Genomic DNA, 144,179 nt, shown 5'->3' with positions numbered 1-144,179 from the left:
GAGGACTGGACTTGGACAAAAGTTGTGATCCTGTCACAGATATTCCCAAAATCGTTGAATAAAATCATAGGTGCCTTTTAGCGACTACTTTGCATGTCGCAAAGTGCTCATAAATCCTTCAAGTCTTTATTCCTCGTACATCTAGGTTGATTTTCAGATTCTCAGTATAATCATTGTGTCAACAAACTTTAATTGTATGTTAGGCAGAATTCCTGTGTGAAATTGGAAACACAAGCATTAAAATTTATAAGTGTGTGGAGAGAGGGGACTGGGGTAAATAGAAAATCAACAGACTGAAGAATTAGCAAGGACCTCTGGATGGAAGGTCTTATGCCCATTGGGTATAAGTGGCATCAACTGCTTATAAATAGTAGACCAGAAAGACACCGACTCAGTTGGAGCTGGGAGTTCCTTTTGGAGAGTACAACATTATAGGGGGAAGGGGGGTTCAGCACAGGACTCTCCTTAGGGCGGTCTGCAGTGTACACAAACATGGCAATAGAGGCAGCAGAGGAGTTAGGCTTCTCAGGACAGAAGAGTTGGTGGTTGTCAGCAAGAAATAGCAACATAATTGATGAAAAGATGCCACCAGAAGAAATATTCTTGATGATGAAGGATATGGAATGTACTGAGGCAGCTACGTAGAGCAGGAGATGGTAATGCATGTTCCCTGGTGGAGGAGATGCTTTTCACATCCCTTAAGTTCACTATGAGGATGTCCAACCATAGTTGAAAACCCCCACACAGTGTGAGGATTCTACCAGGCCTGAAATACACCATTTACCTCCTCACAAGGGATTTAACTCTGCCGTCCTCTGGAGACTGGCCATAAGCCTGCCCGCTCACCACACGGAAGTAACTGGTGCAGAACACCCCAGCACGTTCCCCGAAGGATGGGGGATCGGAAGGTCAGTTTTCCAGGAGCATCCCTCCCCAGGCCCAGCCTCCCCTCCTTTTCTAGAGGGGAGGAGATACCCATGGGAAGAAGATGCCAAGATTCTGGGAGGGGCCTGGGAAGCCCCATGCTGGGAGGTGAGAATGGTCAGAAAGTATGGACCAGAGATTTGGTGGAGGGGAACCTCAGGGGGAAGACAGGGAGCAAGCTGGGCTTGAGGTGTGGATGAGACTGGGAAGACAGGGCTGGGAGAGCAGGAAGCTCACCTGTAACAAATTGCAGAGACCCCAAGCTCATACTATGTTTGGATTGACGACAAATAAGAGGCATAAACTGCAAGAGAAGCAAAAAAATTCATCTGGGGTCTCAGAATTGCAATTCACGGAGCAAAGATTTCAGGTAGAAACTCAAAACGTGTCCTGCCAGGGAGTAAAGTCAGAGGCTTTTAAAGGTAAAGAAAGGAGGTTGTATTGCAAAGAATTTTAGTCAGAGTTGGAGGCAGAGAGCTGGTCTTGGCTAAACGTTGACTGACTATTGATTCTATCTTCAGAAAGTCCTCAGTCTTTGTGACCAGGATGTCCATTCTCCTGCTGACTTGTCAAACAATTGCTTGTAAAACAATTGCCATTTTGGCCCAGTCCAAAGGGTTGGCCCAGCTCAAGGTTCAAGACAGGAAAGCAGTTTCTCTGGGAAGGCAGCTCTGACTCCACTTAAAATGGCTCCACTATTGTTAGTTTTGATGGGCTCAAATCTCCCGGGGAGGCATTGGCTGCCAGCCTTCAGTTCAGTCACGGGGAGAGTGCAGGCTAGCGGAGACCCCGTGCACTCTCCTCTTCATCAGAATTGACGCAGTTTTCCCACAGCCTCTGTTTTTCTGGGCAGTTGGATTGTCAAAATGTTTGCTACTAAGCAGTTGCATTGCTTAGGTCTCCCCCTGTCCCTACCCCATCCCCTGCCCCAACCCCAAAATAGCAGGGTTATGTTTTTAATCCTGCTAAAAGAATAGGTTGCTAAAAGGCACCTGCAACCATCTGCCTCTTGCGCCAGCATGGAAATTTGAAGATAAGAGAGCAGACTTTTGTGGGTCTTTTAGGCGGAGTACTTTTTGAATTCTGACCGTTATGAGATGACAGACTCAGGATACTGAACAAGAAAAAAATTAGACTTTTTATCTTTCTGGTTCAACACGGTCATATTCATGACTTTAGCACTGATGTCACGTGCGCATGCACACATGTTGTTTTGAGAGTTGGTTGCCAGCAAAACGTAATGGATTTGAGGGATGTAGTCAGAAAGGCCAGCTGGCGGCTTACTGACACCATTTAGCTCCTTTCAGAAGAGAAGGCGGCCAGCCAGGCAATGTGCTTACCCTGGTCTTGAACACCTTTTGACAATCTTGGGAAGTGTGTGGAGGAAACTGAGCTTCAGAGCATTCAAATAACCTTGTAAGTCACATAGCTGGAAGGGGGGACTGAGGTTCACACTCGGCTCGATGTCTCCACCCCAGCAATTTGCTGAGGAGGCCACATGGTGTAGAGAAAAGTTTGCCAAGAGTAGGAGAGTGAGGCAAGTCAGCTGTCTGTGTGCTGCTTGGTTCTCTGATGGACTTACTGCCCGTCTCCTGCTAATTCATAGAGAGTTTGTGAGAAACACAGCTCAGGGATTGGCCAGTTTTTCAGAAGTGGGAATGTTTAGAGATTGCTTGAGCTTCAGCCCAGGAACTGAGCTCACTGGAGAGAGGCGATGGCTGATTGGCCACCTCTCTCAAGTGTGGGGCTCCCGCAGGTTAAGGGCTCAGTCCACAGACTACCCCCCCCATGCCAATCACAAGTCCAGGTTGTCACCTGTGCTTCTCACCAACTGGCTGTAAGTTAGAGGTTCTCACATTCCTTCCTCAAGTTTGATTAATTTGCTGGAATGGCTCATAGAACTCATAGAAACATTTATTTACGTTTATCAGTTTGTTATAAAAGGATATGACTCAGGAACAGCCAGATGAAAGAGATGCACAGGGCAAGGTATGTGGGAAGGGGCACGGAGCTTCCATGCTCCCTGAGGGTGCCACTCTCCCCAAATCTCCATGTGTTCACCTACCTGGAAGCTCTCTGAACCCCATCCGTTGGGGTTTTTATGGCGGCTTCATTACATAGGCATGCTTGATGACATCATTGGCCATTGGCGATTGAGCTCAATCTCTAGCCCCTCTATGGGGGTGGAGGGTGGGGTGTGGAATGGAATGTTCCAACCTTCTAATCACATGGTTGGTTCTCCTGGCAATCAGCCCCCATCCTTGAGTGACCTAGGGGTTTTCCAAAAGTCACCTCATTAATATAAGAAAAGACACCTTAATCACTCTCATCAGTTAGGATATTCCAAGAGTTTTAGGAGCTCTGTGCCGGGAACAGGATGAAAAATCACAACATCGCACATAAGTACTTGATACATAGCTGTCATTGATCAACTGGGACAAGTTTAAAACCAGTTCTAGTGGTTACCTGTTACCATGGCCAGTGAATAGTCAGATTTACCCCTCCCCCCCTTTTCTTGAATTTGGAGTATAAGAACTTTTCATTCTCAAAGGGGAGAGAGGAGATGATGGATGGAATGAAGGACTGAAGGAAACAGGAGGAAGGACTCCAAAGCACAGCTGGAGGGGCCAGTTTTCCTCTGTGATAAGCAGAAGGCAGGAGATGTTTGTCAACGGATAGGAGGTAGTTGAGAGTCCTCACCCCACGGCCTTGATTTTCTCAGGGACTGATTCGAAGATTTCTGCTGAGAGGGAGAAAGGAGAAGTAGGAGGTTCAAGGAGAGAGATGGAAGTTTGGAAGAGCCCCTGAAGGGAGTGAGAAAAGATGACTAAGGAATAGGTCTTGGGGCCGGCCCAGTGGCGCAGCAGTTAAGTTTGCACATTCTGCTTAGGTGGCCTGGGGTTCGCCAGTTCGGATCCCGGGTACGGACGTGACACCGCTTGGCAAACCATGCTGTGGCAGGCGTCCCATGTATTAAGTAGAGGAAGATGGGCATGGATGTTAGCTCAGGACCAATCTTCCTCAGCAAAAAGAAGACGATTGGCAGCAGATGTTAGCTCAGGGCTAATCTTCCTCAAAAAAAAAAAAAAAAAAAGAATAGGTCTCATTGCCCTAAGATAAATAAAAGGTAAAAATAAGACTAGGCTGTGTAACTGTGGCACAGCAAGAAGTTATGGATCGCAGACGTCGCCATTAGATCCAGGTGATATGGCTGACAGCCGACAGCCTAAATGGGTGTAAAAGATAGCAGGATTTGGGCTCTGGGCTCCTCTGACCTGGGAGAGTCCTCTCTCTTTGCAGACTGCTGAGACCATCCACCTCTGGGTGTATCTTCTGAAAAATAAAGGAGATTCAGTGAAGCCATGTCCGCTGGCTTTAACAATCATGTATCCTTGAATGCTTGCATATACTTTGCATTGTTTTCTAGATAAAAGGATGGTAAAACAAAGTGGAGTTGCCATTCTTATCAGTCTTCAAATGTAGACCAGCCCTGTGGTCAGCCTGTCCTGTGGAATGGTCAACAGAATTGGGCAGAATGACCTCGTGTAAGAAGGTATCAAGGAAAGACAGGCAAGCATGAGAACACTCCTAAATTACTGGAGTGGTATAATCCATCCAGAGGCTTTCTGTGGCTTTTAAGCTGCAAGCATAATGAAAGATGGGCGTCTGTGGCATTATTCTGGGGTGTTAGAGGGTATCACCTGCTGGGTTAAAAAGAAAAAGTGGGACAGGACAAGGGGCAAGCTGTGTCTCAGAATTACAATACCAGGAATACCAGACTACTCCTTACTAATTTGGAACAAACATAGAAGAGGTGAAAATCTTCCAAGGTTATAGTTAAGCCCTTAGCAGGGAGAAGGATGCTAAGGTGGAAGGACAGTTTATGACCACTTAGGTTAAGAGTACTCACCCAGTGGTGCTCCAGTTTCCTCCTGTGGGCCATCCTTAGGCCTGGATCCCTGCCTGGCATATAGGAGATCCTGAAGGATGTTCTGGAGGGTGGAAGTGTAGGAGACTGAGAGTCTAACTAGGTAGGAGACAAGCCGTCCTTCGGGGAGCAATCTAGAAATACAACTGATGGTGAGTGAAACTGAAGAGCGGGTCTGGTGGCCTTACCCCAGGACTATAACATCATCATAGGCATTGCCACACATTTAAGACGGAGAGAGGAGCTGGCCCCGTGGCCGAGTTGTTGGGTTCGTGCACTCCGCTTCGGTGACCCAGGGTTTCACTGGTTCGGATCCTGGGCGTGGACATGGCACTGCTCATCAAACCACGCTGGGGCAGCATCCCACATGCCACACTAGAAGGACCCACAACTAAGAATATACAACTGTGTACCGGGGGGCTTTGGGGAGAAAAAGGAAAAAAATAAAATCTTAAAAAAAAAAAGTAAAATAAAATAAAATAAAGAAGTTAACAACAGCAAAACCTTCCTACAAAACAAAATAAAGCAAAACTTCAAGCCTAGGTGGCTCCACCCATGAATTCTTCCAGATATTTAAGGACGAGATAACACTAACATATTGAATTTTGTTTTATCATGTCAGTGTAACCTAAGAACTTTAGGAGAAAGAATGTTGTAGGCCACTTTCTTTTATGACATAGGTGCAAAAATCTTAAACAAAATATCAAATTGAAATGAGTAAAAACTTAAAGATCATCAAATCGGGTTTATTCCAGGAATAAAAGTTTATTTTAACTTTTGGAAATCAATCAGTGCAATCTACTGTATTTATAAAATAAAGAAAAAAATAATCTCAATAGAGACCAAAAAAAAATTTCATGCAATTGGGCAGCTGAGATTCATTAATTAAGCATCTGGTGATTCATACAGTTAATCATCTGAGAAATGCAAATCAGAATCCCATTCTGGCTAAAATTAAAAGTAAAATGACTGACAATACCTGGTTTTGGTGAGGATGTGGAGCAACTGAAACTCTTATACGTGGCCAGCATGAGTATACCTTGGTACAAATACTGTGGAAAAGTGTTTGGCGTTATCTACAAAAGTTGAACATACACACACCCTGGGATTCATCATTTCCCCTCTAGGTATGTGGTCATTGGAAATGCTTACGTAAGTGTACCAAATGACCTAGAAATGAATGTTCACAGCTAACCACCCCTCCATGCGACAGCATAGGTGATTATTACAGTTCTAATATCAAATGAAAGAAGGAAGATGCAATTCTTTCTTTGTAATTCCATTTATATAAGGTTCAAAAATGGGAAAACTAATTCATAGGGTAGAAGTCAGGGCAGTGGTTCCCTCTGAGGAAGAGGGAAAGTCATCCTTTGGAGAGACAGTGGATGGTGGGGTGAAGTTCTAAGGTTCTGGGAGTGACTTTGTCTTAGGATGACGGTTGTATAGGTGTCTTCACTTTGTGATAACTCATGGAGCTGTACACTTAAAATCTGTGCTGGGAATACGTATTCTACTTCAATAAAATAATGTATATTATTAACATGATAGCATAGGAAATTGTCCATTTCACTGAAATTCTAAATCTTTGAATTGCTATACAAATACTGTCCAATAGTTCTTGTTCTGAAAGGCAGCAACAGTTCATCCTATGAATCCATGCAAGAGTCAGGCCAACGAGCACAGTGCAGAGCTTTAGATGTGGTATGTGGAGCAGCCGGATCCCTGGGCTGTCACACTGGAACTACGGAGGTGCCGGGGACCTCGAAGACCAGAGGATATTTAGGAAAATCTTTTGTGAAGCAGGGGCTTCAAAGAAGGCTCCGTTAACACATCCCTTGTGGGAACTCAGATGCTCGTCCTCCACTGACTGGTAGAGGACTCCTCATGGATCACGAGCAACTGGGACATGAATAGTTTGCCACCAAAATCATCAGAGCTAACATCTGCCGAGTGTTTTTTATGACCCAGGTCCTGTTCTCAGCTCTTTGCTGGCAATAACTTACTTAGTCCTCACTACAACCTTATTATTCTCACCACACAGGTGAAAATATCAGAGGCAGGTATAGCAGTTTCCTTAAGGTCATAGATAAGAAGTGAAGAGGCAAGATTTGAACCTGGGCCATCTGGCCACAGAGCACATGCTCAACTTCTATTCACACCGCTCCTCCTGGCTAATTAGCAGCTTTACAAACTGCTCGTGCATACATGCTCAGTAATGGTATGGAAGGAAGACAATTTTCTATGCACTGGAGGAATGTTCTTCCCGCCCAAAGAAAATATTATTTTTATCTCCACTAGCTGTGGTTAAAACTCATCTGTGTGAAAAGCTTTTGCTTTTCCACATGGCAGCTTTTCAACAGAAAACTTTTTGTGCTGTCTAGTCAAAGGGGAAAGTTGGAATTAGGGGAGGCTGCTGACCAACAAGAAGATTCCATGACAACTAGACATCTTGAGTTTGGCTGTGGCAGTGAGTAACTCTACTCATTTCTGGAAGCAGTAGGAGCACTCTCTTTACAAAGTCCTGTTCTGTTCAAGACCTTGTCCTGTTCAAACCCTAATTCCTTAGGAAGAAGGGAGATTATAGACTGCGTGTCATTTTGCAACATCAGACTTTTCTCAGTGGGAGTTGCTGATGAGCAACTGGGCCAACGTGGGAGCCAGCGACCCAGATTTTGGCACTTCTCCCCTCCTTTAAGCTATTAAGAACATGCTGCATTTCCAAAGTTTCAAATTTCTGCTTGGTCTGATCTCATCTTATCGCAAATGAAAGCTAGTTATTTCTTCAAATTAAGTTCTAAGCAACCGAATGGGAAATGTCCAAGGAATTCACTAACAGCTAAAATGTTACACATATCACTGTGACTCATTTCTTTCTGTAAATGTGTTTCTGGAAATGCTTGATTAAAGAAAGTGATTCAAGGGAAGACAAGTAGAACCCTGATGTGGCTCAGATGGTTCAGGGGTGCCGGGCTGTCTGGGAACTCTATGATTCCAACCCAGGTAACTGTTGGGTGTCAGCAGATGGCAAAGTGTTTGTTTGCTGGAATGAAATGCGACTGAGGCCAACATGAATTGTTGTAACTGATGCGATGTTTCTGCTTGTCCAGGCAGTGATCTCAACACGTGAGATCTGCTACGCATTGCTGATCTCACACACTTTAATTATATGAATCCTAATTTTAAGGATACTCTTAGACGCCAACTTGGTGCCACAAGCGACTCAAATGTTTTTAGTCATCGAATAGATAAAAAAGAGACACAGAAACGCCAAGTTTATAATGAGCCAGCACTTCCTGGCCTTCTAATTTCTGTTTCTTGGAGAGGAACCGATTTAAATTCTCTCAATGGGACAGATTTGGTTCTGTTGTTTTCATGTTATGTCCTCAAACTGCAGAGCAACCAACAACGCATGGGTTGGATTCTTTGCCTATTGCTCTGACTTAGTGATCAGTAAGAATTTTTGTCCTTTCATAATTTTAAAAGATTTTAATCAAAGGAGTGTATGAACATGGTTATGAATTATATAATTCAGAAAGGATTCTAATGAAAACCAAGTCATCTGTCCACTCATTCCCAGCTCAGTTCACTCCTTATCATGTTTTTATATCCAAGAGGTTTCTCTTGTTGGTTGATAGTTTGTTCTTCAGTTTATCTGTTTACTATGGAATCATTTTGTTCAGTTGGTTTATCACGGACTTTCTCTTTAATGTTTTAGGCCTTAACTAAATAAGTGATGATCTGCCAAAAAAAATCCACAAATTCACAACTTTTCTTGAACCTATCAGAGAGCTGAGGTTGCAGGTCAACCAACTAACTTGAAATCTAAGGACAGACAGGCACCTCCAAAGAGGAATGGGCTGGGAGCACTCGCTTGGTCAGGGCACACGCTGCTAGATGCGTACAAGCTGGTAAGAAGAATCCAGCTAAGATTTTTAATGAATTGCTGAAGGCAGAGTGTGGCTCGGGTAAGAATACAGAACCCCTTGGAGCTACAGGATGTGCACAGAGTGTGTACAGAATTGGCAGGTTCTTCACTGGGCCTGACCAGGGGCTCACAGGACACGCTGGGCAAAGGGCGAGAATGGTTTGTGTCATGGCCAAAGAACACTGAGCTGAGGGAGTCACCTCATTCATAGCAAGCCTGCTCTTTGTCTGGGAGATGTTACCTCATCCCTCAGGCTGCTCCCTGTCAACAAAACCCTGAGAAGTGGCCAGGGGAAGGGGTGAGAGCCTTGCATTCTTGGCACACCCAGTAAGAACCTGCAGGGACCCACACAGCAGATCGCCTCTCCTAACAAGGTCAAGAACCAGTCTCAGAGGACCTGCCCAGGGATTTCTTCCATTGAATGGGGAAGATCCCTTTTCTGCCCAGCATGCTAGGCCAGAGCTTGCTGTTGAGGACAGGGGATAGGAAATAGTAGAAGTGAAAAGTTGCCCTTTCTGGTCTTGAGGGATTGTAGGAGGTGATAAGGGAGGAAGTAGGAGAAGAGGAGTGAGAAGAGCTTCTTCAGTATGCAGGGAGGGACTTGGACTGGATGAGACCAGGAAAATGCTGAGGGCATCAGTTGGGACTCTGGGAGGGAGGTCATCTCAGGTACCCATACACCCCAACCTGGGGCCATCAGAGCCAAGCAGACTCAGCTGTGCATCAGGTTAGGAGATGGGGGGCGGGAAGTTAGCTTTCCAGCTGCTCTTTGCACCCTTGTGGGGCGGCTCAGACCCAAACAATCCCACCATGACCCAGGGGGTGTGCTGGACCTAATTTCTGTGCCTCCCCAGATTCCTTTGGTCAAGTGCTCCTAGGCCCAGTCATGGGGCTGCTGCCAGCCACACTGGACCCTTTCCGTCCTCTGCCACTTTTTTCTTATTGTAGGCAGCTTGGGCCAGGTACGGTGGCCATTTGTCCAGCTCAGCCTGCAGTGACATGGCCTGAGCATGCACCCGGCCCTGGGCTGTGCTATTGACCTCACTCTCTAACTGTCCGAAATGTGGGCCCTATGGGAGCCGTTGCAGCTAAAGCCAGAGCTCCTCCATTTTCAAGTTCAGTTGCAGCACAATTTGACAAGGATTTGGTTTCTCTCAGTGCTGCATGGAGGGCCCGGGAACACAGCCCAGAAGTGCAGTATAGTTCTGACTTGTGGGATGAAGTTTGAACAGGGAGAGACAGGAACTGGGAAGGAGCCAGTGGACACATTCCTGACCCTTCCTCCTCTCCCCTTTACCCCATATCCCCCTCCCATGGCCTATGCCAAGACTCAGAGATTTCATGCAGCCTTTCCAGAGACGTCCATGTACTGAGAACCCAGTTGTGGGTCCCTGTGCATGTTCTGGTGCAGTAGTCTCCTCTTACCGGCAGGGGATACATTCCAAGACCTCCAGTGGATGCCTGAAATGTTCTGGATGGACATAGTGCTGAACCCCATGTATACTATGTTTTTTCCTATACATTCTTACCTTTGATAAAGTTTAATTTATAAATTAGGCACAGTAAGAAACTGACAGCAATAACTTCTCTTTGGCATATCTGAATTGCCAGCATCACCACTCTTGCGCTTTGGGGCCATTATTAAGTAAAATAAGGGTTACTTGAACACAAGCACTGTGATACGGTGACAGTCAATCTGATAACAGAGACAGCTACTAAGTGACTAGCGGACAGGTAGTACACAGTATGGATACGCTGGACAAAGGGATGCTTCACATCCTGGGCAGGACAAAGTGGACAGTGTGAGATTCAGAACAGTGTGCGATTTAAAACTTATGAATTATTTCTGGAATTTTCCATTTAATATTTTCAGACTGCAGTTGACCAGTAACTGAAACCATGGAAAGCAAAACCGCCGATAAGAGAGGACCACTGTATTTGCAGTCCCTTGTCCCCTGTTTTAGTTATCTTTTCCTCTCACTCTGGCTTCCCTGGGATTGCTCCCTGTCCCATCCCTCCCTGCCAATAATGCACTGGGTTTTAGGTTTTACTGCAGACTCTTTTCCTGGGGACCCGAGGCTCAGGCAGCATGTCTGGAGGTGAGTTAAGGGTTTGCCTGGGGACCTTGCGGAAGAAGATCAGAGACGGGGCGGGGTGGCCCTCAGTGTAGGGCTTTAGAGATGGATGTGCAGGGGAGTTAGTCAGACCTCAGTGTCTGGGGAGGCCGGGGGGGGGGGGGGACAGTGAGGGACAGACCTGGACAAAGCCAAGACAAGTGAGAGCCAGAGAATGACAACAAGATGAGCAGCCATTGGGCAGTCCAGGGGCCCCTCCCGCGAAGCCTAATTTGAGAACCCTTTCTCTCCAACGCCTCAGAGACAGAGTGTGGCCCTCATGTACCCAGACACTAACCTGAGGAAAAGAATGGAGAGGAGACGAAAACCAGAGAGATGAAATCGTGCCGACGAGACTGCTTAAACCAGTCCTGAGACGAAGTTCAATTACTTTTCACCAAACTGAAGTTCCTAACAGAGAGAAGACAATTTAGATTGGAAGAGAGAGAAATACTTTTCACCGGCAAGTCTAAGTTGTTTCTGCTCTCCAAGAAGGATATCAGTTCTGGGTGAAAGGAAGAAATTCCATTTGCTCTGCGAGTCTGCGTGCCCTGTGAGTGATTTTGTGGCCCTGGACGGGCAGCCAGCCAGCGAGCTGTTAACTGACTTTGTGATTGGGAAGTAATTCTTTATCTTGAAATGTGGCTGTCTGGCCGGATCCGTGATTCTAAGGCAGGGGTCGCAGACTGCAAATGCCCACTGGGGCCAGGCAGGTAATGTAAGTGGGTGAAGAGGACTTGACGGGAACCGTGTCAAATTGGGGCGTTTCCTCCATATAAACCGGCCAGCTACTGCTCGACTCCTGCAGTGTTCCCAGATAATAGCTTACCTTTATTGAGGCAAATAGATGATCTCATTTTAAGCTCACAATTACCTTATGCGGGAGGTTCTATTATCATCCCTATTTTTCAGATGAAGAAAATAACTTGAGTTACTTTGAGTCCTGAGGCACGGAGGTTAAATAACTTTAAGGTCAAACAAGTAGAAAGTGGCAGAGCTGGGATTCAGACTCAGGCAGTACAAGAATAGCATAATTGTGCTGATTTTTCATGATTAGTCAGGAATTGAGGGTTTTTTTCTTAGTTTAAATCGCTGGATTTAAATATTCAGGGTATTTGAAAAAAAACTCTGCAGGGGCTGGCCCCGTGGCCGAGTGGTTAAGTTCGCGTACTCTGCTTTGGCGGCCCGGTGTTTCGCTCGTTGGGATCCTGGGTGTGGACATGGCATCACTCATGAGGCCATGCTGAGGTGGCATCCCACATGCCACAACTAGAAGGACCCACAACTAAATAATATAGCTGATTTGTAAACTTTTCTGAAGGCAATTCCAAAAGAGGAATTGTGGAAATATTTTGAGCAACCAGAGCATTATCGGTAAAAGTGTGTAGGTGCCCAACTTGACTACTCTGAAGGAAAATCTACAAGTTCAAACTCTGCTACAACTAAAAATATACAACTATGTACCGGGGCACTTTGGGGAGAAAAAGGAAAAATAAAATCTTAAAAAAAAAAATACTCTGCAAACCAAAGAAAACCAAAGTGTGGGCCAAGTTCTGGCCTGTGGGTTGCCAGCCTGTGTTTGGCGCTCCAAGAGAGTAAGTCACGAGGCATCCTTGGAAAGCCTGTTTTTGTTTTTGGGTTTTTTCCCCCAAATATTCATAGCAGAGTTTGAACTTGTAGATTTTCCTTCAGAGTAGTCAAGTTGGGCACCTACACACTTTTACCGATAATGCTCTGGTTGCTCAAAATATTTCCACAATTCCTCTTTTGGAATTGCCTTCAGAAAAGTTTACAAATCAGCTATATTATTTTGTAGCTATATATGCTTTTTTTGATGAAACTAGCATTTCCTTGAGTGATTCCAATCATCTTCACCAGATGTGGCTCGGAATCACTGTTAGTTATTTCCAGAATCAGGTCCATTCTGAGTGCATGGCGGTTTACTGCCCGGGGAGTCATTCAAAAGAATGTGTTCCCAAAATCATTAAAATACGCTTATAGCCTTTAAGATAACGAGGTTTAAAAGGACACATCAGTTCACCTCTTTACGTTCTTATTGGTTAAAAAACCAGGGACTTATGTTAGATTTCATCTCATTTATATTACCTGGGTTGGATATTCTGAGCGATGCTGTGATATTAACCCTTGTAAATTCTGCCTTGTGATATCAATTGTCTCTCTCTCTCTCTTTGGTGCTAAGAATTATGAACAAGGGACAGAAACTTGAATGGTTTTAGGTCTATGATAGGATATCATCTAGAATCTTGAAAAGCTAACAGTGTGCATTACATTATTTTTTCTAGACTTCTGCCATGTATGAGGCAGCTCTGCGTAGCATAGCCTTTCTAAATACACCTGTTCTGTGCAGTTTTCCCTTAGTTCCTGTGTTCTGAGACAAATTCCAGTGTAGCTGTTAGCTACATTGGCTATAAGTTACTTAAACGGGAAAAATTCTAAAGAGGAATATGAAATAAAAAAGAATATAAAATATGACCAGTTGAATAGATGATTCTGTGTCTGTTGCCTCCATTCTCAACTCGCGGCCTCACTGGAAGTGAGGTGGGTAAGACAAGGTGCTACTCTGTGCCCTCTGATATCCATCCATCTGCTCTCCCTCCTAGATTAGAGTTAGTGGGACTGGCTTTGAGCTAGCCGATCTATTATTCTGTGTCTATTACACCTATGATAGAATCAATTTCTTTTTTTTTTAAACACATTCTGTTCTTACCCCTAAGCAAGTGTTAGTGTACTTACTGCTCTTTCCTGTCCAGTAGATTTCTAGTCTTGGATTTCATGACCTGAAATTTTTCTTTTAACTGCAGAGACTGACATAGCAATGTCAACTTTTAATTTTTCCATGTCAGGATATTTTTAAAAAAATATCGTCTACGATTGCCATCATTTGGTGAACGAAAGGAGATTTTAACCTTCAAAAAAGTAAGAAAAGACAAATCCTAGAATAAAGGATGATGGAATAAATTTATCTTTTCACACCCTACATGATCACACCCATTAGAATGGCTACTATCAAAAAAAGAGAAAATAACAAGTGTTGGCGATGATATGGAGATCCTAGAACTTTTGTGCGCTGTTGGTGGGAATGTAAAATGGTGCAGCTGCTATGAAAAACAATACAGTGGTTCCTCAAAAAATTGAAAATAGAATTACCATATGATCCAGCTGTTCTGCTTCTGGGTATTTACCCCAAAGAATTGAAAGCAAGGTCTTGAAGAGATGGCTATACACCCACATTCATAGCGGTATTATTTATTTATTTATTTATTTATTTATTTATTTGGTGAGGAAGATTGGTTCTGAGCTGACATCTGTGCCAATCTTCCTCTATTTTTTTTTTTGTATGCAGTGTGCCACCACAGCATGACTTGATGAGTCGTATGTAGGTCTGCACCCGGGATCCAAACCCATGAACCCCAGGCTGCCGAAGTAGAGCATGTGACCTTAACCACTATGCACTGGGCCGGCCCCCACAGCAGCATTATTCACAATAGCCAAAAGATGGAAGCAACCTAAATGTCCATTGACAGATAAATGGATGAAAAAAATGTGGTATATACATACCACATCATATACATATAAAAAGGAATGAAATTCTGACACATGCTACAATGTAAGTAACCTTGAGGACCTTATTCTAACTGAAATAAGCCAGTCACAAAAAGGACAAGTACTGTGTGATTCCACTTATATGAGGTCCCTAGAGTAGTCAAACTCAGAGACAGGTGTAGAATGGTGGCTGCCAAAGGCTGGGGGTGGGGGTTACGGGGAGTTGTTGTTTAACGGGTACAGAGTTTCAGTTTCACACAATGAAAAAGTTCTGGAGATGTGTTGCACAGCAATGTGTATATACTTAACACTGCACTGTACACTTAATAGTGGTTAAGATGGAAAGTTTTATGTTATATGTATTTCACTACAATAAAATATAAAATAAAATAAAATAAATGAAGCCATCATTCTCCTCTTCCAAACAAAACCAAACCAAACCCACCCTACATGAGTGTGTCTCTTGCATCACTCACATCTCAGCAGGCTGGTAAACCTCCATCACAGATGGCCCTGATCCTCAGTGACTGTTTGGGAATCCCTGGGCCAGGAGGCCTCATGCTTCTAGGAGGGGGCCCAGGTTCTAGGCTACAAACAGCGAAGGAGAAGTGAAGTGTCCTTGGCCTCAACCAAGGGAGTTAGTTTCCCTGGGACAGGGCAGCTCCGTAGGAGGATCCTGCCGGTCTCTGGCCACTCTTAACTTCAGATGAGGAATGTGAGCCACAGAATGTATAATTTTATTTATTCCCCTTAGCGTGGGGTAATATTCAACTGTTATGACAAGCACTGATCAGTTGAGTAGATGCTTGCTGAGCGTTAGGCAGGGATCTAGAGCTCCCCATGCTGCTAGCAGGTGCTCTGCCTTTGGTGGGGGGCCTTCACAGGGCTTGGGGAAGCTGGTACAGAAGTGTTTCAATCTTTTCCCCCAGCTTTATTGAGGTGTCATTGACAAATAAAAATTATATATATTTACAGTGTACAATGCAATGTTTTGGTATATGTATTTATTGGAAAATGATAACCAAATTGACTCAATTAACATATCATCCTCTCACATAGTTATCATTTGTGTGTATATGTGTGGTGAGAACATTTAAGATTTACTCTCTTAGCAAAATTCAAGTACACAATACAGTATTATTACCTATAGTCACCAGACTGTACGTTAGATCTCTAGAATTTGTTCATCCTTAAGTGAAACTTTGCACCCTTTGACCAACATCACCTCATTTCTCCCCCACCCAACCCCTGACAACCACCATTCTACTTTCTGCTTCTGAGGTTGACTTTTTTAGATTTCACATATAAGTGAGATCATGCAGTTTCTGTCTTTCTGTGCCTTGCTTATTTCACTTAGCATAGTGTCCTCAAGGTTCATTCAGTTGTTGCACATGACAGGATTTCTTTCTTTTTAAGGCTGAATAATATTCCAGTGTGTGTGTGTGTGTGTGTGTGTGTATATACACACTACATTTTCTTTATCCATTCATGCATTGGTGGACATTTAGGTTGATTGCATATCTTGGCTATTGTGAATAATACTGCAATGAACATGGGAGTGCAGATATCTCTCCAAGATCCTGATTTCATTTCCTTTGGATATATACCCAGAAGTGGGATTTGAGGATCATATGGTAGCTCTATTTTTAATTTTTTGGGGGACTCTCCATACTGTTTTCCATAGTGGCTGCACCAATTTACATTCCCACCAACAGTGCACAAGGGTTCCCTTTTCTCCATATCCAACACTTACCTTTTGTCTTTTTGATAATAGCCATTCTACAGGTGTGAGGTGACGTCTCATTGTGGTTTTGGTTTGTGTTTCCCTAATGATTAATGATGTTGAGTATTTTCCATATATGTCTTCCCTTGAGAAATGTGTATTTAGCTCTTTTGCCTGCTTTTTAATAGAATTATTTGTCTTCTTGCTATTGAGTTGTTTGAGTTCCTTATATACGTTGAATATTAACCCCTTATCAGATGTATAGTTTGCAAATATTTTCTCCTGTTACAAGGATTGTCTCTTCACTCTGTTGATTATTTCCTTTGCTATGCAGAAGCTTTTTAGTTTGATGCAATTCCATTTGTCTATTTTTGGTTTGTTGCCTGTGATTTTGGGGTCATATTCAAAAAATCATTGCCCAGACCAATGTCAAGAAGCTTTTCCCCCATGTTTTCTTCCAGTAGTTTTACAGTCTCAGGTCTTATGTTTAAGTGTGTAATCTATTTTGAGGTGATTTTTGTATATGGCGTGAGATAAGGATCTAATTTCATTCTTTTGCATGTGGACATCCAGCTTTCCCAACACATTATTGAAGAGACTGTCCTTTTCTTATTGTGTGTTCTGGGACCTTCATCAAAGATCAGTTGACTGTAAATGCATGGATTTATTTCTAGACTCTCTATTCTATTCCATACATCTGTTTTTATGCCAGTATCATACCGTTTTGATAACTTTGTCTATATTTTGAAATCAGGAAGTGTGATAGCCTCCATCTTTGTTCCTTTTGTTCAAGATTGGTTTGACTATTTGGGCTTTTTGTGGTTCCATGTGAATTTTAGGATTTTTTTTTTCCTATTTCTGTGAAAAATGCCACTGGGATTTTGATAGTGATTGCATTGAACCTGTAGATTGCTTTGGATAGTATAGATATTTTAATCATATTAATTCTTCTAATCTGTCAACACGGGGTATTTTTCCATTTATTTGTGTCTTTCTCAATTCCTTTCATCAATGTTTTATAGTTTCAAGTGTACATATATTTCACCTCCTTGATTAAATTGCTTCCTAAGTATTTTATCCTTTTTGATGCTATCATAAATGGGATTGTTTTCTTAATTTCTTTTTCGGATAGTTTGTTGTTAGTGTATAGAAATGCTACTGATTTTTGTATGTTGATTTTGCATCCTTCAACTTTACTGAATTTATTTGTTATTTCGAACAGTTTTTTGGTGGAATCTTCAGGGTTTTCTACATACAAAATCACATCATTTGCAAAATTTCAATATCTTTATAACCAGTAGGATTATACTGGTGAATACTAGCTCCATACTAGCTTGCCCTTTAGGATCTACAAACTCTGCTGCCCTGGACTGAGGGAGGAGATTTGTCTGTACCTGGAGCAAGTTAGCTGGGGAGGACAGAGTGGCCTAGATCAGGTTGATGGGTTTAGGGGAATCAGGAGGAGGGTTTGTGAGCAGTTGACCCGCTGGAACATCAGGGAATAGCCAGCTAAGCTGTGGTAAGGATGTGGGCAGAAAGGAGAAGGTGGAAAGAGTAAGTGGAGAAGGCCTCCCCCCGCCTCCCTCAAGGGAGTGTGCAGAACCCTCGCAGAAATAATGAACCTTGCGAACTTTAGAAGTAAGGACAGTTCATAGTTTCATCTTCCTCCCACCGCTCTGTAGGAGCTCATAGCAAATCACAAAGCAGATTTCCTGAAGCCAGCAAGCCAAATAAATAGCTGGTTCATTCAGCAAGAGTTCGCTTTTGTACACATGCAGGCTCATAGCCTTTTGACATCTCGTGGGCACAATCTCAGTATAACCTCCTTTCCCTTCTTCCATCACGCGATGATGATATTGACAGACAAGAACAGCTGAAAGCCAAACAGGAAGTAGACGAGGCAGCAAAGGGCCTGGAGGGCATCCAGGAAGAACTGAGTGGTGGACAGCACCTTCCGTGGGACAAGCTTTGACCATCACAGTTTAAACCTGAGAATCCTCCCCACACTGCTGGTGGCGTGTGTGTGTGAGTGCACTTGTGCTCGTACACACACACAGGTGCAGCTGCTCCTGTTTTGCTGATGCATAAACAGAGGCATGTAGAGAATGTCACATTTCCAGGACAACAAAGAATCAGTGGAGGAGCCAGGAATAAAGTCCAGTCCATGAGGTGGTGAAGCAGTTCTTCACAGCCCCATTTGCTCGATATTTCCCTTCCTCTCCTTCACATCCCCTTTCCTCCTCTCCCCTCATTCACAGAATCTATGATCCCGAATAGGTCCACAGTAGAGTTGGGTTTGGGAAAATTATTATAGACAGTAGGAAAGTATGGGAAAATTGATGTAGGGAGATCTACCTGGAGCATGGCAGGGCTGAATATAATGTTTGATGAATGAATGAATGATAGGTTAGAATGGAAATAGCTTGGAGGTACTGGACTAGTTAGGAGGGACGAAATAATAGCAATGACATTGAGCACTCTATGCCAGATGCTTCCTGGGTACCTTACGTACATTATCTTTTAACTTGCACAGCAACCCTACGGGGTAAATACTGTTATCATCCCCATTACCTGGAAGAAGAAACTAAGGCTTACAGGCAGAAGTGTGCTGGTAGGTGTTTAATAGCTTGGCGAGGGAGGGGGATGCTAACTTGTAGTGTTTGCCAATGTCCATGATGTAAAACATCAGCATGACCAATTTCAGTCTGCCATCAGGAAGCCATTGAACACAGAGTTAGGAAAAGATGCACAAAATTTGCTCCCATTTGCCGGCTTGAGCCTGCTCTAGCACGTCTCTGCTTAGAGGAGTCAAGCAACTTCCCCCAAAGCATTTCTCTGCACACTGATGTCAGAGGGAGGTTCAAACCCAGGTCTCACCCTAAACTACCCTTTTAACCAATGCTCTATAGCGCCTCTGTGTTAAATCAGCCCGGATGTAAAAAGGGTCCACCTTGGGGAGGAGGCAGTGGCAAGCGCAGGAAAGCATGGATGAGAGACTTTTTGGAGAAAGCACTCTAAAAGACATGCTTTTCGTTCCTCTCAGTGCAGCAGTCTGAAAAAGCAGAGTTCAAAGGCCAATGACTAATTAATATCCTGCTGCCTAAAGAGAACAGTGCTTTGACCTTAGCAGAAAGTTACATAGTCTCTCCCTAGGCAAGAGTCTTCTCAGGGAGAATTAAGAGGTGACACAGAGTTCGTTTGGGATGAACTAGAGAAACTTTCTATTTAATCTCTAGAATTCCATTCGAAGCTGTGGTGGGTGGAGCACAGAGGCAGACCTCGGTGACAGCTCCTGACCTTCTGGAATCAAAGACTCTAATACGTGTTCTTTCATATCTTCTGTAGCTGTTCCAAAGCCAAAGACAGTGGGATGGTGGTGGTGGTGGAGGTAATTTCCAGATCTTCCATTAAGCTTCTGTGTTGCCTTCTGGACCCAAGCTCCATTGTTGCAGTAAAGACGCAGGCCTGATCAGGGCCACTGGCACGTGGTGCTTTATTTGATAAGCACGGAGCACACTGCGGCATGTCAGAAAGAGCTCTGGGCTGGATTCTAGTCCCAGCCCTGCCATGATGGGCTGGCTGACCTTGGCAATGCTACTCTGAGCCTGTTTTTGTCATTTAGATCACAAAAGGATTGGACTAGCTTAATTTTAAAAAATTCTTTCCTGGGGCCAGCCCTGTGGCCAAGTGGTTAAGTTCGCATGCTCCGCTTTGCTGGCCAGGGTTTTGCCAGTTCAGATCCTGGGCGCGGATATGGCACTGCTCGTCAAGCCATGCTGAGGCGGCGTCCCACATGCCACAACTAGAAGGACCCACAACTAAAATATACAATTATGTCCTGGGGGGATTTGGGGGGAAAAAGAAAAATAAAATCTTTAAAAAAAAATTCATTCCAGCTCTAAAAGGCTATGATTCCGTGACATTTAAATATTTTCATTTCTTAAGGGCTGTGCTTCACAAAGAAACTTTGATGAAAGGAATCTAACTTGGAAAGAGAATAACAATAAACATTTACACAGTGCTTATTATTGCCAGGCACTGTTTTAAGTGCTTTACATATGTTAAATCATTTAATCCTTACAGCATTCATTTGAAATATGTAATATTATGTGAGATGATGGATGTTAACTAAACTTATTGTGGTAATCATTTCCCAATATATGTAAGTCAAAACGGTATACTGTATACTTTAAATTTATACAGTGCTGTATGTTAATTATATCTCATTAAACTGGAAAAAAAGAAATAGGTACTATTATTTTCTTCCTTTTGCAGATGAGGAAACTGAGGCACAAAGTGGTTACGTCAGCCTATGGGAAGGGTGCTATTCTTATCCCTATTACAGGGATGAAGAAACTAAGGCTTACAGGCAGTGATGTGCTGCTAGCTTGTGGCAGAGAAGGGAAAGCGTCCAGCGTGGCTGGTAGCAGCCCCGTGACTGGGCCCAGAAGTACAAGGCCAAAGAAATCTGGGAAGGCACGGAAATTAGGTCCAGTACACGCCCTGGGTCATGGTGGGATTGTTTGGGTCTGAGCCACCCCACAAGGGTACAAAGAGCAGCTCTGGAAAGCTAATTTCCTGTCCCCCATGGTCCTAACCTGCTGCACAGTTGAGTCGGCTTGGCTCTCATGGCCCTGGGTCACTGGGGTGGGGGGTGTGGGTGTCTGAGATGACCCTCTCCCAGACTCTTTTTTTTTTTTGGAGAAAGATTAGCCCTGAGCTAACTACTGCCAATCCTTCCTCTTTTTGCTGAGGAAGACTGGCCCTGAGCTAACATCCGTGCCCATCTTCCTCTACTTTATATGTGGGATGCCTACCATAGCATGGCTTCTGCCCAGCGGTGCCATGTCCGCACCTGGGATCCGAACCGGCAAACCTCGGGCCAGCAAGAACTTAACCGCTGTGCCACCAGGCTGGGCCCCCTCCCAGAGTCTTAACTGACGCCCTCAGCATTTTCCTGGTCTCATCCAACCCAAGTCCCTCCCCCCATATTGAGGATGCGCATCTCACTCCTGCTCTCCTACTTCCTCTCTTATTACCTCCTACAATCCCTCAAGACCAGAAGGGGCACCTTCCAACCTTTCACTTCTACCATTTCATGTCCTCCTGTCCTCAGTCGCAAGCTCTAGCCTAGCGTGCTGGGCAGAAAAGGGATCTTCCCCATTCAGTGGAAGGACTCCCCGGGCAGGTCCTCTGAGACTGGTTCTTGACCTTGTTGGGAGAGTCCGTCCGCCATGTGGGTCCCAGCAGGTTCTTACTGGGTGTCCCAAGAATGCAAGGCTCTCACCTCTTCCCCTAGCCACTTCTCAGGGTTTTGTTGACAGGGAGCAGCCTGAGGGATGAGGTAACATCTTCCCCTAGACAAAAGGCAGGTTTGCTATGAAAGAGATGACTCCCTCAACTTGTTACTGGACCAAACACGAGTCCCCTTCTTGGTGAGTTAATCAAACTGCAGCAGAAGTAGTTGTTTCCCAAAGCAGAAATTTTATTTGCGGCATGCAGCAAAGAAAATGGAGACCATAAGGGATAATTTCACAAAGCTAGGGCTCCCTGAGCACGGAGAGGTGGGTACCTTTATTTGGGGTAGGGAATGAGTATTCGAGTGGGAAGTTTTCTCATTGCATGTAGAGGTGGGCATAAGCTTGCACACGTGTGATTTGAAATCACGCTTTACATACATTACATGATGTAAAAATGGCTGCTTCGCCCCTCCCAGAGGAGGAGAATTTACGATGTTTATGAGGGCAGGTTGCTTTGGTCTAACTCTGCCTGTCTGCGCAGGGGTCATTTTTGTGGTTGCCGTCTGGGCTGGTCTGGCCGGGTTCAGAGTGGTTGGGTCCAGAATGGTTGTCCTTAGAGCTTCTTCGTGGAACAGCTGAAACTGCATAAACTTAAGCCCCCAAAGTTGTTAGAGAAAGGAACATCTGAACCTTTTGACAAGACAAGAGAATTAGGTCAAACAAGACGAGAGAAAAAAAGATAGAGTTTAGGCAAGACAAGAGAAGCAAGTTAGAGTCCATGCTGATGAGAAACTCCGTGTTCCCTGGCTGTGACACAAACCATTCCCGCCCTTTCCCTGGTGTTTCTTGTGAGCACCTGGTCAGGTCCAGTGAAGAATTTGGAGGTGAGGGGGCTTATTTGTAGCAGTTGCCTCTTTTCTCACCATGGCAGCTTGAATCAGCGGCTGCCATGGAACCTGAACATGTACAAAGCCAGGTGGTTAACTGTTTCCAGAAAACAACCAGCTATTTGTTGGCTTCCTGGCTCCAGATAACCGGATCTGTGATTTGACATAAGCTCCAACAGAGCAGGGAGGAAAATGAAATTATTAGCATGTCCTTATTTTTAAAGTTTTCAAGATTATTTATTTATGACAGGGTTGTGCACACTCCCTTTAAAAGACTTTTCAAGATAGCAAGAGAGATGGAAGATCACACAATTAGACCAGGGAGGGAGGCCCTCGGGGGGCTGGCGGTCCCCACCAGCCCAGTTTTGTAGACTGAGCTGTTGTACTAAGAGGATTATATGAAAGTGCTCCTTGCCCTTGAGGAGTGCTAAAACTCAAGCCATGCTCGCTGGTGAGACCAAGGGAAGATTATAATAAAAGGCTTCCACTGACTGAATCAAAGCCTTCTATTGATGACTGTGCACTTAGGCACATGAGTCATATGGAAATCAAGGTCGTGTCCTGCTATGGGTGAAAAGCCAGGGCGAGTACAGGACTTTGGTTAAAGCGCTGAAAGAGGCCGAGGAAGGTATGTCAGACTCAAGAGACGAAAGGCGAGGGTGGATACCACTGGCGGCCTAGAAATCCCGGGAATCCTTACCCAACCGCTTGAAAAATACACTTACAGGTGTGTTTCCTTTCACCAAAGCGTATAAAAATTGGGTCAAAGCAGCTGTCTTCCAAGGGTGAAAATTGTCAGAGAGCTAGTACTTGGTAGCCCTATCTATTGGAATTTTATGAAAATGTTTTCAGTGAAGAAAAGTTAGACTGAAAGTCAGGAATAGTAAGCATCCTTCTCCTAATTTTTAAGTTTTCTAGAACATGGGGATTCTTCCCAATAAATCAAATACAGTTATTATTAGAGGAGATTGAATGATTTTTCTTTAGTTGTTTCTGAAAGTGAACAGTCTGGGACCTGGTTCCTGTCATTGATATGTGTGCCCTTTCTAATATAAGTATATTGAAAAGCACTGTTTCTGGTTTATCTGGAGTTGAAATTTATTTATTCAATCAAAAAGTGTTTGCTGAGCATCTACCCTGTGCCAGGCACTGTCCTTCGCTCTAGTGATGCCATAGTGACCAAGATAATAAGATTTTTGCCCTTATTGGGAAGACAGACAATAAGACAAAGAAACACTTAAACAAACAAGATTTTTACAGATAATTTTAGGAAGTATGAAGACAGCACCAAAATGTGATAAAGAATGCTTTGCGTGGGGTGTGCTACTTTAGATGGAATAAGATGGAAAGGCCTGTCTGTGCAGGTGAGAGTTGAGCTGAGATCTTTATTACAGTAAGAAACCATGGTGCGAACTACAAGCAACACATTCCATGCAGAGGAAACAGTAAACCAAAAAGGCCCTGTAGTGGCACCAAGCTTGGCGTAGTCCGGGAGCAGAGAGGAGCCACTGTGGCCAAAGTGGTGAAACAGGGAGAAGAGCAGGTGGTGACGTTGGTGAGGAGGTGGGCGTGCGGGTGACCCGGGGGTGCTGTGGGCCAAGGATCGAACCGAGCTGGAAGATTTTCTACCGGACAGTGGCATGGTCTGGCTGCTGAGTGGAAACTGTGTTCCAGCTGTGTTTTCACAGAGAATTCCAAAAGAGCAATCTGTACATTCACTTCCGGGTCAGGATTCACATGTTTTTAAAAGAAACGTTTTATGTTTTGTTTAGTGAGAATCTTATTCACACAAATAGTTCTTTTGAATTCAATTTAACATCTATTCTTTCGATATGTGGTCTAAATAATGCACTGACACTCTTTGTGCACATATCCTTAAATTACTCTACAATATGGACAAAAGTCTAGCGTGCATATGTCCCCTCTCCCTAGCTTCCCATTCGCACCGCCCCCCCGCCTCCACCCCTCCCTTCCCAGACATGGGATTGATTTCTCTGGACAGCCGTGTTGGCACTTCTGGTGCGGGAAGATTATCTTTGTGAGTCTTTCCCTCTGGATGCTCAGCGCACCGAGGGTAGGACTGCGTTGGTCCAGCCCCGCTCTCATCCTCCCTCACACCTCATACTCCGTCCTCACTGGGGGACTTGCACAGCACTTTGCACATTAGAGGCATTCAGTTGAATTGTGTGGTAAATACAAGTGTCTCTGTGCATATGTGTGTACAATTTAGCAAGCCAAAGTAGTGCTTACGGTATTTTTAAATGCGCCACCGAGTTAACTGAAAGTCATTCATTCCAGGCTGCTGAGTCAGCCAAAGGAAAGGCCAGTGCCTTTTGAAGCCATGAAGTGGGGCGAAGATGGAATATGTGTGTGAGTGGTGTGACCACTAGTGGCAGAATTCACAGAATGGCAGGACCTCAGGAAGGCTGTCCTTTTGGAATATCAAGCTTTTGCGTAATCCACTCTCCCTACAAGTAACTCTTTGCTTCTGTGAAAGGAAACACTTTTGCAACTGTTTGGTTTTGCCACTGGTTTATTTTGTTTTTTGCTTGGCAACTGCAGGCAAGACACGGTGTTCTGGGTTTTCCCTCCCCTGGATTTGGGTGTGAGTGAATTTCCATTTTTACTGCTTTGTAAATCATTGCCCAGGCTCTGAGGAGGAAGTGTCTGCGGCCTGCATGTGCTGCATGCCTCATGAAGAACATACCAGACAGCGAATCACTTCTTTGCTGCAGCAGACATAACTCCCGATGTTCGCTTTCCTCCACCCCTGCTGCAACTGCAGGCTCTTTCCTACCTTGCCTGGAAGATTTTTCAGTTCATTTTATTTGAGTATTAAAATAGTGTTGCCAGGTAAAATACAGGTCACTCAGTTGAATCTGAATTTTAGATAAGCATCGAATAAATTTTAGTCTAAACAGGTCCCAAATATTGCACGGGACATACTAGGAAAGTATGTGGTGTTTACCTGAAAGGCAAACTCAGCGGGGTGTCCTGTGTTTTTATTTGCTCAATCTGGCAGCCCTAATTGCAATCACACTGGCAGCCAGCGCTGCTGGCTCGTGTGCTCCCTCAGTAAACGGGGAGACGTGGACTGGGCCCTTTCTCTTTTTTCCAGGTCTTCGGTGGCGCCCGATGTTTCCTGTCCCAGTGAGGGGGAGCCAGGCCCGGGGTGCAGCCGCCAGCCGGTGCTGGGACGAGGCAGGGAGGCTGATGCCAGAGCGAACGGGGGCTGCTGCCGGCTGGGTCGGGCTGTCTTCTGTAGCAGCAGCGACTCCACAGCAAACACACTCCAGCTGCTGAAATTTTTAAGAAGGTTGGGTGGGGAGCAATTGGGTGGTGTAGACGTCACCGCTCTTGCGAGCATAGAGGTTTCCTGCTGACCTGGGACTGTGTGCGCCCGGCCACGGAGGGGAAGGAACTGGAGGGGAAGGCATTGCGGGCTCGGGCTCGGGAGAGCCGCAGGGCTCCCTGGGATCCCGAGGGAGCGATGGAGAGCGAGAAATCCTGACCGTCGGAGCCCATCTTCCATGGCACGACGGTGAAGTTCAGACCGGAACTGTGAAAAGCACAGCGCCACATCAAACCGCTGGGTACCACCCCTGTCCCGGTGAGTGAGGCGTTTGCTGCAGCAGGCGGCGGGGTTTCTTGGGAAGGAGCGGCTGGAAGATGCTGTGACATCCTGGAAAGAATGTTTTCTAAATCTCCCGGGCGGCAGGGCCTCGCTATCAAGCAAACCAGCCAAGCCAGGAGGCAAGCAGCAGAGTGGTGGAGGAAAGAAGAATTGTCCTCACCGTGGGGGAATTCTGGTTGGAAACAAGCACTAGCTGGGTGACCTTGGCACATAAATTGACTACCCTGTGCTTCTGTTTCCTCATCTACGGAATGAGGTTGGAATAACTGGTGGCCTCTTCCAGATTTGATCTCATTATTGACCTGGAAACTGCTCCAAATTCCACGGTTTAGTAGCCTACACCATCTATAGGAAAGAACAGAATGACAAATTTAGGAAAGAAAAAGGAAGGGAAGGGAATTGCTATTTCCTGCATAATTGTCAACATTATTTCCATCGTCCAGCATAAAAAATTCATTCCCCTTGCTGAAGGGTGTGTGGATGGCATTCAGGGAATGTGAAGCATTAATAAATTAATCCTGAGGCAACAATGTTTCTATAGTGATTTTGGTATCTACAACGTGTCACAGAATCTGAAAACATAGATAATACTGTTTGCTTTTTGTCAGATTGAAGGTATTTGTGACAATATTATGTATATTTACCTGTGTTTCTGGATTTTATGTACTCTGAATATATATATCTCATATATATTATATATATATAATCTCAGAGAGAAAGCAAATATGGCAAAAATTTTAGTTAGTGAATCTGAAAATAGTCAAGGAAGATGTATGTAACTCTAGGTTTTTCACAGGTATATTGGTGTAACTGCTATTTAAACAAAGCATTGCATTTGATGGAAGGTGAGCTTTTAAATCAATGAGATATAAGAATTAGCCCCAATATTTACACTAGTTATTAAGGGCATTAAGTACAGAGAAAGAATTGACTTAACATGAATGCAAAGAATTTATGGGAAATATCCAGTATTGATAAAATGTTCTGTTTTCCAAAAATAGACAGTGAGGGATTATTTTTTATTTTTGTTCACTTTGGAACTTTACATTTGATTTGAATAGCATTTCTAACTTCTACAGCAGGTCCTAGGCAAAAATTGCAGGAACCCATGGTTCACCCCTTCCAGTTACATCGGCTATTGAATGGGTTACAATAGTTGACCCAGAATTGCTAATTCTTTTTGTTTATTACTATACCTAACTACTTTTCATTAAAACTGAAGAGTCAATTCTTTATTTACTTTATTTTGATGAAATAATTCACCAAATAAGGATTATTTGGAATTTGACTTTTCCTTAAGTTCTGTTCACTATTTGATCCTGGAATGTAGGGCAGTGGGTGTTATGTATAAACATGATCCTTGCTCTCAACGGGCTTACAGTCCAGATGCTACAGGACACAGACTGTGTTAGGACTGACTTTCCAGTTCTGGGCATGGAATTGGAGGCACGTTCTTTTTTCTCTAAAGGAGTGGATCTTTATGCAGCCCCACGAGGTATGGGTAAAAACCCCAGGAAGCTTCAAGGCCATCTGCAGCCTTCTTGGGTAGAACCTAGAGTGTTGTTAGAGAAGAGAAGGAAGAAGGAGTTGTTCTGACAGCCTGGAGTCCCCAAGAGGTACCCGGTGCATCACCCAGTGCACATCCTTGTGCTTTGGGCTACCCTGCAGAGAAAGTCAGAGGGCGCTCTCTTTTTATGGGGTCAATGGTGTAGTCCTGACCCATATCAAGAGAGGCCAGCTTTAAGGGCCTGGGCTGCGCTGGCATGATAACCCACCAATCCCATAAAAATATATGGCAAAAAGTCACACACTTACATTTAAAACATAACATTGGGGCCTAAATCTAAGCTGTCATTTAGCAATCAAATTTCCTGAGTGAGCTTTTTATCTCACTAAATTTGGGGGACAGCTGATGACTAAAGGAAGCAAGTCTAAGGTCCTGTTGTCACATGATGTTTTGAGGGAAGCTCCCAAAGGGGATTATCCAGGGACCTCTTCCAAGACACAGCTGTGTCAGAAAAATAATGGCGTGTAAGGCAGGATGGAATAAAGTCTATCTGGAATGATAAGGTATGCATTTGGAGAGGAATGAAGAAGACTGATTCTGGAACAACGCGGAGAGGCTCCATAAAGAGGGGAGCAGCCTCTTCGAGCTGGGTCCTGAAGGGTGGGTGGGATAGTCACAGGTAGGTAATGGAGAAACATGATTCTTGGGCGCAGGCGCAGCAAGAATTCCAAATACTCGGTGGGATAAAATACTAGGAGGAAGCAAATGGCCAAATACAGAATGTGGGTCACCCTGCGGGACAATTTATCCTGTTTTTCTAAGCAAGTCAATGGCGTGGAAAGAGGTGGTGGTGGAACGAGAATTAGTCTAGATTTAGAAAGACCTGCTGCACCTCATTGTAGCAGAATTGCCTTCCCGCTTCATTTCTTCGTTTATGTGGCTGATGCATGTCTATCCTGCACTCACTATGTGACAAGCCCTGGGTTAGTTCGTTGACACTGTGGATCCTGCGTGTAGACCGTCTCTCCAGGTGGCCCTTTCATTTCTGCCTCTCCTCCCCTCTTCGTTAACTAAGGCCCAGATCCTGTCAGCAGTCTCCATGGTGATCCCACTCCCTCCACTCTCGTAGCTTTTCCACAATCTGTAAAGCTAATGGAAGAGTTGTTCTGGAATCAACAAATCCCACAGAGCCTGGACAGAAGCCACCCAGAAGGGTCCTGTGTAGGAGGCCTGCACAGTTGAAGGCCTGTATGGGACTCCACGGAAGGGGCTCCGTGGAAGACAGGTCACAGACGAGAACTATGAGATATGTGGTGAAGTCACACGGCAAGAAGACAAATACAAGATTACACACTCCAGAGAAATATAAGCCACTTTTTGAGAAAAATAAGAAACAGAAAAAAATTTCAGTCTCTTTAAGAAAGGAATATGTCTTGGGGCTGGCCCCGTGGCTGAGTGGTTGAGTTCACACACTCCGCTGCAGGCGGCCCAGTGTTTCGTTGGTTCGAATCCTGGGTGCGGACATGGCACTGCTCATCAAACTATGCTGAGGCAGCGTCCCACATACCACAACTAGAAGGACCCACAATGAAGAATATACAACTATGTACTGGGGGGCTTTGGGGAGAAAAAGGAAAAAAATAAAATCTTAAAATAATAAAAAAAAAAAAAAGAAAGGAATATGTCTTAATTAAAAGGCACTATAAATGGGGGCCAGCCCGGTGGTGTAGTGGTTAAGTTCACACCTATTGCTTTGGCAGTCCGGGGTTTGGGGGTTTGGATCCCGGGTGCAGACCTGTGCACCACTCATCAAGCCGTGCTTTGGCAGCATCCCACAGAAAAATAAGAGGAAGATTGGCACAGATGTTAGCTCAGCAATGATCTTCCTCAAGCAAAAAGAGGAAGATTGGCAACAGATGTTAGCTCAGGGCCAATCTTCCTCACCAAAAAAAAAAAGAAAGGAACTATAAGCAAACTCTCTTGCACTTCACTGTACATTTGTTTAATTGGGCATTTTATGTACATAATATCTCTTTGAGGAAGAGAGAAGGTGCTGTAACTAAGTGCATATTTGCTAAGTAATAGGGTTGAGATAAAGTCTCAGGTTGGGGACACTGCCCTGTCCCTGGTGACAATTCTCTCTAGCTGTTTCCCGGCCTTTCAGTATAAAGTCGTCAGAATGCTCTTGTTAGCAAATTGGTTTATGATCAAAGTTTCCTTCTACTCACGTGAAATGTTTGTTTGTTTGTCAATAATCATGAAACATTCTAGAGAAGTTTAAAAAGTCACAAAACACAGCTAAGGTAAGAGATATAGATGATAAATGTAAATAAACTTGAAACAAGTTATGTTTTCTCTTTTCTCTACTAAAAGGTATTTCTGGTTTTACCAATACCTTAGAAAGCACGTTATAATTTCTGGTATTTGAAATAGCAGCAGTGGTAAAAATAAGTCTTTCAAGCAATCTCAACCTCAGCACAACAGGAAGCTGTGTTTATGTTTGTACTCCAGTAAATCAAAACACAGGACTTTGAGTAGCGATCAGTGATAGCATATTTCCAAATGTGGCACCAAACACTGCAACGCTAAATCTTATTGTTCATCCAGTCGCTTTAATGTCTGTGTTAATATTAACACTTTTTACTTTGGACTTATTTTATGTAGAAGGACAAAACGAATACTTACATTATTTTATTTTAAGTTATAAATAATTCTATGGCTTGGTAAATTATGAAAGAAAAGAAGTTAAAATTAAAGTTTGGAATAGGAACTAAAATTGTTAGTAGTTATGTCCTAGAGCAAAACCAAAACTAACCTAAAAGTATTAGTGTGAACTCATGTACACAAAGATCTTTTCTTGCTCTGCCCCTAAATAGCCCAGCAACAGTTACCCAACACTCCACTCCACGCAAATCACCTGTTCTGCATTCTCGTGCCTAATTTTTATACGCTGGTACAGTATATTCCTCTATGTCCTGGTTAACTATGTATAAACAAACCACCCTGAAATTTAGTGGCTTAAAACAATTTACTGTTATTTCTCACAGTTCTGGAGGTTGACAGTGTCGACCTTAAAAATAGAACAGCCAGTTATTTTACCAACAAAATGGGTGTAGCTGTAAATGGCAGAAGAATTGCAATTTGGGACATGCAGTCTATGGCTAAACCATAGACAAGTCTGACAAACAAAGGAGAGAAATTTTGCTTTATGGAGAAAAAAGGAGGAAGTTGGGAGGGGCTGTGCTGAATGAACATCCATTGGAGGACAGTGAGAGTTCAGGGTGGGGACTCTTTGTCATTGGCTGAGTTGTGATATTTTCTCATTGGCTGAGCTTGTTGCTGGGCAAGGAGAAAGTCTTCCTTTTTCCTGCTGGAATAGCAAAGTAAGCTCCTTCCTGTTGAAGATGCAAGGTACAATCTCTTCCTGTTTGGGGTCTGCAGACAGAAACAAGTGGTAGTGGGTGAGAACGCCCCCTACAGGGCTTCCTGACTCCTTTTTTTTTTTTTTTTTTTTGGTGAGGAAGATTGGCCCTGTGCTAACATCTTTCTCTTTTTTTTTCTCCCCAAAGACTCAGTACATAGTGGTATAGCCTAGTTGTAAGTCCTTCTAATTCTTCTGCCACAGCATGGCTTGATGAGTAGTGTGTAGGTCCGCACCTAAGATCCGAACCTGTGAATCCTGGGCTGCTGAAGTGTAGCATGTGAACTTAACCATTATGCCACTGGACCGGCCCCACTCACTGCATTTTTGATGAGTCTTCCTTTATTAATTTTCACACCAGTTCAGCTGAGTTGTTCTTGCTTTGAGTCTTACAGGGTCGCAGTCAGGGGGTGACTGTGGTAGAAGTCATCATCTTTATTTCAGTGTCTGGCATTTGGGCTGGGATATCTAAACACTTGGGAGCTGGTTGCGCATCTCTCTCTCCGTACGGGCTTCCTTACAGTATAGCGGTCGTAGGTGATTAGACTTCTTACATGGTGGCTCCCTTTGTCCAGAGCAAGCCTTCCAAGACACCCTGGCAGAATCTGCAAAACTCGTGACAATCTTAGAAGTCCTGCAGTGTCACTCCCGCTGCTGTCTGTTGGTTAAAGCAGTCTCAAGTCAGCTCAGATTCCAGGCGGTGGCAGAGAGCCCTCACCTCCCAATGTGCCCCGCGTGTGCAAAGAGGGATGAAATCGATGGTTTCACAAAGCATGCTTCTGCAATGTGAATTAGTTCACATGTGATTAGAGAATCATGTCAGTCTCACCTAGAAGTCAAGTTCAATCATATCGGAGTTTTTCTAGGCAAGGGGAGCCAGAAGAGCAAGAATAGAATTAGAACCTTCAGCAGGAAAGAAAAAAAAAAATCCCGCAACTCAGTGGCTGTACCCAGAGCAGAATTCCTTTAGCTGTGTTTTAAGAAAATTGAAAATGAGCTGCTGCGCCAGGTTCTCTGGGGAGGCCCAGGATGGTACGTCCAGGCTTGTGCCACTCTTGGCTGCTGTGGCCGGGAAGCTCCTGGCTCTGAGCCCTTCAGTCTGCGTTGTCCCAGTGCCCCCAGCTCTGCTCTAAGTACACTGTGGCCAGTGTCTCTACTCAAGGGTCCTTGTGAATTTTCAGTATCTACTGTTGTAGCTTCTAGCCGTGCCGACCTGCCTGCCTGGGCCGTCCAAGGTGATTTCCAAGGCACCGATGATTGTTTTCCTTGGTGCTCTGGTTCAAGGTTGCCTATCTTTTGAGTGGTCTCCCCAGCTTTATTTATCCCATGAGCCCATGGCTTTTATGTGTGATTTTACAGAATGTGAGCTTTTTCAGTAATGCAAATTTCACATTATACTGGAAAAACCTGAACAATTTATTCTCCGCTAAAAGAAAGCAAGCTTCTTGGAGAGAAGCTTATTCCATTCTTGAGGTAATGTGCTAGACTGGCTTGGAACATTTATTGCCAGAAAGCAATGATGCTTTAGAAATTTTGGAGAAGGACACAGAAACCAGCTTAAAGAGGAATCTATTGGCCAAGTTGCAGCAATTTGAGTATCAAAAAATAAAACAAAAAATTATGGTTACGTAAAATATTTTGATTAATGAAAAGCCAGAATCAATAATGATATTCAAGGAAAACGAATGAGAATTTTCTTTTCAAATAACAAGTATTATATTTGGGTTGTATTTATTCAAATGAGCAAAGATATTATTCATGTTTAATCATACTTCAGGATTGCTTCAGGATTGTAGATACGTAGACACACCAAGGGGGACGAAATACGTGTCAACAAAAGACTGAAAAAATTTCACGCCCAGGTTTGAGACATCCTTGTCCTTTACAGCGACAAAGGGACATTTGTCATATGCTAAATTATAGAGATTCCAAAGCTTTAAAATTTAGTAACACTTTCATTGCCCATATCACCTAGAATTTTCAGATAGTAGTAAAATGTTAAAGTGGGAATTTGAAAAACATAAGCTGGCTAAAGTGTGTGCAGAAACTAGATTCAGACGGCCAGAGTCTTGTCCTCAAGCTCCCATGAACACAGGATTTTCAGGCAGCAGAAACACAGCACTCTCGCCCCTTACTTCTTAGTGGACGAGCTTGTGAGTCCTCCTGCTGTAAGTCCACGGCTGCCACCGACAGTTATTTGATCACTTATTAATCTGGTATAAACGATGAATGAAATTCATCAAAGCTGTTCGTTCAATAGCTAAAGAACCCCTTCTCCCTCTCCCACCTCCATCTCCCTTGGGTCTGAAGACACTTCAAAGAAAACGTGTAGCCTTGAGTGGAGTAGATTTGTCTTTTGAATAGACTAGAAATGTGGAGACATCTGCTTGCTTGTGTTCATTTGCTGTTTGGTGGTTCTAACAGCTGCTCCTCATTGCTCGCTTGATTTTCCCCCTGCCCTGCATGGCCACTGAAAAGAACTGGAGGAGAGAGAGGGAGGCCAAAGACCCCACATTTTGGAATGTTCTAGAGGGTAAGAGGAGAAGTTTTGTCAATCTGATCAAAAATGAGTTTATTGAAGCTGAAGGTTTGTAGGAGGTAACATTAAAAAGACAGTTCAGAGCCTGCCCTGTGGCCTTGTGGTTAAAATTTGGTGCTGTCACCACTTCGGCAGCCCAAGTTCATTTCCAGGTTGTGGAACCACACCACCTGTCTGTCAGTTGCCGTGCTGTGGGGGCAGCTCACATAGACAAACTAGAGGACTTACAACTAGGATGTGTGGCACTGGGGCTTTGGGAGGAGGAACAAAGAGAGAGAGGGAAAGATTGGCGATAGATGTTAGCTTAGGGCCAATCTTTCCCTGGAAAAAAAACAAACAAAAACCAAAAACTACTTTTAGTAGTAGGAAAAAAAAAAAGAATTCATTTATGGTACTAGTTCCTCTTCAAAAAGAATAAGATTTTTTTCCAGTTTTATTGAGGCTTAATTGACATGCAACACTGTGTAAGTTTAAGGTATACGGCATAATGACTTGTCTTAAAGAAGAAGTTTTTAATGTTTCATATATTGGGTTTGCCACCTTGGTCCAAGATGTACCTAATAGTTTTAGAAACATGTAAAGGTAAATTATACCAGGGATTTTTCAAATGTTTCTTAGATAAAAATATGCTATTATGGAATTGTTAGGCTGATAAAAATTTGAGTCACTCTGCTAAAGAAATGCAAAAAGACTTATCTTAATGAAAAGTAAGATAAGTTTTAAAGATCATTTATGTAATAATAAAACTAGAGAAATAATCAAAATAAGTGAAACTAAGAGGGAAGAACTGGGGTGAGGGGCGCTATGGAGCTCAGCTGGTTTAACGGGAGGCAGTTTGCGGGCAGACCCCAAAGCCCAGATGCTTGGGCCCCTGGAAGTGCAGGCTCAGATCTCGCTCCCCGCCAGGCACCGTTAGCCAAGCTGACAGCCGGCATGTTGAGAGGGGTTTTAAATTTTGCTTTTACAAGCGCTTGCTGGGAAAGGGAGCTACTTAACTGCAATGCCCATGAGGTTTATGCCCCATTACCAGAAGCTTTTTTTCCCAGAAGTGTGAATAAAAACAAACAAAGTAGTCAAAATTGTATATACTTTTTTCTTGGTGCTGCTGGAATAGAAAGCGATTTTTCACTTTATATAATAGCTGCCACCTCTGAGATGATTTTCATCTTCAGGGACTCTATGTCAGAACTGGATTTCACCCAACGGTTGGAAGTTGGCCGACAGAAGAGTCTCTGGTAGAACTCAGCCAAGCCGTGTGAAGCCTTGTTTCTGCCACAACACACAACGGTGCAGTGGGAGCCAAGGGACGAAGGGAGTGGTCCGTTCTCCTTGGGTGGAATGAGGCGAGAAAGGCTCCTGGAGGAGGTGACCCTTCAATAGTGTCTTGAAAGAAGAGTAGACATGTACCAGGCAGGTGAGGCAGGGCTTGGTGGGGAGGCCAGACGTGCACCCCAGAAAGCGGGAGCACGTGGGCTATGGCGTGTGGGGTGCCGTAGTCCAGTATGGTCGTAACTTTGAGGTCAGGAATGAGGTAGGGCACAATGAAACACATACTAGATGCAAAGCAGGGCCAGATCATGGACATCCTTGCATATTGTACTGAAGAGTTTGTTTTCATTCATTTATTTGATAAATCCATGTACTGAGAACCTACTAAATGCCAGGCCTTGGGGAGACAAGACACATTTTTTTGTTCTCATGGAGGTTATAGTATAAAAGGGGCAGGCAGACATTAAATCAATAATCACACAAATAATGATTTAATTTTACTGGTAATAAGTTCTCCTCTGTGAAGGACAATGTAATGGAAGAGTTTCTAGTAGGGAAGTCTGCCTTCGTCTGGGGGTCCACGAAGGCCTCTCTGAGGAAGTGGCAACTCACCTGAGAACCAAGTAGGAGCTCCTGAGCTTAAGGAGGGCTTGTTTGGGTGAGGTTGTTGGGGGCGGTGTTGGGGAGGTTGGAAAGACCATTTCAGGCAGATGCCACACACGCAAAGGCCTGGTGATGGGGAGTTATGTGGAGCTTTAGAGAAATAGGAGAGCCTGTAGCCTATGGATGGACTCTAATCAGGGGAGCCACATGGTCATATTTACATTTTAGAAACCACCTCTGGCTGTAGTGTGGGAATAATAAAGGCACGTAGGACGGGAGATAAAGAAACTAGTTTGTGTGCTGTTATCATAGATCCGGTGTCGGAGTGTCAGCCGAGGTGAGAGCTGGAGCTGCGACACTGTGGACAGAGAAGAGGGAATGGATTTGACAGATATTTAGGGGCTAGAATTGGCTGTACTTAATGACCAATGAATTTGATGTGGGGAGTGAGGAGAGGGAAGTCAAATGAGTGACTCCGGGTTTCTGAATGGAGCACTGGTGCAGTTTTTGTTTATTTGGGATTTTTTTTGAGGAAGATTAGCCCTTAGCTAACCTCTGCTGCCAACCCTCCTCTTTTTGCTGAGGAAGACTGGCCCTGAGCTAACATCTGTGCCCATCTTCCTCCACTTTATATGTGGGACACCTGCCACAGCATGGCTTGCCAAGCTGTGCCATGTCTGCACCCGGGATCTGAACCAGTGAACCCCGGGGTGCCGAAGTGGAATGTGTGAACCTAACCACTCCGCCACCGGGCTGCCCCCCGCCCCCTGCCCCCTGCCCCGTGCACTTTTTTGAGGGAGCTGCCGGTGGTGTCTTCTTCCTTGGATTTTGGTGTGGAAGGGACTGGAGCGTGCTTATAGCCTGCGGGAAGCAGCCATTAGGTGGAGAAGGCTGAGAAGCGCCGGAACGGGAAACGTGAACGGGTCCATGGCGGGACTGCAGCAAGAGCAGCGGCAGGGGGGAACAGTGCCCGCGGAATGCTGGTTTCTTCTTAGATTGGAGGAAAGTAGTGAGTGTAGATTTAAATGTAAAAGTGCTTACTGCTGTGGGGCAGGGGAGTGAGGGAGGTATTTCCTAACAGCTGAAATTTTCTCAGTGAAAGTTTAAGGACAAGGAATTTCAAAATAGCCCTTGAGCACAAGGAGGGAGAAACTGATCAGGGACTAGGGAAGGCCTCAGGTCTGCTGAAATAAATGATGGCTGTAAACGCTGTAAAGCAGAATATAGAATGTGTGGTGCAGTGCCAACGTCACGAGATGAAGTTGGAAAGGGAGGATGTGTTTAGATTATGGAACTTGGTCTTTATCTAGGCAATGGGGAGTTATTAAAGGTTTTTGCATAGTAGAGAGATGCACAGGATATAAGATCATTTGGGAGTGAGCAGGGTCAAGGAAAAGTACTACAGGTCACAAAGAGGCCTTAACATAATCTAGGTGCTAGCCAAGGACGTGCCTTCTTTGGGGGTTGAGAGCAGAGAGTACAAAGTCAAGAGTTGCTGAGGAGCTAGATCCCTCACAGGACTAGTGCTAATGCCAACAGTTGGATCCTTCGGGTCCTTCCCAAAACTCACAATCACCTTCCGTCTTAGTCTACCCTCAATAAATGTACCCTCTAAGTAAAAACAGGGTGCTGTCTACGCAAACACTGGTTTCCCACAAATTGCCTAGCCCCCATCCAGACTGTCATACTTAAACATCTCACTGTATAGATCGACACACAGACACTTCCACTGCCTAGAGCTTAGAGGCCACTCAGATTTAGGAAATGAAAGAGAAGGAGTCAGAGATAACTCAGAAGTTTTAACCGGCTTTACTGGGTGGATGTCATGACACTATTGACCAAGAAAGAGAACGTGGGAGATCACATTGGTGAGGAAAAGGAGGAATTTTAGGTCCCAGAAGGCTCTATGTGGATTTGGACAACTGGGTTGGAGAAGGTGAGTCTGGAGCTTGGGAAGGACATTGGTCTTGTCATGCAGACCTGGGCCTCATGTACAGAGCTGCTCATGAGGCAGTGGGGTCCAAGGAGAGAGGTAAAGGGATGCAAAGGAAGACTGGGAATAGACCTTTGAGGAATGCTCTTTAAGAGGGCAAGCAGGAGGGGCTGGCCTGGTGGTACAGTGGTTAGTTTGCACGCTCTGCTTCGGTAGTCTGGAGTTTGCTTGTTTGGATCCCGGCCATGGACCTACACACTGCTCATCAATCAATGCTGTGGAGGTGTCCCATATATGAAATAGAGGAAGATCGGCATGGATGTTAGCTCAGGGACAATCTTCCTCACCAAGGAAAAAAAAAAAGGCAAGCAGAGGAGGAGTGTCAGGAAGGAAAAGGAGAAAATGTTAGAGAAGCAGGAGGATAAACAGGAGAACACAGCTCATGAGAGCCCAAATTGGAGAGTCACACCGAGGAAAGGTTAGTCAAGGATAATGGTAGAGTACCTTTTTCTTTGACAAAAAACTTCACTTCTCTTCTTGAAAATTGATTTTTAATTTACATTTAGTTCTAGAAAATGGTCCCTCTTTTAACATAACTTATTAAAAAATATTTAGGATTGTTCTGAATCCTTCCAATTTTGCAGTTTCACAATAAACCTCCAAAAAGTTGTGCTGTTCTTTGTGCAGACTTTGTAAAAATCTGTCCAGCAGTTCCATCTAAGTGCTTCAATCTGTACTAAAAATGTTATTTGAATTCCCTTTGACTTTCAAGTTGAACATCCTTGTCTTCGTCATAGTAACATTGGTCCTCAAGTAGATCGTCAACTCCCATCGAGTTGCTCTGGGTCTGCATATGAGTATAAAGATTAGAATCATCTTTTTCTGACTGCAACAGATTCTCCTGTGAGTATTTACCCCAGTCTCTATCACTGAAGGGCTCCTGTGATCTTAGTGAACTGGCGTCATTTGCAAGCTCTGGTAATAATGGTATCTGGCTCTTGGAACCATCTTCAAAATATTCGCCCCCTCCTCTTTCACCCTGAACAGCAGATTCATCACCACAGAATTGGAACAATTGTGTTTGGCTTATAACTCTTCTGGAATCATGGTCCTCGGGAGGACATACAAACCTCTCATTTGCATCAGTTTCCATTAGGTTGGAATTCACGTTGGCCTCTTCAAAATCTTGTTGTGAAGGTCTTAAGTTTTCCCCAGTAGTGATCTTGAAGGGACTATGGTTTCGAGCTGTGTCTGTTTCCTGAATGAAAGTTTCATCCTTACAAGTGTTTGAGTCTCTTTCACGACAGGCACTCTTACTAGGATCTGAGGGAACTTCGTCAGAACGAGGTGGTGTTTGTGGTAAAATATCCACATATGAAAATTCTAAGTCTTTAAGTGAGTAAAGCCACTCTCCCACCTCAGGTTGAAGAGCTGTGACCCAATCATGACTGAACTCCTCTGGGGTCTCATCAGTGAAAGGACTATTGCCCAGTGACTCGGGCAAGGTCAATGGATCCTCAAATTTATTGGTGTTAGAGGCACTTTCCAGATGAGTTTCACACCAACCAGAGTCTGGACCAGAAGTTAGAGGTTTCTCAAAATGATCTTCTTGATTCTCACATTTCCCCAGAACCTTCTGGAAGGTGATGTCATTGTCAAGACTCTCTAATGACATAACATTGTCCTTGCTCATTCCTGAGTCCTGGTCCTCTGGGGCCTCACTGGCTCTACGGCTCTCCTCACCATGTGCCTCTTCTTCAGTCATATTTCTTGCATCCTCTGAACTTATTGAACTTAGAGTAAATAAAGACCCCTCATCAGAATCGTAGTCGGTGTCCAACTCGTACTGAGTGTCAGGAGGGTGTTCCTGCCCTGGTTCCTTGTTAGCAGGAGTGACATGCAGGTCCCTCCCCCATCCTGGAGGGAAGACGGGTGGGGATGGGTCTGTATCTTCTGGGTCACTGAGTGTGACTGCACTGTAGTAGGTGGAAAGCTCTTCCTCAGCACTGGACCCCTTGAGCCTTTGCTGCTGTGCGCTCAGCAAATTAACGTAAGTGCTTGCTTGCATTTCTTTAGAGAACTCTGAGGGTAATTGTTCAGTGCCCCCTCTTCCCTCATGCTCTCCAGTCCTCTGTGCTTTCGGATGTGTTAGCATTTGTGAGAGAGAAGCCGTTGTTTCTCTCAACAGTGGTGGGTCTAATTCACTGGAATCATTATGGATTGAGCTAGAGACAGTTTGCGACCTGCCCACTACTGCAGGGACGCCCACTGACAGCTCACTGAGAGGATCTTCCTGGGCTACAGTTTCATAATTTATTTCTCCAAGAATAGCATTGCTGTAGATGTGGTCCTGTGCAGCTGAAGATCGTGCATTCTGATCAGCATTTGGCTGTCCGCGGAGAAGGGCCCCGGCTGCACTGTCACTTGGAAGCATGTAATCCTTGCTACTTCCTGCCCCGTTGTTGTCGTCGAGTTGTTCCCTGCTCTGCCGACTGTCAGGCTCCTTTCTGCTCGTGTTCAGGGTTCTATCAGGAATGATGGCGGCATGTGGGCTGGCTCCTGTCACCAAGAAAGAGTCTTGGTTCTCATAGAGCTTTAGATCACAGCAAGGTTGGTGCTGACCTACCCTTGGGTGCTGCGTGTTCTCTGCAGCTTCCACGTCATCGCAGAAGCCCTCGTTTGAATACGCAGTATCGGAACCAGGGCCTTTCTTCCGGCATCTCTGTTGCCACAGCCTGTCAACATAAGGCCTTGCAAAAGCCCCCAGGCAGAAAGCCACAAAGAATGTGATGAAAACCGCCAGACAGACGGCCAGGGCAAGGTCCTGGGAAGCGTCTTGCTTTCTATCAGGAGTTTGCACATCATCCCCGTCTCTCCTGACCCGTCTTGGCAGCTGTCTCTGCATGGCATTGTCCTTCCTCCCCAGTGGGGAAAAGTGCGTGTACTGCCCTTCCCGGGGCCTCTCGGCTTTGCTCATCACGAGACTTCTCATAGGATTCAATTCAGTGTGAGGAAGGTGAGTCTCCCTGGAAATTCTCCTTTTGGGAGTCCACCAATATACCTTCTCAGTCCCTGAAAATAGGGGATAAAAAACACATACTGAGTGGGCATTGAAATAAGATTCCAGTGGTTTTAAAAGCTTCCATGGGTCCTGCTCAGTCCTGATCTGGCTGTATTTAAGCTCTTTATTACATGATGATAAGCAGCTTTACTGATGGATTGGCTAATGCCAATAATATGTACATGCTCGGTGTGTGTTTACACACGGCCATCAGGCTCGGGTCTGCTGCTCATGGGCCTAGGAGGCCGTATGTTCCTTAGGCTTCTTGCCTCACTGCTGCCCATGGAAGGAGAAACCCAGAATGGAGGGGCAGCCACACCACTTCTCCTTCCTCCACAACCTCACCTACTGCACGTTTGCAACAACATTCCATCAACCCTCTGCAAAGTCTGCCTCAGCCCTACTCATGTTTGCAATATCATTTCCTCACCATTCTCCAGTGTCGGTAAGCAGCAAACATATTCAGGTTTCTCTACTGGTTCCTGACCTTCTGTCCTCCACACTCAGAAGGCTAGTTATGGCTTTTAGAGAGGATGAAATAAGTGTGGCTGACAATATTCTCTATGATCTTCACGGATTTCTACTAAACCTGGTAAGCAGGGCTGTGCTTCTCCTTTGAGGCCAGTCCTGAATAGAACAGAGGCCAGGACTCATTTAAAAAAAAAAAAAATCTGACTGTCTCCCCCACAGTTAGTTCTGAGATTTAGCCGAGAGAGTTAACAGTGAAAAAAGCTTCCAGAATGTTCAACTCCGTAACATATTCTAGCTCTCCGGGAGAGTGGCAGAGAACAAATCAAAGAAAAATATGCTTTTGAAATATGTGTGTTTTGTGTATGTACACGATTACACTTTCAGAGGGTTCGCAAGCATTTTAAATAACCGTGGCTCAAGTTTTAAAAGTTCTCTCTTTGATTGATTATTTGTTAAGAATTAGGATAAAAACATGACCCTTTGAGGCTTTAGGGAAAAATTCTCTCCTTGTGAGATTTCTGTTTTTGACCGAATCCAGTGGTTTCGGAGCTATCCGAACTAGGTTTCTTGGACCACGTGAGGAAAGTCATCCATGAACAGAGGACAACAGGTAGGTACCAGTGACTGCTCTGCGATGCAGCCCAGGGCTGGCTAAGGAACGCCAGGGATCAGCACCCTTGCTTTCAGGGGCCCTGTCATTGTTTCAAATGAGACTAAATTTTTCATGTGCTTGTTTCAGTTTAAATGGAACCATTTCAGAGAGAAGAGGCACCACTGACTGACCTATAGACTGGTTGCAAATTTCATTCCACTTTTTCCTCCAGGATTCAGAAATGAAATTTTGGAAGACTGCCACATTATAGTCACACTCCCACTGGTTATCAGCCAAGTCAACCTCCAGATGGGGAAATTCTAGAGCAATGATCATCATCGGAAGGATGGTGGTCAGAGCATTGTTGCTGAGGTCCACAACCTGTTTGAGAAGAAACAAATTTAGGACAGTCTGTGAATAAGGACATTTAGAGACAAAATAAATGGGTTACAGATATTGCTTACACCTCAGTGGATGCAATATGAAGTTGGCATGCATTTGAGTGTCGGAGAATATTGGGTTTAAATCTCTGCTCTGCCCCTAATAACTCTGTGAGCCTCAGCAAACTGTTTATTTTCTCTGAGCCTGCCTCCCAGGGTTTTTGTAAGAATTAAATATATGTGAAAGCTTTAAGAGTGGTGCCTATCTTACATACCCAATCATTTCCCCTTCCTTCTCTCCTATGAGTTATAATTTGTACTGTGAGATAAAACCTAGGCTCCCTGTTGTTATCAAGGTCTAGATTAAATACCAGCGCTGGAATGTCTAGAAACTCTGTGATCTTGGAATTGACAGAAGATACTGGATGATGAGGACAAAGAACACCAAAGAACTGTGGTTGACCAGAAGTAGGAAAGGGAAATCTTTGCATCAAGTATTATCTCAAGGGTAGCAGTACATTTATCTCCCTCCATGTCTACTCAGTATATACAACATGACTAATTTTTCTAGTCTAATCAGAAATGAAGGGGAAACCAGGGAACAAAAAGGATTCAGTGGCTCTGGAAACGCAGAGCAGGACCTGTTGAAGGTGGGTATAGCAGTTGCCTGACACGACAGGGAAAGCATAGTTAGGTGTAGCTCCAGTTACCTTTTGCAGAGCACTGCTGTGGACCAGGCATTCTACTGGGTATCTTACATACGTTATGGCTAATCCTCCCGACAATGTCCTCATTTTCCCATTTACAGGAGGAAACTGGGCTGGGTCTCACAGTATATCCCACACAGCCCCTATGACTAGGGCCTGGGACAGAGCAGGTGCTCAGTAAATAATGGAGAAAGGAATGAATTAATGAAATTGCAGAGTTGAGATCTGACCAGGCTTCACAGCTGTGTGCCCTCCACTCCGGAATATACCCTCCGGAGCCTGGGCTCCCGCTGCACTGGAGCGAGGAGCTGGGGGGAAGAGGCTGGAGCAGGAGGCACCAGGGTCAGGTAATGGGGTTTGGAGAGGGGCAGGTGGTTAGTAGAAGAAGAGAAAATCATAAAACAGAGCACACAAACCTTCTTGGGGGAAAAAAAGGAAAAGAGAGCCATGGATGAAAACCAAAAGGCCGTATGTTATCAAGGCCAGGTGTTTTAGAAACATCTGTGAGAAAGCAGCATTGACATCTTAGATTACATAAATTCCTAAGAAGAGCTGATTCAAACAAGCAATCAAACAGCACCGTAACCCAGACCATTACATGTAGCGGCAGAATTCTCCCTGAATTTAGGTCGGGAGAGTGACCTTTCCAGTGTTGAGTAACCAAGCAGTCTCGACTCTTCTGATTCTAGTACCAATTCCGACATGTAGACTTTGTCCCCACACATTAGGCAATTCCTAGACACCGGCTGAGTGTCCTACAATTCAACCCGCTTCTGGCGCTATCTCCCTGGAAATAGCGTTACATCTCACAAATTAAGGGCTCAGTCCCACAAAACTGCCCCTTTACCCCGATACTTTAGATGCCAATCACAAGTTCAGGTTATCACCTCTGCTTCTGACCTACCGACTATAGATCCGAGGTCCCAACGATATCCTCCTTGGGTTCAAGCAATTTGCTAGAGTGGTTCACAGAACTCAGAGAAAGATTTTACTCACTAGATTAGCAGTTTATTATAAAAAAGATATAACTCAGGAACAGCTGGGTGGGTGAGATGCACAAGGCAAGATACAGGGAAAGGGTGTGGAGCTTCCATGCCCTCTCTGAGCCTGCCACTTTCCCCACATTTCCACGTGTTCACCAACCTGGAAGGTCTCCAACCCATTCTTTTGGGTTTTTATGGAGGCTTCATTACATAGGCAAGATTGATTACTTCATTAGCCATTGGTGGTTGACTCAACTTCCAGCGCCTTTCCCCTCCCTGGAGGTCAGGGGGGCGGGACAGAAAGGCTTTCTAATCCAGGGCTAGCCCCGCTGGCAATCAGCCCCCCTACTTAAGTGCTTTTCCAAAGTCACTTTCTTAACATAACAAAAGACACTTTTATGGCTCTCATCATTTGGGAAATGTCAAGGGTTTTAGGAGCTCTGTGCCTGAAAAGGTGACAGAGACCAAATATATATTTCTTATTGTAAATCACAATATCACAACTCCCAAAGGAAAGGTGCCAAAAATAGGAACTAGGTGACTGGGATTGGGAAGGAAAAAACCTTTGCTTTGGCCTGGTTTGGCCTAGGATCAATAGCTTTCTTATTTACCCTTCCTCAACAAGAAAGTAAAATATTGTAACGTTTTTCAGGTAGTTGAAACCTGCAGAGAGTTAGCCATTGGTGATTAAGCAGCTAGGAACTAAAGGTTTTTTCCTTTTTGCAATTACTGATTATGGCCTTTAGCTGTTTACCTGCCCATTGTTAACTGTGCTGCTTAGGAAATATGCTCTCTGACTCCCACTAGGCTCCTATAGATAACATCTCCCTGGAGCCTGGGTCACCATGGTAATGGGTGTGTGAGCTGTGCTTCAGGAATTAGAACCCCTTTGTCCACTCCAGGCCAGCTGAGACTGATGAGGATTACTTTGGGCTGGTTACTTTTAAAAACTGAAGACAGGAGGGAAACTGAAAAGTAGAATTTGCTTGCCCTTTGTTAAGAGACATTTACATTTGTAAAGAAAATCTCCATCTGTGAGGGTGTCTCCCTCTCTGCACCAGGAGGAAGGGGGGATGACCTTATCTCTAGAAACTCTTAATGGGGAGGCAAGGACTGAAATCTGCATAATAATCTTGCTCTTGTTTGCTGTACTTGTCTGGTAACCTCATGTAACTGACTCCCCCCCCCCCAACATCCTCCTTTGTCTTTAGCTGAAGATGATATTTAAGGTGGTGGCTTTAACCATTTACTTAATCCGATCTGATTCTTATCTAAAGTTATAGGACCACCCAATAACCAGACCCCACCTGCACTGATACCATTTTAATGACTTTTTTCTTTAACATATTCTTTCCTTTGTCTTGTAAGGAGATAACTCACATACCTATGCCTTAAATTAGCCCGACCCTCAACCCATGTTTTTGCAGCTCTTCCTGCCCATGGGTCCTGTCCCCATGCTACTCCATGCTATTCTCTGAATAAAAGAGCACTACTGCCAGGCCTTGAGAGTCCAAGAAATCTTTCTTTCAACTCCTCGACTCACTGAGCCAGCACTAGAGACCACTAACTCATCAACTGGGCCCAAGCAGATGTTGGATTGGGGACCTTTTGATGTCAAGAGGCTAAAAATTCTACCCTCTGATCATGCTAATACTGCCATTTTGTGAACACGCATCCTATGAAGAGGCATGAAGTCTGACTATGCTTGTGCAGATCATCAATTACCTCACCTCTCCTCACCTCCAATAACTTCTCTCCACATTTCAGACCATCTTGCCCCCATCCCATTAATATCTCTTGAGTCCCTATTTTTGGAGAAGCAGATTTGAGACTCATGCTCTTGCTTCCACACATGGCTATGGAGTATTAAAGTGTGGCTAGTCCAAATGGGATGTGTGGTAAGTGTAAAATACACACCAGGTTTGAAGGCTTAGTAGGAAAAAGTGAAGGTAAACTATCTCAGTAATAATTTTTATATTAATTACATGTGTACAAGATGATATTTGGGTATTTTGGGTTAAAAATATATTACTGAGTGAAATTCACCTGCTTAATTTTACTTTCTGAATCTACTTACTAGAATATCTAAAATAGCATATGTGGCTCACATCATGTTTTTATTGAAAGATACCAGCCTACATAAAGAATGGAGTTCAGGGGGTCAACTTGGTGGTGTAGTGGTTAAGTTTGTGTGGTCCGCTTTGGTGGCCCAGGGTTTGTGGGTTCGGATTGTAGGGGAGGGAGACATTTCCTCTACCCTCTCTGGGTTCATCTGGCCAGAGAATGAATTAAATTCACACGAGACAGAATAGCAGGAGAAAATTAAACAAAGCTTTATAACATGTATACATGGGAGAGGCTCAGGCAAGCTGAGCAACTTGCCAAAATGGCTGAAGCCCTCACCTTAAATATCATATCCAGCTAAAGACAAAGGAGGATATTGGGGGTGGGGGGAATCAGTTACAGGAGGTTACCAGAAACAGGAATAAGATTATTATGCAGATTTAAGTCCTTGCCTTTGGTATTGATTAAGAGTTTCTAGAGATAAAGTCATCCCCCTCTTCTTCCTGGTACAGAGAGGGAGGGACGTTTACAGATGGATATTTCCTTTACAATGTAAATGTCTCTTAACAAAAGGCAAGCAAGTTCCACTCCTCAGAGCCTCCTTCCCTGTCCCAGTTTATCAAAAGCAACCAGCCCCAAATAATCCTCATGCCAAAGAGACATATCTTGGCATGGCCAAGACCAGACCCCCACAGGATCTTGGGTATGGACCTACACACCGCTCAACTCATCATCATGTTGTGATGGTGTCCCACATACAAAATAGAGGAAGATTGGCACAGATGTTAGCTCAGGGCCAATCTTTATCACCAAAAAACCCCCAAAATAAACAAAAGAATGGAGTTCAATTTCATTTTTCTGCATGTATTTCTCCAGTTTTCCCAGCACCATTTGTTGAAGAGACTATCCTTTCCCCCTTGGGTGCTCTTGGCTCTCTTGTAGAATATTAATTGACTATAAATGCTAGGATTTAATTCTGGGCTCTCTATTCTGTTCCAGTGGTCTACATGTCTATTTTTGTACCAGTACCATACTGTTTTTACTACTGTGGCTTGTGGTATAATTTGAACTTGGGAAGTGTGATACCTCCAGCTTTATTCTTTTTTCTCAGTATTGCTTTGGCTATTCGGGGTCTTTTGTGGTTCTACACAAATTTTAGGATTGTTTCCTCTATTTCTGTGAATAATGTTTTTGGTATTTTGATGGAGGCTGCTTTGAATCTGTGGATGAGACAGCATTGGGTAATAGGGTCATTTTAATAATATTTATTCTTCCGATCCATGAACACAGAATGTCTTTTATTTGTTTGTGTCTGCTTTGATTTCTTTCAGCAAAGTCTTATTGTTTTTCATTGTACAGATCTTTCACTTCCTTGGTTAAATTTATTCCTAAGTACTTTATTGTCTTTTATGCTACTGTGAATTGGATAGTTTTCTTTCTTTCTTTTTCTGATGTTTCATCGTTGGTGTAAAGGAATGCCAGTGATTTCTGTAAGTTGATTTTGTAACTTGTCACTTTACTGAAATCACTGATTCATTTCAACTGTTTTTTGATTGACTCTGGGATTTTCTGTATATAAGATCAGCACATTATGCTAAGCGAGATAAGTCAGACAGAGAAAGATAAGTACTGTATGATATCACTTATATGTGGAATCTTAAAAAAAAAAAAAGTCAAACCTATAAAATGACAGAGAGTAAAATGGTGGTTCCCAGGGGATGGGGGTTGGGAGGATGAGACTGATAGTGTTTAAGGGTGCAAACTTGTAATAAGTAGTAAGCCATAAGATCTAATAAGCCACAGAGATCTAAAGCACATGAATATAGTCAATAATACTGTACTATAATGATGTTATGTGATATTGTTTCAATGGCAATCATATTACAATATATAAATGTATCAAAGTAATGCTGTACACCTTAAATTTACAAATTGTAATGTGTCCAATTGATTAAATGAAAAAATAAATTAATTTAGTTCACCAAGCCAAAAAAAAAAAAAAGAATCGGGGTGTGTGATGGAGGTTAGGGGGAGGGGACTAAATCTTCTCCTCAGCTGTCTCTAGGTGCCACACTGGAGGCCACCTGGGTGTTTCTGAGGGAGCCCTGAGGGGAGATTTTACAGTATCCCCTCAAAGAGGAGGTGGGTGGAGAAAATAGCTTGGAGAAGGGGCGGCAGCTGCCAAGACTGGAGCCGGGCTGTGGGGGTTCCCCATCCTCACAGCTGTCAAGACTGCAGTGAGATTAACTGCAAGGTGCCTGGGAGACGGGCCCTACGGCTCCAAAGGGTGACCTGGGTGCCCCCAACATGGGTCTGACATTTACAACAGTGGGTGGTATGGGGTGAGTGCTCTACAAGAATGAGCTCTTAGCGTTGTCATTTGTGTTCTGTACCCAATTGTGGTATGGAAGCAACAGGTCATTGGCCTTCAGAGGCCCATACAGTCCTGGGTTGTTGACATCTCAGCATCAACCATGTGTTCCAGATTGCGTAAGACCCCAGGAACCTCTGACTGACCTTGCGGCTCTGTGATGGGGCCTCACTAATAACTAAGATTTAATTTCTTCATAACTGGTAAGTGGAAACTTGGAGTTAGGTTTAATTTGATTGAGAAGAATAATGTGCCAATTCTTGCTGTGGAGTATTATATTCGAGTAAAATTCATGTCCATTACAGAGGCTTTTGATTTTTGAGGCAAGTGAGAGACTTCAGCGATTTTAGGGGAATCTTAAAATAGACTTCTGTTTTTTGATTAATAGCCAGTACTGCTGGGTGTGAAGAAATTCTTTCATGGAAATATTCATCTAACGTAATTGCCCATATATCTGCATATTTGAAATATTATTAAAATTATTTTATAACCTGTAATTTTCTGAGGTCCTTGAAGGCTTCTGGATGAATTCTGAATATCCTGTTGCTCTGTAAGTTGAGGTTCTCCAGTCGCAGGCAGTTATGAAAATCAGATGAACCAATTTGCAATATCTTATTGAATGACAGATCCAAACTCTGTAATGACTTCAGCTTCCACAGTCCTGTTTAAATTAAAAAGCAAACTAAAATATAAACTGATGATATTTACTGCAGCATTGTTTGTAATGGTGAAAAATTGGAGACAACCTAAGTGGTTCTCAACAGAGAAATGGTTAAACAAAGCATGGTATATTAATACTACAAAATACTATACAGTTTTAAAAGAGAATGAGGCTGATTGACATGAACTGATGGAACAGGAAGGAAAATGTTAAGTTGCAGAATAGTATTGAGTATGATTCCAATGTATTTTGAAAAACAGACCCATATGCAAACATACGCATATATTTTGAGTGAGCAGAGAAGAGGGCGTGGCAGGAGATGAACTAAGTAGGCTATCAGTAACAGTTACAATTAGGAGTAGGATGGTGGGGGGAGGTGGGGTGGGATAAAGAGGGAAATTTTGTTCTTATTTTATACACTTTTGAATTCTTTCAATGAGCATGTGCTAATTTCTTTCTTTCTTTCTTTGGTGAGGAAGATTGGCCCTGAGATAACACCTGTTGCCAATCCTCCTCTTTTTGCTTGGGGAAGATTGTCTTGAGCTAACATCTGTGCCAGTCTTCCACTGTTTTGTATGTGGGATGCCGCCACAGCATGCCTTGATGAGTGGTGTGTACGTCCGTGCCAGGGTTTCAAAACCTGCAAACCCCAGGCTACTGAAGCAAAGTGCTCTGAACTTAACCACTGTGTCACTGGGCCAGACCAAGCATATGCTAATTTTATAATGAAAGCATCAATTAAAAAAATCTAAATTTTATTGAAGGAGGTGATGAGTAAACATTTGTTTATTTGATTGAGCTATGGGTAAAACTGAATACCGTTTTGATGATTTATTTATATGGATGAGCTCTTTGAGTTTTAAAATGTTCTTATTCTATTTTATAGATATATTCTTTCTTATTGTTGATATTATAACTATTTCCTGGGCATTCTTGTATTTTTCAAAGGTAATAAGTTGTAGCTAGGTTTGTTTTCCAGCAAAATAATCTAATTGAGTTTTGGTCTCTGCCTTTGTGTTTCGCTCAGTTCCAGAGAGAAACCATTTGGCACTGAAAATAAAGATTGAGAAAGAGGTGCCAGTCATAGCAGTCTTCCAAATTTGATTTCCCATGTGAGTCTTGCAAGGAAGCTCTGCATTTTTACATTTCCTTCTGCTCTGTTCTCACATGTAGCCTGTGTCTTTGACCAACCACTACATAACAGATCAGGTTGGTTCATTTCCAGAAGGGTTTATTCCTTGCCTACTGTCTGCAAAGTATTTATCGTAAGACTGATTATGCAGAGATCATGACTTAATTGAAATGGCTGTACGTCTATGTCTCATGTTCATTTCAGTTGCACAGACTAAGCAAGAGATCTTTGGGACAACAGGTCAATTAAAACATTGTGAGCAGGCACTTGGTGCTGAGGACAAATAAGCATAGACTCCTTGTGTCTGATTGAGCAGTAAGACATACACATAAGAAAAATTACTGGTTATACAAAGCAGTTATACCCCACCATCCGACTATAAAATTAACTGTTGTTTGTCTGTCAGATTCTCCATCAGATGGTTAGTCCCTTCAGGGCAGAATTCACATCTTTGTGAACTCCTGCAATGCCCAGAGTATAAAATGCATTCAATAAGCCAGAGGTCACGGTGTTTGGCCTGTACAGATTTAAAAATTATTGAGCCAACAATAGAGATTCAATACAAAAGTTTGTATTTCCAGCTTCTCTTGAAAAATTGGAAGTTCCAGCTGGCGCAAGACGTTTGGCTGGAGCTGAATGAGGGCTGCCTGCTTTAGACAACACACGTGAAATATGATTTCTTTGTGCTCATATCTCTATCAAAAATAGGAAAACAAAGGATAGGCCAAGAAACCTGCATGTTTAAACAAGTGGGAGAGAACCAAGGCTGATATTCAGCTAGCATAAGCTAGTAAGAAATTCTTCCATATTGATTTGGGAATAGCCATTGCCGAGCCCCGTGTGCTGCCCCACTGCCTGAGGCATCTCAGTGTATCCCCCGTCCACTTCCCGCCCCCAGCAAGATTCTGTTCTATCACTACAGCCAGGAAGCATCCAACTGTGGCGTCCAGGCGAAAGGCCAATTGTTAAATACTTTGAACATAACCCCTGGAGAAAATGTATTTCTTTGTGGAGCAAAGAATATTCCTACAGGGGCTGGCTCCGTGGCCGAATGCTTAAGTTCGTGCACTCTGCTGCGGCGGCCCAGGGTTTGGATCCTGGGCGTGGACATGGCACCGCTCGTCAGGCCATGTTGAGGTGGCATCCCACATCCCACAACTAGAAGGACCTGCAACTAAGATATACAGCTATATACGGGGAGGTTGGGTAGATAAAGCAGAAAAAAAAAAAAGAAGAATATTCGTACATGTTTTAATATGTAAACATATAGGTTTGTGAGAAAAAGATGCAAGACAAGACATCAATATGAAAGAAGCCATAGGTTCCTTAACGTTTTCCTGATGTCTGCCTGGTGGCCTACATAAGAATGTGAACTTATGGTTCCTGCAATTTCTTAGTGCTTAATTGAATACATACTCTACGAGTTCAGAGGAGGGGGAGATCATGCCTAGCTTTTGAGTGAAGGGAAGAAAATAGTTTAAAACTCCTAGTTAATTGTGTACTCTTTTATGCTCTAAACATTTCACAGGCATCTCCTTTTAATCCTCACAAATCCCTGGGCGTTATTACCAGTTTGCAAATGACAAAACCTTGGTGCAGTGAAGTTAATTAAGAACTTGCCCAATGTCGTGAGGGGTAGAGCTGTGGAGCTGGGACTGAAACTTAGATCTCTTAACCATTATCCTTTATCCATGCACATTTTGTACAGAAGAAGAAGGAAAAGATGAGGAAGGAGAAGGAGGAGAAGGAGAAGGAGAAGAAGGGGAGGAAGAAGAAGGGGAGGAGGAGAAGAGGGGGAGGAGAAGAGGGGGAAGGAGGGGGAGGGTGGGGAGGAGGAGGGGGAGGAGGAGGAGAAGAATAAGAAGAAGAAATACATGAGCAACGCCGTGAAAGATTACTTGAATTTAGAAAGAGGAAAAGGAGGCTGAGGGGCAGGGCTCTAGGCATAAGAATGGTATGGACCGTAGAATACATGAAATTGCCAAATATATATTGGGAGTTATTTAGTGATTCTACTTGTCATGTAGTTAATAGGGTCCCAGAGAGGGACTTAAGATAGTGAGTTCGTTCCAGCTCTATTTGTGACTTTTGACGGGAATCAGGGAGTATCGCTTGAGGTCTCCATGCCTCGTTGTTTCTTGCAGGTGGAATTGGGATCTGTCTTTGTCTATGATCTTCAAGTATTCTGAGCTCAGTGAAGCCCAGGTGTAGTAGTTTAGATTATTGCTCGGCAAATATTCACTCTCCTGTGGGCACAGTATACTTCCTCATCCCATTGAGTTGAGTTTGGCCGTGTGACTTGCTTTGGCCAATGAAATGTTAGCAGACATGATGTGAACAAAGATTTAAAATGTGCTAATGTGGTGGGGCTTGCTCTCTTGGCTTCTTGCAGGAATGCTGTGATGCAAAGAACATGCCCTGACTAGCCTGCTGATCCAAAGACAATGAGATATATGTGGAGCAGACTTGGACCCAACACGTGGCTCTGGAGAAATAGGTACAATTCCTTGAGGAATAAAAACTAACTGTATAAGAGTAAGGTTGGAGCTGCTCTTGGCTGCTGAAATATTTGTCTTATTTATAGAATCAAAGCCCTTGAGTGAGAACTGGCACATGAGTGCTACCAGCCTCAGATGACTGTGTGTGGATTATGCTGGACTAAATTTTGTAAATGCGGACATACTGTCTTGTGATACTGAGATGAAGATGAGACAGAAGCTGTTGATGGGCTAGCATCAAATATAGCTTACCAATTCTGGTCTGTGGAAAACCCAGGACATGATATCCAGCTGGTCCTGACTGAGTGGGTCTGGGGTGCTCTGAGGACAAGGTTTCAGGAGAAGAGCTCCTGATAAAGTAGTCTGATCTGGATGAATTCCAGAGATCAACTGCAGATGACATTCTGATCCCCACACAACAAAATAAATTCCAGCTGGATTAAAAGTATAGTCTGCTTGAAAAATTTTCTCAGACAATATTGCTGTCCGTGGGGTGTGAAGCACATGTAAATAAGAACATGGTGGAGTTGAACTTGAGGGGAAGCTGTTTTTGAGAATAAAAGCAAAGGAAGAAATTATAAAGAAAAATATTAATAAATTTGACTGCAAAAAATTAAATTGAATGTAGGTCAAGAATATCATAAAAGGAACACAGATAAGGATGACAGTAGATTTCTTACTGGAAACAATGCAAATTGAAGACAATGGAGCAAAATTTAAAAAAATACTAAAACAATTTTGCCAAACTAGAACTCTTTACTGAGTGACAAAATATTTTTAAAATAAAGGCAAATAAAGAATTTTCAGATATACAAGATCTGAAAGAATTCATCACCAGCAAACCCACACTAGAAGAAATGTTAAAGGATGTCTTTCAACTAGAAGAAAAACGAAATCAGATGGAAGTCTGGATCTCCACAAAAGAACAAAGAGCTCTAGAAATGGTAATTATGTGGGTTAATATAAATATTTTTTTCTCATCTAGATCTCTTTAAAAGGTAACAAACTCTTTAAAGCAAAAATAGTATAAAAATGTACTGTGGGATTTATAACATATGTAGGAGTAAAATGTATGACAGTACTAGTACAAAGCCTAGGAGAGGAGACTAATGTGCTAAGTTTCTTGTGTTATAGGCAAGCAGTCTAATACTACATAAAAATAATCCGTGAGGGGCTGGCCCCATGGCCAAGTGGTTAAGTTCGCATGCTCCACTTTGGTGGTTTGGGGTTCGCTGGTTCAGATCCTAGGCATGGACCTACACACCGCTCATCAAGCCATGCTGTGGCGGCATCCCACATAGAAGAAGTAGAATGACCTACAGCTAGGATACACAACTGCGTACTGGGGCTTTGGGGAGGAACAAAACAAAACAAAAAGGAGGAAGATTAGCAACAGATGTTAGCTCAGGGCCAATCTACCTCACCCCACTCCAAAAAATAAGAAAATAAAAAGATGAATAGGATACATGTAAACAGATGGAAAAAACAGCCTTTTCAACAAATGGTGCTGGAACAATTGGATATCCATATACAACAAAAAAAGGGCGGGGGGGGGGGAACTTGGATCCATACCTCACATTACATCCTCACAAAAATTAACTCAGAATGAATCATAGATGTAAATGCAATACCTAAAACTATGATACTTCTAGAAGAAAACATAAAATATTTGTGACCTTGAGTTAGGCAAAAAAAATTTGAGATATGACACCAAAACACAACCCATCAAAGAACAAATGGACAAATTTAACTCCATCAAAATTGAAAACTTCTGCTCTTCAAAAGACACTATTAACAGAATAAAAAGACAAGCCACAGACTGGGAGAAAAATTTTTGCCAAGGATGTATCTTGCATCCAGGATACATTTTTTAAAACTCTCAAAACTCAATAAGAAAGCAAACAATCCAATTTTTTTTTTCTTTTGAGGAAGATCAGCCCTGAGCTGACATCTGCTGCCAATCCTCCTCTTTTTGCTGAGGAAGACTGGCCCTGAGCTAACATCTGTGCCCATCTTCCTCTACTTTCTGTGTGGGACACCTACCACAGCATGGCTTTTGCCAAGCGATGCCATGTCCTCATCTGGGATCCGAACCAGCGAACCCCAGGCTGCCCAAAGCAAAACGTGTGCACTTAACTGCTGAGCCACCGGGCCAGCCTGAGACCATATTTTTAAAAGAGTTCAAGACACGTAAAATATGTTCTTGGGCCAGGATGGCATTAAATTAGAAATCAATAACAGAAAGATCTCTGGGAAACCCTAGTTATTGGAAACTAATAACACTTCTAAATAACCCACAGAGAAGAAATCCAAAGGGAAATAAAGTATTTAACTACTCTTTTTTATTTTTTTATTTACTTTTGTTGTGAAAGACACAAACTACCACTACACTCACTCAAGAAGAAATAGATAATCTGAATACTCCTATATTATTAAAGAAAAAACTACACTTGTAGTTAAATACTTTCCCACAAAGAAAACTCCAGGTTCTGATGGCTCCACTGAAGAACTATACCAAACGTTTATGGAAGATATAAAACCAATTCTAAACAAATTTTTTCAGAAAATTGAAGAGGAAGTATTTCTCAACTCCTTTTATGAGATCCGCATTGCTGTGAGAGCAAAACTAGACACTGACATTACAAGGAAGAAAACTACAATCCAATATCCCTCATGAACACAGACGCAAAAATTCTTAAAATTTTAGCAAACTGAATCCAACAATATGTAAAAAAAAAAAATATAATACGTCATGACTTAGTGGAATTCAGCCCAGGAAGGCCAGTTTGATTTAACATTAGAAAATTTATATAATTCTCCATATTAACAGACTAAAAGTCATCTTGATTGATCCAGAAAAAACATTTGACAAAATCTAACATCTGTTCCTGATAAAAACTCTCAGCAAACTAGGAATAGAAAGAATTTCTTCATCCCAAAACAGAGCGTCCATAAAAAACCTATAGCCAACATCATACTTAACAGTGAAAGACTGAATGTTTTCCCCCATATATCAGGAAGAAGACAGGGGTATACACTGTAACTGCTTCCATTCAGCATTGTAGTGGAGGTTCTAGTCAGTACAATAGGCAAGAAAAAAAGCCATCCTGAATGCAAAGAAGTACACCGTCTTTATTTACAGATGTCCTGATTGTCTTTGTAGAAAATCCTGTGGAATCTACCAAAAAAAAAAAAGAAAAAAAGAAAAAAAGACAGAAAAACAACAAGAACTGAAAAGTGAGTTTGGTAAGGTTGCAAGATAAAAGATAAATATATAGAAGGCAACTGTATTTCTACATACTAGGAATAAATAATCTGAAATTGAAATTTTAAAAATAATTTCATTTGAAACAGCATAAGAAATCTGAAATACATAGGGATAAATCTGACTAAATATGTGCAAGACATGTCTAGTGAAAACTACAGGACATTGTTGAAACTGGAGACCTCAATAAAAGGAGAGATGTACTATGTTCATGTATCAGAAGACCAACTATTGTTAAAATGTCAGTTTTCCCCAAATTGATCTATAGATTCAACACAGACCCAATAGAAATTCCAGCAGGATTTTCAGTAGAAATTGACAAGCTGACTCTAAAATTCATATGTAAATGAAAACAACCTAGTATAGTCAAAATAACTTTGAAAAAGAAGAAGGTTGGAGGACTTACATTGTCTGACTTTATTACAAAGCTACAGAAATCAAGATACTGTTGTATTGGTGTCAAACTAGACAAAGAGATCATTGGAAGAGAATAGGTTCAGAAATAGTCCCACTCATATTGATCTTTGACACGAGTGAAAAGCAATTCAGCGGAGAAAGAATCTTTTCAACAAATGGTCCTGGGACAATTGCATATCTTTAAAACTTCTATATGTTACTCACAACACACACAAAAATGAAGTCAATGGATAATAAACCTAAATGTAAAACCTAAGTTTAAAACTAAATGTATTTAGATCATAAACCTAAAATGTAAAATGTAAAAAAAGTAAAGTTATAAAACTTCCAGAAGAAATTAGAGGAGAAAAATCTTGGTGATTTTCAGTTAGGCAAAGACTTTTTAGATATGACAATAAAACATGATCTGTACACTAACAAATTGGTGAATTGCACTTCATAAAAATTAAAAACTTCTGCTCTTTGAAAGATGTCATTAAGGTAAGGAATACCAAAGCCACAGATTGGGAGAAAATATCTGCAAATCACATATCGGTTAAAGGACTTGTATGCAGGATATATAAAGAAGTCTCAAAACTCAATAATTTTTTAAAAATTTAAAAATTGGCCAAAGATTTGTACATATCACCAAAGATATAGAGATGGCAAATAAGCACATAGAAAGATATTCAATATCATTAGTTATTAGGGAAATTCAAATTAAAACCACAATGATATACCACTATACATCCGTTGTATGCCTAAAATTAAAAAGATTGACCATACTTGGTGTGGGTAAGGATGTAGGACAACTGAACTTCTTCTACAGTGCTGATGGGAATTTCAAATGTTACAATGACTTTGCAAAGCATTTTGGCGATTTCTTCAAAAGTTAAACATATACTTAACATCCAACTCAGCCATTCTATTCCTACATTATTTACCCAAGAGAAATGAAAGCATATGTTGCCACAAAGACTTTGTTTCATCATTCTTTTAACGTCAATGGGAACAGTAGTGAAGATCCCTCTTTCATCTCTGTATTGGCAATTTGTGTCTTCTCTTTTCTTGGTTAGTTTGGCTGAGGAATTATCAATTTTATCTTTTCAAAGAACCAGATTTTGGGTTTGTGGAGTTTCTCTATGTTTTCCTGTTTTAAATTTCAAGGATTCTACTGTAATTTTTATTATTTCTTTTCTTCTACTTCCTTTAGGCTTCCAAGCTCATCTTCTTAAATTTCCTACGGTTGAAGCTTATGTTATTGATTTTAGATTTTTCTTCTTTCCTACTGTATTCTTTTAATGCTATAAATTTTCCTCTAACCGTTGCTTTTGCTGCATCCCACAAATTTTAATAAGTTGCATTTTCATTTTAATTTAGCTCAAAATATTTTAAAATTCCTCTTGAGACTTCTTCTTTGATACATGCGTTATTTAGTTTCCAAAGATTTGAGGAGTTTGCAGCTTTCTGTTATCGATTTCTACTTTAATTCTGTTGTAATCTGAGAACATACTTTGTATGATTTCTATTCTTTCAAGTTTGTTAAGATGTATTTTATGGCCCAGAATGTGGCCTATCTTGGTAAATGTTTCATGTAAGCTTGAGAAAAATGTGTATTCTTCTGTTGTTGGAGGGAGTATTCTATACCTGTCAATTAGATCAAGTTGATTGATAGTGCTATTCAGCTACATCCTTATTGATTACCCGCCTGCTTGATCTGTCAATTGACAGGGGGATGTTGGTGTCTCCAACTATAATAGTGGATTTGTTTATTTCTCTTTTCAGGTCTGTCAGCTTCTCCCTCACATATTTTAATGCTCTGTTGTTAGGTGCATTCACGTTTAGAATTATTATGTCTTCTTCAAAAATTGACCCTTTTATCATTATGTAGTACCCTTCCTTATCCCACATAATTTTCCTTATTCTGAAGTCTGCTTTGTCTGAAATTAATACAGCTACTACACCTTTCTCTCGGCTAGTGTTTATCTAGTGGTTTATCTTTCTCCACCCTTTTAACTAGCAGCTTTATTCGTAACAGCCAAAAAAGATAGTCTACGTGTCCATTGACAGGTAAATGCTAAGTAGAAATCCACACAATGGAATTCTACTTGGCAATAAAAAGGAATGAACTATTAATACATACAACAACATGGAAGAATCTCAAAATGATTATGCTGAATAAAAGAAGCTACACCAAAAATAAAAGGAGGTATTGTATAATTGCATTTATGTAAAATGATAGAAAATGCAAACAAATCTATAGTGACAGAAAGGAGATCAGTGGTTACTTGGGCAGGGGCGTGGGGATGGGTGGGAAAGACAGATTACAAAGGGGGATGAGGAAACTTTTGGGGGTAATGGATAGTTCATAATCTTGCCAATGGTGATGGTCTCATGGGTCAGTGTGGTTCAGAGAGTCAGAGGACAGATCAGAGTGTGCTCAGAACATGGAGGAGCAGGGGACTCCAACATTGTACACACCTATAGAAGTATGAACAGCGGTAACAAGATTGTTGATGAAAATTCTGAACTTCATAGAAACTCTGAACATTTGCAGAAAGAGAATGAAAATCACCTTCAGTTTACCCATTGTACTTGAAATCAAGGAAATGACCATTATGTCAAAGACTGGGATGGGAAACAGAATTAGAGACTCAGGATGATCCAAAGGCTAACGGGATACTAACCTTTTTTGAGCACCTGTTACATACCAGGAACTGTGAGAGATGTTTTGCATATATCATCACTCTGTGCGTTCCAGTTTTACAAACACTATCTCTAATCCTCACATCAACCCTGAATATATCATGATCTCTAGTTAAACATAAGGACCAGGAGGCTTTTATAGGTTAAGTGACTTCCTTGAGGTCAATAAACAAGTGAATAGAGTAACATAAAAATCCTAAGAGTATAGAAGGAGAAGTATAAGAGTAAATAAGAGGACTGGGACCAGAACATGCCCAAGCATGGGGGAGGTTTTGAATGCACAGAGTTACAAGGGTATCCTATTATTCAACTCCCTTCATAATATCAAGCTAAGACCCTCAAGAACAAGGTAGACTTCTTCTGCAGATGGGAAGTAAGACTGTTACGTTCAGTTACTCTGCCCACATGAAGATTTTCCCTCTACCGCCAGTTTTAGAGAGTTGATTTTATTAAGAGAACTGGTGGAGTGCTACGAGACTTTGTTTGTTTAGGGTCTCTCAGGATAAGTTGGGAAATTTGAGTAAACTCTTCCATGAGACTTGGCTGCATTTCTCAATGGGGGAAAATGTGTTCTAAAAATTTTGCATGGTAAATCAATGTTGAGGGGGTACTCAGGTGAGTGAAAGAGGTCAGGAGGTGCATTAACAGCTGGGGTTTGGACATCAGAGGGTAGATTCCATGTCTCCAGAGAGGAGAGTTGAATGTTGGGAGGAAAATATGGAGGCATTTTTGTGGAGACGGAATTAGTTATTGAACTGCTTTCTGATGATCACATAGGCCACGGGAGGCAGGAATTTGATTAGCTTTTGCATTTAAGCGGCCAGAGGCAGTTTTATTATTTCCAAGAAATTATCTCAGTGTCTATTAGAATAAACCCACAGAGGGTATGCCCAGACATTACACGACCTTAGAAATATTCCTTTGGACTATGAACTTCTTAAATGCTCTCCTAAGTGTGATGACCTGATAACATAAGTGATATTCAAGGGTTATGGCTTTAAGTTCAAAGAGTATTAAGAATTGGTTGGGGCTGGCCTGGTGGCACAGTGGTTAAGTTTGCATGTTCCGCTTCAGTGGCCCGGGGTTTGCCCATTTGGATCCCGGGTGCAGACATGGCACTGGTTGGCAAGCCATGCTGTGGTAGGTGTCCCACACAGAAAGTAGAGGAAGATGGGCATGGATGTTAGCTCAGGGCCAGTCTTCCTCAGCAAAAAGAGGAGGATTGGCAGCAGATGTTAACTCAGGGCTAATCTTCCTCAAAAAAAAAAAAAAAGCTAACTAAAAAAAAAAGAATTGGAATAGAGTCTGGAATGGTCCTAGATAAGATATTTGATTCATAAGGTCAACCCTTAATGTTGTCAAATTTATACAGGTGAGCTAAAGACCTTGCCCTCTTAGCTTAGTGACAGACATTCACTTTGTTATTTTAGAAGCTGAATTGGCTTTGAGAACACTGGTTATTGGTATTTCCATAATCCAGTAGCAATCAGGATGAAATGTTTAATTCCCTACAAGTGAAAAGAATACATTTGTTTTTACAATATATCGATTATGTTCTCCTTACTTCACCAGTTTCAAAGGTCAGGTATTATTTCATCTTGTTTCTAACAAATTTATCTCTTGGGTTCTGGAATTTAGTGTGTTAATGTCAGGCTGTCACATCTGGTCTGTCACCCTAACTGGAATCCCAACAAAATGTTGGTCCTGAGATATTTCCAGGTACTCTGTGAGCACTCCGAAAATACTGCTTGATGAGGGTGGGATAGTCTAACTGGAGACCCATCCCATTGCTTTACATTTTTTAAAACTGATTTTTCTGTTATTAATGTTGCACTACAAAAGCATGGGAGGAAAGAGGAATGATTGTTAAGGTTAAATTCATGGCTAGCTTCTGTTTTGTAAATTGCATTGGCCGGCACCTCCTCTGGGTGTTTCCCCAATATGGAGCGCATTGGTGACGTCACAGCTGATTCTGAAGACAGGGGATCAGCTGTCTTTGGGTTAGTCAATGTGATATTTCACCCTTACCAAAAGTGGGCTTTCCTGAGTGAACGCAACTGTTTGTTGGCTCTGTAAACTGTCACCATTTTAAGACATGTGGGATGTGATTTATAAAGGCACACTTGTGCTACAAGGCCAGTTGCTTGGTGGCTGCTTTCTGAAATATCTCTAATTTATTACTATTTTAGATGAGAATAAACACCTGTATAAACAGTTAGACACAACTGATTCTCTGCTCGTGAATTATAGTGGGCTCGGAGTCTCATCTACTGTAACAGTTATTTAACATTTTAAAAGATAACTTGAGATTCAGACAAAAGCAAATTTATTTGTTTCTAACTAGACTGCTATTCTCAATTTGTGCCAAGAGAATAATAATAATGAATATTTGCAAACTACTTTACAAGCTTACGAAGTACTTTTCATATATTTTAATAGCTACCATTTATTATGCCAAATACTGTGTTAAGAAGTGAGGCTCCTGAGGTACATTTTTCCTTTAATCCTCACAACAATTCTATGAGTCAATATTACATTACCCAGATGTTACCTTTAAAGAGGCTTAGAATAAAGGAATCAAAAGAACAAAGGAAAGGTCAGAGATAGCCTGACACTCCAGGCAGCACCCTTCTCTTCCCAGCTTCCTCCCTCCAAAGTGGGATTTCAAAGTCAGAGTTACCCAGTCACAGAGTCATAAAAGGGGAAGGCATGTTAAAGGAGACTCAGCTTAGTAAAAATGGAAATGTATGATGATTACAGGAGAATAATTCAAATCACAAAATGCTATGGATAAAAGAACTCGGAGTTATATCCAATTCCATTGGACTTCCATCACCTATCTGTTTCATCCATCTCTCTATGGTTTCATTTGCTAGAATTCGAATAGAATTTCAGATACAAGATTTGCTCATTTCACTTCCTTTTTTTTTTTTTTTTCTCCTTTGCAAGTTTAACATTTCTCCTGATATTCTGGGAGGCAGAAGTTTAACTTGGAAAAGGAAAGTGGGGCTATATCTACATTTTATAGGGATATTTGGTCCTCAAATGGAATTGCAGTTGCCCTAATCTCCAATTAGCTCTGGGGAATTCATCTGTCTTAAGGAGATATGCTCAGCATTTCTCTATTTGCTCTTGTGGTGGGATAGTATTTTGACATTGAATATTTTACTTCTATTTTCCTCGTTCCCTTTTTCTCAATTCAAGCTGAAAGTAGGCTCTGTGTTGATTGTCCCGGGGGGAGGCATATTGCAAGGCAGAAAGCAGAGGAGTCTACTAGTCTTTCTGGCTTTTGTTTCCAAAGGCCTAAATCTTTAGAGGAAAGGAATTTCTAGAACTAGACACAGGGTTTTGAAGAAACAAAAAGGGGCAAGAATTTTCTCCAAACTGAAAAGACTGAAAAGAAATATTCTCTGGCTAGCAGGGGTAAGGGATACAAACACACACACACACACACACACACACACACACACAGACTTTGATGCTTTGTCAGGGTATATGATTCTAGCGCTGTGGTACTAATCTGGGAAGAGTTAGAGGAGAGTCCATGAAAGATTGATTGAAAGTACCCCTACACCCCACTCACAACTGACCCTAGTAGAATGGGTGCTCAAAAGCAGAAATGATGTTGAGTTATAGACAATAGAAGGTTAGATCTCTAGTACACTTGAATTTGTGGGTTGAGATTCACCCCTACCATACTAGTTAAAAATATGTTATATCATATGGATATGTGTAGCTATAATGATGTTCATTAAAGAATTATAGCAAACAAAATGGAAATAATCTAAATGTTGTTTAAGCCAATCATAATATATGTATATATGAAAACTATTCAACTATTTAAAACATTATTTATGAGATTGCTTAATTATATAAAGATGTTCAAAATAGTCTGTTATGAAAACATATTATGAAGTAGTGTGGAAAGTATGATCCAATTTTGGAAGAAATATATACATAGGCATAAAGAATAAACTTGGAGAATATATATATTACATGGGGGACCTTTTTCTTTTTTGCTTTTTCTCCCCAATCCCCCAAGTACATAGTTATATATTTTAGTTGTGGGTCCTTCTAGTTGTGGCATGTGGGACACCGCCTCAACATGGCCTGATGAGCGGCACCATGTCCACGCCTAGTATCTGAACCAGTGAAACCCTGGGCTGCCAAAGCAGAGCGCACGAACTTAACTGCCACGGGCCGGCCCCCTACCTGAGGGACTATAATTTTTCCTTTAGATTTTTCTTTAATTTCTAATGTTCTACAAATAACAGGTACTCCTTTTATAATAAGAACAATACCATAAAAATTATAAAATCCAATTAGTTTACACTCTACCCTGAAAATACTACACACTGCTTTTATGGAAAAGGTCAGGGAGAGAAGACTTCTCTCCTTCTCACACAATTCTGCTAATATGGTGACTGGGATAGTCATTCCTTCACCTGCCAGTCTATTATTGTCAAAATGATGCTTAAAACAAGACCAGAAGCTGGAGAAAGAGCAAAAAAATAAAAATGTGAAAGAACTGGAAAATGAGAAAAACTAAATATACATAATTTGGGATGGAGAAAAATGACAATATCCTTACACTTTCTTTTTTAGCATAGTGTCTTACATAAAGTACTTAGCAATTAGTCACCAAGACTAAAAACAAAGAAAGGAAATTGTCTAGCACTCCTGAATATAAGAAGGGCAAAGGAAGCTCTGGCTTATGAACCTGATACATTTTCTAAATAAAACATTGGTGGGGGCCAACCCCGTGGCTGAGAGGTTAAGTTCACATACTCTGCTTTGGCAGCCCAGGGTTTCACCGGTTCGGATCTTGGGCGTGGACATGGCACCACTCATTAGGCCATGCTAATGAGAAAAGGCAGAAAAAAAAAAAAAAGACTGGCAACAGTTTTTAGCTCAGGTGCCAATTTTTAAAACAAATAAATAAAAAATAAATAAATAAAACATTGGTGGATTAGTTAAGGAACTCCAACATTTAGATTATTGAATGTCAGAATGAATGAGAATTTATTATAATAGGAGGATATGTGGAAGATCCTGTTAGAAACCAGGATAAGGAATTCTGATTTTGACTTGATAAGAAGAAAGTTTACATACTAATATAAAATATTAGCATAGTATTTCTAGTCTACATTTGGAGGACAACTAGATAAGTAGATGCAAAATGTATTCTAAGAAAACAGAAACCATAAATACATTAACATTTAATATGAATTGTGTTACATATTAAAAGTATCTGAATTAGTTATTTCTTAGTGCTTTTCTATACTTAGTAACAAATATATGATAAAAGTGGGTAATTTAAAATCATGCATTATTATTTAGCACTTAAATACGTCCTAGAGTCTATCGACAAATCCATGTAACATTAATGTAAGTGATAGTAATGGGAGATTAAATTGCATTGACTATAAATTCCACATATTATAACTTCAAATTCCATTAAGAAACTCCTTTTATTATATTGCCCTCATCAAATTGTTTTACTTTCAGCTGTTTTCTTGAAACTGAAAACAAACATGGAATGCTTACTGACATTAAACATTAACTCTCCACATGCTCATTGTTTCTTGGTCTAGTCCATCTTTTAAAATCGTACTTACCCTTGGGAATGTCACTGAGTTTATTTCTTTGAAGAATTAGCAACTTTAGAAATGGAAGCCCATTTCTGAAGCCGCCTCTGTGCCGTTTCACCCATGAGGACTTAAGACTGGGTAGATCCAATGAGATGGAGCAGATGGCATTGTTGCTCAGGTTTAATGTTTCCAAAGCATGGACAGGAGCAAGAGGGCTTAAGGTTATTTTTGATATGAGGTTGTTACTGAGGTCCAGATGTTTTATATTCCATTCTTCTTTTTTTGTGTGAGACTGTAAGAGAGCCCTAAAGAAACTGGAACTTGCATCCACTGTAGCTGCTGTCTGTGATATGTCCACAGGTATCTCATGCTTTTGAGTAAAAGAACAGTTTGTCAGAAGATATCCATTCCACTGGCATTTAGAATTGAATAAAATATTACTTTTTCTTGATGAGTTTGTCATTGTTTGAGTAACATAAAGACCTACAACTATGGTAATGATTCGGAAACACGGGTTTTTCATAATGCCTGGAGAAAGGAAAATGAATTGACTTATTCAAAATAACATGTAAAAACAACAGCAAATAAGCAGAAAATTTAATTTTCAATTTAAGATTTAGGAAAGTTATCTTGCCTTGATTGCCAATTTAAGTAAATGTTTTATTTCTTAGAATTTAGGACATCAAAATGTAGCTACCAAAATGGTATAGCTACAGTATAAAATTACATCTATATCGTATTTTAAAGGAAGAACTCGTCTCATTTTTCAGAAAATACATATTCACTTGGCCTCACCTCTGTGTCTGCTTTTCCAGGATCATTCGCCCAGCAGTCTGCTTTGGAGTGAGGCAAACCTACCAAGATTAGATTAAAGACTTCTCTGCTTCCTTGTTGGTCATGAGTACTGAGCAAAGTCTATTCTGCTTATCTACAACACCCTAATCAGCCATGTGATTCATTACGTGAACGACAAGCCATCCAGTTACACTAAACTGTGGAACTGTATGGGTGAAAAGTTCAACTCACAAGAGACTTAATTCTTTTAAAAGACTAGAAGAACTACAAGCTTTGTCTTTGTGACTTTTCAAATCCTTTTGAAATCATTTAGATATATACAACATAAAAGGGGTTATAAAAAGGATGCTCTGCCTCAGAACCATGAAGATGTAAAAAGATATAGAGACATCAAGTATCTTTTTCAGAAAGATTCTTGAGAAACAATTCAGTTTCAAAACAAATATCTACAAATCACAATGGCTAAATGTATACAAAAAAACTTTAATTAAACTAAATTCCATTAAAAAAACCAGTGTGTGTACATTATTCAGTAGATAGATTTACAACAAATCATCCCTCCATTCTGTTCTAATGGCACCAGTCTAGTTCTCATCTGAAATCCTAGTTAACCTGGCTTAACTATTTTTCCTGCCACTGCCTCCTGATTTTCCTTTTTCTTGATTCATCCTACAAGATTCCAAAGGGTTGTTTCCCCACAGTACTGTTTTCCTCATGTCATTCCCTCATTCAAAATCCTCTAAGGGCTCCTTAGTGCCTGTAGTCCACATCCCTCAGGTTGGCATTCAAGGCTTTGAAAGCTAACCTCATGAACTTGTCTGATAAGTACATGTGGAGCAACCACAAGATGTGGCTTGTGCACAGCAGTACCTATGCACATCTCATGCTAAAATTAGCTCTTAGCTCATTCCCAATTCCAAGCTCAATGCCTTTTCCTCTCCTCAGTCCAAATCCTACATATCCTTCCAGACCCATCTCAAATCCTATGGCTCGAAGACCCTTTTTCCTGCTTTAGCCTCTATTTTGTCTTTATGTTTTCAGAAATCTTTCAGGAGATATTTATTGAGTGAGTGAATGAATGCACATTAGTAACATTCAGTTTGACAGAATATCAATACTATCCTGTGTTGCTATTGCTTTATGTCTGTTTTACACTCCCCAAAAGATAAGCTTCAGAAGGGCCATGTTTTCCATGCAAGACAAATTTATATATATATACTTTGTCCCCATGTTTTATATTTTTAATAGTCTGCAGTCTGTCACAGGGCTATGCTCTGTTTGGACGAATGAATGCACAGAGTGAATGAAACTTACCATGTAACTTTTTAAACTCAGGTTTCATACAAGGTCAATTCTCCCATATTTTGAAGGGCATCTAAATTCAGGTACACGTGCCTGTGAACTGCAAAGGTGCCCTTGCAGCATGGAGGAGTGATTTATTTTTGTAGTGTGCCTCTTATGCAATACCAGACATTGAATTAATTTGTACAGTCAGACAGATATTTGTTTCTATACAGTCATGTGTTGCATAATGAGGTCTTGGTTAATGACAGACCACACATATGATGGTGATCCCATAAGATTAGTACCGTAGAGCCTAGGTGTGTTATGGGCCATACTATCCAGGTTTGTTTAAATATACCATATGATGTCCGCACAATGACAAAATGACCTAACAATGCATTTCTCAGAATGCATCCCCATCGTTAAGTGATGCATGGATTGTATTCAAAGCTGCAATCATTAAATATACAATTGTATACCAAGCTAATGTAACAATATCAGCAATGTCGTAGCCCTATGACAAATTGCAGACTATTAAAAATATAAAACATGGGGGGAAAATATATATCACATGGAAAACATGGCCTTTACCCTCTGGTAGTTTACAATCTTTTGGGGAGTTTAAAACAGACACAGATTGATTCAGATACCATTCACAGGTACATTACTTTGCAGTATTGAAGAGAAACATGGTTGAAAAATACTTAAGAGGACATAAGTTAAAGATTTTCACTGACCTGGTTCTTTCTAAGTTAAAGAGATTTATACATTAACTAATAGATTTGAGTTCAAAACAGCTAGATAAGTATAATCTTACATTTTAAAGTGAAAAGTAGTAATTTGTAGAGAAAAATTATACATACCACATACAAACTTATATGTATTAGGTAAGAAACCCTCAAGAACTCCAGAAACATTTTCTGAGGAAACTGGAAACAATTAGGTAACATGCAAATCTTTAAATGGACATATTCAAGCTGAAGTATGAGGAAGCTCTTAGAAATATTGGGAGTGAGCATACGTGTCAGAGAATAAGAGAGCTAGGGAGAAGGCAGTAGAAAAAGCAGAAAGGAAATAAAGAGTCCATTCTTATATAAAAGAAAGAGAAGTTAAAACAACTAGAAGAAAAAAAGCAGAAGAGGCTCTTTTTGATCAGATGTGGAAAGAACACAACAGTCACACTGTTTCTGAGGCATACCTTCCGATCCTTAGATAGTTTTCAAATGGGTCTCTATCTGGATCAAGCCAGGTGGGCATTTGAGAGCTGAGCTTTTGAGGCTCCACCCATGTGCCCATGGAGCATGTGCTGTGGTAAACCTTCAACCCTTTCCTCTCCGGGCTCTGGCCTCTTGCCTCAGTGACAGCCCTGGGACAAGGGGGGAAGAGCCACTGGAGAGAGGCCTCCTGCAGTGCACAGAGAGGAGGACCATCCAGACCCCGACTGCACCACTTCTGACTTTGAACTCCAGCATTCCAGAGAGATCACTTAAATACTGTATCCCAGTCTCAGGCTATATTTAAATTCATCATGTTTCTATGATTAAGTAGTAACCTGCTAATATTTTAATCATTGAAAAATTAACAGCAAACAATTTAGAGAATCTTTATTGTAAACAGAGTTCATTAATAGGTATTACAAACTGAATTAACCAAAACTCAAATTAGTAACCTGAAACAGATTTATAGGTTTATTTTTGCATGGCATAATTTGCAATCTTTGCCCCCTCAACACTTTAAAAAAGATTACTAAAATTATCAACATTTTAACGGTCTCTTTTTTGTCAAGTTTAGCACCATAACATTCTCACCCTCTTAAAAAAAACGCATTCAAAACTAGGTAGAACTTCCACCTTTCATCATCAAAACTATCACACAAAATTTATTTTTTCATAACACAAAATAATACAAATAAGTATATTTTTAAATACTGCAGACCATATATAGGCAGTCCTCACTTTGTGGTGTTTGGCATTTTTCCTATCTGCTCATTTCTAAAATATCCTGTTTTCATTTAATCTGTCCCCTGTCACTGCAATTCACCTCTAAGGTATTGCAGTTATTTAAACAAGCACATATCCGCCCTACTCTCCTGGGATCCTGTCTGTCATCTACCTCCCCAAAGTCTGCTGCTTGTCATATCAGTGCTCAACACACAGGAGAAATAACCAGCAGAAAGAGGCAAAGTTAACATTTCAGTTTGTAGAAAAACACCATCTGGTGGTGAGAATGAGTAGCTGATGCTTTACTGTTATGTAAAATAGGTCACAGGTAAAATGGACTGTTTGTTCTTGTACTGCTTTCCAGGTCTACAAGTCAGTGAAAAGGCCAGGGCTGCCTGTAAACTGTCCTAAAATCCTGTACCTGTTACCTTAATGATCAGTTCTATAAAAACATCAAAATAGCCTCTCATGTCAAAAGCACTTAATGGAAATGTATCAAAAACAAATATTTCTCAAAGAGGAGTAAAAATAGATTATTTCATGAATTACATTCAATAAATAATACTTTGAACATAGTGTTCTGTGGTTTTTGTAAAAATACGTATCAAAGAAACCTTCAAAACAAATCTAAATAGCACAAACAAGTAATGAATACAAAATTTAAAAATATACTCAGTATCTGAATGAAAATTCCAACAGATTTTTTCTGAATATCATTCAGATATTAAATAATACTGAATATATTCAAATAGATTCTGATATCACTACAACTAATAACACTCAGAGGTCATACATTTCACTTTTTTTTCCTTCATTTAAAAACTGTACTCAGTATTATATAGTAAGTCAATCTATTTTGGTATACTTTAATGACTATTCCTAATGTCCAAGCATTTGGTTTTTATGTCAGGGAGAACTGTGACAATATTGAATACAAATTTGTCTTGTACTGATTTTCTCATCTACACAGTTCAAAGTGACCATGACAGAACACGATACACTTGGATGCAGAGTGGGGCCTATGATTTATCCCTACTGCCTACTTTACAGCAAGGTACTTTGAAGTCTCTGTCCCTGATGTGTGTGTCTTAATGATACCAGAGAGTTCCTTTCAAGTCAAATATAAAATACATTAAAAATCAACTGGCTTGAGGGTCGTAAATCATTACAATGGGATAGTGATATTAGCAGCAGAGATCAATTTTCATACTTAAACATTACTTGTATTATTTCCTGCATTAGCACCCTTTAGTCCAGTGCTTCCCAACTTTTTTCAAGGCATGGCACACATCAGAAAGGGTAATATTTGCATGGCACACTGGGGGGAACCTACCAGGCCATTCCTGGCCAGCAGGACTTACCTGGGGCCATGGCCTCCCCACTTCCCACTGTGTTGCCCTGAAGACTGAGAGTATATCTTGGCAACCCTTTCACCCAGTCAGGTACTCCAAGGTCCCAAAGCCCACCTGTTGGGAAACCAGGGTAACCCACAACTAGGGTAATTTGATCTCTCAATAGTACCATATGTTGGAATTGGCTTAAGATAGTTTAAAATCTGACAGTGATTGGTCATATTTTTTTGACATGAGATTGATTTAGTATTATTTTTTAACTAGACTAAGCATACCTGTTTTGTTTGATTCTTATTTGCTTAGGCAAGTTTGAATTAGTCTTTCTTCATCTTTCTAGAGTTTCATATAATTAAAACTTCAGTGCAGATAGTGAAAAGAACATGGTATTTGCAAGCAGGTACATATAGGTTTGAACCACACCTGAATTCCAATCCCAACCCTGCTTTTCCTGTGTGACATTAGGCAAATTTCTTAACTTCTCTGATCCTCAGTTTCCTAACAGGTAAAACTGGGATAAGACCTACTTACAGAGTTGTGGTGAGAATTAGAGACATCACACATGTAATGCCTAGGACAATGCCTCGGATGTATAAGATGCTCAATAAATGACAGCTAGCATCATTATTTAGAAGTTAAAGCTGAGATGGTGTTTTAATTTCTACCACATTGTGAACACTTAATATTTATCAATATTTAACGAGTAAACATCCTGTTACAGAGTGTTTTCCTCCTAGTGCAAACCTAAGGAACCATAGTTTCTTACTATCTCACATACGTGAAGTCTTTAATGATTTCACTTGCGTGTGAGAATTGGGCTGAAAGTTAACACACTAAAAATCTATCTTTCCTGAGCCAGCATCGATGGCCTAGCAGTTAAAGTTTGGTGCATTCCTCTTTGGGAGCCTGGGCCTGCTTCCCAGGTGAACCACACCACCTGTCTATCAGGAGCCATACTGTGGAGGTGGCTCACATAGAAGAATTAGAAGCACTTAGAACTAGAATATACAACTATGTACTGGGGCTTTGGCAGGGGGAAAAAAAAGAGAGGAAGATTAGCAACAGATGTTAGCTCAGGGCAAATCCTTCTCAGCAAAAAAAAAAAAAAAAAAGGAAAGTAATATTATATATATATAAAAAAAATCTGTCTTTCCTCTCAGAAACCAGGAGACAGAGCATGTAACATTTACTAACAGTGTACCTTTTAAAAATCTTCAGTGGGTCTATCCCCATTAGTTACCAAAAACTTGCTTATAGTGAGTCTGAACAGTTGCTTCAGCCCTCCATCCTTTAGACAAGGAATAGTGGAATTTAAAAAACCACTTCTTTAAATATTAATTTAGATTTTATTCACTTCTGATAATTATTTTAGAGACTATAATTTGAAGTTCAGTGCAACTTAATGAAATGTATTAGAATTTAGGATCTCTGAGAATATTTTAAATATGGAGATTATATAACAGACACAGCAGTGCTCTGCAGATAAAATATGAGTTATCACAAACTCTGTAAAAATATGATTTGCATGCATATCCTTTAAAAAAAAAGTCAAGTCAAGATAGGAACACATTGATAACCTCTCGGGTTCTTCTAATGAGTGTTTCCACAGGGGTTGTCTGAGATCTGGCAGCCCATGTTCTGGCCTGTTACTGGTACTTTGAAGAGAGTTCCATCAGCACACACACAGAGCTTGTAGCGCACCCAGTCGCCAGAACCAAACTGGTCTCCACTGGAGGAACTGGGGAGGCGAGTTGTGTTAACCATCACAGTTCCATTTAGGATGATGCTGTTTTCCTATTAGGAGAACAACAATATGATTTATTTACCTCCACAAGTGGGAATTGAACAAAGTTAATAAAGAAAACTTACTGGAATATTAACAAGAAAAGAAAGAGTAAAGTCATGACCAAGACAACAAAGAAAACAAAACCAATGTCAAGATTCAACTAGTGATCTCTTAGTAATAGTTTACTATGTATATCAATACACTTGTGACACAATTTATCTCTCAATTAGTTAAAATTACATCAAAATTCCTAAGTGCACAATAAGACTTATGTTGATAAAGTCTCAGATCATTTTCACTTGTTACTTCCTAGGAGAGTTCTAATAAAGTTACTGATTGATGAGTTTTGGACAATGAGAAGAAAAAGACTTTTTCTCTCAGAGAAAATCAATTTTAACCTCCAATGTTTTTGCAACACTACAAATGAAGATTTGAGCCATATAATTTTGAAGACCAGGCATTCAAAGGAAACTGCCTGGAGGCTCTCTTCTTCAAGCCCACTGTTCCCAGAACATTCTTGTATTGTAGGCCTGTTCTTTTTAGGAAGGCCTAAACCTCTCTCTCCTTTCCTCCCTCCTTCTTAGCTTTTCTTCTTCTCATTCATTCAACAAATACCATTAAATGTCTACTATGTGTTAGGTACTATTCTAGGTGCTGAGGATACAGCAGACAGCAGACAACAGACAAGCAAAGTCCAAGTTCTCACCGTTGATATTTTAATGGGGAGGGATAGGCCACGAACTCATGAACAGGTAACAAAATAGGACATCATCTGAGAGGAAGAAGTCAGGGTAAATAGACAGAGGGTGACCAGGCAGGAGTTCTACTTTACACAGGGTGGTCAGAGAAGGCCTTGCTGATAAGGTTACAGGCTAACGGAAACTGGATGATGCGAACAAGTAAGCCATGTGGGTAACCTGGGACAGGCACTCCAGGGAGAGGACATAATACACAAAGGCCCCAAGGCGAAGATGTGCTTGGTGTTCCAGGAGCAGACAGGAGGGCAGCATGGCTGAAGCAGAGAGGGAGGGGGTGGACTGGTAGGAGACAAGTCAAAGAAATAACTAGGGCCAGATGTAAGGCCAGGAAATGGACTCTGGGTTTTGTTTGGAATTAGATGGAGAGACATTTGGAGGGTTCTGAAGAGGGAAGTGACGTGATCTTTCATAAAGGATCACTCTGGCTGCTGTAGAGAACTGACCACAGGGGTGAAAGAAGCAGCAGGGAGACCACTTAGGAGGCTGTTCCAACAGTGCAGGCAGGAAATGACGGTGCTTTACACCACAGTGGTGGTGGCGGTGGTGCTGGAAGTGCTGAGGAGCAGCCAGATTCTGTGCATCTTCTGAAGGGAGAGCCAGAAGGCTTTGCTAACGGACTGATGGGTGCCATTTAACAAGACTGGGACACTGAGAGAAATGCATGTTTGAAGAAGGAGGGAGGATATGAAGATTTTAGACATTTAGTTTGAGATGCCTATGAGATAATGAAGGGGAGAAGGTAAGAAGGCAGTTGTGTATGTGAATCTTAGTTCAGAGAAGATTAAAGCAGGAGTTCCAAACTTGAGAGTCATCAACTTACAGAGGGTATTTAAAGCAATGAGAGAAAGTTGGTTATGAAGTCATGGAAATGGCTAATGGACTATGTAGTGATAGTATATGGAATAACTATCATTCCTGTGATGAATTTTCGAATTTTGTTCCAATGCTGCCATCTTGTGGTCATTTAATTTTACTCTCTTTTTTCTTAAAAGCAGTTTAATTGATAAAATTCTAATGATTAGCTGTGGACTTAAAAACTAACCGCTGATATTAACTGAATTATAAAGCTAACTATCTTTTCAATACTGGCTTCTTTTTCTTTAACCGTGGAGAAATTGGTATATGTGTATGTGTATTTCAAAGTATTTTAATATTTGTCATATTAATGACAGGTAGAATTTTCAGGTGGAAAAAATAAAAGATTTAGGTAACTCGCTAATGGCTATATAAATATCTAACACATCTTTTGCTTCTTTGAGTTTCTAGTGCAGAGAACAACAGTCCCACCATAACATTCTCCAACACTATGCTTAGAGGAATGGCTTCTTACTACAATACAGCTAAAAAACACTCAGTATTACTATTGAGTTTCTGGCAAGAATCACGTTTTATCTTCATCTTTATTATTTAGAGATTGGAAGATGTGCTTTGGGGAGGAAAAGCTGTTTATAAAAGTGAAAGAATTTAATTTTTTAAACTTTATTTTTTCTAAGAACTATGAAATTGAATTTTAAAAAAAGGAAAAAATTATTTTGTAAGTCCTTAGGTTTAAGTTCACTTTTGCTATTTACTGCTTGATAAAACAAATTTAATTAGCTTTAGTTAAGTAGGACATAGCTGGTACCCAAAGACATTCTGAATAAATGTGCTTTGACCAGAATTGTGAGCAGGTAAAATGTTTCTGGACTTATGGCTCCCTTATAAGAAATATTTTATCTATTAAAGTTCAGATATAATCTGTGAAGCACAAAGAAAATTTCACTTTTTAACAGCTACAATAAAGGCAAAATCTTTTCCCTTTACAATTAATAATAGATGTATAAATAAAAATACATTTTATACCTTTGCTAATTGATTTTCACATTACTGGATATAACATCCAGGAAGGGATATGAAAATATTTAACTGAAAAAAGACCCAACAACTTCAGGGAATGGATACCTACTTTCATCTTCCAGAATTCTCTTTTGGAAGGTTTTTGTTTTTTTGCTTTTTAAAATAATACAGATATCATTATGCAAAAAAGAAAAAGAATTTTTTAGAAACTAACAGGCAAGCAAAAATAAAAAAATTAAAATCATTTGTTATCCTACTACCCATAGCCAGCCATTGTTGACATTTTGACATACCCTTCCAGGTGTTTATAAACATACAAATATTCTGAAAACTAAAAATGAGACATTTCACAAGTTGTTTTGTAACTTTCTTTCACTTCACAATCCATTTTGAACATCTTTCCATGTCAAAAATTATACAACTACATTACCATTTTTAATAATTCCATACTATTCCATATATGGATTTATATACCCAAGAATCTAATAATTCTCTTAAACTCTTAAAAAATACTCACTGCCTTTAATTCCATGTTACCACCCATGTGAAATTCAATGGTTTTTCCCATAATGAATACTCCTTCGTTTCCACGCACAATAGCACGTCCATCAACTTTTATATTTAAATCACTAGTAGCATTGCTGGTAATCTGAAAATAAAAAAAAAAGCGGTGAAAATAGTTTCTAAATTAAAGTGAGAATTATTATTAGAGCTAGAGGAATAGGAGTTTCAACCAGGAAATATGAAAGGAAAGTGTCTTCAATTACATTTTATAGATGTTGAGGTCAAGAGAGATGCCTTGATAATGATCACATAAGGTAGTAGTTAATGACAAATCTAGAAGTAATCTTTTCCACTGTTCTGAAATTTATTCTTGCATATCACTATAAATCAGTAAAACTCCTCTCTCCCTTTGTAACTTTAGACAACAATTCTCTTCCATTAATAAAACAAAGAAAATAAATCATACCCTTTCAGTAGATGCTTTTTGAACATTCAAACTCTTCACTCCACTCGGCAAATGAAACTCATGAGTTTCATAGTCTGTGCTGAATAAGATATTTTGAGTCCTTGGGTCGAAAAACTGCATACCAATGTCACTTGTAATAGAAGTTTTGTTCTTTTCTACACTGAGCTTTGTTGTCCCTTGCTGAAAAACAATCTTCAGAGAAACATTTTATTATGAATATGTTTTCAAAGAAGACAGCATCCAAAATTGATCAAGAACATTATAAAAAACACTCTATAACAATAGACTAACTTCAAATAATTTTAACTGTGTCTGTCTGTCCTTCCTCCACCCACTTTGGAAAACGAAGGCTCATTTGCTTATTTGCTTATACTGCTCTGCACAAGGACAAGGGTCACAGGACACATGGACCTAGGCCTAAGATGGGCAGGCGGCAGTAATACCTCCTTGAGGTTCTAGTCAGTTGAAAACCTAAGTCACAGCAGCTGCTAGGCATGAGCTCCCAACACTAGATTGGCATATTCTCCTCCAGACTCCCAGAAAGTGGAGGGTATTCTAACCCGGGAAGGTGCTTTTTTAAATGGTCTCCTCATATGGAGGAGAAAAGAGTAAACTATGTATTCTCATAGTAATTTTATCTATCACAGAAAATGCTACCATGGAACAAGATCCAGAATATTAAGAAAGCATCTAATATTAATAGATTATAATACCAACAATATTATTAAATATACTTATGAATTTTCTCTAAAGGAAAATATCCATTTCCAATAATCAACTTTAGGTTTTATCAAAGAATTTTTCTCTAATGTTCCTCAATTAATGTGGTAACTTACAGGCTGGTTATTGCCAGTGATGACCAAATTCTCATTTCGCCTTCCTCCTACTGTGCTCTTATAAAGAGGACGTATAACTCCCATGTCAGATACTTGTTTAAAGCGAAGTAGACCAGTTTCATGAAACTCCATGCTGTCACAGCCATTTGGTCCAATGCGAATCACAGCCCAGATAACAAGCGTTATCTAAAAAAGAAAACAAGCCCACTGTTAATAGGTAGCATACATGTAACATCATTGGAAAACAAATAGAAAAGATAATTCCCAAAGAATTAAACCTCTTAAATGCTTCATCAGTGAGATGGACATATCAGTTGTTTTTCTACTTGTAAACAAAATCAATTTTATTTTTATCAAGGTATGCAACTAGCTAAAAGTCAAAAAGTGCTAAAAGGTCTACAATAAAAAGAAGAGCAGTTTCTTATTTCTTTTACTCCCACCATTTTTCATCCAGGGAAAACCACTTTCAAAACTTCTAGCTTATTTTGTCCAGAATTTATCTCCATATTTCCAAATATGTGTATATATTTCTTCACTCATGAATTTTAGGTTTTATCTATTAAATTTCTATTTTAGCAGATGACAATTTTAGCTCATTTATACTTCTTCACCCCAACTCCAATCTCAAGTTTTGGTTAAATCCATGTGCCGTATTTTCATTATTATGACCATATAAATATTGGTCACTGCTAAGCCAAATACCGCACTATGACGGCAGTTCCTTTCCTGTACTTTGTGTCTTTTGGAGTTTACTATTTGTCTGTCTTTCATTTGCTTAGTTTCTTTGGAAATCTGACTAAATCTTTTCAAACCTTCCAACATTTCTATCAAATGTCTCTTAATAAAGTGTTTTAAAAATCCAAGCCTCTCAGATAATTTATTAGTTCTACTTTTCTCTCCCAGGAAATCTTTCTGGAACTCCTCTCTTTTTACGCCATCTGGACTGCTACACAGCTGTAATCATGAACTCCTCCTTCATGTCCACGCTGGAACTTCCTTTTGTCGTTCTCCCACACTAGATACCCAGTTTCCTGTATCCTTATCTTCAACTTTCTTGGCTCAGTACCTTCCTTTGGTAGAGCACATCCTCCAGTGGCTTCCTTAGAAAGCATGTATGTGAAGTAGATTTTTTTGAGAGTGTACATGGCTAAAAAGTGTCTTTATACCTCTCACATTTGACTGATAGTCTATCTTGGTACACATTTCTAGACTTGAAATTACTTTTTCTGTGAATTTGGAGGCCCTTGCTTTCTTGTCTTCTGATTTCCAGTGCTGCTTTTGAGAGGTCCGATGCCACTGATTTTGTACCCTTTATGCATAACCTTTTTTCCCCCTCTGGAAGATTTTAGGGTCTTTGCTTTATCCCCAGTTTTCCTAAATTTCACAGTAACGGCCTTGGTGTGAGTTTGTATGCATTACACTGGACCCAGAATGGTAGTTTTCAATTTGTTCTAGGCAGTTTTCTTGATTTATATTATTTGATAACTTTCTTCCCAGAATGAGAGAAGAACTCTCTTCTCTCTTTCTGAAACTCCTCTTAACAGAATGTTACAATTCCTCGATTGATTCTTTAATTCTGTTGAACTTTCTGGAGGAGTTCCTTTTTTGTTATCTTCCAATATCTATCTTTCTATCATCCTATCTATCTATCTACCCATCCATTCCTGTGCTTGTATTTCCATAAGTTCTTCCTTATTCTTGAATAGCTCCTTTTTACTGGCATGTTATCCTTGTTTCATGGATGCAATATCCTTTTATTTCTCTGAAGATATCGATTTAAAAATTTTTTTTTAAGTTTTCTGTCATTCGTTGCATTTTCTCTATCTCCCTGAATTCCTACTTCCACCATGGTTTGGGTATTTTGGGTCTCTATCATTTTTCAATTCTTGGAGCTCTCCAAAAAAAAAAAAAATCTATTGATCCCTGGCAGCTCATATTTAACAGTGAGTTTGTAAAAAGTCCATAGAAAGTACTCTGTGTGGGGTGGGGCTTGTGACTGACAGGCTTCACAGTAGGAAGATTAGGTGGCTTTTTCACTGGGACCAGCCAAGTGTCAGTATCTTCAGGTCTTTTCTCTAGGTGCTTCAGTTTCTCCAGAGAAGGCTATTTTCTCTCTTGCCTGGAGGATATAAGCCTCGTGCCAGGAAGCTAGAGGTGGAGGATGAGGATAGGGAGCCTGCGAAAGGGGGTCTCAGCGCTCAGGATGCAGACTTCTCTGCTTTCAGTGTGGAAGCCCATCCCTACCCTCCTCTGTGCAATACCCTCAGGCAGAAGGAATCCCCTACGGGTCAGTGTGTCCAGAGGCACACTAGTTTTGTGCAGGGTTAGAGGGGTAGCTGCTTAACTGCTGGCTGGAAGGGAGAGGAAGGCTACGGATCCCATGGCTCCTTCTACAGACTCTTCGAACAAGCTCTCTGTTTTCAGTTCCCGCCTCACTCCTGCTTTTCAAGGTACTGTACTTCCAACTTCTGAGGCTTTTCAGGATTCTGCAAGGACTTTCACCAACACCTTCTGCAACCCCGTCCCCAACACACACAAGCACTTTCTCTTCTCTGATAAGTTATTTGCCACTCCTCCTCCTACTTTTCGTCTTCATATATTAGGGTTCAGGATTTTGGTTGCCTCTCACTTTCTCCCAAAGTATATCTGTTTCTTGACATTGTGATCTTGGGATGAGCTTTTTAAGAGAAAATGTTTTTATTATGCCATCTTAACCAAAAGTTTCTAATAAAATAAATTTATAAAATAAATTCAGAACACGTTTTCCTAGTAAAGTTATTTATAGAATTCTTTTCAATTTAAGTGAAGAATTAGACACAAATGTTTTGGATGTACATAAAATGCAAAGGACTGGCTTGAGAGTATTAGAAGTCAAAAATAAAGTAAATGGAATCACTTGAGAACCACTGTAGTCCATGGTCACGATCAGTCTTAGGTACACCGATAATCACTCACTGAAATAACAACCCCCACATGCCAGATGGTTTCATATTTAACCCCCAGATAGTCAGAACCTTGGATGAAAAGTCTTCTTCTTTAAAAAACCAAATATCTTTGGAAAAGGCAACATACCAGGTCGTCAGTCCTTAATGTAAACCAGCTCACCCCATCCTTTCATTCTGTAACAAGAGAGATTTAACACTACAAAATGTAGCCCTCACTGCCATCCGAGGCTTTACAATTTTAAAATCCAGCTGAAGAGGGAAGACTAATGCACAAAAAGTTGAATGAAAACAGAAAGGACTATATTTTTTAGGAGAGGTGAAGGCAATAAAATCATCTTGGCAAAGGTCTCTTCTATTGAGTTGACTTTACCCTTTTTAAAGTTAAGTCCTTTAAAGGGAAGAATCCATGAACATTTTTTTTCTAAATAAAATTAATACATGGCAATATTGGCATACTAGGTTTTTTCACATATAAAATATTAAATCTCAGTAAAGAGATGAAACATGAATAGAAGAACAAAAAGAGGGTGCCAAAAGAAATTATAGAAACAAAGTCCATGATTTCACTGAAAAACAGATGAAAAATTCCCCATGGTAAATAAAAAACAAATATTCTGTACTGTATACTCACAATTAAATTGATAACCGCCAGGATGAACAAGAGGATAATCACACAGATGGCTAAGTTGCCTTTTCTCCCCCTCAGCCCCGTTTTATGGAGGCGCTCTTCATCAATCGGAATATATCCGGCTTTGAAGTTACTATTGTGCTCTTTATTGACATTCCTTCTCTCAACAGCCTTCTCACGCATGGACTTCTTTACAGGTCCATTGGAACTTGGCTAAAAACAAAATACAACACAATGGAACAGCTATACCCTCTCTTTTTGATGCATTTATTTATTAAGTGCAAATTCCTAACTAAAGAAAGTTGAACTGGTTAGTGATATATTTTCCAAAATAAACCTCAAGTCATGTTTTGTTGCAGGCTGCGAATAAGGATATTAACGTGCTTAGAGGCAGAGTAGGGACGAACCTTCACTGTGACTATTTGATAACGTATTTCTACTCTCCGCTTTGAACAGTCCTAGTGTCAGTAAAGCGTACAGCTAGCTCATTTGCGGGAAGAGTTGATAGATACATTCTATGGTGGGAAATCTTTTCATTAACGATTTATAATGATTTAATTATATATATTTTTTCAATTATATGAAAAGAGTTTGGACAGGCTGACACACTTAGTTATTTATCACTCCAACAAGACCAGGAGTTTCAAAGTATGGACTGGAGAGTCCTGGAGGGGCCCCTTGAAACCTTTCAGGGGTCCGGAGGGTAAAAAATATTTTCAAAATAACACTAAGATGTTATTTTCTTTTTTTACTCTCCTTCTTTCATGAAGGTACAGGGGAGTTTTCTGAGGCTACATGACTATACGCTATGACATCACTGCTTTAATAGCAAATGAAATGTGCGCTTGTGTATTCCTGTGTTTAAAAAATTTCTCAGTTTTAATTTCTAATATGGTAAATATCAATAGCTACAACCCACATAAACCAAAGCTCTTTGGGATCCTCAGTAATTTTTAAGAGTATAAAGAGAACCCGAGACCAAAAAGTTTGAGAACCTCTGACTTAGACTATGGTTGAATGACATTTTAGGTAATAATCTGGTACATCACAAACAACAAAAGGAATGGGTAGAAATGGATACTGCCCAACTTACATATTTTTCAGAGCTCTGAGAAAATTCATTTATTGAATGAACCTAATTTTATGCATAAACACTAATACCATAAATAGAAATACAAAAGAAATATAGGACAGGATCCTTATCCTTTAGAAAATACAAAATGTGATTTGGGTACATGAAATAGTTAACAATGCAATCAAGTACTCTGTATGTTCAGGTGCCAAAATCAATAGTATAGACAATACAAGCTGTGGAGTTCAAGGGGAGGAGAGACAAGATGGCTTGGAGTTGTCAGGGAAACCAGAAGGAGTAGGTGGGTCAGATCTGCAATGCAGGGAGAATAAAGTTGGAAAAGTACGGCAGGTTGCGAAAGTTCTTAGACAGCTAGGTACAAATTCTAGTTTTTATGTCTGTTTCATTGGAAGTCCCTGGAGGTTTCTGAATATGAATGACATATGTCTCAGAATGCTAAATGTGTGGGCATTTGTAGGAGAGACAGCAAAGAGGAATATAGGTTTCCCCGCTATCTGAAAGTAGAGTGCTCCCATGAAACCTTTCATAAGCCAAAATGGTGTAAAGCGAGGAAGCAATTACCATTAATTTATATGGGAAAAATTTTTGAGCATTCCCTGCCCCAAAAAATAACCTACCAAAATAAACTGAGATAAAGCACAGATGCTCACAGGCACCGTTCAAACGTATCAAACGTACGGTGGCTTGATGCTGAGATGCTGAGTGTAGTTCCTAGGGACGGAGCTTGACAGTGCCACTTTTGCTCCTCGGGGTGCGCACTCCCTCTATAAGGGCTCACTGCAAAATAAATGCTGAACACTATTTTCACTTTTAACCTTTTCTCATAAAAGTGAAAATCCTCTTTGAATTTCTTTTGGTTAGCAAAAACAGGTACCAATGTAGGTCTTTTGTAAAAGCAAAGTGGTGTAAAGTGAATTTTCGGATAGTAGGGGAAATCTGTACCCGTAAGTAGGCTGTTAGGGATGCTGTAGTAAAGGAGGTTTGAGGTAACGAGGGCCTAAACTAAGGTGGGATGAAAAAGGATAAATTAAAAAGATACTTCAGGAAAAGAGTTAACCGAATTTGTTGCCAGGTTCAAAAAGAGGATCTCATGTTTACTGAATGGTGACTAGTTAAACATGGGGAATGAAGAAGGGAGAGAATTCTACATAGGTTGCATTTGAAATGAATGTGAAATAACCACATGCCTCAAAGGCAACGGGAAGGATGTGATGGGATGTTAGGTCAGTCAGGACTAGAAATACAGATTGAGAGTCCTCAACCTCAGGGTAAGTCAAATCTATGAGACCGCATCAGTTCACTGTGAAAAACAGTACAGAGGGAAGAGAACAAAGAGCCAAGGATATGGTCTTGAGAAACTTTAAATGTGCAGGGACAATGGAAAATGAGAAATACAATGAATGGTAAAAAAAAAACAAGGATGTGCAGTGTTGCTGAACTTGATTTGTCAAGAAGTTCCTCCATAACCTTCAAAGATGACCTCTGAGTAGCAAATTGGTAAGCAGGAAACAGTCCCAAAGAGATGCCAGCATGTATACATCTATTTTCGAGTCCAGAAGGTGAAAAGAGGAAAGAGAGAAGACTGTAGCTAAAGAATTATATACTGTCAGAGGAAAATTGTGCTTTTTGTTGTTGTTATTCTCTCTCCCCACTCCCTCCATTTGGGGGAAGACTTGTATGTTCGATGGCAGAGGAAAAGATACCAAGAGGAGATGCCAAAGATCTCAGAGCAGGGCAGGATCATGTGGGAAATGAGATCCTTTAGGAGGCAGGAAAGAAAGCGATATGGAATACAGGAGAAAAGAATAGTCTTAAGGGGTGGGCTCCCATTTCACTGAAATGGTTCACACCGAGACAAAGTTTTCTTCTTTTTCCTAGGGATGTAAAAGGCAAAGTTACCTGCCAAGAAAGAGTGGAGAGGGCTATTAGAATCTTATCATGGTGGCAGGGATAGCAGGCTGGTTGAGGGTTTATGGAAAATGGAAAAAGACAGGAATAATCATTGTGAGTTATGTGGCAGATAAAAACTGTCAAATTCCACAAAGCAGTAAGGAAGGCTCTGTAAAAGACAATTCAATCTACTCAACAGATTTGATCACAAAACAGGTTGCTGAAGACAGTTGCGTAGGTTGTGTACCTGCATGAGGTGCAATATCTAGGAGGGTGCACTGACACTGCAGATATTTTAGTGTTGAATATGGATTTTAAAAGTTTTCTTGCTGAAGGCAGTAAAACACCTTAAGGGAGGTGGGCTTTCTTTTAATTTTCATGGACTAATATGGGCTTGTGGCAGCGCTGATAGATGGGCAATTGAAAAGTCTTGGCCAGAGTTTGAATACAGGTCTACATAAAAGAGAGACAGGGCAGAATTCATCCCTTCTGGGATGCATTCTCTACTCTTCTCTGCTAATTCATGTACACTATTACATTCAATTTGATGCTTTTATCATTTATTGAAGAGTTAATATAAGCCAGGTGCTCCAGACTACCAAGATGAGCGAGACACAGCACCTACCGTCAAGGAACTTACTGACCGGCCAGTAGATTAGACAGACAGGGTCACTAACAATTGCAGTTCAACACGGCAAATGCCATAGCAGAGCAATACAGACAATACTGAAAGGGTACAGAGGAGGAATGCAACTCCACTCAGTAAGCAAGGGTATCAGCTGAAGGCTTTTAAGAAAAGTTGAGATTTTGGTCGAATCTTGAAGGATAAACAGGAGTTAGTCAGGCAAAAGCACAGAGAAAGCCACTCCAGGCAGAGGGAATAGCATCATTTGTGGGGTCTGGAGCGCAAAAGAAAATACGGAGCCCTTTGTTCAAATATCAAGCCTGGGACAGCAGAGCATTAAACCAAGTGTGGGTCCCTTCTGAGCTCCCTTAAGTGGGCCTTGCTCCCAAGTTTCTGGCTAGATTAACCAAGTGAATGGATGGTGCTGTAGCCCTTTTAATGGTGAATATGACACAATCCAGTTTTGAACCTTTTAGAGTTTGGAGTGCCTGTGGACAATTCAGTTAAGTTCAGGCTGGAGATGTAAATGCCTAACTCTGAAGCAGAGACTGAGGAATGGATCAGATTGTCCGGTTTATGTGTAAAGCAAGAAAAGAATCTTGGTGGAATCTCAAGAGCATCAATAGGTGATGTAGATGAAAAAAGAAACGCCTAGAACAGGAGCTGATTAATCAGGAAAGCCAAGGAACAATTCTATTCTCAACAACTCCAAGAAGCTTTGTCTCCTTTCACTTCCTCTCATTCCTTTAGATTTTATTTTACTGTGATGATCTGTAGCTTACCTGTTGTCTTTAGCTGATTTTTCTGCATTTATTTGGCATTGGACTTTAAGCTCCTTGAAGGCAGACTTCATGTCTTCTATCTTTCATGCCCCTTAGAATGACTGTTCCAGCGATATATATAACAAGTCTCTAAAAGCAGTTAATTACCTAAGAAAATCTTTCCAGAAAAGATATTCTGGAAACAGAATGTTGGCAACTTCCTCAGATTTGTTTTTTCAACAATGTTGAAGAATGAGACTTTTTCAAAAGAAACTATCATATAGTTTTGTTTTTTTTTTTAAAAAAAGGGAAATAATAGTTAAGGGAAAAAATGACTATGAAACTTATTTTTATGATAACAAATCACCCTAGTAGCTATAGGTATGTATAGGTATATATGTGTGCGTGCGCCTATGTTTATGTACGCGCATGGATAGCTTGCTTTTGGGGGAAAATCGCCTTTTAAACTATTCTAAGTTACAAGTTTACAATGCACATCAGGAAATACTGATACAGCACTTTTAAAAAAATGACTGTAAATCAAGTGGACAGGAGACAGTTTTATACTGGTGACTAAATCTCCCAAGACCAAAGCGGGAGGAGAAACCGGGATGTCTGCACATCGGGGATGGCAGAAACCAGAAGGGGCCGCAAGCTGACACCCAGGCAACAGCTGACGGTTTCGTGGCTGCTGTCAGGGGAGCTCATGGCTGGGGAATGAGGTTATTTTTACCCGCATCTTCGCCGGCCGCCGAGCCGGGCGCGCCTCCAGCACGTCCTGGCGCAGACTCCGGGCTGCCACGGTCGCCGCCCGCCCCTCAGGACAACGACCCCTCCTCACCCCGACCCGGGGACCGCCAGGCCAGGCCGAGGGTCGCAGCTGGTTCCCCGTTCTCGGCGCAGGAGCCCCCGCCCGGGGTCCTGCCCGGCCTCTGCCAGCATCCCGGGCTGCGGACAGCTCCTCCCGCCCCGCCCCGCGAGGCCTGGCCCCGGCCGGCCCGCGAGCCCCGGCCCCCAGCCGTCGGCCCTACGGTAGACCCCACGGCAGGACTCCGGCCTCCCCTGGTCACCCGGTCCTCCGCCGCGGTGGGGCTCACAGACCTGCTCAGCCGCAGCCGCCGCCGCCGCCGCCGCCATCTTCCCGCGCCAGCCGCCGCGCTCGCCGGGGCTGCACCCGCGCGCCTGCGCCTGCGCCCTGGCGGCAGGGGTGGGAAGGGGCCCTGCGGCTCCCGGCCCTCCTAACCCTCGCGGGAGTGGGGCTCCGAGCTGCGGGGCTACGGGCGTCGGCTCCCCAGCCGTATGCGTGCAGAGCTGTGGCCTCGGGCCGCTTTTTCCCGCGCAGGCGGATTCCACGCTACCTCGGGCCGCCTTTGCGTTCTCCCGAAAGGGCGCCCTCGATATACAGGGGACGCCTCGCCCTTTCCCCTCCAGTCCTCATCACGGAAGGTGGGTGCTTTCCGGAGCTGTGACATCCTCCGTGCTTCAGGGGCCGGGGTCTCCCTGGCTAGGGTGGGAAAGGGCGCTTTTGAGAGTACACGTGGACCAGGACTGGAGTGGTGACAGTGTGGACAGAGGTTAACAAGTTGCCAGTTAGCCAGCTAAAATCTTGAAAACTGAGAGTCCTCCAGGAGGCCATAAAATCAGTTCAGGGATGCTTCTTAACTTTGGGGGGGCCTGTGAGGTCTGATACTTTTTTCTGTGGTATGGGGGTGGATTTTCCATTTAGTAGGTATTGGAGATAGTGCTGTCGATGTCTATCTTGAGGAACCTAATTTAACGGATATTTACTGCACGCCAAGAAGCCACCCAATGTACAAGTAACTTGAGTAGTACGCACTCCTTGGTCCCTGGCGTCAGTATAATCCAGTAACCGTTTTAGTCAACAAAACGCAGTGAAGGCAAGAGCGACCAAGAAGCAAGAACTGTACCTTAGGTAGCTGAAACCACTTCTAGTAAGTACCTTTGGGTTCTAGGGCTGCCCAACTCAGCAAGAACCACCAAAGAGAGCAGCTGGCAAAAGCCATCTTTCTTCAGCAGCTAGGTCAGTTTTGCTTTTTGATGACTGGAGCCATTGTTTCACTGCTCTGCATACTTGACATCAGAGAATTGCTGTGAAGTTTAAGTGAGATAATCTGTTGCCTAATGAATCTCATAAACTTTTTCCCTTCTTGCACTTGATTTTAGCTAATGTCAGTAGCAGCTGGTCATCAGTCTCTGTATATCTTCTTTCCCAAATGCTGGAACCACTTGACTCACAGCTCTAGGCTCACGGCTGCCCAGATCTCTAGGACAAATCTGCGTCTTAGGAAGGCTGTAAGTTACAGCCCAATGCTTCGGGAGTTGGCCATAAGCCTCTGTTAATAGTCTGACTGTGGTCGCATTTATCAATTCAGATAATTGGGCTTTTGACTGATGCTGTGTTCCTCTGTCCAGTTTTGGTACTGTAGTCCTTACTTCTTATGCTTTGCCTCTTTTTCCTCTGCTTGGAAACTTCTCCTTTTCTCTGGCAAGCACACTCTTATTCATCCTCCAAGAACCCATTCAAGTGTCACATTCTCTATAAAGCCTTCCCAGGCTCCCATAGGCAGTTTTTGCTGGTCTGTCCCTTCACTCTGCTCCTAGTCTTTGGAGCACTTCATGTTGCATTGTATTTTATCTTGTTTATCTGTCTGACATCATCTGAAAGACAGAGAGGGGCTGGCCCGGTGGCCGAGGGTTAAGTTCGCCTGCTCCACTTCTGCAGCCATGGTTTCGCTGGTTTGAATCCAGGGCGCAGACCTAGCACTGCTTGTCAGGCCGTGTTGAGGCAGCATCCCACATAGCACAACCAGAAGGATCTACAACTAGAATATACAACTATGTACTGGGGGGCTTTGGGGAGAAGAAAAAAAAGATGGAGAGCTCTATCTGGAAGGCCCCTGTCTTACTCATCCTTTTATCTCCGATGCGTAGCATAGTAATGAAATTTAATAAATGTTTTAGAACCTGCCTGATATCCCAGTTTCTAAGACAAGAAGCCCTGCCTTGATTTTGCCAGCTTCTCTCCCACTCAGGTGGTGGGATACCTAATAACTGATTTTCCTCTGGTTATCTGGAAAGTCACCTTCTAGTTGCTGATCCCCATCTCTCTGACAGGACACTTCACTGTTCTCCTTGATGCCAATTTTATAGTCTTTAAAGAGATCCAATACACTCACATGACCACATCTTTAATGTGGGTCATTCCCAAATGTATTATCTTCAAGATTTTTTTTCTAAAACAATAATATTTAGATAGAACTGTGTGCCTGGCAATGTCTCTTTAATTCTCCCAACAGTCTTATGAGATAGGTCATTTTATCTCCATTTTACAAATTAAGAAATCAAGGCTCATAAATGGCTAACGAAGTTTTCAACAATAAAGAGCCAGGATTGAACCTAGGTCCATCCGACTAAAGTCTTTGCTCTTTCTACCGTATGAAACAGCCTTTAATTCTGCGTTTTCTTTTGCCTGTTGCATGTTATTAGCATTTAGAAGTGCAAAATAGAGCTCCCCATGGCTAGAGTACTAGTCAGATTATGAAAACATTCACTTTGTAATCGATGGAATAGTGTCCCTCAAAAAGATATATCCAAGTCCTAATCCTCAGGACCTGTGAACGTGCCATGACAGTTTTGCGTTGCTTAATGACAGGGATAGGTTCTGATGAATGTATCATTAGGCGATTTTGTCATTGTGCGAACATCATGGAGTGTACTTACACAATCCTACATGCTATAGCCTACTACACACCTAGGCTACATGGTACTAATCTTATGGGACCAGCATTGTATATGCAGTCCGTCATGGACTGAAACTTCGTTACATGGCACATGACTGTATTTGGAAGTAAGGTGTTTGCAGATGTAATTAAGAATCTCAAGATGAAATCACCCTGGATTTAGGGTGGGCCCTAAAAGTGACTGGTGTCCTTATATGAGGACAGAGACACACATTGAGGAGTGAAGACAGAGGCAGAGAGAGGTTGGAGCGATGTGTCTACAAGGCAAGGAGTGCCAACACTTGCCACCAGTCACCAGAAATTAGGAGAGAGGCATGGAGCAGATTCTCCCTCAGGGCCTCCAGAAGGAACCAACCCTGCTGATTTCTGACTTCTGGGCTCCAGAACTGCAAGAAAATAAATTTCTGTTGTGTGAAGCCACCAAGTTTGTGGTAATTTGTTATGGTATCCCTTAGGAAAATAATATGCACTTCAAGCTCAACACATCCAAAACTGAACTCAAAATCTTTCCTCGCAATCTGCTCTTCCTGTGTTCCCTTAGTGAATGACACCACCATCCAGTCAGAAACCTCAAAGACATCCTATACAATTTCTAGTATGTTCTTTCTAAAGTACAAACCCCATCGTGTCACTCCGCACTCTGAAATTTAAAATCCTCTGATACCTTCCATGATAAAATTTAAACTCCTTATATTAGCACAGACGGTCCTTTACTTTCTGGTTCCTGTCTACCTCTTTTAAGCTCCTTTCCTGGTCCTTCCACCAACTCATCCTTCTCTCCAGCCATGTGCAATATTTACAGTTCTCAGCCATTTGCCTGATCTCATCAAGTTCTTAATGTCTCTGTGCCTTTTCATATGTGGGTATTTCTCTTTTTTTTACCTACCTATTCTTCTACATGTTCACTAAAACTCAACTCAAGCAATATGTCTTCTGGGAAGCCTTTCTTAATCTTTCTCCCATTGCAAATTTCTGATTCCTGTGCCCCTTTCTGCGATCTTCAAGCATGCCTCTATTGTCACATTTATCCCACTACACTGAAATTTATTTGCTTGCCCATCTGTCTTGTCTGTGAATTCATACATCTCCAAATTCCACCCCTCTTTAAGGATCAACCTCAGTTCCACCTCCTCCTGACAATTAAAGCCAATCATGATTGCTCTCTCTTTTTAACCGTTACTGCACCAATTTCTTATGGCACCCATTTGATACTTAATGACACAATATCTTGTATTATTTTACTTTTCGTGCACATATAGTTTGCTCCCGAGCAGACTGTAAGCTCATTACAAAGCAGGGGCAATGTGTTACTACTTCTGTGTTGCTCCAAATCCTGAATACATTAGGAACCAAGTACATACATAATATCTACTTTGTAACTTTGATGAGTGAATATTGGGTCAATTTTTTCCTATCGGGGTAAAAAATATTACTGGCACCTAAGTGTCTCCTACGTATGTCACTTTAATCCTCACCGTGCATTACCCCAAAGAAAAACCTCGTTAACTCTCATCTCTGTGTCTCCTAAGCACCTTCCCTGGGTCCAGTCCTGCCCTCTCCTGACTTAACCTCTAGGAGCTCCAAGGTGATATGAAAAAGAGACCAGAACATACCATTTTTCTGTTTACAGCCCTTTGCTGCTTCCCCATTACTTACACAATACAGGTCACTTTCTTTAGCCTGATATAGAAGACTCATTGTAGCTGAACTCAGGACTACCTTTCTGGTCTTGTCCCCGATCCCCTGACTACTCGATCATCACCCTGGACTAGCGTTCATCATTCCCTGCCTCTCCAGGCAATTTCATGCCTCTTTGCTGCTGTCTGACCTGTTCCATTGTCTCTTCTCTTCCCGGTGAACCCCCCTCCACCCTTCCAGAGCTGGCTGTAAATGTCACTTTCTTCTATAACTTCTCCCGATCCTTTCTTTAGGAGGATGGAGGAGGGGAGGGAAGGTCAGTGTTTCCGTTTTGTATTTACTCTATTGTAACTTGTCACATTGAACTATGGTTGTGTATCTCTCACCTGAATAGATTCTGAGGTGCTAGGAGCTGGGAGTGGATCTAATTTTGCCTTATGATTAAGGCAGACATTTCTGTCACACCAGAAATTTAGTAATGTTTATCAAATGTGCCGAAAAGATCTATTTCAGCATCCTCCATCGTAGGGACTGCCCTCATGCTGTCCCATGTCCCGCTCCTGGGATGCTTAAGGGTATCTTACAATGTAGATCATACCCACTGGGTCTTTGCAACAGCTTAATGTGTCCTCAACTCATTCCCTCAATGGCCGTTTTCACAGTGCCAAGCATTTGCCGCTGCATTTAGCTAGCAGAGCTGCAAAGATTGAGGGCAAAGATGCTTCAGTCTTCCATTATCATAATGATGGAAATCTGGGTTTAGTTAACTTGTGGCCCTCAAAAATCACACTAAATCTCTTTTTTTTCTTCTAATCTGTATTTGCAACATATGCTGTATAGTTTATTTAGGTGCTAAGGTGATGCAGTTGTGAGGTAACATTTTCCTCTTGTTTTTGTAGTTTAACCAATTGTGGGCATGAAATAATTTTACAGAACAATTCTGAGCTGTTGCTCTGAGCAGGGAATGCTTATTGGTACGACAAGGAAAACAACATCCCTGCTTCTGTGCAGTGGGGGGAACTGCCTTCGGATCCCAACCTATTAGTTCTTTCTCTAATGGGTGGTGTTTTGTTTGTTTTTTTAAAAGTCTTTTCCTTTCCTTAAGTGTGAAGAGAACAAAAAGGACCAAATGAAGCTGATAAAATGAGAACGCAGGGCATTCAGAGAACACTGAGTAAATGGACAAATTAGGGTTTTTGTTACCTGCCAGTGGAGACAAAGTGCCTTAGCATTACCACCAATAAAAACTGGATTTAAAGACAGCTTCATGCAAGTAGGTCAGGGAAGACTAATGGATTTTCTTTAGACAGTAATACAGGCCCTGACCCAAAGAAGCAATGAGCCTAACACAGACAGCTGTGGGACAAGAATAGCATGGCACACACAGAAGAGGATCAGGGCACCTGAAAAAACGTCCAGGCCAGAGCAGAGCAGAGCAGATTATTCTGTTAGGCACACTGGCTAAGGGTTTGCAACTGTCCTTAGTGAGGAAGAACTGCAAATGATGATGAGGAGTCCACCATATATCCTTGTAGCTTACTGCACATATATATATATATTTAGTATAGCATGAAACTACACACACAGCTCTCATGACCCTCAAAGGATTCAGTTCATCTTTTGTTGGCTTCTTAAAATCCCAAATTAAAAATCTCTCTGGTTGACTGATGTAGGTAAAATTCAAGGTGGACAAAATTAAGGACTTTCAGGAAGCCTGTTCCATCCACATGTTTGAGACATGACAGTTAGCTAGAACAAGTGGCTCCTGGCCGGCTGGTAGAATTTTGATGCCATAAGAACCACCAGCTGGCTATTAAGTTTGCTTTCTTTCACTTCAATGGGATTATGACATCAGATATAAAGCAGCCAATCACCTCCTTGCTTCTTTCTTGCCTTGCTTGCTTATTTTCTTTCACTTCTTTCTCTTTTTGTTAACAATTCAATTTAACAAACTTTTATAGAGAGCCTAGAATGTGACAGCTGCTGTGCTGAGGATATAAAGCTAAGTAAGCCTCTATCCTTTTCTTCAAGAAGCTCACAAGCTTATATAAGAGACAGACAAATAAGTATAATATAGTGTGATGATTACAACAGTATCAACATGTTCAAAAGTTGAAGAGAGAAAGCATAAAGAAGACAGCGATGAGCTCTGAGGCGGTGGGGGAGTCAGGAGATTTTTGTCAGTTTGAGCTGGGTTTAAATTTATTAAAAGTGCAACTACAGAGAAACCCCTTGTTTATTTCCTGGAAGTTAGGTATATTAGTTATTCTAGCAAGCCTCCAGAATAAACTGTACTCAAGACAGACTAATGTTCTCAGAATCAAGGCTTGACCCAAACTGAACTGTGAACCAAAAATTGAAACAAAGGGCAAGATTTGCTCAACCTGAACCACAACCAGTATGTTAAAAATAAACAAAAACAAGCAGCATAAGAGAATGTCAGAACTGCAAGAGATCTTAGAGTTCATCTAGTCCATGTTTTCATTATATAGATGGGAAAAATGAGGCTCAGAGTGATTAAAGACATATAAAGTTATGAGAAACCACTAACTGGCCGAGTGTGAGATAAAGCAAGAGTGTCCACGTTCAAGTTTATTATTGCTTCACTTCTGATAGGGTACTGCAAAAGAAAGGTTTGATTTTTATCTTTTCTTTCCAAATAATTGTCTAGTAGAAAATATCCTAAAATAATAAAATTGGGACAAAATTAGTGCATCAAAATATTCTCCAGTAGAACATTTGTTTATCTTTTTCTTTCACATATTTAAAAAGGAAGGCTTATCAACTTTTTAAATAGAATCTCAACCTTGTTGACTGCATGCTTGTAATTTGAAGCATATGGATTCTTCTTTAATTAGCAACATAGACTATTTGCACTCCAGGCTCTAGCTTTCTCTTAAATTGATTGCTATCCAGCACCCATCAAAACCTCTGCAAAGAACATCGTCATTAAGGGCACTTATGAGGATGTCCATTTATTCCTACAGGTATGGAATTTCTAAGCTTGTATCAGATAACATCACTAAAGAACTAAGAAATTGGAAGTCAATTGCTTGGCCCTCTCTTTGCTGATGTGTGTTCTAGTGTTACTCCCTTGGCAGTGATCAAAGATGACTACAAGAAACAATCATATCAAGATTTTACCTTGGGGGCCGGCCCCCAAGAGGTTAAGTTTGCCTGCTCCGCCTCAGCGGCCCAGGCTTTCACCGGTTTGGATCCTGAGCACAGACATGGCACCACTCATCAGGCCATGCTGAGGCGGCATCCCACATGCCACAACTAGAAGGACCCACAACTAAAATATGCAACTATGTACTGGGGGGATTTGGGGGGAAAAAGCAGAAAAAATAAAAAGAATATTGGCAACAGTTGTTAGCTCAGGTGCCAATCTTCAAAAAAAAAAGTTCTTCCTATATTTTCTAAAAAAAAGATGGAAGTTATTAAAGATACCTTCATTTGAGTTGTTCTATACTCTTTGGAAAAGGATAAACATACTTTACAGTTGGTACCAGAAAAATGCATTTCCATTTAAAGAACTGGTGGGTGTACTTTTAAAATAAAAAAACGATAATCATAAAACTCATTTTCCTTTCTGCCTTGGCTTCCACAAAGTCCAGAAATAAATGTTAAATGAGCTCAATCTTAGTACATAAACTTAAATTTTAGGCTTATTTGCTTTTTTCTATTAAAAAAGTATTTTTTATTTAACAACGATATTTCCTATGTGTCTTTCACTGTAAGCCATCTCAGATCCTTTTTTGGAAGTAGTGGGGAGGAAATAATGAATAAATATGTAAAGCATTTCATTTGTTTTGAGTCATTGAGGGCTAGGCTTCTTTGTTACTAATAAACACAAATTTCCTGCTATGCACAATACATGCTCCAGAGTTCTAGGAAACCAAGAGGTATGTGAAATGATTTAAGGCCTTAAGGATCTTGAATCTAGTTGTGAGGCTACAGCATTGTACAGATAAATGACATCAGTAGCATATTCTAAGGTGATTCGAAGATCTATTAGGTCCTAAGACTCTGTAAGTCTAATTATTAAATTAGTAATATGGATATTTGGTCAAAGTGTATTCTGTTCTGAGTCAGCTTAAACATTGATGTTTTGGCTAACATTTTTCTGAGGGCAGTAAAGTTTTTGAGTAACTTTGTTTCTGAATTAAGTTTTCACAAAAGCAATTCATGTTCACGGTAGAAATCTGGAGAATCAGAAAACTATAAAGGAACAAATTAAAATCATAACTTGGGTTCATATTAGAAAATATAACACGATATATATAATTTAGTGTCCTGCTTTTATCACTTCATGTTAGATGGTGAGAATTCCTAGATAACAGATATCCTTCAATAACAAGATTTCTATTGTGCAACATTTCATTGAATGATTTGCTCAACCATTACCCTATTGTTGGAGGTTTAGATGGTTTCCAACCTAGTTTTCTCTATTAAATAAAGTAATGGTGATCACAGCATTATCACGCACTTACTAGAGTTTACGCCAAACACCATGCTGAGTACTTTACATGAATTCTTATTGAGTCTCATAACACTGCTACGAAGTAAGAACAATTGTGTCTCTTTTACAGATGATGAAACCAGGGATTAGAGGCTCATTAAGGTGCCCACAGCAACGAAGAGGATTTAACCCCTAATCTAACATAAACAAATATTCCAACTTGTTTTTGTTATGAATAAGTAAATAGTACTGTTTAAAGATTCCAATTGCCTATTGAAATAGGCAATTATTGACTCCAAATTAAGAAATCTGTGACGTTTTTCTCCATGCTCTTCTTTCTTCTTTATATTTTTTAAAGGACAAAAGTGTCTAATGAATACTTAGTGGATTTTTTTGGGTATATGTCTTTTTACTTTAGTAATTTTTATTCTACTATGATAAAATAACATGTGTATGTACTCTTATAGTCCTTACTTTTTCCTTTCTTTTTATTGAGATATAATGGGCGTATAACATTATCTTTGTTTCAGGTGTACAACATAATGATTCGATATTTGTATATATTGTGAAATGACCACTACGATAAGTGTATTAACATCTACCACCACACATAGTTACAACTCTTTTCTTTCTTGTGATGAAAAGAGTCTTTATTTTGTGGTCTACAGAAAATAGTAGGAACACAGTCTTCAGAAATGAGCCTATCATTTTTATTAGAGGACAGTAAAACCACTGTAATTAAGAGAAATAAAAACGAGGTGGTGAAAATTCTCAAGTGTACAGTACTTGAATGTATGTGGTAGTCGTATATTTTTAAGTACCTAAAGAAGTGGAACTGAATTAAACTAGTTAACTAGCTAAGGCCCTGCTCCACCCCTAGTGTTTTAGTGAATAGATAAGGATGATTTGCAATCGGCATGTCATTTGATGGTACATAAAATAAGGGCTTCTAAGGTGTTTAATGATGGTTTAAATGGCTTCATTTCTTAAGTAGTTCAAACTATCACTGTGGCTTAATATACCCCTCTGAAATAATGCCAAACCGGGTTTGAACTTTCACAAAGTCTCAATTAAAGAATTCCGAATTAAACGAAAGTTTATAGTGCTCAATGATTCTAGAAATATACCAAAGCTTGCCTAAACCTGAGGGGTTAACTTTAATCTATGAACATCCTGGAGCTAAAATCTATTAATTTAGGCACTCACCCAGACGGCCAAGGAAGAAAGCAAAAGATAGAAGCAGGAAGAATTGAAATTTAGTTATTGTAAATTTCATCCAGGTAAGCCCTAGGTATTACAAATGTGCAGAATTAACGTCCTGAGAAGTGAAATTAAGGAAGGAGCCAAACAAGTGCTTTCCTAGGAGCCTAACCAAAAACGTCTATGCAGAAATACCCTTTGCTTTTTTAGGCGAGAAGCCTCCAGCAGGCCCCCATCCCACACTGCGGGCGGGTCTCGGTGCATCAAGGGATCACGCGGCCGCCATCTGCAATCTTGGCGTCCTCGAGCTCCCGAGGTCCTGGGTCTCATTGGCATAGGGCGCCCTCCTCCAAAGCCACTAGCAGCAGCAGTAGCAACAGCAGCAGGAGGAAGAGCAGCAGCAGCAGGAGCAGCGACATGGCGCGCCCTGGCAGGTGCCCAGGACAACTGCAGGCGGCGGGAGCGCGGCTGGGACCAAAGTGGGTGGAGGGCGCAGTGGGGGCTGGGCGGGGACGCGGGTGTTGCCAAGTTGCTGGCTGCGCGCGTCCTTAGCATCCGCCCGCCCACGTCAAAGTTTGTTTAACAATCGCCCGGGTATTTATGGCTGGGGCTCTGGGCGGCCGCGGGGGAGCCAGGAGACCGCGCTGGGCAGCGGATGAGGTGGGGAGGCTGTGGCCCAGGGCACCTCCCCCCCGGCTTCCCTAACCCTGCCCGGTCCCACCCGAGGGGGAGGATGGAAACACCAGCCGCGCTCTGAGACCCTCAGGAAGATAACACCTTTCCCGCCTTATCACCCCGCGGTCCTGCGGAGACCACTGCCTGGTCCCTTCCACGTCTCCATCTCCCACAGAGGGGCCGAGCAGAAAAACGAGCAATGGCGGAAATTCTGAGGAAACTGGTCTCCAACGAAGCTTTACGATCGATGCAGGACAAGCTAGAGTCCTGGCTGAGGGAGTACAACGTGAGTTAGGGTGGGAGACCCCCGGGCCCGCCCTCCCTCTAGTTCCTGGCACACACAGCTGTCGGAGGGGGTATCTTAGGGCTGGCGTCGGGGTGGCCGCCTTGCAAAGTCCCAGCGGTTGTGATTCCTAACGGAGACCCAGCCTCAAACCGGGATCGCAGGGGAGGAAGGACACACGCATGCGTGTGCCTGTGTTTCCCCGCGGCGCGAGGCGGCGCTGGGGCTCCGCGGCGGGCGGAGCGCGGGCCTCAGAATCCAGGACGAGAGAGCGCCTTCCATCCAGCGGTAACCAAGGACGCTGGCGGCCCTAGCAACGGGAAAGACCTCCGATCCGCCACGGTTCTGGTCCAGCCTGCCACTCTCCCTCACATCCCCTCCGCCAGCAATCTACCCCTTCACCCCCAATTCGAGGTTTTTTTTTTTGCTACACCCCTCCTCCTGCCTTTCGCAAATCTCCCACTTTGAGGATACCCAGTGGTTGCATCAGAATGGATTTTTGTAAAAATACATCCAGGAGTTAGTACCTAGATGTCAGTGAAACGGATGCTTGTTAACGTTGCGGGTTTCGCTTGTGTGCTGTTTAGCATGGTAAATAGTTTCAACACCAACGCAGATTTCAGAAGGCCCGTTGCCAAGGCATTTGTAAGAAGCCAATATTCTGTCATCAAATCCGTAACCGCTCTTGAAGTCTCATTAATCCCTACCTCACTCTGGTTGCGTCCGCCTTTAATAGGAGAGTCCCACTCTTACACAGCAAGTAGAACAGTGAGGCAGGCAGAGCTGAGGACTGGGAATCAGCCCCTCTGTGTTCTAGGTCTAGCACTGCACAGAACCAGCTGAACAACCTGGGGCAGCACCTCGTCTGTTAAATGGGAGAGCCTGGACTAGATGATAGGCAAAGCTCCTTTTCGGATCTCAGTTTTTTGAGTCTAGATCAACTTGTTTCTGAATTTCTACCCGGAAAAATGCAACTGGCTGCTGTCCTTGGGCTTTCCCCTTCACCCTTTACACGGGGCTCCTGTGGTGCAGGGGAGCTCAGAGGACAGCTCCAGTTTTCTCCTTAGCCTTCTTTTCTAGAGTTTATCCCATTTGCCCACTTTTAAGGCACTGACTATTCCTTCTCTATCAAGATTGCAGGAAAATTAAAAATTACCTCTTTATCACAAAAGACTTGGGTCCTCTTCCCCTTTAAAAGTGACTACTTGCTGCTTAGTCTCAGAAGGTTGAGAATAACAGATTCTAACACATGTATTCATCCTTCTTAAAACTACCTCTTACAAAAAAGTTTTTTATTGCCCTTTGGCATAAACTCTGAATTTTAAAGAGTATACTCAGTTTGTCACAAGACAACGTTTAACACAAATGACACCAGTATTTGGCAATCAAATTAAATGATTGTTTTAGAAACTACCTATAAGTACTGAGAAATGCCAAAGTTTATTACACTTTCCCTTCTTGGTGACAGTGGTCCAGCCCATTCCTCTCTTCTCACTGAAACCATTTCTATCTACCTTCTCTCCTGCCATTCCCCCAGCATAGTAGAGACTGCATCGTCAGAGACCAATCCTTTCCAAGTTTTGCGGCCATTTCCTGGGCACCATCATTTCTCTTTAGCTATCTAGCATCTCTCTTGTATTTGGCTGTTGATACCGGCAATCTTCTAAGGCTCTGATGATCTGTTCTTCATCTTCTTGCCTTACCCACTTCCCTCTTGTGGCTGTTCTTCAAGGACCAGACTGTAGGAAACTTCTCTTCAACCTCCATTTCTGCCTCATCTCTGTCACGTATGCTGATGAATCTCATACTCATATTCACGTTCAGGGCCTGTTCTCAACTGAGCTCTGATTTCTCCAATTGCCCATCGGAGATTTTTAGTTGTGCTATTGCCGTCTCAAGGTCAAATCCATCTAAAACCAACCTTAGCCTCTCCTGTGTCCCAACCGGTGACCTCTTTCCTTTCTTGTCTTTGTTATGTCTCCGCATCCTTTTCATCAGCATGATCTGTTGGTACCAGGTTCTAAATTCACGCAGAACCTCAGCACTTCTCACCACCTCCACTGCTGTCACTCTTGTCCACCTTCGGTCATCTTTTATCTGGATTATTACAAAAATAAGGACCCAAAGTGATTCTCTAAAGTCAAGTCAGATCAAGTTACTCCTCTGGCAAAACCCTCCAAACCTCCTATCTCAGAATAGAAGACAAAGTTCCTACAATGGCCATCAAACTCCTACACGATTGTGCTCCTTTAAACTATGACCTCATCTATAATTCTCTCTCTTGCTCAACCCACTCTAGCAATACTGGCCTTGTTCCTTCTAGAGCAAAGCTGTCCAGTAGAACTTTCTTTGATGATGGATATGCTCTGTATCTGCACTGTCCAATATGGTGGCTTATTGGGAGTTTGAAATGTGGCAAATGCAAACTAAGGAACTGAATTTTTAATTTCATTTCTGTTTTGTTGATTTAAATTCAAATAGTCACATATGGCTAGTGGTGACGGTAGTGGACAGAACGGTTCTAAAGCATGCCAGCCACGTTCCAGCTTCAGGACATTTTGTACTTGCTGTTCCCCTCTGCCTAGAAAGTTTCACCTGTTGACATTTCAGCAAGATGGCAACACCCTCACTTCCTCAGCTCTTTCAAGTTTTCGCTTAAATGTCACCTTCTCAGGAGAGACCATCCTGTTTTCAATTGCAATCTCTCACCCTCACCTCTGGCACTCACTGTCTCCCTTCTCTGCTTTATTTCTTCCCTAATATCTACACCTTCTAATTTTTACTTATTTACTCTTTTATTTTGTTTGTTTTCAGTCTTCCCTCCCTGCTCCTCTCACTAACATGTGAGCTCCAAAGAGGAGAGATTTCTCCTTTTTTCTGCTCATCACTCTATTCCCAGCACCTTGGCTTCTAGTAGTTGCTCAATAAATAATGATTGACTGAATGCCACCACCATTCTCCCAGATACCCAGTTTCGTAGACTCATTTCTCTTCTTAAAACTTCATATCCAGTATAGAATTTAAAATGATCTCCAAGTGTCTTTAATTCAGCCTTTATTAAAATTGAATTGAAACCAGACGCCACGATTTACAATCAGGGGCACAAACGAGATAGTGCAAGTGTTTTTAACAGTTTTCTGTGAAGCAAAGGAGAGAGGAAGAGAAAATGTCTATTCACTGCCTACCCAAATTTAGGTTGCATCTAAACTTATTCCATATCTTGTCATCTACAGTTTGAGTTTGGTCAATTGCTAAGAGCTTTCCTCTTAGCAATGGTTGTTTTATTAGTTCCAAGGACTTTTGATTTGAAACCTTAAGACAAAGAATATTCATTGTAGCAAATGACATTTGTTAAAATGTTGGTCTCAGAGAACTATGTTCATTAAAAGCTGTAAGTCATGTTTGCTATGGAAGGTTGACTTTGCTGACTGTGACCATATTGATTTAGTTCTAACTAACTCAAGCAAAAGAAAGGCCATACACACTTTTAGAATTAGCTATGTGATTAAAGCTACTCCCCTAGGAAAAAGTTATTTTCAGGTAAAATAGATAAATGACCTGAACAGATTGATTCTAAAACAGAATGCAAAATTTTGATTTTCCTCCAGACTAGATGTTATTTGGATTAACAGATCTTATTTAGTTTTCTTCTAAGTTTTTCTCTTATAATTTCCTTCTTATTCCTTCCCATCTCCTCTGCCTTAATCTGGCCATCACCACCATCTCATGCACGGCCTGTTTCATTGTATCCTACATATGTTGTCAGAGACCGTAAATTCTTTAAAAACATAATTTTCTGCCGCAAAGCCTTTGCTTTTTGATTATTTGTTGGCTTGTTTTTTTTTTTTTAAAGATTTTATTTTTTCCTTTTTCTCCCCAAAGCCCCCCGGTACATAGTTGTGTATTCTTCGTTGTGGGTTCTTCTAGTTGTGGCATGTGGGACGCTGCCTCAGCGTGGTCTGATGAGCAGTGCCATGTCCGCGCCCAGGATTCGAACTAACGAAACACTGGCCGCCTGCAGCGGAGCGTGCGAACTTAACCACTCGGCCACGGGGCCAGCCCCTGTTGGCTTGTTTTTAATCTTAACAACATCTAGCAATCTTCTAGGTCCCAAGTAAAACTACTTCTGGCTTGATTTTTTTTTTTTTTTTTTTTTTTGGGAAGATTAGCCCTGGGCTAAAATCTTCCTCCAATCCCTCCTTTTTGTGTTGGGGAAGTCGGGCTCTGAGCTAACGTCTGTGCCTATCTTCCTTTACTTTATATGTGGGACGCCTACCACAGCATGGCTTGCCAAGCGGTGCCATGTCCGCTCTTGGGATCTGAACCGACAAACCCCGGCTGCCGAAGCGGAACGTGCGCATTTAACCGCTGTGCCACCAGGTTGGCCCCATGGCTTGATTTTTAAATAATTTATTTACTTAAAATTTATTTATTTAAAAAATTCTAAGAAGGGACATTTTTCAAAACCCCCCTAGACAAACAAATCATAAAAACGACAGCAAACATGGCTGACTCATTTTGTTTTCGTTATTAAAGAGATGCTGAATTATTGCATTACTTGGCCTTTAAAACTTGGATCCCACCGGAAGTTCAGGGACAGCTTGGAGTGAATACTTAACTTTCAGAAATTGTTTTCCTCCTTTGCAGTTATTAAGAATGCTGGTGAAAGAGCCATAGAGAATCCCTTCTTGTTCAACCCAAAACTGAGCCAATTATTAAGAGCTTAATAATTCATTCAACAAATGGCTACTTAGCTTCTACTATGGCTAAAACTTTGGGTTAGACACTCTATATTTACCATTTTTGCAGTGTACATTTATTCATTAATTTATTCATTCAACAAGTATTTTTTCAGAGCTTACGATGCCCCTGTCTGTCCTGGGTGCTGGGAATAGAAATGTCAGCTGCATCTCAATAATGAACTTCCAGTTGGAGAAGAGAATGAAGGATAGAGGAAACAGCATGTGCGAAAAGCAGGGAGGCATGAAAAATCTGGCATATTGGGGATATTTGTGAATAGTTCAAGTCAGGGAGTGGACATGAGATGAAGCTGAGGAGGTGGGGCGGTAACACTAGATGGTGAAAGCCTTGCGGGGTGTGTTAAGGAGTTTGGACTTTATCCTGAGGGCAATGGGGAGAAACTAAAAGCATTATGCAGGGAGGAGATATGTTTAGATTATGTTTTAGAAAGTTTGCTCTAGCTGTTGCATGATGGGAAACTCTCGGGAGAACCGACTGGGCTGAGCGATACTTTAGGCAAGAGATTATATGAATCAGCCTCTTGTAAACTACGCTGGCACATTTAGTAAACAAGGTCAAAGACTCTGAGAATGGTCCTTAAAGTTCATGTAAGAGTATGCTGCCCCCAAAGCCCCTAGTTTATCATGCACCATCTGTATGTTTTTATTGGTCAGCTCTGTAAAAAGGTCGAATAACCACCTATGCAAAACTGGATTCTGACTACCTAGTCACTCCATGGAGATGTTAAGATGAGAAGAGAAATCAACCTCCTTACGATGTTAGCAGTACCCAGAGAAGGTCAACTCTGGGCTGAAACTCTCCTCTCTCTGAGATGCTTTTGTTTCCACCTAGAGTCCTGTGGAGTAGGGAGTTAAACTTTGGTCAGAGGCTCTGAGATTTATTACTTTTAAAAGTGTACTCTATGTAATTACAGTAGCAAATGGTAAGAACTTGCTATACCCTTGATAACCTTATCTCTAAGAACGGGTAAGATTACATTTCTTAAAGTAAAATAATAGACACCAGGCCATTACAAACTGGAAACTTTTTTTTTTTTGGTGAGGAAGATTGGTCCTGAGATAACATCTGTGCCAATATTTCTCTGTTTTGTATGTGGGATGCTACCACAGCATGGCTTGATGAGCGGTGTGTAGGTCTGCCCCCAGGATCCGAACCAGCAAACCCCAGGCCACCTAAGTGGAGCATGAGAACTTAACCACTACCCATCAGGCCAGCCCCACAATCTGGAGACTTTTGATCACTTGATGTATGAGTGGGGATGGTAGGGAGGGCTGGTGATGCTCCTCTTGCATTACTCTCCTCTTGTGTGACAGACGTCTACACTAATAAGTGAAAACAGCATATTAAATATCAGCACATAAAAGGGAGATCTTAAAGAGATGTCTCCTCTGTTTGTTTCAGAACAGTCTTCATGGTTGGAATAGAGGCTGCCTCTGCTAAAATATGGCTGGCTCTTAGTACAAAAGGTCGTTCTAGTTGTTATGATGTGTTCAAACAGACTCCCTGGCCACCTTCACCCCTCCCCCTTAGTTAACATACTTCTACATTCTTGAGGATTTAATCTAATTAGTAAATTTATAGAGAACATTTTTCTTCCCTTCAGGATCTTTATCTCTTTACTAGCCAGACTCTGCTGCAGTAATGAATAAAACACCAAATCTTAGCGTCTCAACATAACAGAGATTTATTTCTCATTCACACAAAGTCTGATGGCAGCTCCCCTCTGTCATTGGCTCAGTTTCAGGCTCCCTCCATCTGGTGGAGCGGCCGTCTCATCGCCAGACTTCAAAGGTTGCAGGGCAAAAGATAGCGAAGAACTTGTGCTGCTCTTACATTATACCCGTCACTTCCACTCCTCATCCCTTGACCAGCATTAGTGATGTGGCTCCAACCCAATTGTAAGGGAGCCTGAGAAATGTGGAATATTTAATTGGGGCTACCATTTCTGCCACAATTACTGATGAATTCATGGCTCCAAAAGAAATTGACAAATGATTAAAGATTTTATTTTTAACAGAGAGGCTATCAACTCTTATTTGACTTTTCTTATTTTCATCTTGGACAAACTGATTAATGTAAACATCATCACTGTTTAAATTTTAAGGAGAATAAATAATGAAAGAAGTCCAATAGGAATATTAACCATGGGCAAGACACTAAAATCCAGTGGAGAAGCCTAAACAGAACTTTTGCTAAGTTGATGGGGTATACATAAGCCTACTTTTTCTTATAGCTAAAATTCAGTGTTTCAGTTTTAGAACTTTGTTGTGGGGGTGATGGTGTTGTGACAAGGTCAGCCATGAAGTAGAATAGAGGGTTGACTTGGGGAACAGAGCTATTTGCAAGGCTGCCCATATAAGAGACTGCACTTCCCAACGAACAGTTAAAACCAGCGCAGAACCAGCCCTTGAAAACTTTCAAAACACTGTTCACACATTATTGCCTTTAAACTTTATAAGAACGTATGAAATAGCGGGTTTTATCTTCTACATTTTACAGATGAGAAAACCAAACGTCAGGAGGGCAGCTCACCTGCCCAAGGTCAGTCCACTAGCAGAAAAGGTGGAAGTTGGATTTGAAAGTAGGTCTGTTGCTTGCCAAGTCCATTCTCTTATCTCCTACAGAGGAAGGGAATATAGAAGGAAATTCCACGTACTTGCAGTGACCATTTCCTGCCATCCTTCTCTCACTCTCCCATCCCCCAGCATGCATACCCTGGACAGTGGGAAAAAAAGAAGGTAGAAATTAGGGCTTTTGTTTTCCATGTGTGAATTTCTATGGCCAGCTGCAAGGAGCTGCACAATGCTGCCCCTCAGAGTAGTCTCCACATACTTAGCGCTGATTGTCTCTTTTTCTTGCTCACCTCTAAATTCTCTAATTGGCAGGTTTGGAATGGTATTCTTGTTGTATCTAAAAATCAGGTTTTTTTAAAAAAAAGCATTTTAAAAATTAAAAAAGGTAAGTCATTTAATGTTGTAATAGCATCCATATTTTAAAGGAATATTGCCATGAATCCTTTGTACTATTTAATTCTTATCTAATATATATAAAGCATATTTTGTGTGTGTGAGACTGAAGTTTGTTAAAATGGAAGTAACTGTATTTTGTACTGAAATTGATGGATTTAAATAGCTTTTCAAACCAAAGTTTTCAAGTTGATTACAAGTATTTAGTGATACGTTTGATTAATTCAGTGATGAGGATTTTTCTCTCTTTTTCATGTTGTGGAGGTGATTCAGGGTTAGGAATAGAATAGTAGGTCTGAGAGAACCATTGGTAGGGGCGTGGATGATCCATCAGGCTCTCATGAAGGGAATGTTAATAAGGTCAAGTCTGCTCAGAAGTAACGGAAGTGAAAGGGATCCAAGGATTGTGGTCGTTCTGGTGCACACATAATGTGTGCAATGGCAAAGCAGGAGAGCAGCTGGAGTGCAGAGCCGCCGGAGGGAAGGAAGGCTGGGTAAGTCGTGTGGAGGCATATGATGAAGGACCTGGGAAATTAGGCAACATTTAGGCTTGATGGGTGAGGAGCTTTTGTTTGGCAAGAGAGTGGTGACATCGAAGGGATGGGAACAAAGCCACTATCCTGTTGCTCTCCTTCCCCGTACTATGAAACTTCTTGAAAGCGTAATCTGCCGTCATTGCCTTTGCTTCTTCAACTCCCATTTGTTCCTCAACCTGGCACAATATGGAAGTACATCAAGTACCCCCTACATCATTCTGCTATAACTGCTCTCATAACAGTCACCAGAGGCCCCCTGATGGTCAGTCAAGTCCAGTCTCTTTCTTCCCTAGTCCTTATCTCCTTGCTTTCTCTGCAGCAAGTGACACATTTTATCAAATTTCATGGATTTAGCTACTTCCCAGATGCTGGTAACTCTCAAATCTAGCTCCAGTTTGGGCCTTTCTCCAGAGCTCCTGATCTGAATGGCCACTTGCCTTCCAGACAGCGCCATGTGGCTGCTCCACATTCTCTAACCCGACACGAACCAAGAGGACTAGTTTTCCTCTCTCCAGTTTTGCTGGTTTTCTGCTTGTGGCCTCTGGTTGGGCAATGGCATCACAATCCCCTCTGTGGCCCAAGTCGGAAACCTGGGCCCCCTCGCTCTCCAGCATGCCTCACCGATGGGTTCATTAAGCCCTGAGGATTCTACCTCTTAAGTAGAAGTCAAATGTCACCCACCTTTCCCCCTCTAGCTTCCATTGCTTTCCTTCAAGCTCCCATCATTTCTTACACGTGTGGGAAAACCAGCTTCTAGGGTATGTTTAGGGCAGATCTTAAGTGAACTTTGTTGCAAAAAAGCCTGCAACTGCAGGGAGAAGACTCACAGGTGTAGTAGCTTCACTCTGTCTGGAGAATCTGCCCCTAACAGAACCCACGGTGCTTTCACAGCTGTCTTGGTTACAAAACGAGGCTAGCAGCACATCCCTGTTGCACAGGGGTTGGTAGCCTTAAAAGAACACGTTTTCTTTATGTTAATAGTGCTGATGCTTATATTCCTGAATATTCTACTTGTTTCTTTACATCTTGCTTTCCCATCTGTGTGAAGCCACTAGAATAAGTTTGAGGGTTACTTGTTTAAGTTCCATGCCTATAACATGGGACAAAATTCCTACTGATTTCCCTACCTTCATCCACGCCCACCTCCAATCCAACTTGCATACAGCTGTTTGAGGGATTTTTTTTTTTTTTTGAGGAAGATTAGGCCTGAGCTAACATCCGCCACCAACCCTCTTCTTTTGGCTGAGGAAGATTAGCCCTGAGCTAACATCTGTGCCCATCTTCCTCTACTTTATATGTGGGATGCCTGCCACAGCATGGCTTGACAAGCAGTGTGTAGGTCCCTGCCTGGGATCTGAACCCGCAAACCCTGGGCTGCTGAAGTGGAGTGTGCGAACTTAACCACTAGGCCACTGGGCTGGCCCCCTGAGGGATTATTCATTGCCCATATCAGTGATTCTCAACATGGGTAAAGCACTGTCCCCTAGAGCAGTGTTTTTAAAACTTACCCACGGAAATCAATGCATTTTACTTCACAACATAGCACACGTACCCCCTGATGCATATGTAACTGAAGCAAAAGTTTCACGAATAGCTCATCTTTAGTAATTATGAGGTACTCTTTCTCTCTCATTAATTTTTTTAGAGGGGGCTGGTTGAGACTAAATTCATCTCATTTCCCACTAGTGCCGTGGTTCTCAATTTTGGTTTCACATAAAAATCATCCAGAAAGCTTTAAAAAAATTTCAATAACCCAACGCCTCACACTAGAGCAATTAGAATTTCTTGGAGGAGGAGCTCAGAAAGCTCCTCAGGTGAAGGCTTTTTTGAAGCTTCTCAGCTTCTTCCCACTTCCTCCTTCGGGCCTCATCTCTGAAATCTGGACCTACTGTTATTATAGCAAGTAGTACATGGTTTAGCATTTATTTGCATGTTTATTTTGGACTGTAAAATCCCTGAGGGCCAAAGACTATCTCATTCAGCATTGTGTCCCTAGCATCCGGCACATAGTAGCCGCCTCCGTAAAGATTTGTGAGAGCATAAATGCACGAGTGAAGCAGAGAATAAGCCATGCCCTTCTGCTTCTTGAAACCATCTCCTCTGGCTTCCTGCTTCTTCTTCATCTTTCCTCCCGGTTGTCCCCTTATCTCTTACTGCTCTTGTTCTGTTTTCATTCACTGGCCCTTTTTCCTCAGCCCTCTGCCGAAATAGCAAAATTGCCCGCTGCCCTGCCTTCAGCCCTCTCCGCACTCTATACTCTTTCTGGTGATCTCATCTTTGCACCTGGCTGCCACTCTTTCCATCTGCTGAAGGCTTGCAAAGCCACACCTCCGACCCCTACCTCTCTTCTGAGATCCAGATTATTTTCCAACTGCTTGTGGTAAAGCATCACGATTGAGAGCTCAACTGCAGTGCCAGAAGCTTCAGGAATGGGTTTGGTTTCCAACTTAACCACTGTCTCTTCAAGATCTTCGTTTTCGTCATTGGTGAATTTGAAATGGTGGCTGGTATCCAGTTTGTAGGGTTGTTTTGAGGATTAAATGAAGCAGTGTATTTAAAGCTCTTAGCACAGTGTCAGCCTGGCATAAAGCAGCTGCTCAATAATTGTTAGGTACATCTCTATATGAAGGTCCTGCAGAACCCCTAAACTGCTCAAAAACGGTATTCTCCCTCTCACACCTCTTCCCTGTTCCCAAACCTTCTGATTTCCTCTTGAAATAATGCTAGAATCAGTGGGACCTTGGCTGACACGGATGTTATTTGGGGCTGCCAAGGGGACCCTTGGCATCTCCACAGCCCTCAGCATCTCTCACCCAGATGATTACAACTGCCTACCTTCCCACCAGACTTGCTCTCTAATGCAAACTCTATCTGGTCGGCTCCTGCCAGAGTGATTTCTGTAAAATGCAAAGCAAATCTGACCATGTCCTACCCATCCTCCTCTACGTGCCCCATTAAATCTTTCAGTGATGGGATAAAGCCCAGATCTCTTCATGTGGCAAATAAAGTCCTTCATTTCTTCGTGTCTGGATCCCACATTCCACTTCGCCCGTAATATGCCTTGCTGCTTCTTGCCTTGGTACCTGCTGTTCCTCCTCTTGGAATGTCCTTCCCTCTTTCCTCTCACCCCTCACTGGAGCGTGTTTTGCTCCTTCTACAGCTCACTATCCACCTAGGGCACCTAATAAACTCTAAGGTAATCATTTATCCCCCGTACGTTTCCCATTCACCAGCCCACTTCCCCAGCTGGCGAGCTCGTTGACAGCAGGCAACTTTTGACATTTTTTAAAATGTAGCTGTGTTTCCTGAGCTGCCGAGCCCAAGGCCTTACAAATAATAGGAACTCAGTGATTTACGAATGAACACACTTTGGGAGTCTGCGCTTTAGAATTAGGAGACAGTATAATCAGTTTACATCTTTGCTCTATTGATCTTGCGTGAGTGGTTGTTTGGTAGAATAATGTGACTCCATTGCAACTTGACTATCTTGTGCAATCCTTTGTGTTAGAAGTTGCAGCATGTTGTGACATGTCTTGGGAACAGGAACTGTCTGACATAGTATAGTTTCTTCTGTTATTTAAGTTGTGTGTACAAACTCATTTCACAAACGTTCCTTTGGGCACCTACTTTGTACCAGGCCCTGGGCAAGGCATAGCAGCATAGAGTAATAATACTACAATAACACTCTAATTATGTACCTCCTTTACTCTGCACCTAAGTTAGCTCATGAGATCAACCACCTTTTAAATATGAGTAAACAAGGCTCATATTTAAAATGTCTTTTCTAAAGGAATATAGCCAGTAAGTGGAGAACCAGATTTGAACCAAGGTCTGCCTTATTCCTGAGCCCACTTCTACTTTCAATACCATATACCACCTTGTGGGTACCAATTATTGGACACCTTCTGTCTCTGAGGTGCTGGATATGCATTATTTTGATTTGATTTTCCTAACACTCTGCAAGGCATTATCCCCATTTTCCTAGAGAGGAAATGGGCTCAGAGAGGTTGAGTACCTGTGCAGGATCACACAGAACTGTGGCAAGCGGCAGAGTTGAGATATTCACTCGGGTTGGCTTGCCTCCCAAGCCCTTTCTCTGTCCACTTAGCATATGGCGTGATCTAGCCAGAGGGCAAAAGTCTGTAAGAGGGGAATTGAAGTTCCCTGTGGTAAGTGCAGGAGTAAAACAGCAAGGGCAAGGAGCTGCTGGTTCAAAGAGGAAGAAATGGAGATAGCTGTTCAGGCTGTGGGTTCCAAATGTTCTGATCATGCCAATATTATGCTAAGTCATTCATTCATTCGTTTGTTCATTCATTCGTCAAATACTGTTTGGCCCTTCAATTTGCTATGGATGTTAGTGGCAATTGATATAAACATGAGCAAGATAGTCATTTTTAAAAAGAATTCATGATCTTTTAGGGGGAAGGGGATAGACAGATGAGACAGAAAAACATGGCTGCAACAGAAATAAGTACTGCAACAGAGCTAGTCACCGGGTACTGTTTACCAGGCATGGGAGGTAAACCAGCAGGTCCTCCAGGTCATGAGTAGTCCGTTCCATCCAGGCTCCTCACCAGGCCTGCACAGCCTTCCAGGATCTGTCCTGCCAGCCTCTCTGACCATTTGAGCTTCTGCCACGTGCACCAAGGTTGTCAAACTCCTTCCTGCCATAGGGCCTTTGCCCTTGCTGTTCCCACAGCCCGGCGTGCTCTCTCTCCAGTGCTCTACATCCAGGACTTAGATCAAACATGTCCTGCTCAGAGAGGCCTTCCCTGACTGCCCTCCCCATTCACTCTTTGTCACATCATCCAGTCTTCCATCTATTCCAGCACTACTTGCCATCTACAAGTCAGTATAGTTTATTTTTTTATTCGTATTTTTTTTGAGGAAGATTAGCTCTGAGCTAACTGCTGCCAATCCTCCTCTGTTTGCCGAGGAGGAATGGCCCTCAGCTAACATCCGTGCCCATCTTCCTCTGCTTTATATGTGGGATGCCTGCCACAGCATGCGGTGCCATGTCCGCACCCAGGATCCGAACCGGTGAACCCCAGGCCGCCGAAGTGGAACGTGCATGCTTAACCACTGCGCCACTGAGTAGGCCCGAGTCAGTAGTTTAGTGGTTAACAGCGTGGGCTCTGAGCCAAGCTACTTGGGTTCCAATCTCAGTTCTGACATTTTTCTAGCTAAATAAACGTGGGCAAATTATTTAACCTTTCTGTATCTCAGTTCTCTCATCTGAAAATGGGAATGGTAACAATGGTACTCCTGTCTCACAGTGTACTATTGGGGATTAACTGAGTTACATATGTAAAGCATTAATAGTGTCTGGCATGTAGGAAGTGTGTAATAAGTATGAAGTGAGTGAATCGTCTTGTTTTTTCATCCATCCAATACATATTGAGTTTGAATATTTAGAGACTATCGAATTATTTTGATTTAATTTTCCTAACACTCTGCAAGGCATTTTTCCTGCAGAAGAAATGGACTCAGAGAGGTTGAGTGCCTGTGCAGGTTCACACAGAACTGTGATAAGCCATTTCCCTTGTTGACACAGATATGCATTTCACGTGTAAACTTTTGCCCAGAGGTCATCCAAACTTCATCTCTTCATTCTAATTTCTATCCTCCTTGAACCCCACTTTCTGTCTCGGTTTTCATAGCGCCCAGGAGGCATCCACGGCTAGTGCCTTATTATGGCTTGAAATGACACGTAAATCTATGCATTTTTCCACTCACATGATTTGTTTGTTGCTTGTAGCTGTGTTCCTTCCTTTAGAGTTAGAATCAATTAGAGGTTTGGCTAATGAGGAAATGGTAAAAGCTCACCAAACAGATGATGAAAGCAGAATACTAGATAGAAGGCCCACCTCTTGGCTTCTTCATGTTCTGTTCTTGTTGCGTAGAATATTCTGTAACCACTTGAACCAACCACTCCTTTCCCCATTTTGCCTAATTGCTTCTCTACCTGGATTTCTCTTCCTCTTAGAAGACTTCCCTGACTTTCTGAGACAGTGGGCTCTTGAGTAAACCTTGTCCTCACCCCTCTATAAGACTTATTATTCCCCTGCAGGGTACCTGTCTGCTTTGCTGTCTCCCCTACTAGTCTGCATTGCCATCTGGCCTGGGCCATCATTTTTGTCTTATTCTCCATTGTATCCTCAACCAAGCAATAACTTCTTACTATTAATAATTAGTGTTCTTTATGTACATATTGAACTCAGATAGAGGACAAGAACCAATAAAGCAGGTAAATTGGGAGATGGTGATTTGTATTGTGTTACAAAAGATCTATTCACTTTATTAGGATTTTTTGCAGGGTTCCTTTGAGTAGGGAGTCAGGGTTATTGCTATTAAAACAACCCCAAATCTCAGTAGCTTAACACACACAAACTTTCTTGATTTTATCATAGTTCAATGCAAGTATTCAGTTAAGAGCCTTCCAAATCCTGTGGCTCCACCATCCTTTATGCCCTTGGAGTCCTCTGCTGGGTCCTCTGCATTTTCTGGTAGATGCGGAAAGATAAAGAAGAGACTCACTCAAGAGGTTTTTCTTCTGGGTCACACCTGGAAGTGGCATATATCACTTCCCATCCTGGGGACCAGAACTCAGTTATGTGGCTGCACAAACTGCTAGGGAAGCTGGGGAAAGTGGTCTAGCTGTGTGCCCAGAAGGAAAGGGAAGTATGTTTTGGTGAATACACAGCAGTCTCTGCCCCCATCCCAGAGCCAGAAGGCCGTCATATAAAGTGAGGCCCCTGTCTACCTGCAGTGGGTCCCAGAATAAAGGAATTGCACTGATGTCTACTGTTTTGGCTTTGCAGACAAACTCATGTGATCAAAATCTAAATCAATGCCTTGAACTCATTGAACAAGTTGCCAAAGTGCAGGGACAACTCTTTGGGATCCTCACAACCACAGCCCAGGAAGGTAAGAGTGGCCTGTGCTTTCCCACCACCTCTCCCTCCTTTTCTGCCTTTTCTCTCTCTTTCTCTGTGCTCCCCGCCTGAGCTGGTGTGGCTGGATTTCTCTTGCTGACCTGACTTGTGGATTCTTCTAGGAGGACATTACGATGGTGTGGAAATAATCAAATCGCGCCTTTTGCCTTGGCTGGAGGCCTCCTTTACTGCTGCTTCCCTGGGAAAACCTGTTGACAGCAGGGTCCCCTCTCTACAGGTAAGGATGCTAAAGGATCACCCTTGGCTTTCAGCACCCTGATCAGGCTCTGGGCACTGAGACATAAGTAAGATATGGTTTTTACCTAGTGAGGGGCTCAACTCTGCCTGGGGAATTGGGACAAAGCTATAAAGGTGAGTTTCTATTTACAGTAATATGCAGCATAATGGATTGAGTTTTTTCTTGAGACAGACCTACATTCAAATCTCAGCTTTGCCTACTTACTAGTGGTGTGACTTCAGGCAAATCAACGAGCCTTTGTTTCCTCAGCTATAAAAAGGACCCCATGGGGGCCTGGCCCAGCGGCCCAGTGGTTAAGTTTGCACGCTCTGCTTCTGTGGCCTGGGGTTTGCCGGTTCGGATCCCAGGTGTGGACCTACGCATTGCTTGTTGAGCCATGCTGTGGCAGGTGTCCCACATATAAAGCAGGGGAAGATGGGCACGGATGTTAGTTCAGGACCAGTCTTCCTCGGCAAAAAGAGGAGGATTGGCAGCAGATGTTAGCTCAGGGCTAATCTTCCTCAAAAAAAAAAAAAGGACCTGAGGATGGTCTAATCTGGGACATTGCTTGCCCACACTGGGCATTAAATAGCAACTTTTAAATGACAAATGTCACCCAGACAGTTAGGGTACCGCAGGGGCTCAGAAGAGAAAGAGATCATCAAATGGGGGAAAGCTTGGTATTCTGAAATATTGAAATTAATTGGAAACTTCCAAGATAAGAAAAAAAACTCAATTCTGGTAGACTGACAAAGAGTCTTATAATTTGTGGTTGATGTCGGTGGTTTCCATGGAACAGTGTCAGTGTTTTAACATTTGAAGACTAGACTGGAAAGAGAACATATACCTTGCTTTAGGCCTTGGCATCCTTATATCTGACTAAGCAAAGCATTGGTAACCTTGATTTTAAATGTTTACATAGATTTACATAAATTCCTTTCTAAAATTAAAGCATTTAGAGCAGGCTGTCCTAAGGAAGAGGGCCTTATCACATAGTGGCTGAAGGGTTCCTACTTGGAGACACTGGACAGAATTCTAGTCTATCTTCTATGGTCCTGGGTGGGTTGTCTAACCTGTATATCTCAGTTTCCCCATTTGTTGAATGGGGACAGTGCTTTTACTGACTTAATAAGATTGTGAGAATTAAATGTGATAAGCATGTGAAACAGCTTGCATGTGGTGAGTACTCTATAGATTCAGTTGTCATTAAGCAGATTTTTCCCTGGGGATTTATGTATGCTTCTTAGATTTTTAGCCCCTGTGAGTGTTCTAGATATAGAGATATAGGATGATATTTCAATGTCTTTTTAAAAAATTGAGGTATAATTTACCTACAGTGAAATCTATAGGTTGAGGAATTTTGACAAAGGCACATATCTGTGTAACTTATACCCTATTTTGACATAAAACATTTCCATCATTTCAGAGCTACTTCCCTGTCACCTCCCTCCACCCTCAGGGCAGCCACTCTCCTGGTTTTCATTGTGCTAGATTAATTTTGCCTGCACTAGAACTTTATGTAATTGGAACCATACATTACATGCTCTTTTATGCTTGCCTTCTTTTGCTCAGCATAATGTTTTTGCAATCTGTCCATGTTGTTTCATGTATTCAGACTAGTTTTTGATTTGTGTATCATTCCAGGACACGTTTGATAAGGAGAGACAGAAAGAGTCTGGTGTTCGGGAGCGGGACATACAACAATTAGACTTTGAGTTGAACTCAACTCGTAATCAACTCAACCAGGTTCAAGACGAGTAAGAGGAATGCAAGTTATCTTTTTCCAAAAAGAATTGCTTGTTCTTAATTTAATTTTTAAGCTTGAAAAGAGAATAATGGCTCGTAAAAGTGTAGACACTTACAAATAAGTAATATGGGTGTGTGTGTGTGTGTGTCGGGAGTCAGTGTCTCTGAATTTGGGGACAGGATATCTAGATTATGTTATCATCCCTAAGACCCTGATGCTCTCAGCTCCATTCCTGGAGCCCCCGCTTCTCCATAGAACCATTATCAGCCCATATTTATAAGTAGGGGAAGATTGTTACATGGAAATCTATCTTTTTGGAGGAAAATAAAAGATGCCGAAGGGGAAGGGTTAAAGGGAGTGAAAGAACAGGTAAAGAGAAACATGAAGATAAAGAGAGTGAAAGTAAGATGCAGCGGGCTGCATTTGTCTGTCAGTTGTAGTCATTTAGGGGTATATTTGCGTGACTGAGAGAGCAGACCCTTTTAAGAATGAACAATTCAAGATTTTGGAATAACTATTAGATACAAAAAATGTATTTAAAAAAGTTAAGCAATGCCAGGCAGCAACACATATCGGATGTCTGCTATGTGCAAAGCCAGGCTGGCAAGCTTAGGGAATCACTGAAAGAAAATTGCAAACTTCGCATTTGTACTTGAGAAGATAGACAAATGTGTATGAAGCTGCACTCAACACACCTGACAAAAATCCATCAAGAAGGCGTTTCTCCTACCACCGCATTGCTCCACTGCTGACATGTACAGGACAGCACGGAATTCTTTTTTCACTAGTTAAGACGTGTGATGGAATAGGGTGTGGCATTCTGCCCTTTTCTCTGATGAGCTTTCCTTCTAAGGAAAACATCTCGACTGATTTAGTTTTGCTTGATTAAGAAAGTAATGCAAATTTCCTTCTCAAAATGCACACACAGATAAAAGTATAATGATGAAAATCACCTCTTATCTTCTCCCTGTTAACATTTTGAAATATTTTGCCCCAGACGTTTTTCTTGGTGTGTGCTTGCAAGCATACACATAGTTACCTCCACACACCCCCATCTTGAATGAGCAGTTTTATAGCTGCCGAAGTCAAAATTTACAAAAGTAATGTGCAAAAAGCATAATTCCTCTGAATTTCTGCAACTTAAATTTCAACGAATGTCAGCTGATTTGGAGTGGAGTGAGGAGAATCCTTAAATTTGTCACTTTTTTTTCTGGTTTATTGTAGTCCCTTTTGTGTAAATACTCAGTTAATTCCAAGTTCAGACTTCTGCGAGGGGCTGCGTTTGCCCTCTCGAGGGGTCTCATTGCTCCCCCTTCCTTACGTTGGTATCTAGGGGCGGAGGGATGCTTGCATGCTCTCCTGGTCCTGGAGGAGAGGGGCTTTGGGTCTTGCACTGCCCTCTGGGTTCGTGCTGCCTTGTTTCCACCCGGGCACTAGAGTCTTGTGCTGAGGAGTGCTAAGTTGTGACTTGTCTGGTTTCCTGGGGCACTGGCTGCCACTGCTGCTGATGGCCAGGCTCCTCCATTTGCCTCTAGTTGTGAGGCAGGGCTTTGAGATTTTGCTGGTTCTTAACTTTTATCAGCACCAGTAGGAGCCAGGAATTCCTATCTCCCTCTCTTATCACTCTGGCTCTGTAGTTTCCTATAAGGAGCACCATGGGATAAGAAGAGACTATGACTACATGATTTTTTTTTTAAAGTTAATTTTTATTGAGTGTATGATAGTTTACAATCTTGTGAAATTTCAGTTGTACATTGTTGTTTGTCAGTTGTGTTGTAGGTGCACCCCTTTGCCCTTTGTGCCCACCTGCAACCCCACCTTTCCCCTGGTAGCCTCTAATCTGTTCTCTTTGTCTACATTTTTAAATTCCTCATATGAGTGGAGTCATACAGAGATTATCCTTCTTTGTCTGGCTTATTTCACTTAACATAATTCCCTCAAGCTCCATCCATGTTGTTGTGAATGGGATGATTTTATTCTTTTTTATGGCTGAGTAGTATTCCATTGTATATATATACCATATCTTCTTTATCCAATCATTGGTTGATGGGCACTTAGGTTGCTTCCACATCTTGGCTATTGTAAATAAGGCTGCAATGAACATAGCGGTGCATGGGAGTTTTGGAATTACTGACCTTCAAGCTCTTTGGATAGATACCCAGTAGTGGGTGGGTCATATGGTATTTCTATATTTAATTTTTTGAGAAATCTCCATACTGTTTTCCATAGTGGCTGTACCAGTTTGCATTCCCACCAGCAGTATATGAGGGTTCCTTTTTCTCCACAACCTCTGCAACATTTGTTACTTTTTGTTTTGGTTATTTTTGCCATTCTAATGGGTGCAAGGTGATATCTTAGCGTAGCCTTGATTTTCATTTCCCTGATGATCAGTGATGATGAGCATCTTTTCATGTGTCTATTTGCCATCCATATATCTTCTTTGGAGAAATGTCTATTTATGTCTCCTGCCCCTTTTTTGATCGGGTTGTTTGATTTTTTTGTTGTTGAGTTGTGTGAGTTCTTTATATATTATGGAGATTAACCCTTTGTTGGATATATGACTTGCAAATATTTTTTTCCCAATTAGTGGGTTGTTTTTTATTTCAATTCTGTTTTCCCTTGCCTTGAAGAAGCTCTTTAGTCTGATGAAGTCCCATTTGTTTATTCTTTCGATTTTTTCCTTTGTCTGAGAAGACATGGTGTCCAAAAAGATCCTTTTAATACTGATGTCAAAGAGTGTACTGCCTATATTTTCTTCTAGAAGTCTGATGGTTTCAGGTCTTACCTTTAGGTCTTTGATCCATTTAGAGTTTATTTTTGTGAATGGTGAAAAAGAATGGTCAATTTTCATTCTTTTACATGTGGCTTTCCAGTTTTTCCAGCACCATTTGTTGAAGAGACTTTCTTTTCTCTATTGTATGCCCTAGTTCCTTTGTTGAAGATTAGCTGTCCACAGATGTGTGGTTTTATTTCTGGGCTTTCAATTATGTTCCATTGATCTGTGCACTTGTTTTTGTACCAGTACCATGCTGTTTTGATTACTGTAGCTTTGTAGTATGTTTGAAGTCACGGATTGTGATGCCTCCCGTTTTGTTCTTTTTTCTCAGGATTGCTTTAGCAATTCGGGGTCTTTTGTTGCCCCACATGAATTTGAGGATTCTTTGTTCTATTTCTGTAAAGAATGTCATTGGGATTCTGATTGGGATAGCGTTGAATCTGTAGATTGCTTTAGGTAGTATGGGCATTTTAACCGTGTTTATTTTTCCAATCCATGTACATGGAATGTCTTTCCATCTCTTTATGTCATCATCCATTTCTTTCAGAAAAGCCTTGTAGTTTTCATTGTATAGGTCTTTCACTTCCTTAGTTAAATTTACCCTGAGGTATTTTGTTGTTGTTGTTGTGATTGTGAATGGTATTGTGTTCTTGAGTTCTTTTTCTGTTAGTTCATTATTAGAGTATAGAAATGCTACTGATTTATGTAAGTTGGTTTTATACCCTGCCACTTTGCTGTAGTTGTTGGTTATTTCTAACAGTTTTCCAATGGATTCTTTGGGGTTTTCTATATATAAGATCATGTCGTCTGCAAACTGCAAGAGTTTCACTTCTTCCCTCCCTTTTGGATTCCTTTTATTCCTTTCTCTTGCCTAACTGCTTTGGCCAAAACCTCCAGTACTATGTTGAATAAGAGTGGTGATAGAGGGCATCCTTCTCTCGTTCCTGTTTTCAGGGGGGTGGCGCTCAGTTTTTGCCCATTGAGTATGATGTTGGCTGTGGGTTTGTCATATGTGGCCTTTATTATGTTGAGGTAATTTCCTTCTATCCCAATTTTGTTCAGAATTTTTATCATAAATGGCTGTTGGATCTTGTCAAATGCTTTCTCTGCATCTATTGAGATGATCATGTGGTTTTTACTCCTCAGTTTGTTGATGTGGTGTATCACATTGATTGATTTGCAGATGTTGAACCATCCTTGTGTCCCCGGTATGAATCCCACTTGATCATGATGTATGATCCTTTTGATGTATTGCTGAATTTGAGTTGTGAAAATTTTATTGAGAATTTTTGCATCTATGTTCATCAGTGATATTGGCCTGTAGTTCTCCTTTTTTGTGCTGTCCTTGTCAGGCTTTGGTATCAGTGTGATGTTGGCTTCGCAGAATGTGTTAGGAAGTGTTCCATCCTCTCTAATTTTTTGGAATAGCTTGAAAAGTATAGGTATTAAATCCTCTTTGAAAGTTTTGTAGAATTCCTGAGGAAAGCCATCTGGTCCTGGGGTTTTATTCTTTGGGATGCTTTTGATTGCTGTTTCAATCTCCTTCCTTGTGACTGGTCTGTTCAGATTGTCTGCTTATTCTTGACTTAGCTTTGGGAGATTGTAAGAGTCTAAGAATTTATCCATTTCCTCTAGGTTATCCATTTTGTTGGCATATAGTTTTTTTGTACTATTCTGTTATAATCCGTTGTATTTCTGTGGAGTCTGTTGTTATTTCTCCTCTTTCATTTCTGATTTTGTTTATTTGAGCTTTCTCTTTTTCCTTGTAAGTCTGGCTAGGGGTTTATCAATTTTATTTATCTTCTCAAAGAACCAGCTCTTTGTTTCATTGATGCTTTCTACTACCTTTTTTGTTTCAATAGCATTCACTTCTGCTCTATTTTTACTATTTCTCTCCTTCTGCTGACTTTGGGCTTTGTTTGTTCTTCTTTCTCTAATTCAGTTAGGTGTAGTTTAAGATTGCTGATTTGGGATTTTTCTTGTTTGTTAAGGTGTGCTTCTATTGCGATGAATTTGCCCCTTAATACAGCTTTTGCTGTATCCCATATGAGTTGTTATGGCATGTTATCGTTTTCATTTGTCTCCAGATATTTTCCAATTTCTTCTTTAATTCCTTCAATGACCCATTGCTTGTTCAATAGCATATTGTTTAGTTTCCAAATCTTTGTCCCTTTCTCAGCTTTTTTCTTGTAATTAATTTCTAGATTTATAGCATTATGATTAGAGAAGATGCTTGTTATTATTTAAATTTCTTAAAATTTATAGAAGCTTGCCTTGTTTCCCAACATATGGTCTATCCTTGAGAATGTTCCATGTGCACTTGAGAAGAATGTGTATTCTGCTGTTTTTGGATGAAGTGTGCTATATATGTTTATTAAGTCCAACTGTTTTAGCTTTTCATTTAATTCCACTGTTTCCTTGTTGATTTTCTGTCTGGATGATCTGTCCAATGATATGAGTGGGGTGTTGAGGTCCCCTACTATTATTGTCTTATTTTCGATATCTTCCTTTAGGTTTTCTAATAGTTGCTTAACAAAGTTTGGTGCTCCTGTGTTGGATGCATAGATATTTATAAGCATTATTTCTTGATGTAGTGTCCGTTTGCTCATTATATCCTGACCCTCTATGTCTCTCTTTACCTGCCTTATCTTGAAATCTACTTTGTCTGATATAAATATTGTGACACCTGCTTTCTTTTGTTTGCCATTAGCTTGGATTATTGTCTTCCATGCCTTCACTCTGAGCCTGTACTTGTCACTGGAGCTGAGGTGTGTTTCCTGGAGGCAACAGATTGTTGGATCTTGTTCTTTAATCCATCTTGCCACTCTGTGTATTTTTATTAGACAGTTCAATCTGTTTACATTGAGGGTGATTATTGATGCATGAGGGCTTAATGCTGTTATTCTGTCATTTGTTTTCTGGTTTTCCTGGATTTCCTTTGTTTCTCATCCTGTGTGTTTTGGCCTACCCATTGACTTCTGCAGTTTCTTGTGCTGCGTTTCTTAGCTTTTTCCTTATTTATTTTTTGTGTCTCTGTTTTGTTTTTTAGTTTAGTGTCTACCCTGAAGTTTGTATTCAGAATCTCATGCATAACATAGTCCATTTTCTGATGGCCTCTTATTTCCTTAGCCTAAACTGATTTAGTCCCTTTCCTCCTCCCCTCCTAAGTTATTCTTGTCATCTCTTATTCCAACTTGTGTTGTGAGTTTGTGGTTAAAGTGACAAGATTGTCTTTGTTTTTGGTGTTTTCCTTCCCTTTATCCTAATGCTATAGCTGTATATTTGCTATCCTATTCTGATTCTATCTGTCTCCTTACTCTGTGTTTTGTGACCCCTTTCTCCCTTTTTTTCTTTTTTCAGGTATGAGAGCCTTCTTGAGGATTTCTTGTAGAGGAGGTCTTGTGGCTACGAAGTCCCTTAGCTTTTGTTTGTCTGGGAAAGATTTAATTTCTCCCTCATATCTGAAGGATATTTTTGCTGGATAGAGTATTCTTGGCTGAAGATTTTTATCTTTTAAAGTTTTGAATATGTCATTCCAATCTCTCCTAACTTGTAAGGTTTCTGCAGAGAAATCCATTGAAAGTCTGATAGGGGTTCCTTTGTAGGTTATTTTCTTCTACCTTGCTGCCTTGAGTATTCTTTCTTTGTCATTCACTTTTGCCAGTTTTACTACTATATGCCTTGCAGTACCTCTTTTTACATTGGCATATCTAGGAGACCTGAAAGCTTCCTCCACATACATTTCTCTCTTATTCCCTATATTTGGGAAGTTCTCTCCTATTATTTCTTTGAGCATGCTTTCTGCTCCATTCTCCTTTTCTTTGCCCTCGGGGATACCTATAATTCTCATATTGCATTTCCTCATTGAGTTGGCTATTTCTTGGAGATTTTCTTCATTTCTTTTTAGTCTTAGTTCTCTCTCTTCCTCTGGCTGGAGCCATTCAACCTATCTTGGATTGTGCTGATTTGCTCCTCTATGGCGTTCACACGGGCATTCAGGGAATCCATATTATGTTTTATTTCTTCCATTGTATTTTTCATCTCTAGCATTTCTGATTGATTATCCTTTATAGTTTCAATCTCTTTTGTGAAGTAACTCCAGAACTCGTTGACTTGTTTCTCTATATTTTCCTTTACCTCACTGAGTTTTTTGATGATAGCTATTCTGAATTAATTGTCATTTAGTTTACTTATTTCTGAGTCCTCAGGACATAATTCTGGGTGCTTGTTTTCCCTCTGGTCTGGAGATTTGATGGACTGATGGATGCTGGAAGATGGACGGGTCTTCCCCATTGTGATAGGTTGCAGTTACAACCTGTCATCACTAGGAGGGGGTTGAGAGCTGCATATTCTGAGGCCTCTGCCTTCAGCCAAGATGACGCAGCGCAGCACAGGTTGCGACGGGGGTGCTGTCTCTTGCGTGCAGACCCGGGATTCCCAATCAGCTCTTGTTATCTGCTTTCCTGGGGTCTTGGCTTGATGAGGTCACCCCATATGAAAACTTTCGCCCCGTTAGAGGGCTTCCATCTGGGCTGCAAGGGCCCTGAGGAGTCCTGGGTGATCCTGCTGATGCATGGCCCCTCCCTGACTCCTTCCCTTGAAGAGCCTCCTGCAGCATCAATCCCAGTCTCTAGGGGAGGGAGCGAAGTTCTCTCTTACGCCATTCTAGCTCCTCCGAGGGGGGCTCCAGCCTCTCCACACTCTGTCGTTTGGCTGCTGTGGGTCTCCGAGGATTCCTGTGCTATTAGGATATTTTTTGTTGGAATATCGTTGCTCCTTTTTGTTGTATGTTGGAGAGGAGAGAGTCCTGGGCACGCTCACTCCACCATGATGCTGATGTCTCTCCCATGACTGCATGCTTTTAAAAAACATTTTATTTGGAAATTATTTCAAACATAGAAAATTTGCAAGAATAGTACTCAAAACACCCATACAACCTTTCATTTACCTTTTGCCCTGTTTTCTTTACCATTTGTGTGTGCACTCTCTGTCTTTACACACACTGCCCCCCCCCCCCCACATTTGAAAGTTGCACACAGGGAGGTGCTTGCTGCTTTACCCTGGATTTCCTAGAGTTTTGTTTTTAACCCACCTGTGATTCTTATTCTATTTTTTATTCAAGGCATCACAGATAACGGAGGCTGTTCCTCACTTTCTATGGTAGTCAGCTCTCCTCTCCTTACCCTGCCTACTTGTCTCTAAGGCCAGGGTGCTACCTGTTGTGGAATAGGTGGCCCATCCAGGAAGCTTCACAATGTCTAACCTGGTGGAGACTGGTTTGTTGTGACTCATTTCCAAAGGTGAAAACTCCAGTGCAGTGCTGAATGGGGACAGGTCTGCCCAGGTTTGATGAACCCTAGACGAGGGAAGACCACTAGATTTTACGCCTGGACTCTGGTTGGGAATCTCACCTGTCCTCATTTCTATATCCAATCTATTAGACTATCCTGTTAAATCTATCTCCTAAACATCTCTTACACTGGTCCCTTTCTTCTATTCTTCTACCATTGCCCTTGATACCTGTTGCCTCAACCAGTTGCCTTCCAACTGGCTACTCTGCTTTCATTCTTGTGCTTTCATTCTCTGCTACAATCCATTTTCCACACAGCAAATATTCAAAGCCACCCTCCTGCTTAAAAGCTGTTAGTAACCTCCTTTTACACTTCGGAGAAAATTCTGAACTCCTTCTCAGGGCTCTCACAGCCCTCCCTCTTCTCATACCAGGCTCCCCTCATCTAGTCTACTGTCTACTTCCTCACCGTAAGGCTTTGCTTTTTCAGAAAAATGGAAATCTTCCACTGGCTTTTTGCATGGCTGGCTCTTTATTATGCTTGAGGTCTCAGCTTAAATGTGACATCTCAGAGTCTGTGACCACCATACATTGAAAGATCTTTCTTCTCTTCTTTCTTTAATTCTCTTTCACAATGATCTAGGAATAGCACTTACCTCAATTTGGAATTTTAAAAAATTTGTTTGCATGTTTATAATCCACTAGACTGGAAGCTCCAAGGGGTCACTGTCTTGTATCATTATTTTGACCTGTTGTGTCCCCAGCACCCAGCATCATGGCTGGCACATAGTAAGTTCTCAATAATTTGCTTAATGAATGAATACATCTGTAAGAAAAAATTTAAATATGTTAACCTGCTTAAAACAAATGCTTGGCACATGAATGTACCTCCCTTTCTTCTCTCTGTATGTCACCCATGGGCGCCAAATTAGCACATATGTTTGCTTATATGTATATGTGCTCACTTATATATGCCATGTCTTGAGAGAGAAAAAAACTACTTTATCCTTGTTCATACTCTCCTTCCTTTCTTGGTTCTATTTTCTTCTTTTAATTTTCTACAATTTCTCTTGATAAAAATGTTCATTTTTCCCAAATATACTTCTTAAAACTATAGCATATTCACATTTGAGTTAAATCTCAGCAATTCCCTTTCAACCGCTGGTAGCCTTATGTGAAGTTATTGATACTTTGGATTTGTGTTAGATTTTAGATGTTTAGTTTATTCATTCTTCTTTTTTTTTAAATATTTACTATGTGACAAGCATTGTTTTAGGCACTTGGGATAAAGAGATGAATAACACAAAGTCCTTTTCCTCAAGTAGTTCCCAGTGTGTTTGTAATGAGATCATAAATGTGACCTAAGCATTGGAGGAGCTCAGGAGAGGGGGAGACAAACTTTGCTTGAGAGAGTAAGCCACGGCACTTGGAGTGGCCCTCGAAGGGAGAGGAAGACGGGTGTGAGTTTAGATAGTGGTGGCCCTCTCTTAACCTCAGGACCACTATGATGAAAGAGCCTGGATGTTCCAGGAAAGTAGGGTCAGAGAAGACAAGAAGCCTTTGCCAACCCATGATCCCTCACTGTACTAGAACATCTTAATTGGGAACCATTGGTTTTCATCTAATGTCATCCATCACACCCCCAGTTCTTTTTAAATTTTGATAGACCTAAAGAAATTATTATTTGTCTACAATGAAGAGAGTCCTTGAAACTAATAATGACTGAGTTATGTTGAAAACTCAGGAAAATCACGCTCCATAAGTGGTGGAAGTGAGAGGCAGGAAGACATGAAATACTTGGTAGTCAAGTGTTACTGTGGAGGACTTCATGGGTGGGCAAATAATTTTTTTTTCATATTTAGGAAGTCTGGGAAAATTAAGTCAAATGCAGCTCTATAGTGCAAAGTAATGAGAATAGGTGTTAGTATAGTGCAGAAAAATGGAGATTTTATAGAGAGGGGCAACGTGGGGATTTGGTGTAATCAGAGCAGTTGAATTAGGAGAGTGAGAAGAAGGAATTCAACAAATTCCATTGTCCTTTACATTCTAATTTTCATAATTATTACATAGTCTTGTAGGAATTGTAGCTCTGTTATTTCTTTTTGTTTGACATTGAGAAAGGATCCTAGCATGTTTTTGCATACAAGTGCACCATAATATTTGCAATATCATCTGATTGAATGCAGATGTCTTATAATTTGATCTTGTTTAAGTTGAATTTATATCATATGCCAAAATTTCCCAAGAGAACCTATGCCTTGATTTAGAAAGTCTGCCAATTTTGGAAAATCTGTCTTTAGTTACTGATTTCTCTTACAGTCTGGGTGCAACTGAAAAGACTCTTGAAGAAACCAAGAACAGATCGGCCATATCCCTTTTGGCTGCAGAGGAGGAAATAAATCAGCTAAAAAAGCAGTAAGAAAAAAATGACAGGATTATTGCAGCCTGCTGATTAATCTTTGAATTTAGCTTTTTTGGTGCTCCATTACAATATGAAAGAATCTGTTTACAATCGAAAAGGAAAGGCAGCAATATTTTTATTAATGTTTTATGTATTTTTCTTACTACAAAAACATTACCTATCTACCATAGACGATTTTCAAAGTACAACATAGCATAAAGGATCCTAAAAACCCTTTCATAATTCTAGAGCCAGTTACTATTACCATTTGCTATTTCTTCCAATTAAACATTAAAAGTAGAGTTAAGACTATAAAATAAGCATAAGTATGCAAGTTTGGACCCTATTTTTTCACTTAATGTTGTTTTTCTTTATTACTAAGAAAAAATACTGCATAACTCAGTTTTAAATAGGTGCATCACATTCCATCATTTGGATATTTTCCTAATATTGAATATTTACTTTGATACTAATTTCCAACATTGGAAATAACATTGTGGTAATTTTTGTGGCAAATCTTAATTTAAATTTCAGATTATTCTCTAGAGATAAATTCCTAGAAGGGAATTTCTAGAAGGAAAATTTGTAGAAAATAAACACTGATCCTTTAAGGTTATATTTTCCTGAATCTTAATTTTGATTTTTTACCCAAAAAAGAGCAAATGGGAGTTGTATTAAGATACATATGTATATGAATATCTTTCTATGACCTTCGCACATGTTCCAATTGTTCTGATTTCCTCAGGAACACCCATAACTTTTAGCTTGGAGTGCTGTTCTATTTCCTACTTCTGTCTCCTCTCTCATCATCATTTTCATCTGTTAGTTCCTATTTGATAAAACTTCTCACATGCATTGGTCATATTGCTCAGTGCTTTCCTATAGCACCGATTTTGTTCTTTACTGTTTCTAGTGCAGCTTTTAATTCTGCTATTGCATTTTTACTTTCTCCACATCCTTCTTAATCTTACCCCTACCTTTTCATCTTACACCATCATCATTTTCATCACAGCTTGTTCTCATCTTATGGCTTTTCCTCCTGTTTTATAATGGCCATGCCTCTCTGTATCTTAATGAGGATGCCAATCTTACTGTTGAAACTTTGTTTCTGTAATACATTATTTTCACAGGTCCACACTTCCATGTAGTATTGTGGAGGTTATTCAATTTCCATGGTAGTTTTTCCCCATATTCCATCTGTTCTGAGAATTGAAAAGCTAGTGAGGATAGAAGAATATATCTTTGACCAGCTTCTTGATAGGTTTTGGAAGTCAAAGGCTTCAGGAGATTTGCACAGTTAAAATCAGTATAGAAAAGTATGGCTAGAAGCCCACTCTGCTTTTGCTAGAGGATGTGAATGTGTATCCTTTCTTCAGGAGCCTTTTTCCATGCAAGCTGCAGACATGGAGTAGCGCCCTGATCCTGGCATTCTGCGCTTTGCTAATTTGTGTTTCTTCCTATGTATTTCCATCAGAGTTTTCTGATGCAATAATGGCATACTAAGTAGATTAGCTTCTGTTGTTAATTATACCAATTGTTGCTTATTATCTTTCTTGCATCCCTTCCTTCCTCTCTTTTCTTTCTTTCTTTTCAAATAAAAATTGTTTTTTTCTTTTCAGGCTTAAATCTCTTCAAGCCCAGGAGGACGCCCGCCATAGAAACTCACAGCATAGGAGCTCAGAGCACAGGCGCTCGGAGCAGAGGAAATCGGAGCCAAGGGGCTCGGAGCCGAGGGGTGCTGAAAAGCGGAGCAAAGACCCGCGGAGTATGGAAGTGATATCCGATTATGAGAAACAGCTCCGAACGCTGAAGGACGAGATAGCCGCTCTGTCTGCGGAAAAATCTGCACTCCAAGGAAGGTCTGACAAATTCTCACAGATCTTCCCATTTAAGCTTCTTTTGTTGAGTTAGTAATAAAAGCCTGGCTTGGAAAAAAAAGTAAAATGACACCCCGAACCCCAAACCTAACAATATGGGAAGTCTTGAATTGTAAATTGTTGGTTTTCTCTAACTGCACCCTTCCAGACAGAGAAAACCCCTCCTGGATTGCCAGTACTTGGGCGCTAATTGATTTTGGGCTAACAGTGAAACTTAAGGAATGAAACAGACACACAAAAGGAAAATTCTTTAGCTTAAAACCAGATTTGAGTGGGCCAATAATGCAAGAGGTGGCACCATGTCAAAAGAATGTTCCATAATATGAGGGTCCTGTTCTCTGAGGCCTAGGAGTCCTCTCTCCAGCGATGCCCAGCTGTCACGGTACTGTAGGGCATTTCTGTTTTGTAGCTCACTTTGTTTGATGGAGTATGCAGATGTTCTTGTGAAATCCCTGTCTACTGATGCACAGAACATTAAGATGGGTCATTCTGACAGCGTTAAGTGAGGACAAAGGAGGATGTTCCTTTCTGGAATCTCTCCATTTTCCTTGTTCTTTCTAACAACTCCCTCCTACCCTCAACATGCCCTGATTCAGAGGATCAAAGCCACCCCCACCTTTGGTCCCCATTCCCCTAAATGTCACCTTAACCTTTCATTTTTTGGAAGTACTCCACCAGTGTTGTGCTGGTGCCAGCTTGTACTGCCTCCCAAGAACCGATTCTGGGTATTTCTGCCTAACTCCGAGTTCAAGGACGTCACATTGATAGCTTGAAATTGGCTATGGTGGGAGTATAAATTTGTTGCACCATGGAAATTGGCAAACACTGGAAATGAGGGCTTTTTTTTTTACCCCTTTAGAGAGTCTGCTTTGCACTACCTTTTTTTTTTTTAAAAAGATTTTATTTTTTTTCCTTTTTCTCCCCAAAGCCCCCCGGTACATAGTTGTGTATTCTTCGTTGTGGGTTCTTCTAGTTGTGGCATGTGGGACTCTGCCTCAGCGTGGTCTGATGAGCAGTGCCATGTCCGCGCCCAGGATTCGAACTAACAAAACACTGGGCTGCCAGCAGCGGAGCGCGCAAACTTAACCACTCGGCCACGGGGCCAGCCCCAGCTTTGCACTACCTTTTGCCCTATAGTTTCTACTACAAAACTTCCCTTTTTGGGGCCCCATTTCCTTTAGTCTAGCTAGTCTGATAATTCACTCTGTGCTTGGTAGCAGCATACGTTTCACTGATATAGCCCTATACAATTCACAAGTACATCACATGTATTAGCTCACTTGATCTTCCAGCCCCCGCCCCCACCCCAACATAGGCAAAAATTATGTAGGTGGAAACTGAGGCTCTGGAGAGGAGAAATGGTTTCAAATGTTCCCATTGCTATGACTTGGTGGAGCTGGGGCGAGAACACAGATCTTCTTCCTCATTGTTCCACCAGTGTTCATCTCATTTTATACCATAAGGCTCATGTGATGTGAGGTTGGGGTGAGAAACAGAGAAAATCTGACTTCTTTCGCTCTGGATCTTCCTAGCTGTGTTTCTCTGGGATAGCTCTATTAACTTTTCTGATCTTTAAATTCCTTGTCTGTAAACTGGTGAACGATCAATGCTGGCCTCACCCAGCTGCTTAAAGGATAAATTGAGGTGCTGAGTGACTGCAAGTGCTTTATAAATTCGAATTCACCATGCAAATGTAGGGTATTGTTTCTTGGTTGTGGTCATATTTGAGGCCTGGTGGAGACACTGCCTCGATCAGGCCTAGCGGGGAGGTCCTGGAAGTGGCCTCTGTCACGGCCTACAGGGGCCCATGGCTCCTGGGTAGTATTTGCAGTTTCCGTGGGGAGAAGAAGCAGAGTCCAGGAACGAGAGAGAAGTGAAGCAGAGCGCTTCCCTGATGCTTGGTTCTTGCTTCCCAACAGGTCCACCAGGAGCCGGTCTCCTAGCCCTGCCCCGCACAGCCGCAGCCAGAGCCGTAGTCAGAGCCGCAGTCAGAGCCGCAGTCAGAGCCGCAGCCGCAGCCGCTCCGCCAGCCCCTCCACCGCGGTCGCGAAGATCAGGAGCCCGTCCCCAAATCGCGCCAAACTGTCCAGCGTTGCGCGCAAGGCTGCCCTCCTGTCCCGCTTCAGTGACGCCTATTCCCAGGCCCGCCTGGATGCGCAGTGCTTGCTGCGGCGCTGCGTCGACAAAGCCGAGACCGTGCAGCGCATCATCTACATCGCCACCGTGGTACGTGACGCTCCCGGGGCTGCGCTGCAGGCGAACGTGGGCGCCGCGGCGAGAGAGCGGTTTGGTAAACTGAGCAGTACAGCTTAAAAAGACTGGTAGATCCTGAGGTCACTGAGGAGGGTGGGATTTCCACCTGTCCTTTCCATGTCCTTCTCTCCCTCTTTCCTCTTGTCCCTTCCTTCTTTCCTTCCTTCCTTCCTTTCATTACAGATATTTGGGATGAATCATCTTCACAATCAGTAACTTCATGTATATTAATATTTATGTTGAAGTACCCATAAATGCAGGTCTATCTCAAATGGGTATATATACAAAGTTGATTCGCACTGAATCTCCTATATGGGCCATACACAGTGGATATACTATTGTAGTCATTTGTTTCCTTCTGTTCTTAGAAAAATCAGAAGACTGTTTTTGTGTTAACTCTTTGTTTAACTAAGTGCAGTTCCTAAAACTGCTAACTTGAGCAGCTGCTTGAGTATGGCAGATTAAAAAATGCTCATATACAATCCTTGATTCCCAAAGCAAATGCATTTATTCAGTGGGAACCATATTGAGATACTGAGTCCATTATAAGGACAGTTAATATAAAAAAACAAGACAGAACATGGTATGAGAGCAGAATTATCAGAATCTCCTGAACTTTGTCCTGTATTTATTCATTTATATCAAGGATCAGCAAACTATGACCTGTGAGCCATACCTGGCCCAGGCCTGTATTTCTAAGAGAAATATCACTGAAGAACTAAGACTATAAGAATGGTTTTACATTTTTAAAGGGTTGTAAAAACAAAGTGACAGAGACAGTATGTGACGTACAAAACCAAAAATAGTTACTCTCTGGCTCTTTACAGGAAAATGTTTGCCAACCTCTGGTTTATATAACTAAGAGTTAATTACTGAATTGGTTAAAGTTCTGTCAGTACAGAGCACGTTTTTCATGCATAACTGAGTTTTCCCAGTGTCTACTATATAACAGGCATTTAATAAATATTTGTTGAATTAATATATTCCAGGAAACATGCCAGACACTTGATATGTGTCTATGTATGACAAAACACTAGATTGATAATTTTCTCTTATTTCTCCACCAGTAATATGATATTGCTGTGTGATCATAGCATCAACTGGCACTTTTCAAGTATTTAGGTAACCACAGATGATTTATTTCCTAAACCTCTGTGCTGTCCTGTTTCCTACACTCAGGATTGCTAGAACAATGGTCAAGTGTTTTGAAATTAGTGAATGTGGATAGTCATATATGTATTTACATACTTTTCAAAATTTAGATAAGTATTTTCTCCCAGATTAAAAATAGTTTTGACCACTGTGTTTAGTTATCAGAAGACCGATATGATGTTGAACTTTTGGTGGGCATTCTTTCGTCATTCCTTGCTTTGGACTTCATTACCCCCCTCCTCCCACCAAATAAATTTCCTGCTTTTTTGATGTGCAGGAGGCATTCCATGTAGCTAAAATGGCATTCAGACATTTCAAGATCCGTGTGAGAAAATCACTGACACCATCTTATGTGGAGTCAAATGACTTTGAGGATGCTGTCTCGGATTATATCATTTGTCATCTTGATCTATATGATTCCCAAAGCAGTGTTAACGTAAGTGTTCGGTCTCTTATTGGGTCTGGTTTGCTGCTGCTGTTGTTACATTGAATACTAATAATTCAGAAATCCATCCAGTGCTTAGAATTGCTTCTATGTAATGGAAGAGTAGAAGTGAGCAGCATCCAATTTACTTTGTAGAACCAGTCATGATTGGCTGTTTCTTTCTTAGGCCTTTTATGGGGGAAAACGTTCTGAGCTTTATAGTTCTAGTCTTTAGATGGGCCCTTAAGATTGGAAGATAGGATACACTAGTGCTTAAGAGCCTTGGGAAAGATAGATGTGAATTTGCTTCCTGGCTCTGCCACTTACTAGCTGTGAGACTTTGCACATTTACTTAACCTCTCTCTGCTTTAATTTTCTAATTTTTAAATGAGAGCAACAATGGTCATGACCTCCTAGAGTTCTTGAGAGGATTAAATGAAAGAAAGCAGGTAATTTGCTTAGCACAAGATTTGGTGCCTAGTAAACTCTCAATAAAAGCAAGCTATTATAATTGTTATTATTATATATGATGAACAAGTCAGGGTTCTTTTTGGCACATCGTATAACTTGCCCAGAATAGAACAATAAAGAAATAATAAATAAAAGCTACTGAGGGTTTTTTCTTTAGTTGTTTTTTGGGGGGGGCTTTAGTGTGTCATTTGTACTCTTATCTTTTCTCCTTCCCTATTAATGAGCCTTTCTCCTTTTGGTACATGCACTCTTTTTTTGTTTAACTGTTGTCACTCACAGACTCTTTTCCCACCTCACATCAGTCATAATGTCCTTAGGATTGTCAGAGTTTCTTGTCACAGGTTGGTAACAAGGTGATGCCATCTTTTTGTTTTTCAGGATGTGATCCGAGCCATGAATGTCAATCCCAAGATTTCATTCCCTCCTGAAGCTGACTTTTGCCTCCTCAGTAACTTCATCCAGGAGATATGTTGCATTGCTTTTGCAATGCAGACTTTAGAACCACCCCTAGATATTGCATTTGGGGCCGATGGAGAAGTTTTTAACGATTGCAAGTAAGAGATACAGGAGCAGAACCTAAGAGATTCTTTATAAATAAATGATCTTATCTGTCTTCCCTGGGAACAATTTAGGGAAAAGAACTCTGGGGGGGGGGGGGGGTGGGGTCGGGGGGCAGTCAGCAAACAGTGCCTGATCTCCGGGCCCTGCCATTTCCTTCTCTGTGCTACAGGGCAGGGCCCTCTCCTGGTCATTTTCCTTCTCACTCAAATGTGATCTGGAGATGATTTTATGATTTCCATGGAACATAGTGATCTTGGGGAGAACTAGTGAGTACCTGGAGCCTGCCCAGAACATTTTAAAAGAAAGGTGCTATATAAATACAAACATGTACTACTTTTTATTGTTAAAAAAATTCTTTTTATTGAGATATAATTGACATGTAACATATTAGTTTCAGGTGTACAACATAATGATTCTATGATTCAATGATTCAAGTCTAGTTAACATCTGTTTTTTTTCTTGTGATGAGAGCTTTTAAGATCTGCTTTCTTAGCAACTTTCAAATATGCAACACAGTATTATTAATTGTAATCATCATGCTGTATATTACATCCCTGACTTATTTATTTTATAAGTGGAAGTTTGTACCTTTTGACCTCCTTAACCCATTTTGCCCACCTCCCATCCCCACCTCTGGCAACCACCAATCTGTGTTCTGAATCTATGAGCTTGGTTTTTGTTTGTTTCTTTGTTTTTTTTTAGTTTTCACAGATAAATAGGATCATATGGTATTTGTCTTTCTCTGTTTGACTTAATTCACTTAGCGTAATGCCCTCAAGGTCCATCCATGTTGTGGCAACTGGCAAGATTTCATTTCTTTTTATGGCTAATATTCCATTGTATGTGTATACCGCAACTTCTTTATCCGTTCATCCATTGATGGACACTGAGGTTGTTTCCATATCTTGGCTATTGTAAATAATGCTGCAGTGAACATGGAATGCATGTATCTTTTCCAATTAATGCTTTTGTTTTCTTCGGATAAATTCCCAGAATAGGAATTGCTGGATCATACGGTAGCTCTATTTTTAATTTTTTGAGGCAGCTGCCTTCTGTTTTCTGTAGTGGCTGCACTGCTTTACATTCCCGCCAACAGTGCATGAGGGTTCCCTGTGATATCCTGACCAGCACTTGTTGTCTCGTCTTTTTGATAGTAGCCATTCTAACAGGTATGAGGTGATAGCTCCTTGTGGTTGTGATTTGCATTTCCCTGATGATTAGTGATGCTGAGCATCTTTTCATGTACCTGTTGGCTGTCTGTATGTCTTCACTGGAAAAATGTCTATTCAAATCCTCTGCCCATTTTTTATTTGGATTGTTTGGTTTTTTAGTTTTTTTGCTTTTATTGGTTTTTATTGCCTTATTTAGGCCAGGTTTCTCAAAGTGTGGGGTATGGATCACTTGCATTAGAATTACTCAAGATATTTGTTAAAAAATGCAGATTTCCGGATCACATGCCATGATATTTTATGTGGTAGGTCTGGAGTGGGGCTCAGGAATCTGCAATTGAACAAGCACTCAGGTGTTTCTCATGCACACTAACATTTGAGAGTGACTGCTCTAGATTCTTTTATCGAGGACCATTCAATTTCTACCAACTTTTACGTGGTAAATATTTCCTTTATAAATTAGAAGAAATTAAATTAATTTAGAACATTTTACTGAAACTTTATGAGATCTTATGATGTAGTTGGAGATCATCTGGGAGGAGGCCAAGGTAGTGGCTAAGAATGGAGGCTCTGGTGTCAAGCTGCCAGGGTTCAAATCCCGGCTCCACCACCAATTAGCTGTACCATCTTGGGCATGTTACGTAACTTTTCTGTTCCTTAGTTTCTTCTCTGTCAAAAGAGGGAAATAATGGTACCTACCTCCTGGGGCTGTAGAAGGTTAGTTGAGATCATTCAGATAAAGCGGTTAGGATGCTCCCTGGCATGTAGTGAGAATCCAGGAAATGTTAGCTCTGTCTGGGTCTTTCTTCAGGCTGTACAGCTATGGGTTGGTGATAGCCCATTATCCCTGTGAGCTTGTTGATGACAGAGGCCACATACCTTTCTTTGCTTATGAAATCACAATGATGGCATTTCCAATTGCCTTATAAAATATCATATTTTCTTGCCATTTCCATGTCTAGTTTTCTTCAGATCACTGCTCCCAGCGTGCATCCACTCATGGAAGAGCTGGATATTAGAACATTACACTGCAGTTGGGTCTTTTTTATTCTCTCACAGAACATATCATCTTCACCCCTCTTCTTTTATTCCTTTTCCTTTACAAGATGCATCGTACCCCTCAGAAATATTCACCCATTTCAGTTTATGGAATCTGCACATTTCACAGACCTCTGGTGGGCCTCCTGCTGACCTGCCTTTAGTCAGAGGATCATGCCGCCTCTTGGGGGCACTGTACTCCTGGATGACTGGAGCTGAAACTGGAGTTCCTAATAGTGATTGCATTTGTTTGGCAGCCTTTCACACATTTGAGAGCAATTACTCAAATCTTCTTTCCGGCCTTCTGGCTTCGGGTTTTTTTCCATATGACGGGGGTTTGAGACTTCTTGACAAATAGACTGGTTTCCTTGGCCTGTGCTCCATGGTCTTCTGAGTATTCCTTTTTGGAAAGTGTCCACCCTGACTGTAGTCCCGTACTGTGAACTGACTAGCCTAGAGGCACTGACACCCCTTCTATTCTTGTTCTCTATTTTCAGCTAATTTGTAGGAGATTTTCTTTGTCTTATTCAGCTATATAACACTGGTGATTCATTTTGAGGTCAACTAAAATCTATTATATTTGTACTTGTGCTGTGATTAAGCCATTTATCACCTCTATCTGTGCAATTAAATGCTTTTTAGAGTCAACTGCAGGGCCTCATATGTGTCCACATTATATACTATCTTATTAGATTCAGCTTATTGTTCCAGCCTATTGAGCTAGTTTTTGATACTGTCCTCTGTTTTTTTTTTTTTCCTACCCACTCCCCACCTTTGAACATTTTTTTCTACATTTCATGCAAGTTATTGATGAACATGTTGATTTCTCACAGGATTGAGAGAGAGACCTTCACACCTTCATTCAGGTTCTCATTGACCCATTAATCACCCCTCTTTGGATATGATCGTTGAACCAGTTTCTGATTCACCTACTTAAGTTAATCATCCACCTATATTTCTCTTATTTTGTCCACAAATATAGCACGAGAAATCTTGTAGGAAGCCTATGGGACTTCAGATCGTCTTCATCTCTAGCATTTCCCTGAATTGCACCTCTTGTAATCCTGAGAAGAGCAGGAACAAGATTAGCTTGACGTGACTTGTTCTTAGTGAGTCCATGCTGGGTCCTTGTTATCACTGGTTGCTATTCTAAGAGCTCACAACTGTCTCTTTAATAACAGAATCAGGATCCATATTTATTTAGATCTGAGAATAATCAGAAGTGAAAATTTACACTGACGTCCTCCCCTTCGCCAGTAATGCTGCATAATTGCTTAATTTGTCTTTCTTGTTCTTTTGTGTGTTTAAAATAGGTACCGTCGCAGCTATGACTCCGATTTCACTGCTCCCTTGGTCTTGTATCACATCTGGCCTGCTCTCATGGAGAATGACAATGTCATTATGAAGGGAGAAGCTGTCACCAAGAGAGGGGCTTTTGTACGGTGGCCTTGCATAGTGACAATTCATCCCAAGTGTTTGATTCACAAGTTCGAGAACGTTTATAAACCCAAAGATTCTATAAAAGAAGTTCAAGAAGGGTTGTTTGCTAAAACTTCATACAAAGGAGAGAAAAGGGAGTGGCTGGAAAAGAACAGATTCTCTTCTCTGATTCTTCCACAGTTCTTCTTAATTTCCAGGCAGTAATTTCTTTGTCGCTTTATTTATAAGGTGGAACTGGTCATATTTGCCACCTCCATCTTAGAAATATTGTGCTATTATAAGGGCAAACCATTTGTGCTCACCTTATTGGAGACACTCTGTAACTCTAAACGTTTAAAAGTGAGTCACTTTCAGGAAACAGTCTGACAAATTTTTACTGACAGTTCTCCATTTTGGGAAATGATGAATGTGCCCTGTTTTTCTCTCCTTGGTATGATGTGTAGGGAGGGGCGGGATGGAGAAAAAGAGGGCAGAAGGGGTGAGGGGAGAGGAGCCGATAAGTTTTGGATGGTTGCTTCCCATAGACATTGGTTGTAGAATGTTTTGAACTCGTTAAACAATTGGGCAGCCTTCCAAGTGGAGTCTTAGGGGTGGGTGTGTGTGTTGTGGTGGGGATGGGGTATGGGAACTGGGGGCCACGGGTGCTTGGCTGTTCTGTATAGTTATGCAGTTTTTAGACGTCCTAGAAAGAGCTAAGTAAATTCTGAAGTGAAGCTCCTCAGTCCAGAGCAAAGCCATTATCTGAATGATCTCTCTTCCTTCTCTCTTTGAACTGCAGAATAGGGGAAGTGCTTCATGGCAGCTTTTCACACATATAGTGGAGAAGGGGAGTAGTGTATTTTAAAGGAACTTAAGAAAAGAGTTTTTGCACCATAAACATCCCACTATAGCTAATAGTATCTCTATAAATTATTGTATGCTATGAAAGTTGAGCCAATAGAAACTGGGTTCTGTTGATCTGACAAACATACATGTTCTACAGTGAATGAGCTCATAAAACATGCTCCTTGCCACTACAATAATCACCTTCTGTTAAGAAACTCTTACTGTAGGCTGTCTGCAGTGCAATTTGGAAGGGAGGGAGAGAAAACAGTCAACTATTCTTATGTTCTACAAAAAATAGCAATTGTCTTTTAATTTCTCTCTCTCCCATCAAGCATATCGCCAACATTTGCCCAAGCTTAAACTCCTGAAACAAAACGAGAATACCCTAAAAGGAAGAACTTGGAAAAAGAAAGAGTTGAATGAAGGGAAATTTGTAAGAAGGCTTTTATAGTGAAATCTCATTATAATGAATATAGTTTTCTTCTTATTCATTCATTTAGTTAGAGAGTAGATGGGCAGCAGTGGTGACTCACTCATTCGTTAATTCAGTACATTCAATAATATTTACTTATTCAGTAGTTATTTATGAGCCCAGCACTGTGTTTAGGTGCTGCGGGTTCAGCAATGAACAAAACACACAAATCCCTGCCCACCACGGGGAGCTTGCATTCACCAACACTTGCAAATTTGAATGTAATTTCTAACGGCTTACTCATCAAAACAAAATTCTACTAGCACCAAGAATTTGAATATCCCATGGTTCATTGAAATGGGATTTTATTTGAGAAGTACCCTGAAGTTATTGTCAAATATTGGGGAGCTATGGGAAGTGACAGGAGTGAATGTTGTGCTGATGACCAGTAATGGGCGAGTGTAATCATATCAGCAAAACCTCTGGTTCTATGGGATGTGCATATTGTTTTGAGCCATGTGACCTTTCACAAACTATGGACTATTTTTCTCTCTCTCTTTTCAGTGGAATTCAGTGCGATCTGTAAGTCGGTGTCGCAGCAGGAGTCTAAGTCCCATCTGCCCCCGTAGCCATGTTGGTTTAAGCACAGTATGTATCTGTCTAATCATCTTTACATAAAATCATCCTACAGTCAATATTTTTCTCTTCTAGAGTTGCCTATAAAAGAGGTGATCACAAGTCTATGGGCAGAAAGGGAATCTGTTTCAATAACCCCAAACTGATTTTTATACCACCTTAGGCGAAGGGATTTATCATTTTTGAAAGAAAGAAGTAGAAATAGTTTTTTCTTAGTTGAAAGAATACTAGACTTGTTTCATAGTTTTATTTTTATCTTTGAATCAAAATGACTGTGAGATATCAGTTAGTCTTCTGAATGGAGACGGGACCCTTAGTCAATGGATCTCTGCACAGGTCCCTGGTTCCTCCAGGACTTATTGTTGGAGAAATCGCTCAAATGGTCTGGACTTCAATAGTATATAAAGGGCATTGCAGGCATTAATTTTCTTCCAAACTTCAAAGTAGGAAGAATAAGATTAATCTCTTTGTGTGTTAGTTCTTAAGAGGATTACTAACACTTCTGTCAAAGAAAAAAAATAAGAACAAAAACATCTCTGAAAATGATGGAGATAACATCCCTAAAAACATTATTATGATTTACCACTGTTCACTTATTCCACAAATAATATTTAGTCAATGCCTTTGAATACAGGGCTGGACCAAGACATGGGGACACCAGATAGGCTTACAATTTGTTGTTCCTTTGCACAAAAATTCTTTAAATGTTTGTTCAACCTAGTTTCAGGGAGAGTAGTGGAGAAGGAGAACCACATCTGGCAATGCTCCACTTCTCTGAAATCACCTGTAGTAATGCAACTCTACTCTAAATTTCTAAAACCCCCTCAGCAAGACAAAACCGAAGACAAAAATAAAAATCTCTGCAGTTAATAAGATCCACCTTTCTTCCTGAGCTTAGCAAGCATCTATCGTTACTCCACCTACTCAAGTAGGTGTTGGTACACTTACTTGATAATGTCCTTATAAAGCATTCCATCTGTATCTGATGAATGTGAGATTTCGGGGAGGGGGCACAAAAATCACTAAAACATGGTCTCTTCCCTGAATGGGTTTCAATATAAGAAGATCAATATGATTTAAACCACGTAACTGAATGTGGTATACGATGCAGTCCACAAAAGAGGCCCAAAGGGCTAGAGCTATCGGAGGAGGCAGAGATGCCTTCTGGATTTGGTGGTGAGGAAGACGTTCATGGGGACACTGGTTTTTGATCTAACAGAATTTCAATGGGCTGGGAAATTGGACAGGGATAATCAGGTGGAGGAAATGACCTGAGAATGGAAAAGGCATGTATCTCACACAGTTCTTTTGCTCTTGGAGGTTTTAATATAACTTAATTATCCTTTTTCATGAATAAATAATTACAGTAGGTAAAAGTGAAAGGATAGCACATTTAGTGGACAGATCAATAAAAAGGAAATCTTGAGAGTTTTTTTTAAGGTATGCTTTTTGGTGAGGAAGACAGGCCCTGAACTAACATCTGTTGCCAATCTTCCTCTTGCTTTTTTTCCCCCTCTCCAAAGCCTCAGTGCATAGTTGTATATATCCTAGTTGTAGGTCATTCTAGTCCCTCCATGTGGGATGCTGCCACACCATAGCCTGATGAGTGGTGCCTAGATCTGCTCCCGGGATCTAAACCAGCAAACCCCGGGCCACCGAATCAGAACATGCGAACTTAACCGCTTGGCCGCGGGGCCGACCCCAGCTTCCATGTTTATTAGTGTCTATTTATCTAAAGTGTTTAAAAGCTCAGAGCAAGAATGATGCTTATAGTCAGTTATTTCTGAGCTGTGACAGATTTTTAGGTATAGGTGGTGGCTTTTGCTTAGTGAAAGCAAAGGTGAGATTTGAAAAATGATTCTTTTCTGGTTGTCCTAATAGGGCAGCATTTTGGACATATAAAATAATTCAGATAAACAATTTGCCAGAGAGTATTTGATCACTTTAGCTTTAATTAGCTAATAATAATAATAATAATAATTTTTATTTTCTAGAAAGCATTGAATTCAATATGGCCACTGAGCATCCAATCTCAAAGTCATTAGCAACCACTAAAAAACAACAAAAAGCAACAAAAAACTAGGTCATCGAGGCCAGCTTTTAATTAATAATATAATTTAAATTGAATGCCCATTTCCTTCAGGAAGTATGAAAGTAATTGCAGTGCTCAACCTTAGGGGAGAAAAATCATAGTTCTAAAGTGCCTCATAGCAACTATTTAGCTGGTTTTAGGGAAAAAAAGGTCAAGAGGATTCATTCTCTGAGCTCCACCTACTGTGTAATTCACATTACACTTTTCTGTTTTCCAGATTTCTCGCAGCCGGAGCCCTTCTCCAATAAGATGCGTATTGCCCAGTAAGTGGGATGGTTTAGATGGAACAAGTTTTCTGCTTTTTAATGCTCTTTTTAGTACTCAGCATTGTGCAGCAAAATGAATGTTTTGCTCCCTAGGGAATATCTTTTGCCTCCACCTCACTCTTCATTTCTGGGCTTTCTCACTGATGGTACTTGAGCAGGTCCCATGGGTGACATGGGAGCAGCCTCCCACTGAGAGATCTTATTGACATAAACCCAGATTAACCACCCTGCTTTCGTTTCGGTCCTCCCAGAAGAAATTCTGAGAAAATGACCATAATAATGAACTCTTTATTTTTCTCCCTAGGGTTTTAAAACCATCAGCCGTGTTCCTTTGCCACAGTACATCTGCAACAGTCAGCTTCCCCAGTGCCTCCATCCGCCTGCTGTGTCTGCCTCCGACCTCATTTAAGATAATGTGAAAGGCAATTCTGTGTATCACTCCACACAGAGAGTTAAATGTTTTGGCTTAGCATGTTTGTAACTTCAGATATATTGCATTTTATTTTATTTTATAGGTACAAATTCCATTAATTTGATAAAAAACAATTGCATAGGTGTTTAGGATCATATTCATTCGAAGCAGAGTCTATTACACAGGTTCAGGATTTTCATCCTGAAATACCAGGCCTTTTATGGCAACTATGTGAACAAAAGTGGAAAATCTTTACCATGCTGAGTCCAAAAGACAAGATGAGTCATTTTAGCTTATAAGTTGATCACGAATATTATAATGGCTGGTATTAGCTTTAACATGAAAACAATATTGTTGTTTTAATCTTCCTTTAAGGTTTGGAAGACAGCCCTAATCTCAGGTTGGTGGACTCGTAGCTGTAGCTGTGACTTCAGGCTAAATGTAGATGATGATTTAAGAGAATACAGTTTGTTGGCTTGCTTCTCTTTTCCTACTTTGAGAGTGCCCTGTATGACTTAGTTGAGTACTATCTGTTGAAGCCACTGACTTGAGAGAATTTTCTTGCTTCATAAATGTGGAGCAGTGATGTGGCTAGAAGCCAGCTTTGAGATAAATGCTAATTACCTTGTGTTTATCTTCTGGGAAGGTCTCATACTGTTTTAATGTTTTAATAAAAGCCACTGGGACATGCCCTTTATCCATTCCACCTAGTAGTTCACGACTTCAGACCTCCTATGAACTCCATCTGACTAGAATACCTAAACTCAAGCCCTAGAACTGGGGCACCATTTATTGATTTAAATTGAGTGTATATCCCTTAGTTTCTTCAGCCTAAAGTACTGTTGAAAGTTCAAGATAATAATGGAATATGGCTTTCTCAAGATAATGGTCTTTCTGCTTTTTTTTCACTTTAAAGCCGACCTTAAACAGATGCCTTACGAGTGCCTTCTTTCGCCGTGTGCCTTTTAGAGACAAGCTCTGAATTGGCCAGAGCTCAGTTTGCATAAGCTCAGTACAAAAACCAGCGTGTGAGGCTTTTAAGGTGAAAAAAATCCCAACTTCTCTAAAGCATCTTGTCCCTTGTGCTGGGAGGGAGAGACGACGGACAGACCACCTCAGTCCCTGCCCCTTGGGTCTAATGGTCATCAGCTCATTCTGAAAGGTGCGATTCATTCTCCTCCCTCTGTGCATTTCTGTGGGCATCACTTGGAGGCAACGCAGTGTGCTCTAAGGAGAACTCCGTGTCCAGTTTGGTCCTCACCTTGCTTTGTGGTCTTGAGCACGTTACTTCACCTCTCTGAACCTTAGTTTCGTTGTAGAGTAAGAAGGCTGGATGAGATTATGGTTTTCTCAACCCTCCAAGACTCAGTGTCCCCTTTTATAAAAAATATTTTTTTCTGGTTATTCTGAAAGGAAATTCAAAGTTAACATGATCTGCATTGTGTATATACTTTTAAACAATGAATATAGTACTCTGCCTGTAATATAAAGCAGAAAAAAAAGAAAGCAGTTTTTAATAAAATAAAATGTATTTCAGTAAAAAGCTTGGGTGTAACCATCCTAGAAGATAAAATCAAGTTATCAGATGCTTGCACCTGTGTGTGGAACACCCTATCTGCTACAAATGCAGATCATTACATTGGCAACATCGCTAACAGTGTTGTCATTGGATATGATTTTCTGAAATGGTGGACAACTCCTGGTAGTTTTGAACAAAAATCTTACAGTTGTGTCTTGATTATCACAGTAAATGCATTCCTAGAAAAATCAGTGTACACTCAAACCATGTAACAATTCCTTTGTGTTATATGTTAAACGTCTTTTCTAAAATCTCACTAAGTAATGAGAATGCCTAAATATCAGAATTTTTGTTGTATGTATGAATGTATGCCCTGATTTGGAAAAAGGTCACATGTAGCTCAGTTTATTTGATTTCTACCCTGTCTGGCCAATTGCCATTTCTCAAGTTTCTGATTTGAACTTCAACCACACAGGGAATGGTGAATAGTCTAGAATAATTTTTGGAAAGGATTCACAAAACAAAGGAGAGTGACCTATACTCATTTATCTGGGCATATACCTTAACCTTAGTAACTTTGAAAAATGAAAACTTTTGTACCTAAGTGTCAATTTCTGTATTATCGGTTTAACATCTACAAGTAAAATCAAGAAAAAGGATGCTTCTGTATCTGGAGGTTCTGTGCCATGACATGCTTTCTGTCCAGATTCCCAAGTTCAGCTATGGCCTTCACCCATCTCCATTCTGTGAGGCCTGAACCAGGGCCACAAATTCGTTCAGTAAATATCGACTGCACCCCTGCTCTGGGGTTGACTCTGTGATTGCTGCAATTCAATAAAGTAATTGCCAGCTCTAGTCTGTTTTACTCACAATGTGATGTCATCATATTCAAGACACTCTCTCTGAGTAATGCTTAAGCATTTTCATGGAGCTTTCCCATACCTTCTTTCAGTTACTTCCCACAGCAAATCCAGGCATGTCTTCAATGTTTTCAGTAAGGAACCTCTTCATCCAATACGCCATGCAGTCTTCTTTCAAGGCCTTTTATTTTAGAAGGATAGTCTATCCTATTTTCTTTTGTTCTGCCATGGCTTGTAGCACCAATTCTTTTGTTTACTGGTTTGCTCATTCATTCATACACTCAAGAAAGCTTATTCAGTAAGTGATACCTCCTGTGTGCTAGATACAGTACATCTTGCTAGGGATATAGTGGTGGACAGGATTCTGGCCCTTATGGAATTTCATGTCATGTCCAGTTGGATTCCTTGGTGATTTTCCTGTCATGGAGAGAATATATGATGGAAGGAAGAAAAAAATTGAGTCAGAACAGCAAATTTAAAAGAAAGAATGCCACATATCAGTTGAAGAATTCAAATACCTTAATTTGGGGGACAAATACCTATACATCAGAAAGTTATGCAAGGCAATAGAAAAGTGCGATGACTTACAGAAGAGAATGTAACAGCGTAACTTGGCTATGTTATCCACAGGTGTAACACAGTCTTTTAACAAATGTCTACTAAACCTATGATCCTAGAATCATCAATAATAAAATAAACGTGGGGAGGAGGAGCTCATAAGATCAGTTCCAACACGTCCCATGACCACAGCTGTGTGTTCCACCTGCTGTATTCCTGAGTAACCGGGCAATTAGGAGATCATTTTAATTCACTTTTAGGCGCCCCACAAATCCTTCATGAGGCAGATTGCTGCTAGTAGCATTCTATAAAGTTTAGGTTGAGTGAAAGATTTCTTAATAGTGTGACTTTGAATAACATCGTACCATAATTAAGGGTAAAGTATGGAGCTTTTAAGAAACTGGTATTACAAACTGCATTAAGTCATTGAAGTGTGAGCCCAGGAGCCGTATGGGTAAGTGACGTTCAGTATATGCCATTTAAATCCCAAAGCAGTGAAGTTTGCTGGCCTTAATACACTGAGTGAACAGGGGCCTTGAAAATGAGGTATGAACTAATTTTCTTATTTCAAAATGAGATTTGATGAGACAATTTCACATTTAAAAAGCTGCCCACTGGGTGCCAGCATGAACATTATACTTTCCATAGTATCACTGGCAATTAGTATATCAAAACTGGGCAGCTAACTCTATTTTCTATTGGATGAGCAACAAAAGAATATGATAAATGGGTAATTATAGCTTTATTTCAATACAGTTTAAGCCATAGTTTTAGTGATACAACCAAAATAATGTGTTGAAATGTGATGTGAAATATATTTTAGAAAAGGTCTTTAGTAATTGGACAATTGCCAGAAGATCTTGAGTGACAGTTGATGAGTCAGACCCTTTTGCAATTGATTTCTGGTGTTGGGATGCTGGGGATGGGGAATTACCCTCCTACTTCTATCTTCTTAGATCAGGGAACATGTTTCATAGCCATGTCTTCAGAATAACAGACTTCAGAATCGGCCCAGCTCTACGCATCACAAATTGAAGTGAGAATGGAAAAAGTTATTTGCTCAATAATCGTTCATTCAGGAGGCATTTGCTAGTGCTTGCTAAATGAAGTTCCAGGCACTGCATTAGGCCTTGGGGATGCAATGGTGAACAAGGCTTTGCATTGTGGAGAGAAAGCGCTCAGCACTCCTTGGCAGGGTGTACCTCTAGAGTGGGTCTGTGATCTCTCTGAAAGGTAGCGAGGTGACTCGGAATGATGTCTTGTTTGGGAGATAATCTTAAACCCGTTATGTTGATGGTGGGTTGAATCAGTCTTCCATGGCACAGTCACATGGAAGCCCAGACAGCACCGAGTGATAACTCACTCAGGGAGGTTTCCCAGCTTAATGTAACATGGTGAGAACGATCTGAGAAAATACATTTGCAGCTTAAATAATGTACTGTAAATGGCAAGTAGGGCACAAAGGACTTTGTACTCACCCTTAGAAAGGAGGCATTAATTAGAACAAGGGAAGATATTTCATCAAGGTTGGAAAGTAGATTCTTCCCACAGGAGTAATTTTAGGAGCCCTCCCAGGGAGGCCTCCCTACCCACTTACACTTTAATAGCAAATTCTTGACATTTCACTTGTAGAGCTTTACTCAAACTTGAGACTTTGTAGGATGTTAGAATGCAAATGCATATCACATGCAGCAGTAACTCATAGTATGAATGAGGTTTTAGATTCTTTCCTGAAGGTCAAATGGATAGAGGGAGAGATGAAGGACTGTTAGGGCCCTTATAGGATGATTAGGGTTTGCAGGGTATGTAACAGAAATGTTTTTCCCTTTAACTGGGATGGTCAAGGGCATGAAAATCAGGTTTTGCCCATTCTACTGTTGTGTTTGGCGTTAGCACAGTCTTATTGGCCAGTGAGAGTTTTGTCTTTCCAAAAGGCATTTTCATCTTAGGAATGATTGCTATAGACTAGATATTTGTGTCCCTCCCCCAATTCTTGTGTTGAAACCTAATGCTCGATGTGATGGTATTTGGAGGTGGCGCCTTTGGGAGGTCATGAGGGTGGAGCCCTCAAGAATAGGATTAGTGCCTTTATAGAAGAGAGCCCAGAGAGCTCCCTCCCGCCTTGTGTCATGTAAGCACACAGCAAGAAGACGGCTGTCTATGAAGGAGGAAGTGGGTCCTCACCAGACGTCAATTTCCTGGTACCTTGATCTTGGACTTCACAGCCTCCAAAACTGTGAGGGATAAGTGTTTGTTATCTAAATCACCACCCTATGGTATTTTTGTTATAGCAGCCTGAACAGACTAAGACAATGGTTATCTTTGATTCAAGACCCATTTGTATCCATACTACATCTTGTTGCTTATGACACCTCTTTGCTGCAAATCACTGGCCTTGGTGTGATGTAATTGACTTCTGACCTTTCTTGATTTAAAACTGCCTAACTGAAAAGCAAAAGGTAGGGGGAGGAAAAATAAAAGAAAAACTTTCAGGTTTTCTTTGATTGGAAAAATGAATTTTTTTTGGATGTTATGAGTGATGGCATAATTTAATACATATATGTTATATTGATAACTTGACAGAAAACTTAAGACCTTAAGTTTCCCAGAACATCCTCTGTAGAAGACTAATAACTAGTACTTAATCCAATATTTAGTATACGCCAGACTTTGTGAAGAGCACTTTATATTATCAAACCCATTTTACAGATGGAGAAGCTAAGGCTCCAGGTCATTATTAAGTAACGTACCCCAGGTCACGAAGCTAGTAAATGTCGAAACAAAAGTTCAAACCCGGGTTTTCTTATGTTGAGCCCACCATTTTTTCACTGATTCTACAGGATGTTTATAAGACGTGGAATTAAAAAAAGTATCCTGTGACCATATAGGCTTGGAAAATAATGAGTTAAAAAGTGAGTTGAACAGATCTTCTGCGCAGGACTCTGCAGAGCCCTTAATCT

The 144,179-nt window shown here is 41.3% G+C and overlaps 3 protein-coding genes and 2 long non-coding RNA genes across 8 annotated transcripts; 3 read left to right on the top strand and 2 right to left on the bottom strand.

Annotated features, from left to right (window-relative positions):
- The first annotated feature begins 25,466 nt into the window (after nt 1–25,466).
- LOC124232980 (uncharacterized) lies at nt 25,467–65,037 on the top strand. Its single transcript, XR_006886948.1, has 3 exons — nt 25,467–25,915; nt 52,026–52,130; nt 64,905–65,037. It is a non-coding gene; the product is annotated as an uncharacterized LOC124232980 (long non-coding RNA).
- On the bottom strand, nt 37,572–67,694 carry LOC124232978 (leucine-rich repeat-containing protein 66-like). Of its 2 annotated transcripts, none has more exons than XM_046649959.1 (5): nt 67,367–67,694; nt 64,117–64,617; nt 48,332–48,501; nt 41,527–41,716; nt 37,572–40,283 (listed from the first exon to the last, which is right to left on the bottom strand). In XM_046649959.1, the coding sequence occupies exons 2-5, from the start codon at nt 64,610–64,612 to the stop codon at nt 37,957–37,959; spliced, it is 3,183 nt and encodes a 1,060-aa protein (XP_046505915.1). In that variant the 5' UTR covers nt 64,613–64,617; nt 67,367–67,694; the 3' UTR covers nt 37,572–37,956. The 2 variants fall into 2 exon arrangements, with proteins under 2 accessions (XP_046505915.1, XP_046505913.1); XM_046649957.1 differs by lacking the exon at nt 67,367–67,694 and adding an exon at nt 64,885–64,945.
- Nucleotides 67,695–67,755: 61 nt separating this feature from the next.
- On the bottom strand, nt 67,756–84,739 carry LOC124232979 (beta-sarcoglycan). 3 transcript variants are annotated; one of them, XM_046649960.1, is made up of 6 exons: nt 84,687–84,739; nt 79,220–79,429; nt 75,644–75,829; nt 74,808–74,999; nt 74,355–74,486; nt 67,756–71,251 (listed from the first exon to the last, which is right to left on the bottom strand). In XM_046649960.1, the coding sequence occupies exons 1-6, from the start codon at nt 84,720–84,722 to the stop codon at nt 71,048–71,050; spliced, it is 960 nt and encodes a 319-aa protein (XP_046505916.1). In that variant the 5' UTR covers nt 84,723–84,739; the 3' UTR covers nt 67,756–71,047. The 3 variants fall into 3 exon arrangements, with proteins under 3 accessions (XP_046505916.1, XP_046505917.1, XP_046505918.1); XM_046649961.1 differs by lacking the exon at nt 84,687–84,739 and adding an exon at nt 83,607–83,891; XM_046649962.1 differs by lacking the exon at nt 84,687–84,739 and adding an exon at nt 80,927–81,064.
- A 10,536-nt stretch (nt 84,740–95,275) lies between these two features.
- On the top strand, nt 95,276–135,711 carry LOC124232911 (mitochondria-eating protein-like). Its single transcript, XM_046649822.1, has 12 exons — nt 95,276–95,607; nt 110,689–110,794; nt 110,925–111,040; nt 112,685–112,797; nt 123,173–123,268; nt 124,874–125,113; nt 127,051–127,357; nt 128,814–128,972; nt 129,810–129,985; nt 133,513–133,636; nt 135,441–135,524; nt 135,676–135,711. Exons 1-12 carry the CDS (start codon nt 95,521–95,523, stop codon nt 135,709–135,711), a joined length of 1,644 nt encoding a protein of 547 aa, XP_046505778.1. The 5' UTR covers nt 95,276–95,520.
- Nucleotides 135,712–137,820: 2,109 nt separating this feature from the next.
- LOC124232928 (uncharacterized) lies at nt 137,821–140,458 on the top strand. The gene is made up of 2 exons (XR_006886945.1): nt 137,821–137,867; nt 138,175–140,458. It is a non-coding gene; the product is annotated as an uncharacterized LOC124232928 (long non-coding RNA).
- Nucleotides 140,459–144,179: the final 3,721 nt, after the last annotated feature.

The sequence above is a fragment of the Equus quagga genome, unplaced genomic scaffold (genome assembly GCF_021613505.1).
Source record: "Equus quagga isolate Etosha38 unplaced genomic scaffold, UCLA_HA_Equagga_1.0 146_RagTag, whole genome shotgun sequence".
NCBI lineage: Eukaryota > Metazoa > Chordata > Mammalia > Perissodactyla > Equidae > Equus > Equus quagga.
This window is presented reverse-complemented; position numbering and strand designations above follow the sequence as displayed.

What these genes read in the sequence shown, in the direction of transcription:
- LOC124232911 (XM_046649822.1), top strand. Translation starts at nt 95,521, where the DNA reads ATGGCGGAAATTCTGAGGAAACTGGTCTCCAACGAAGCTTTACGATCG. An exon ending in CTCAACCAGGTTCAAGACGA is followed by an intron (nt 112,798 to 123,172) that starts GTAAGAGGAATG and finishes TTTCTCTTACAG; the next exon opens with TCTGGGTGCAACTGAAAAGA. An exon ending in GCCATGTTGGTTTAAGCACA is followed by an intron (nt 135,525 to 135,675) that starts GTATGTATCTGT and finishes ATACCACCTTAG; the next exon opens with GCGAAGGGATTTATCATTTT.
- LOC124232979 (XM_046649960.1), bottom strand. Translation starts at nt 84,722, where the DNA reads ATGGCGGCGGCGGCGGCGGCGGCTGCGGCTGAGCAG. An exon ending in TGGCGGTTATCAATTTAATT is followed by an intron (nt 75,830 to 79,219) that starts GTGAGTATACAG and finishes TTTCTTTTTTAG; the next exon opens with ATAACGCTTGTTATCTGGGC. An exon ending in TCACTGGCAATAACCAGCCT is followed by an intron (nt 75,000 to 75,643) that starts GTAAGTTACCAC and finishes GTTTCTCTGAAG; the next exon opens with ATTGTTTTTCAGCAAGGGAC.
- LOC124232978 (XM_046649959.1), bottom strand. Translation starts at nt 64,612, where the DNA reads ATGAAAAACCCGTGTTTCCGAATCATTACCATAGTTGTAGGTCTTTAT. An exon ending in ACTCAGTGACATTCCCAAGG is followed by an intron (nt 48,502 to 64,116) that starts GTAAGTACGATT and finishes TAATTTAAACAG; the next exon opens with GACTGTGGAAGCTGAAGTCA. An exon ending in AGGACCTCAGAAAATTACAG is followed by an intron (nt 41,717 to 48,331) that starts GTTATAAAATAA and finishes CTTCTCAAACAG; the next exon opens with GTTGTGGACCTCAGCAACAA.